Raw genomic sequence first — 106,533 nt, 5'->3', positions numbered from 1 at the left:
AAGGCATTTAAAAAATTGTTGGTGATGTTCCTCTATGATTCCAAGGGGTAGAAAAAGCAACTCCTTGAACTTGTTTCGCAATAACTTCTCCTTTATTCATATTTTACAATAAGAAAATGAATTTTGGATACACTGATCCATTCTTAACGAATAATGTCTTCGTTGAAATTCACGGTTTTTGAAAAAAAAGATAATGGAAAATGATCAAAAACCTTTTTTCATATAAGTGTCTCAATCTTTCTGTGGTTTCAACTGTTGATGAGAACAGCAACCTATAACAAGAGCAGTGTCCTTCCGTTTTCCGTCAATCTGATTATTTCTACTTTTAAATAATTTCTACAAATCTAGATATATTTTATAAAAATAGTTATGAAAATATGAATGAACTCGGAGGAAATTTCCTAGGTTGCTTGAACACAGTTTCAAATATTAATTATCGGTGCGAAGTACCGAGAAGAGGTGACGACTGTGAATTGCTGCGGATGGTAAACGATTTGAGCACCTTCTGGTTTGATGCGAATGGGATGATGATGAACATGATAAAACCCAGAGGCTCCTCTTCGAGACCAAGCCGTCGTCTTCCGGTTGCTCCTTGAAGCTTCTTGGTGTCACATTGATGCCCAACCTGAGCTTCTCTCTTCATGTTGATATGCTGATTTCGAGACTATCGAGAGCAACTTATGCTATAAGGAGAATCAGGCAGCTCGCGGGACCCGAAGTTGCAAGATTGACTTATTTTGCACACTTCCATAGTGCTCTCAATTTTGGCGTGCTCTTTTGGGGCGATTCCTCTGAGAGTGCCAGGATATTCAGAAATCAGAAGATCGCTTTGAGGGTGCTGTGCGGGGTACATTGGCGACAAAGCTGTAGGGAATTGTTCCCGAGAGAAGGCATTCTTACCTTGCCGAGTATATTTATACTTGCGTGCATACTATATATTTTCGACCATCAAGAAATAATAGAGAGGAACAACTGTCATCATGAATATGAAACACGAAATCGTGATAATTTCAAAATACCATATCACAGAGTGAAAGCTGCTCAAGTGAACGTATATCACTTAGCTATTAAATTATATAATAAGCTACCTTCCAACCTAAAAACGCTTAAGAGGGGACAGATGAGGAGAAGAGTCAGAGGGATGTTGATGGAGAAAGCCTATTATAGTGCCAAAAAATTCCTGGATGATGACCTAGTCTGAATTCCGTTCGATGTGTAGTTGTTTTCCAACGTGTGTTTTGAAACAATGTAACAATTTGTGTTAAACATATTTTTGTATGATTCTAGTGACTCCCCATGTAAGTTTGATGGGTCAAATAAAACTTATTTACCACAGTTTTTATGTAGAGAAGTGAATAAAAAAATAGGAATAAATAAAAGATGTTCAACAATGCATGACTTCATATTTCGTCATCTTTGTAAAGTAGTAAATATCGATAAATTTATTGTTAATAGACCAATATAACCTTAAGAAAATGTTCAATTTGAATTTAATAAACTATTTGTCAATGCATATTTAGTTTTTTAATTTTTTAGAATTTCAGATCGATATTCCTCACTTTTTTAATGCATATTTATCCGAAGCCTGCTGATGATTAAGCTATCCTCAAATTCGCTTCTGTCTGTCCGGCAGTGAAAATGATAATTCTCGAACAGAGAGACATAAAACTTGTAATTTTCAGGGTAGCTTCTAAATATCGAATGCCGCTCTTAACAATAACAATAACAATAACAATAAATTTATTTCAGAAATCTTGTACATAGAATCTGGTACAAAGAAAAGAAATACGTCAGTTAAAGAAAACAAAATCAAATATTCTTACAAAAAAAATCGAATTCTCTCATAGAATAGGGTTCACATTCAATAATAAGTGATTGAATCTCTCTTTTGAACAATTTAGGTTCCATATTATGAAATTTTCTAGGTAACAAATTAAACAATTTCAAACATATATAAGGTACATTAGACTCCGTTATACTCAGATGATGAGAAGGGTATAGGAAATGTGAGCTTTGTCTTGTTCTATTGATGTTTTTAAAATTCACAAAATAACTTGGATTCTTACATACAAATAATAAACATCTATATATATATATACCTCTAACAGTCATCAGTTTATTCGATCTGAAGACACCTCGACAAGATTCTCTGAAAGATAGACTGAACATTATTCTTAAAGCTTGTTTCTGTAAAACAAATAATTCTTGAATGCCATTGGTACCTCCCCAAATAATTATTCCATAATTTATTATGGATATGAAGTTCGAAAAATACAAATTTTTCAATATAGAGATATCAACCTGAGATTTCAATACTCTCAACGTGTAATTAGCAGATCTTAGACGATTTGAGATATGTTCAATGTGTTGACTCCACTTCAAACCTCTATCCAGCCACACACCCAAAAACTTTACACAGTTATTGACCGAGATTTCTGAACTTCCTACATTTATCTTCTCTGGAATGGTCAAATTTGATCTATCTGTGGTGAAAAAAACACATTCCGTTTTTTCGACATTCAACTTTAGCCGGTTCTCAGTGAACCACAATTCCATTTTCTGCATTTCTCTGTTAGAATCGCATATAAGTTGTCCAACATTTTTTGATTTTATAATTTTATTGGTATCATCCACATACATATATAAATTTTGAGAGCTCATATCATTATCTGGTAGGTCATTGACATAGATCACAAATAGCAGAGGTCCCAGTATGCTACCCTGAGGAACCCCATCTCGTGATACTTTCTCGCACGATTCAATCACTTCTGCTTCTATCTCCAAAGCAACACGTTGTCTACGATTTTCCAAATAACTCTTGATCAGCAGCAGTTGATTGTCTCTGATACCATAGCTTTCTAATTTATCCAAGAGAATTTCGTGCTTGACGCAATCAAAGGCTTTGGACAGGTCAAGAAAAAGCCCACATGTTGTTTCACCTCTCTCAAAACCCCCCACAATGCTCTCCACAAGCTCAAACATAGCTGTCTCCGTACTTCTGTTCTTGATGAATCCATGTTGTGATGTGTTGAAAATTCCAAATTTACTGAAAAACTTTACCATTCTATCTGCCAACAATTTTTCGAAGATCTTAGAAAAAGTTGACAAGTGATTGATAGGTCTATAATTTATTATTTCTTCTTGGTTGCCTTTTTTGAATAAAGGTTTAATTATAGAAACTTTTAGAGCATCCGGAAAAATACCCACTGTAAAAGATCGGTTGATGATGTAGTATAATGGTTCAACAATTATACTTGCAGATCTTTGGATTAGATTAAGTGGAATGCCATCACATCCAAAAGCTTTTTTATTTCTGATTCTATATATTGTTTTCATTATTTCCTCTGATGATATCTCGAACATAAAGAAGGACTTAGAAAATCTTTCGATGTTCTTGGAATGTTGAAGTTGCGGAATATTCTGCGTTAATTTAGATGCTGCATTGAGGAAAAAATCATTAAAAGCGTTCGCAACTTGTCTTGGGTCACCTGATATCATCTTTTTCGAATTTGAGTTTGTTTTTCCCCTCAAATTGTTTATGATCTGCCATGCAGTTTTCGATTTGTTTTTTGAATTATTAATTTTCTCACCAAAGTAAGCCCGTCTAGATTTTTTCAGTTCTCTATCGTACTCACCTTTGATGGTTTTATAAAGGTTGTTCATATAAGGATTCTTCATTGCTGCAGTATAAACTTTGTCTAAAAGATTCTTCAATTCAGTTGCTCTTGGTGATTTCTCATAGAATACCTTATTTTCTTTAATATCCACTTTTTTTAGAGGAAAATGGTTGTCAAACGCTGACTTATAACAATCAAAGAATCCATCCCACATCTCGTCAATGTTATTCTGCGGGACATCCTTCAAAAAACTCCAGTCGATATTATTTAGATCATGAAGAAAATTGACAATTGACTCTTCCTTGAACTGACGCATTATAACTTGCTTAGAACACTTCTGAAAATTTGATAGAGTTTTCACATCAGATACCAAAGCTAAATGATCCGAAATATGAGACTGAATCGTTCTACTTTGACAATCAATAATATTGGTTATTATGTTATCGATACAGGTTTCCGAGTGATGAGTGATTCTCGTTGGTTCATTGATCAATACAGAACCTCCAAAACTTCTTACAACTGATAGAAAATTCATACTATCTCTATTTTTGTGCTTAAGGATGTCAATATTGAAATCTCCCGCAATAAAATACGAAGAATTTTCATGAAAAATTTTGTTGAACAGTCTGTTTAAAATAAATATGAATTTATTCATGTCAGAATTTGGTGCACGATAAATACAAATGAAAATATATTTCTTTGTCCCCGAAACAACTTCAACTGCTGAGCATTCAAATATATATTTTTCACCAAATTCAGAAATATCTGTTCTTACTTTATATTGCATATTTTCCCTACAAAATATGGCGCATCCACCATGCTCACCTTGATCCCTACAGAAAGCATCCACCAATCCAAAACCCCGAATGTTGTACTGCCTTAGTTGTTCTGCAGTTTTCCAATGTTCTGATATCATAAGAATTTGAGCTTTCTCGGAATTTGCAAAATTTTCCAACATCACATGCGAGTTTCCAATTGATTGGACATTCTGGTAAATAATCTTTATGTTCTCCTTCTCAATCATCGATTTTGATTTTCTCTTGACTTTCGGTGGAAAAAATGATGTATACTGGCTTTATTGGGCCAATTTTTTCCATCCATGGCTTTTTCGTATTCTCTACTTGGTAACATTACTTTAAATGATGCATAAGCTTCCGGAAATTTCGAAACTAGCCTCACACTTTACCTCTGTGAAGTTTTTATCTAAGAAAACTTTGAGTTCATCGGACGTAGTAGTTGGTTTCAGATTTGTTACATGAAAAGCCCTCAGCTTCTCAACTCCCTCAACATTAGTTTGACCTGAAAAATTTCCCGTTACTAGAGCCTTCCGTATTTTCTTCTTATATTTCCTATCTACTACTTTCCATTCATCTTCTTTCTGTAAATGTTCTTGTTTAGTTTTTGAATCTTTTAATTTGTTTGAAATTTGTGAATTACAGTCATCTTCATTGTCATTCCTTTCCTTTCCAACTGTTTTTGTTTTCATAACCTGAAATCCTTTGTTTACGTCGCTTCCATTCAACAATTGCTTCGCGCTCAATCTTAAGTTGATTGATGGTCAAAATCTGACGAGGAGTTTCGTAAATATGTCCGTTTTTTCTGATAATTTCGAAATTACCAATTTTATTTTAATTAAATTAAGATTTAGATATAAAATAACAATTTCAAGTTTCCTAATGAATTTTATGTTTATCGCTTTACCAGAATCATAAAAAATTCAAAAAGAATATCTTGGAGAAATTACCCAATATTTTCTTAGTGACGAAACCGACAGAGTCGAGTTGAAATATAAAATAATTACCTATGTTAAGGTCCGTGCAAAATTTCAAAATTATCGCATCATCAGAACCATGGAAATTCAAGAAAATATCCGATCAAACATCAGACTTTGTATATGTATTCCAAGCTACGGGCTTACGTGCAAAGTTTCGTGTCAAAAGCAGCTTCACAACCGTAGAAAATTAAATTAGTTTCAACAGTTTTTGATATAATATCGAAAAGCTGTAATTCGTATGGAACCATCTGAACTGAAGAAGAATATCTAGACCAAGTGGCATTCAAATTGAATATGAATTGTTGAAGTTGGGAATGTTTTCAAAGTTTCGGACATACAGACTGACAGACCGACACACAGACACCAAACTAAAGTTGTTCAGAAATTTTAAAATCGAGACCAATAATTTTTTTCGACTCGACTTGGATACAAACATTGAAAAATCATTGATGAAAAACTTGATGCCAAAGAATTATGAAAAAACTAAGAACACACGCGCTTATAGTAGATAAAAAAGGGAAAATAAATAACAGAATATAAAAAAGGTTTAATTGGCGCAATAACAATAAATAACGACGAGCGCTCGAAGGCTCTTGAGTTCAAGGCAATGCTTTTCCCATTTTTTTTTTAATATTTGAAGAATATTTTTGCAGAGAAGTTCTTGCAGAGATTTCGTATTTTGAACTGCATGAACAAAGAATTTTTCGAAATATTCACTTTTTTGAGGACAATAAATTCAACATCTGGTATATCTCGAATAAATCCAAATGTACGGATAGACTGTTGTAAATACCGAGCGTTGATGTGGAATTTCCAAATTCTAGCCAAGGCTGAACCTGTACCTATTATTATTATTATTATTTGAACTGGGGTCGTACTGGTTTGGTAAGCCTTCCGGGAACTGCGACCATGCAGATCTTTTGTTCACTACCCTACTCATTCATAGAAACCCAGGGAGGTCGTCAACGACGTTAAAAAAATTGACAACCTCTTTAGGGGCCTTGGCCGTTACCTCTCAGGTATCCAGAACCAGCTTACCCATGTGAATGGTTCTTAGGCCAGCCAGCTCTGGACACTTGCATATCTAGTGTTCGGCTGTTTCTGCTTCCGATCCACACAGCCTGCAAATCTCGTCTGCTGACTTTCCCATACGGTACAAATGATGTTTCAGGAGCTTTTTGGCGTAGATAGGTGAAATCCTCACGAATTTCTTTGCCTGAACAAGTCTAGGAGTGTTAGTCCAGTGGATTGTCCTGCTGTTCAACTCACATAGCTGGAGCTCAGCTTTAAATTGGTCTTTTCCTATCCCACAGAAAAACTCAGGTCTAGCAGGTGTTAACCTTGATGCACTTTTTGCAAGCTCATCAGCTCTTTCATTTCCTTCAACCTCACAGTGCCCTGGTACCCATAGTAGAGTCGCCTTATTTCCTCTGGCCAGTTGCTTTATGGTGTTACGGCACTCCCAAGTTAGCAGAGACCCCTGACAATACGATTCCAGGGATCTCAGCGTGATTTAGCTGTCCGTGTTGATGTAGATATGCGCCCCCTTGAGGTTCATTTTGAGACACTCCTGAGCGCATACATAAACAGCCATCATATCGGTCTGTAGAATCGAGGGTTCACTTCCCAGAGCTTGAGAGATCCTCAGTTTAGGTCCATATATCCCAATGCCGGTGCCCTTCTCTGTTTTTTATCCATCTGTGAACCATATGGATGACTTTTTGTCCAGACGATTTACGAGACTTATTGCACTAGGACGGTCATTTATAACCGTTTCAAAGGGCGTTTCAAAATCGTAGATGGTTGGCATAATATCCGATGGTTTTGCGAGGAGGTTTGAATCTAATTGATTCAGTATCCTCATATGTCCAACCCAGTTTTCAGGAAGGAGCTTTCCATTAAGGGAAATTCTTATTGCTTCGAGCAGGCTACATTTTCTCACATGTAGGTGTGAGGGAGGCAAGTCTAGTATGACCTCAAGCGCTGCCGAGGGAGCTGTGCGCATAGCTCCTGGGACACCAATACACGCCAGCCTTTGCAGTTTCTGCAACCTGATGCGTGTGGTAACCTCCTCGGTTTTTGTCCACCATACTAGAAATGCATAGGTGACAATAGGGCGTACCACCGCTTTGTATAACCACAGTACCATTTTCGGATTCACTCCCCATGTCTTTCCAAAGAGTCTTTTTTATATGTTTCCCCCAGTTCAGTTTACTGTCCAGAATAACACCTTGATATTTAGAAGTGCAGAGTCTGACCATTTAGGACCAGAGCTCTGAGATCGAGATTCCTTCTTCTAGTGAACGGAATTATTGATGTTTTCGAGGGGTTAACAGTAAGCCCCTCTTCCCCGCACCAATTTTCAATCATTCTGAGAGCAAGTTGCATTCGGCTACTTATTGGGCCCCCTGCTGTAAGCCACTCCAAGAAGCCATCCATGACCAACCTCCACACCAAGGGTGATAGAACCCCTCCCTGAGTGCATCCCCCTGCACGTCAGCACGGTCACTTCGGTTTCTCCCAAATAGGCTGTAACGGTTCGTCCTTTCAACATAGCTGATATCCACTCAGCAGTGGAGGGTTCTATTCCTTTCTTTTTGGCTGCATTGCATATGGAAATATGTAGGGTATTGTCAAAGGCCCCTCCGATATCACCAAACATTGCAAGCAGAATCTCCTTTGCGTTGAGGGTGCCTTCCACCTCTCTGAGAAGATAATGAAGAGCGTCTACAGTAGATCTGCCCGCCCTATAGGCAAACTGTTTGTTGTGGAGCTTCAAACTTCCCCTTATATTATTATCCATTATTTTCTCCATGGCCTTCAAGAGAAAAGAGGTGAGGCATATGGGTCTATAGGATTTAGGCTCCGGGGAGCCTTTTTGACTCTCTCTGGGTATGAATACTACCCTCGCCTCCCTCCATGATTTCGAGATATAGCTGGCCTTAAAGAGCTCAGTTATCGGGGCCATAAGGATTTCAACACCTTTCTGAAGCATGGCTGAAAAAATACCATCCATGCCTGCTGATTTGAAGGACTGAAAGCTCTTTATCGCCCATTCAATTTTTTCTGGTGTGCATAGTCTACCAGCTTTCTGAGAATCCCACCTGGTGGGGTTGTATACTTCCCCAGCGGGGGCCCCATCTTCACTGGTAGTCGGCCTGGAGCCAGGAAAATGAATCTCTAATAGAGCTCTTAGGCTCTCTTGAGGATCGTTCGTAAATTCCCCACATAGCTTCTTTATTTGGCCAAGTGGGTTGGAGTGATCCTTAGATAGTACCTTTTGAAATCTAGCTGCTGGGGCTGTTTTATCTATTCCCTCGCAGAAACTTCTCCAGGACTGCCTTTTGGCTTTCCTGACCACTTTGTTGTAGTTGGTCAGGGTCAGTCTGTAGGCTGCCTTTTCACTTGGCCTTAATGAAGGCTTTCAACCTGTACTTATATTCTTTAATAAATTCCTTCCTACCTTTCTGAGATACAAGGTGATTTATTGAATTCAACAGAGATTTTGGTTTGCTATAACTGCCGAACAGTTCAACGAATTCTTTTCAAAGTTGGCAGTTATTGCCAACTCAGGTCATTGAATTGTTCAAACCAGAAGAGTACAAATCATTAATGCCCGCCACTCACGAGGCGTTTTCTCGAGACCTTGGAAGCCTGGACCCAAGAGATTCCAGTCGGGCAGTTTCGTTTTTTTTTTGAAGTGTGCGTGTTGTGCTTTGTGTCTGAACTAGAAATGGCTGAACCTGAACTTTTTTCATATAGGTAGCTCATGTAGCTCGGAATATGTACCAGAACAAATTGAGTCTGATTATGAAGATCCCCTCCCTCGAAAACTATGAGAAAAAAATCTGTAGAGGAGGTTAACTTAATCAAGAGGAAGAAGAAATATACAGATTTTTTTGATCTTGCGGCAGGCGATTCCATAACAATGAGAATTGAAAAGTGTAAATTATGAAAGTTTATCAAATGCCAATAGTGGAACTAGATCTTCAACGACAATTGATAAAGAGCTACAAAAAATTGTATAAAGTAGAATTTTCGCAGAAAGCAATACCTTTTGGATAAAGAAGTATTTGTGGTTGAAACAACATAAAATGTTGGATCCAAAACTGTCAAAATAGTTGGACGGCAGCTCCTTTATTCTTAATGTACTTGTAATATTTATTAGCAGGGTCTCCAGTGCCAGATTTCTTGTTCACAGCATTCACTTTATTGTTAAGAAGTACTGAAGTAAGAACTTTACTTTCCACGAAGAATTTTGAGGTGACATGTAAGAGTTGAATAAAAAAATTAAATGATGTATTTTCTTTTTGCTTCGACTTGATATAGGTGTTTGTTGTAGCTACTTACTATATTCAACATAAATATTTTTCCCATTCAAGGTATATCTATCAAATAAATTACTTTTCAAACTCTTTCAAACTGGTTTGACGAACAGTTTGAATTTTCCAACCTGTTACCATTGTCCAGTTTGATTTGACTTGAATCATTCATCAGAAAGATTGACTTGATTTCAAGTCAAACTCAAACCTGAAGTTCTCTCTATTTGCACAATAGAAAGATTTTCAAATTAACCTATAATCTCCATATTTGATATCTTCTTCCATCCGATTTTAATTATTTTTTTATGATAATCCCCAATTCTTTCTGAATGAAACGAAACGATTGTAATTTTAGAATGTTGAGTTATTTTTCAGAATTGCCTTCAATATTTGTTAATGATATGTATTTTTTGGTTTTTCACTGACAGGGATAAGCCAAACTTATTTTTTTTTTATTAAGCTTACCAAAGTCCCGATGGGACTATACAGCTGAATAATAGCAATTTCAGATTCGATTTATCAATTGAAAATTTTGAAATATGTCAATTCACAATCTTGGAAATACTTAACCCGTAACTGGTATGGTACAGTTTCTGGAACGTCTTTGGTAAGATGGGGTCAGCCAGACCCCAACCTTAATTCCTTAAAATATATGTGTTCACATTAACTTATTGCATTCTTGAAAGGTTCTTATTCAAGTCTGAATCATAATTGAACCGATAGTGTGAAATTAGTAGATTACACTCTCATATAATCAATAATTTCATTCAAAAAACATAAATATTTCTAATAAAAAAACGTAAAAAAGAGAAAATTTTAAAATGCATATAACTAAGGAAAATCCTAATGATATGATTTCCCCAGAATTCTTAACATAAAATATACTCTCCAGTATTACTAAAAAGCCAAATGGAATGACATTTCTGTGATATGTACTAGAAAACTACAAACGTTCTTCTAAGCAATCTTCGCAGACGGTTCGCGCATAGATGCCACATACTGGGAGATGCCAAACACCACATGATACCTTTGTTTTTTTTGTCTTGCTTGCATGGACACTTGACACACCTCTTTTCTAATTGATGAGATATTTTTCCTTCAGCTTCCGGAACGTCCCTTCCAGAATAGAAAGAATGTTCTGTTTTAGACTCCTAGGAAGGCGCTTATTTTCTATTATTCTTTTCATGTGGGGAAGAACAAGTTGCCTGGCCAGGGATTCAATGTATTTATATCTCGAAACTTGCGGATTATTTGGGAGATCGTTTGGAACGCCTGTTGCACCCGTAGACAGTACATTTTTTATCCAACACAACAATTCCGCCCTTGGTTTTGTCAAAAAATTCAATAATTTTTGGCTTCTTTGCCTCATTTACATTGGCATTTCCAACTTTGGGGACATACGATGCTTATGTCATTCTGTTGGCATATCCGAACAACGAAGTATGTACACTTCGCTTTCTCGACGGTAAAAATCATCGACGGAAATCACTGTCAAGGGCATCCAAATTTTTTAGTGCCCATTCTTCAAACTGTGGATCACCTGTTTCCTTCGTTTTCGTGATAACTCGCCATTTCAACTTCCAACTTCAGACAACTTCTATCACAAAATAATTACACTATTGGTAAGGTGGGGGTCTCACATAGCCCAAGTGAAGAAAAACTATCAACAGAATATACTAAACTAAAAAAATAGGCAGATATGTTACACTCTATCGCAGAAGATACATTGACTAAAAGGTAAAGGGACAGATAGCGCCATCGATCAAAGATTTGAGCTATAGAGAACAATAACTGCGCTGGGGTCTGGTAAACCCCACCTTACCAGTTACGGGTTAATAATCAAAATTATATGACTAATTTTCAATTCTGATAAAAATTAATCAGAGTTAAAGGGTGGGAACTGTTTGTACCTTACTAAATTTTCGTAAAGTACAGATCTTTGATTTTGGAAACAAATGACATTGCCAATTGCCATTATATGTGATCTAGGTTTTGTTCAGCACAACCACAAGAACACGATGGGCCTTCTATAATTCCAACCCTTGCTAAAGATGAAGCTAAATTATAGTAGGTAGTTTAGATTCTTCTAAGATTAGGTTGGTAGGTGTACTCATTCTATAACCCATTGATATTCGCGAAGAGTTAATCTGCACCTGTTCTAATCTTCGCAATAATTTTTTAGTTATAGGTAAGTAAGGCGATATACCATATTATATGAAAGATCTTATGTAGCTTTTGTATATGGTAATAAGAGTTTCTGTGCTATAGCCCCACCACGTCCCTCGCAAAAATTTTATCAAATTTAGACTTTTGTTGCATTTATTGAGAATGTGGGTTACTTGAGTTGAAAAGGACATTTTGTAGTCAAAAAATACTCCTAAGAAGCCGGTGCATTCACTAGATTTGATGGTGAAGTTATTGACTTTGATTTTTCCGGAAAGAATTTTCTTTTTGTTGAAATGAATAAGAACCGTTTTTTGAGTACATAATTCCAAATCCAGAGAGTTAGATTTTCTTGAATGATATGAACAGACATTTCGATTGCTTTAATGAGTGTTGTAATTGTGCCGATATTCGTTTATAAACTGATATCGTCTGCAAATTGTGGAATCTGTACACTTCTAGGAATATTATTAATGATATCTTTTACATATATGATGTAGAGTAGTGGACTCAGTACTACTCCCTGCAGAACTCCCTTATGAATACGCCTGGTTTCATTCATGAAATTAGTATCGAGATTTGATTTTTTTCCACTGTAAAGATCAATGTGCGAGGAGGAGTCAGTATTGTGAATGATCAGATTTGAGTTGTGAATTATATATAATGATGTTCGCAAGTTATACAAGTGGTCTCCCAAATTTTGGTTCCTTGACTATCGACACCTCAGAGGAAAGAAAAGATAGAGGTGCCTTATAGCATTTGTTGACATCGCTATAACATTTTTGTTTACAAACACTTATAATGTGCTGCGTTGCCATTCTGAGGAAGAAGTGAACTTTTCTCCGTTCTGTAGCATAGATGTTTTGCGAATATTTTGTGGATTTGGCAACACGGTTCTGTTGTTGTTGTTGCACGTGACAACTAGAGGGGCGTTAAGGGTTAACTGTTCATTTTAATTTCACGTTTGTAATCGGCGTTATTTTATACTAGTTTTTGAATTTTAAGTTACATATTGTTAATTTAAATCATGGTAAAACCTCGAAAAACATGTATAGTGTGTAAAACATCCAGAAATGAAAACCTAACCTATCATAGGTAAGTTCACGTTTTGAGTCCATAGGCGTAGAATATATCTCGTCTATGGAGTAGTATTTGTGAGATATCGAAAACTTAATTCAATGCTAACATTTGTCTACTATGTTGTGTTGTATACAGGGTGTTTCCTAAACATGCGGCAAAAATTCAGGGGGTTGTTCCTTGGACTATTTTAAGCATGTTTTGTCCTTGGATGATTTTTGAAAAACCTCTTTGTTTCGAAGATACAGGGCGAACAACATTTTTCATATTTTTAAAATTAATAATAGTTCAAATAAAAATGCGTACCGCACTGTGTTTACTAAGTAGGTACAATTTATTTTTAAATTTGTTTAACAACATTCCAATTACTAAAAACGGCCAGTTTTTTGACTAAAAATTGCTAATACATCACAAAACGAATTCAAATGAAAACCGTGTTTAATCTGTATTCCTTTACCATCTGCACTTATCAATTTTTAGTCAAAAAAATGGCCGTTTTTAGTAATTGGAATGTTGTTAAACAAATTTAAAAATAAATTGTACCTACTTAGTAAACACAGTGCGGTACGCATTTTTATTTAAACTATTATTAATTTTAAAAATATGAAAAATGTTGTTCGCCCTGTATCTTCGAAACAAAGAGGTTTTTCAAAAATCATTCAAGGACAAAACATGCTTAAAATAGTCCAAGGAACAACCCCCTGAATTTTTGCCGCATGTTTAGGAAACACCCTGTATATCTCAAAATTTTATAAATGATTATATGTTTGAAAACTACTTTTTTTTTGTTTTTATACCCAAGCATATGTGAACGTTAGGTAAAGTTATATAATAAACCAATAAATATGTTCATTATTATTTCCTCATTGACATGGGTTTACATCAGAAATATTGTGAATGGGCACTTTTTCGTATTTTACAAAGAAATATGCAGAGAAAACTTCAGGAAATATAGGTTATTCGCTCAGAGGAAAGAAATTATTTTTTCCTCTGAGGTTGTTCCACTTTAGCTAAACACTTAATTGCGATGCTTTTTTCGAATTCTCAGGAGCACTAGGATAGCTACAGGTCCCAAATATTGGGTAAACATCTCCCATTTCCTCTGATAATATTGCTTTGTTGTTTGAAGTTAACAATTTTTTACCAACTGATTAAAAACATTGTATTTTATGAGAGTTCGTTTACTGTTTCTATGAGATATCTACTGAAATATCTCATTACTTCTTAAAGAAAAGATCTAACTAGCTAGTTTGTTTCTATTTTGAAATATGCTAAGTTATTTATATTCTGTATTATAGTTCAATATCGATTTTTGTAATATTAATCCTTATTAAGGAAGCATTGACTACGCCACTGAAATGTTTACTCTCCCTCTAGTTGTCAATTTTGCAGGTTTGTTGTTTTCCTATCTCACTTTATCATCATACTGTTGCAATTGATTACAAAACAACGCCATTTACTTCTAAGGGCACCTCTATCTTTTCTTTCCTCTGAGATCGACACGAAAGACAAAACCATATACATTAGAGAAGAACGTAAAGTAAGGTACCTATCTCGGAATCATAGTCGACTCTCATCTTCGATAGGACCATCATGTGGATTTTCTAGTTAAGAAACTTCGTCGCCTTCTGTCCCTTTTCAGAACTTTGAAAGGGTTTTGTTTTATAGGTCAACTCAGATGCCTCTATTTCGCTCTTGTGCAGTCTGTTCTGGGATATGGAAACCTAGCTTGGGGTGGCGCAGAAAATTGCTATCTAAAGCAGCTGGAAGTTTTGCACAGACGCTTTTTGAAGATTACTTATGGGAAACATACTAGGTACCCTTTTGATGATTTGTACCGAGAGGAGGAAGTCATGGATCTGTGTTCATTGTTCCTCTTAAAAATTCTTTGCTACCAAAACATCTATAGTAGCTTGTCCCAAATAGCCACAGTACCCGATCATTGATGTAAAACTATTATGTGCCTAGGATTCCCAGATATTTAAAATATCAGAAGGGTATAGCTCAGTCGTGTCCGGTCTTTGTGGTACCCCTAGTTCTCGTCGAACTTCTGGTCCTCTTACACGCAATCACACCTGTCCGTCGCCTCCTAGGAATTTTCTAACTGTCCTTGCAATACCTGAAAGAGCAGCTTTTTGCATTATATTTACAAATATACTCACTAAGTCCTAATTGCTTTAGTATTTCCCCTGAGATTTTTGGGTACAATTCCAGTTGTTGAGAATAGTTCTCATTGATATCATTTCCCACTGCCGCTTTATCTAGAATTCGAGGTCCCTATATTTTGAAATTTTTTCGAACCTTCTTTTGACGCAAGTTGTTGTTATTTGGTATTACTACGTCGATGAGTATTGCTGTCTTTTGATGTTTATCGACTAATAGTATATCTGGTCTGTTGTGTGGGACTGTTTCATCAGTCAAAACAGTCCGATCCCAATACAGTTTATATAGCATTCGTTTTCCAGGATGGTCTCCGGTTGGTACTTGTAGTATGGCACTTTTTCAGAATGAATTAGTTCTAATATGCTTGCCAATTCTTTGTGTAGTATTCTTTCTACTGCATCGTGTCTCTCCTTATATTCATTTCCTGCAAACATTTGACATCCTCCCGTGATATGTTGGATTGTCTCATTCGTTAGACACCCATAACGGCATCGATCATCAGTAATTGCAGTAATTTCTCGTTGAGATCATTCGATATTGGACGGCATTCCTAATGAACTGCTCAAATATGGTGGACAGTGTCTTGTGCAACATCTAACTGAACTGGTGAAAAAAATCTTTGATCACCACAGGATACCGGATGATTGGCGGACAAGCATAACGATTCTCTTGTTCAAGAAGGGCGATAAAAAAATACCGGAGAATTACAGAGGCATCAACTTACTGAACTCGACACTGAAATCAACAACTAAAATAATTACCAATAAGATAAATAGCACTATCTCACTCTCAGATGAACAACAGGGCTTCAGAACGGGCAGATCTTGCACTGATGCAGTCTTTGTTATAAGGCAAATTGTCGAGAAATCTATTGAGTATAATAGACCTGCCTACATGTGTTTCATCGACCTACAGAAAGCATTTGACCAGGTAAAGTTACAGGATGTGGTCCATTTGCTATATAGTAGACGGGTGCCCTTCAATTTGATTAAGGTGATTGAAAATATCTATAGCGCCAACAAAATACAAGCCAGAATTGAGGGAGAACTGACCGAATCAATCCCCGTAGACAAGGGAATACGTCAGGGCGATTCACTGAGCCCACTCCTTTTCAACATAATAATGGACGAGATCATAAAACAAGTACGCCACTTGAAAGGTTATAAAATGGGTAACCGTAATATAACTATCCTATGTTACGCCGATGACGATGTGCTTGTTGCTGAAAATGAAGACGATCTTCAGAGGTTGCTGTATCGCTTTAACTGTGTAGCCAAGTCCTTGAACATGGTCATTTCTGCATCCAAAACAAAAAGCTTGACAACATCTAAAATACCAATCAGATGCAAACTTGTTGTCGATGATAAAATTATTCAACAGGAAATGAAGTTTAAATACCTAGGTATTGAACTCTCTGGATATGGGGACATTGAGTTGGAAGTCAGACAACAAACAAACAAAGCACTGAGGGTTGCTGGTTGTTTGAATGACACGATATGGAAAAACAAATACCTACACACTGAAACTAAGGCACGAATATATAAATCTGTCATAAGACCTATAATGACATACACAGCGGAAACACGACCGGATACAGCAAAAACAAAAAGGATCTTGGAGGTCGGCGAAATGAAGATCTTGCGGAAAATCGCTGGAAAGACTTTATTCGACAGAGAACGAAGTGACAACGTGAGGGCGTGAGGCGGACATGTGAAGTGGACAATATCAGCGATTGGGTGCTAGCCCGAAAGATGGAATGGAACGACCACATAAGCCGAATGGACCAACGAAGAATAGTACGGATAGCACGTGATGAATCCCCCATTGGAAGAAGAAGTTTGGGAAGACCACGAAAGCGATGGAGCGATAATCTCACCGTCCATTGAGAGTAGGCGGGTTATGAAGAATAAACAGGCAATTGTGCCTATCATAGAGAAAGAAGAAGAAGAAGAAGATCATTCGATATTGGATGGCTAAAAGAAAACTTTCCGTTTCTGGATACATTGCACCTGATGTGAGCCAATAGTTCGACGCTTCAATGTCAACATGATCCTGATTCACCTCGGTCTTCCATGCGGGGGCTTCTTTCTCCATTTTTGCAGTTTTTTGTATGAAAATTGCTCCTTGTGAAGTTGTAAAGGTGTTGATTCGTCTGCTTCACGCAGTATTTTGTAGACCTCTGGCGCGCATGATTTGTCTTTGAAGTATGTTCGTAGGTATTCTATTTGCCCATGGCAAGTTCTATGACGTCCATCAGACCCCTGCTTTCTTTATTTCTTGGCAGTGTAGTCCCCTCAATACTACTTTTCGGATGATGCTTATTTGCTTTTGCCATCAGCGTTCTCATTTTACCATGCAAGTTTTCGATGTCTGTTTTGCTCCATGGAACTATACCGAATGAGTATGTTAGAATTGAACGTGCATATGTGTTGATGGCTATCGGTATGTTCTTGCTGTTTGTTTTTAAAATCTTTTTAGTTCTCCTAACGAACTCTGTAGTTGAGTCTCACTTCATTCTATGGTGGTTGATTTGTCGGTTCTGTTTCATTTCAAGGTATTATTATTATTCAATACACTCGCTGGCAAAAAATCTCGGGCACCTAAAATTTTGCTGAAATTCGTTGACCAAGAAATTTTATAATTTTTCATCGATTTCAATTGTTTCTACGCCAAACTGAAGATAAATTCTTTGGTATTAAAACAAACAAAATTTAACGTTCAGTTTATTACAAAGACCATTCTATTTGCCATCTTTCGGTTTATATTTCATCATGATATCTTTCGAAGATACATGTATCCAAATTAAAGCCTGGAATTATTTTAGGGAAAAAATTCAATTGGTTGTTGTTTGATAGTCAACAGAAATTTGAAACAAAAAAAACCTAATTGGCATTTTTCAATATTTGAATCCATGCAAGGGCGGCCCTAGCCTTAAAGATGGGACCATTTCGTACCTTGTCTGATTAAAATGCATATTAATTGTTAGGTGGTTCGATTTTGGGGGGGGGGGGGGTTTCATGACCCCCTTGACCCACCCCTTGGAATTGTTCGTATTACCACTTCTATCAGAAATAACTTCACGCAATGGCCGAGACATCGAATTGCTAACCTTAATATTTCTTCTATTCTGGGCGCTACTCCTGAAACTTATCTGCTCACTACACTACAAGATCTCAAGTATATACTGTAGGCAAATTATGAAATATGGAGGAACATTAGTGGCCGTACATGACAGATGGAAGTCTTCAGAAATAAAAGAAATAGTGAGACTCTCCAGGGAAAAAGATGTTGAGATGGTGGCTGTACACATTCCGGCAATAAATACAATCACTATGGCACTGTATAGAGCCCCTACAGGAGATTTCAGCAAGTTTATGGAAACTCTAACTGAAGCGCTTAATATCATTTCCAATAAGTACAGCAAAGAAAAAGTCATTATCGGAGGAGATTTCAACATAGAGAAGTAGAGAAAGCATGTTGATAACAAAACTCATGTCCTCATATGGATTGAAAGGAAAGGCAACTACACCATCCAGAGTAGCAAAACAATCAGCAAATTTCATTGATAATATGTTCACTAATGATCAGGACGAATCAACACTGATCACGTCGGAAATATATATGTCTGATCATCAAGCCCAATTATTGAAGAAAAAAAAAACAGAAACAACTACATCATTGGAAAAAGAAACCATGAAAAAAAGATTATTCAAGGAGGAGACCATTCAACAGATCAAACAAGAACTTTCCAAAATTAATTGGGAGGATTTTTTAGCCTCCAAAGATGCGAAAGTGAGTTTTACGGAATTTCACAACTATTTCATGTCAATCTTAGAAAATGGGCACCAGTAAAGGAGAGAGTACTTGTACAATGTAACAAAAAGAATAAAATTCTCAAAACAAAGAGAATACAGGAAATGAAAAATAAATTAGATGCTCTGCAGGTGGTATAGTCTGTTAAAAAAGATCAGGAATATCAGACGATATATAGAAAATATAAAGATATATTCAACAAGGAATTGGAGAACACACTGAGAGAAAAAAACAGAAATTTAATAGAAAAGGCCAACAATAAATCAAAGGCCATGTGGAATATAATTAAAAACAAGAAAAAAGAAAATTCAACTAAACACAGTATGTTAACAGCAAATGACCTAAACAAGTTTTTTTCAGAGTTTGGAAAGAACACCGCAAAACAACTAAAAAACACAGGTAAACTATATAGACTATATTGAAGAAGGTAAAAGCAGACACTTCCAAAAGTTGCTATCTTTTTTATTGTACCGAGGAGGAGGTGGGAAGGTTATTTTCCCAGGTCAAAAATAAAAACACAATGGACAAATACTTTCTGTCAATGAATGACCTCAAACTATTCAGTAATGAACTGTTAAAGCCTATCAGCATTTTTATAAACAAATATTTCAGTAAAGGTTATTTTCCGGATGAGCTCAAGTCTTCCAGGGTAGTTTCAGTATACAAGAGAAAAGGAGATATAAATGAATTTAACAACTATAGACCTATATCAATACTCCTGAATATGTCGAAAATTTTTGAACTAGCAATCAAAAATATAATGGTCAATTTTTTAGAGGAACACTCCCTACTGCAAATTGGCCAGCATGGTTATAGCAAGCAAAGGAGCACAATAACAGCTTTAATATAAATTATACAAAATATCACGGAAGCTCTTGACAATGGAGAAGTCATGAAAATGCTAAATTTTGATCTTAGTTAAGCCTTTGATTCAGTGTCCCTTGAAATTTTATTGGACATGTTAAACTTCTATGGTTTCAGAGATCTTCTAAGGTCATATTTGACAAACAGAAAACAACATGTAGCATTTGGGGTTTTTTCATCCAATGAAACAAATGTTGAACTTGGAGTACCACAAGGATCGATATTGGGACTAATTCTATTACTAATTTAATATATATTGAGTTATTGGGTATAGGTGACCAAATATATTCCAGTGAAATTCTCTTTATTTTTATTCAGCAATGACGACGTTTCGGCTATTGTTTGTAGCCATTCTCAAGTCTAAAAAAATTATTCTACTTCAGATCTTACAATAAATATAATATTTCAAATACTCTTTGAAACACAAAAAAACAAATACAATAAATACTATTTAATATTAAATACTCTTGAAAAGTACAAAAAAAAAAATCACACTTTGTGGCACTATCTCAAACGACAGAACACAAGACAGGAAAATAGAGAAGTCCCTCACCATTATGAAACAAGTATTTCTACAACAGAGTAAGCACCATCGTTATTATTATTTCATTATTCATGATCTCTGAGATGCGAAAACATATATGTAATTATATTTTTGGGAAATCTTCTCGCCAAACAAATTTTACGGAAATATCTGATGGAAAAATGTGTGTTCTTGATGCAAAACGTTAGATAAATAAACAATCCATCATCCATCGTCCTTCATTCCTTAATCAAAAATCCTTACTCGTGGCTGTATGTTAGGTTATCTTATTCTTCTATTTTTATCCTTCATTATATTGGAATAAATTGAACTGAAATTCGCACAGTCTGTTATTCTATTCATTGAATTTATTTCTCGTTTATGTAAATGATTTAAATGTTCCTGATTGTGTGAATACTTGCCTTTACTGTGATGACACATCAGTATTGATGAAAAGTAGAAACATCAAAGATATGCAAAACAAGGAGAAAAATACCAAAGAATATATTGAGGAATGGTTCACCACAAATCAGCTTAAATTAAATGCGGATAAGACAGAGGAAATAAGTTTTCATTCTAATGCCGAAGTTAAGCATTTTAAATTTTTGGGAATAAATCTTCATAGCAAACTATCCTGGACAACACATGTAGATGAGATCTGCAATGAATCTCAAAATCAGTTTATCTTATTAGAAGGATGAAGCAAATAGCTACGCACCATACATCTCAGACTGCATATTATGCTTGTGTACACAGTCATCTCACATATGGAATTCTTCTGTGGGGTCAGTTATCAAGAGAAGTCTTTAAACAACAAAATAAGGCTATAAGGGCATAAAAAAGACTGGGTAGGAGAGAGAGCTGCAGAAATTCATTCAAAGAGGAAAAAATACTTACGTTTTTTGACTAGTGGGGGATAAAATTCTACAATTCCCTCCCATCAAGAATGAAAACCCTGCCAATTAATAAATTTGATCGAACCATCGAAGAGTTTTTAATTAACGGTTCTTTTTATAGCATAGAAGAATATTTAAGTTCAAGTATGTTATAATATGAATAATTTGACATAACATGTAAATTTTGATGTTGAATAAATTTTACTATAACCACTACTATTACTATTACTTGCGCCTGCGCCATTACATTTGATATTCCCATACAATAAAGATATAATTAAAAAAAGCTGAAATCACCCGAAGGGTTCAAGAGAAATTGAAATATAAATTTCGTGGGGATTTTGTTCGTTCCTTTAATTTTGCCAATGTGTTTATGAATAAAGTGAAGAATTTTCAGTCACCAGGAATAACTATTAGGTATAATTTATAGTTCATTCAACAACTGTTGAATAAAGTGTAAAATATAATAATTGAGACGGGTATGGGTATCGATAAATGAAAATAAGGTATATATCAAATATTATATTTTACTAAATTTAATATCACAGATCTTATATGAAAAGATAGGTACAACTTAACATGTAACAACTTTACTTTTAACAACTTTACATATAACATAAATATCGAGAAACTAGTGAAAGAATATTTTCATAACAAATAAGTAGGGTGAGCTGTTCAACAACACTGTTGTACACAATTAACCATCCTTATAATTCTTAAATGCGAAGTTACCTGTGCTCCAATTCAACGCTGTATACGTCTTGTAGAGACAAATATAAAAATTTTTTCATCAAAATAATATAAATATAATTCCAATATAATATAAATATAAATCTCCAATATAATATAAATATAATTCTTCAATAAAATATGAATATAATTCTCCAATATAATAAAAATATAATTCTCCAATATAATATAAATATAATTCTGCAATATAAAATAAATATGAAGTGGCAAGTCTGTATATATGTAAAAACAATAAATAATACGAGTTCTGTCATCAGAACGCAATGTAAATTATATAAAATAGGTTCTATGTGGTTAACTGTGTACACAATGGTTAACTGTGACCTAACCCCATGATTAATAGTGTACCATAGGGTGGACACAGTTAGCCAAATCTAATTTTTCGTAAAACAGAATTTTTCTTGAAAACTGTGTATGAATTGAACTCCATATTGATGCAAACATATTGGTTGATGACATATCGTATGATTATCGTAGAAAGAGATCAGCTTCAATTAAAAACGAGAGCGTAGTAACTGTTGAACAGCTCCCCCTACCTATGTGTCAAAATTCAGTCTTGACCGCACTGCGACAAATGGATTTTGAAATCCCCTTTTTTCTTGTTTCTGAATTTTCTCTGGTCATGAGCATTGAAGACTGAAAAATAAAGAAAACGAATTTTAAAAAACCGCTTGCATACTTACTACATGACAAATCATTAATAAAAATGAATTCAGCCAAAAGTTGTGGAACTCAGCTCTCGTCCTTAATCCAGTCAGTCCTCAACAGAACGTTATTATAGATTATTTTTGCACACTCAAACAGTATCCTTTATTTGAAAGAACTAAAATTCCTACGAAATTATTTATATCCCATCCTGAAAATCTATACCTATCAAATTTGGTCGAAATATGACAAAAAGCACGCGAGGTATGAGAGCACAAGTTCATCATTCAAATTGGGCATTGATTTCGAACTGTTGGAAAAGGTGAACAAAGAAGATTTCTGGCCAAAAGGAGTTATGGTCAAGCGATTTTTTTTTCGGACAACCCGAAAGCAAACAGATAATTAAATCTCCTCTCAAGCTTTTTAATCTTCTCAACATAAATATAAGATCCATTAAAGACAAAGCAGATCTTTTGGAGGAAGTTCTTTCAGAGGAAAATGTTGATGCCGCCATTATCACAGAGCATTGGATATCGGATGAGATCATTGGAGAATTGAAGATCCAGGGATACAATGTAATCGATCATTTCTGTAGACCTCGGGGATATAGTGGAATACTGTTGCTTGCAAACACCAATAATAAATATGAAAGCGTAACTGAACTGAAGCAGTTTTCTGTAGCTAATACTGTAGAGATAGCCGGTATGCGGAGTTCAAACAACAAGCAATTGATAATAGGAGTATATAGGCCTCCCCAGGGGTCAATTGAAGTGTTTTTAGAATAGATGAGATGCTGCCTTCATAGCGTGTTTGAGATGGATCTTGATTTATCTTTTCGCGGATGACACGGCCATAACTTCTGAGTCCTGGTCCAAACCGCAATCAACCAAATATCTTCAAGAGCACCTGACCATTTTGGAGGAATATTATCACAGATGGAAAATCAAAATCAATGCATCCAAAACCAACTTAATTAACTTCACTAATAAAAGACGTGTATCAAACAACAAATTATTGTTATTTTATAACCAGCCTATAGAAGAGAAAAATTATTTGAAATATTTAGGGGTCACTCTTGATAAAAAATCGAATTTCAATCAACATATTCATGAAATAATTAGGAAAACCAACTCGCAACTCAGTAGCGTCTTCCCATTGATTTGTAGAGATAGTAAACTTAGTATCAAATCTAAACTTAAAATATACAAACAGGTTATAAGGCCAATGATTCTATATGCGAGCCCGGTCTGGAGTAAAACTTCAAAAACAAATTATGACAAACTACAACGTATTCAGAACAAATACTTAAGGATTATACTCAATAAGCCCAAAGAAACCAAAACTAGCGATCTCCAAAAAGACTCTCAAATAGACTCATTATATAATGTTATCAAAAACGAAACTCGATCATTTTTCGGAATCAAAATAACAAAACTGAAAAAGACATCGCACCTCAATAATTATTCAATTCCAGTTAGGAAAATTAAACATAAACTAATTCAACACTTGATGATGTGAATCCAACCCCTTTCCCGATCCCTTCCTAAACCACCTTCTTCTTGTTAACCCAACTGAGCGACAGTTGTTTTCCTTCAAGCACTCGACATGCCTCAGTAAAAATTTACACTCTCTTTTATAAAACCTATGTAATCCATTATCCAAATTTCAATACTAAATAAAACTTTGAGTTAGGTACTAGTCTGCAACTCATACTTTAAGAAGCATGTAAACATTGTATATATCCCCTTGTATATATAACTCTGTAACATATTTTATAGAAATTTATATTAAACTGCTGTACAGCAAAAAAAAAAGTTGTTTTCCTTCAACCTTGTTTGTCATCTTGGGTAGGGTTATGCGGTACTGATGATCCCTAATAAGGGTTAAACCGGTATATCGCTATCCTCCCTTGATGACATGCATTCTCCTTGGGTTACTTTCGATTATGAATCCTACATAATGGCGTTGGAGACCTTCTGTCTGACAATGGTTGTGTTGATGGCATGTAAACTATTGCATTTTTCCACATGGTTGGGAAATAATTTAGCCGGAGACAGCTATTGAAAATATTCGTTAGTTGAACAATCGATTTTCGTGGTAGATTTTTCAGAGTTTTATTGCTGATACGGTCTTCGCCGGGTGCTTTTCTATTTTTGAAAGATTTTATGATATTTCTAATTTCCGCAGGGGACGTCAAATTTTCACCTGATATGACTAATGGAAGTTCCAGAAAAGTTTTTATTGTTTGATCTACTGAATTGACCGTTTCTGTATTTGAAAGGGATTTCGTGGAGTCGTGGGTTTCCGCGTATGACACGGCTATATGATCTGCTTTGTCCTTGTCATTGAATAAGAGACCTTGGTGGCTTTGAAGGTGTGGAATTTTACGAGGACTATCTCTGAGTTTCAAGGATTTGACCATCTTCCACATATCGCTTCAATTATTTAAATTACGAGTAAAATCTTCCCATCTTTTTGTTTTTAAAGAAGATAATGACGATCTTATCAAGTCGACAGCTTCCTTGTATTTTTGATGAAGGTTATTGTCGAAATTACATTGAAGGCGTTTACGGATTCTATTTCTATTACGAATGAGTTCCCTTATATCAGCGGGAAGTTCTGGATAATTGCTTCTTTCGGGCGTTTTCTTAGTTGAGGATTTAAAGCATTTTTGAATGGATGTTGTGATATTTTCAACAGCTTCATCTATTTCAGGTGTGGAATTGATTTGATGATTCAACTTAATATAATGGTTGCACCTATCTTTGAATTTTTTCCAGTCAGTTGAGTAAGTATAGTTTTGTTTGTAAATGGTCTTGAAAGCAATGGAGTTTGAGATTACCGAAAATACAGGTAGATGATCTGAATCAAGGTCGTTGATCGCAATAGGTTCCCTTATCGATAGGTTCTTTGTGAGCATCAGATCTATTGTTGAAGGATTTGCGTTTCTTGTTGGATAGAAAGTATATGAATTATGAGGATAGTTCAGAATGTAGTTTGAATTTCTTAGAAAATTTTGAAGCAACTTTCCATTTTTATTGTTTGTCCGGCAATTCCATAGGGTATTCCGGCTATTGAAGTCGCCTGTAATGAGGGTTTTATGACCTAGCGCCATTAGGGTTGTCAGTTCGTTTGATGGGGATTTATGATCATTGTAAATATTCACTATTGTAAAATCCTCGATTTTAATTGCCTGGCTTTCTAAATTAACGGTACGCGTTACTATTTCTATTGGGGTTAGATGCTTTTTATAATAAATTAGAAGACCTCCATTTGATTTCGGTTTCGGTTTATTGTAATAATAGTTATTTCGAAGTTTGGGAGGTTTAGTGGTACCTAAATTTGATTCTTGAATACATACTATATCAAATTTGTTTTCGTTCGTAAATATTTCCAATTCATTAATTTTGTTTCTGATGCCATTGGCATTCCACGATATAATGTTGATATTTTTCTTTTTGTTTTTATAAACCATATTTCTGGGCTAAATTAGTCACGATTTGGATTTTTTCCATGGGAGAAGTACTATTTTTCAGCGAAACTTTTAATTCTCTTATGAGAGATATAAGTTGAGATATGTTACAAATCTCATTCAATTCGTTGATTTCTCTCAGAAGCTCTTAAAAATCTGTTGCATTAGAATTATTGGGTTGGGTGTTAATATTCTTAACAGCGTTGACATAATTCAAGTTATGAGGTTTAAGAATTGGTTTGGGTTTAGGGGAAGGTGGACTGGGTTTTGAGGAAAGTGGACTAGGTTTTTGAATTTCGGGTGGAGCGGTTACATTAGAATGCGACTCGACATACCTTGTATAAATGGGGCATTTCGTATAGTTGGCCGTGTGGGGTCCGGAACAATTTGCACAATTCACTTGATCAGTTCTTCCTTTAATTGGGCAGTCCTTTGTCTGGTGGTCTTTACCGCATTTGATGCATCTTGGCTGGAGAAAACAGTTGCTAGATCCGTGGCCGAACCGTTGGCAGCGGAAGCATTGCGGAACTTTAGATTTTTTTGAATATCTCTGCCATTCAAGTTTAATGTGGTCCAGTTCTGAGGTTTTCCTGAGATCTTTGAGATTTATTGCCTTAGGCACTGAAACGAGGAATGAATGCGATGATCCATTTTTCCCCTTCATTTTAAGGCAGTTCACATCTTCAGATTTTAAATTGTGATCGCTCAATAAGCGTGCCTTAATTTCCTCTTCGGTGGTAAAACAAGCTGCTTCCAGTGTTAATGCAACACTCATTGTTTATTTTGTTCTTATTTTATTCTAAATTCAGTTATATAATTATTTATTTTGTTTCGAAACAATCGTTGAATCAATGCGTCGATTTCTTTAATTAATGTTCACATTTATTCCGTTCATTTTGTTCATTTCATTTAGTTGTAATAAAATACGTTGGGAAATCTCGGACTGCATATGGTGACATATGGGCGAGAGATCAGTTCGAATTCTCGTTCCAAAAAGTGCGCTACGCCGTGAATTGATTCAATCGAAATCACGAAATTTTTGGACATTTTCGCTATTTTCTGCAAGTTCTCTCAAGACAATAGATACTGGGAAGTACCATCTCCAACTCTGGCGTTCATTCCAACAAAGGTAGGTCGAGTGCTTCCAACGTATCTTTTGTGTATTCTTTTTCTCAAATTCTTTTTCCTTATTTTTCTAAATTTTCTGAGCTATCGTAACAACAATCTTCTTCTTTTTCTCTTCTTTAGCACAGAAAGAATAACCCTGAATATCATCTGTTTTAAGGGATTTCATCAGATTTGTATAATCAATATGGTTGATGATAAAAATTTTTGTTTCATCAGCGTAATATTTTATACTAAAGTTATCGATGGTTACTATTTTCTTCACCATGTTGTGGAATTTCCTACAGTCTTCTATTCTGGAAGTTACTATGATAGGTGGGCATTTTTTCAGCTTTTTGGAGGTTTTGGGCGATAAGTCCGGTACGGGGGTGGTTTCAGTTTCCATGGCTTCAACTTTGAGAATGCCACTATTTGTTGTAGCAACTTCGTTAGGTTTTAATAAATTTTTTTCAGGTTGTTTGCACGTCCTCTTTGGATTTTGGAATACTTGGTCGTCTTCGGACCAATCTAATTTCAAGGATTCCATTAATAAGTTAGGGTCCATTTTCTTAAATTTGGGATGACAAACAAACGAAATAGCAGGCATCTTATTGAACGCTAGTCAGTATGGATTACTACAGAGCGTCACCCAGCTGACAAATAACCTAACTACCTCCTCCATGGATACCTCGAAAAAGTAGAATCCCACGTCAACAAGGAAAATCTTCCGTATTTAGCCTAAGCGACTTTCATCGTGAATAATAATAAATAATACGGCTAATATTTGGAAATACTTGATGAAAATAAATAGGTATAATTTCCAATAGAGTAATTATATCATACGATATTAACTATTTATCTGGTCAATGTATCAGCAATAGGAAAATGCCATCAACACAACCATCAAAAATGTATAAAATTTAATTGTGAATCAGATGCATCTTGAAATGTTATACTGATTATCAGGAATTGCTACACTTCAAATTATGAATTCTTAAAATATTGCAATGATTCACCATATATCATGTGTAACGGATTCGCCTTCTTCAGGGAAGCAGTTCTAGCTGCTATTCCCTCTCTTCTACGGTTGATCATTCTATTGTCAGATCATCTTCGTCTTCGGAAGTAATCGGTAGTTCAGAAGAGTCGATAATTATGACATGCTCCTCACCGACTGTATGCATGCCCCTTGCAGAGGGTGATAATGGCTGAGTGGCCATTTCAGGGTAGGCAACGACTCCAAGTTCAAAGTGTGCTCACAGAAGATCCTCAAGAAAAGTTGAAATCTCAGTAGGTTGAGAGGCTGTCCTTTATTGCCTGAGTAAACTGCTGTAGTAAGTTTCGCTCCAGCATTAGCAACCTGGTCAGGAGTGCCTTTGTGATCGAGAAAACCGAGATAACACTTAGGGGGTCAGGATTTTCGGCAAGAGTTCGGAAGAATTCGACCTTGCCTTGTTGGAAAAAGAAGAAGAGGTTTTGTCACAGCCTAAGGATATCTTGCTGTTAGGATTTTAGATCACGATGTGCTGATTGTCCTGTCTGCCTTTCATTAGGAATTTGTTGCCGTGACTGATCTCCGCTGTTGAGTTATATTTGGTCAGTCAACAAAACGATTAAATCTGCGTCCTCCCCTACAATTAACACATTCCCTCCTTGCCTGGATCTCTCTAGTTATAACAAATAACAATCATTGTATATGCATCCTCCTCAAGGGCCTGTCTAACTTGAATGCCTGCACCTATGAACTTATCCATGAGCATCGCAATTAGGCATATCTTGTTGTTTTCGTTGACAAGGAATCGTTCTATCCGCATCGTTGCGGTCATCGATTTATTGAATATCACAGAAGGAGATGACAACAAAACAATTGTCCAAATTTACTATGATCGTAGTTCGGGTACTTTGTGATGACTGTCTTAAACTTTTCTCCGGTGTTTCAGGCAACACGGTGCAATAAGAAGAAACCTCCATTCACAACAAAATCCGAATCTTTCTATTTGGAATTCGAACCTTTTGGTTACAGGGAAAACTTTGTAAAGATCTGATTTCTTGGTTATCGACATCATTTCATTCGATAGGGGGCTTATTCAAATGAGAAATAGTATTTGAGCTCCTGTAGTGATTTCTTATTGGAAGGGATTCTGCGGAACATAGTTTCTGAACTAATAAGAACACTTTCACCATTTATTATTACCTTTGACTTCACTGCTTGAAAAGGCAGCACTTTATTCTTTTCGATACGTTTTGAGTTCAGACGAAGGTGTATGCGTTGGATTACCTTAGCAGAAAGATGGCGCTGCGAACTCTTTCATATTAAAATTCATATCTCAGCACTGGAGTGAGTGAATTTCAAATTTCGAGAAGCGTCTGATTCACCTTAAATTTCATAGCCGTTTGTTATATGGCATTTTTCAACCAATAGAGTCCTTTTTGACCTACAGGCGTTAGAAGTTGAGGGTTGTTAACTTTTGGGCTGAGTTTGTAAAAATCATCTATCTTTGACGGTCAATTGTTCCTGAATGGCTCAATCAATTCCATTGTTTCAACGCCGTTAGACACTAAATTTGATATTCTTTGAAGAGGAAGAGAACAAAATTTTATGTAGAATGCGTGCTTTTTGAGTTATATACGAATTCCTGAAAATGTTGCGAAAATTACGCGTTTTTTTTGCTCTCAAATTTGAAGCACGATCAAGAAACCGTCGCAAACTCAAATACCCGTCATTTAGGACCTCCAAAAGGGGCTAAAATGATTTTCAGTAATTTTTAAGGGCTAGAACCCTTTGTAGAACTATTTTTCCTGAGCCATATCTCCTCGAATGTCATACGTAACAAAACGATAAACAATACGGATTTTTCGAACTTTTCCATAAACAAAATTTCATGATAATCAGGTGGTCCGTTCATACCTGAAAATTTTGGTACACCCCTACACACCTACGGATTCTATGCAGGGTGTTTCACGAATAACTGTACAGGCTTTCACTACAAATATAGGATATTATGGGAGTAAATATTGGACTTTATCCTATTATCTTTCGTTTCCGCGTTACCTATAAGCAAACATTGTAAAAATGACGATATCGTTAATAATTTATATATCCGTTAATACTGATCATACAGCTTCGTGAAATTATAGACACTTTTCTACGTAGAATCCAGTGACATGCTCGTCTTTTCGACGGAATTTCAAATCACGAAGCTTCTTTGAATGGCAATTTACTCTAATTTAATTTACTGATTCGTTTGGTTTGTATCAATATAATTAATAGAAAAAGGTCAAAAAAGTCTCAATATTTCTATGGTATCAACTGTTACTCACAGAAAGAGAGAATGGAAATGGGGTATCAGATTTTGTCTATCTCTTCTGATTGAAAAGTTGTAGTGCTCAAAAGTCGAAATTTTGCCTGTACAGTTATTCGTGAGACTCCCTGTATTAAACATTTAATTTCTCATAATGATCTGGATTTCCCGACATGGGCGCCCGCAGAAATTTTTCTCAGGGGGGGCAAAATGAAAATTATTGAAAAACGATAAGGCGTCCATGATTGTCATTGAAAACCGGAAAATTGTTGTGAATCCATTATTTTCCTTTTGTCTTTGCCCTTTGGATTGAGAAAGTTATATTGAGGGTGTTGTGCTGAAAAATGAGACAATCAAAATCTCAGGGGGGGCCATGGCCCCCCCTGGCCCCCCTCTGCGGGCACCCATGTTTCCCGATGAGGTCATTGCTCCCTTCACATATTCAGAAACCGCTTGAATTAACACTTACTTTGCACAATAAATACATAAAGAATCAAATATAATATATAACTAATTAAATGAATAACTTACTTGAATTTATATTGTTGATCCAGATCAATAAGCGTTTGATGTATATTATTATCTAATAGGTTTGAAGCTGCTTCCAAGTAGTTGGCACAAATGATTGACAAAATCTCCATCACACAGTACTTCACTGATATTATTGCATTGGTATTCCTGAGTACCTTGTGTAATACATTAGTCGTTTCTAGTGAAGTGATACCTTCAATGATGTCTGACTGATGCATATATTCGAGATAAATTTCATGAATAATTTGAAGTATTCCTTCAAAAGAAACCTCTTCAGGGTCAGTTTCAAATTCAGGAATCAAAGTGAGCAGAATGACTAAAAAATACCTGATAGCACTTAGTTCCAACTTCTCAATTATCTTTTTATCTCTATTCAATAGGTGAAGTATTTTTATTCCCTCACTATCTTCTAGGGATTCTGAAATTCTCATAATGATCTGCATCGTTTTCGTAAAAGCTGAAAATTACTTTCGAAATAAGAAGGCGTTCAACCCATGAGAAACCTGCCACCAGTTATTTTGATACTTATGTATGAATTTTTTTTTGAAAATTTTTCAATGAACAATCAACTGACGTAATGCGTGATAATGTATGAATGGTGATAGATTTCTCAAAAAATTCGGATATCTGATTAAGGTAACAACTGAAAGGTGTAGGAATTGCATACAGATATTAAAAATAATTCGGTGAATTTATATAGGATATAGAATTGGTAACATAAAATATAACAAATAATGTAGTATTCAAATAAAATATAACACATTTTCCGCTCGAGTGCAAGTTCCAGAAGAATATAGAGATGCTTTCAAATCGTGGTTTAGTTGAATTCTAGATTATCCTTCGCTATGCCGCAAACTAACTTTGTGTTTCTATTTCTTCAAATGAAAATACCCTAAATAGAAGTCTGGTACAATATTACCTAAACTTTCGTATATTTGAAATGGCTGAAATTCACCATTATATCCAATTTACACGTGTCAAGTAGTTAAAGAAAGTTACAGAAATCGAGAAGTATGAACCACTCGATGCAGTACTTAAGCAAGTGGTGCATTAAATAGACTGTTTAGTCAAGTTAATAGAAACAATGTCTATTTACTTGAGCAATTTGCGTACCTCACTCATGACCGGCTATTAAACTCCACAACGAAAATAGATATAACATATAACGTGCAATTTGATCTAGTCAGAGTCACTACTGAGTGCTCTGATAAGTACCACGAATAAAATATGATTGCCTAAATATAAAATTATTTATTATACTTTTTCAAGAGTAAGATCTCCTGTTGCGTCTGTGTCAATAGGAAGGCTTCATTGATATTATACTCAAATTACTTAAATATAATAAGCATGCAAATCTTACCACTGAAAATGAAGATTCATAACTGATTCTGAACTAGTTTCAAATCATTGACGAACTACATACTTAATCCAATAGACCCTCTAGTATTCATTATGTGGTCTCGACTAATCTATAAAGGTATAGTAGTTTATTGACTAAATTATTATTACACTAGGAACCTATTAGCTAAAGTGGCACTTCTAATCCAGAGACAATCAAAAATGAGACCAAAGAAATAAAATGTACGATTTGTAGCACAAAATCGAATCTCGAAGGCGAGACAAATTAGTGAGGGAAAAATCTTCCCAAGGTGTACCCATAAACCATTTTATATTTTATGCACGACCCGATTAAGTACGGGGTGTCCCAAATTTGATGCTCATTGAAAGCATCTCAAGAACTATAATACTCAGAGAAAAAAATCTGCAAGAACCCCAAATCTCTTCTTTCGAAATGACTAAATATCAGAAAGCAGATCATAGATATCTTGATTCGTTCTCGGAGGAGTTGCAGAACAGAACAGAGCTGAAAAATTACTCTTTCAAATATTTCGCTATGCATATTTCGGTTTCTGTTCGAGATATTCGAAAAAGTCCACAACGTTTTTTTCATTAATTTTTTTCGTTCATATAATACTCATAACGGATCATACACACATCGTCAAAAGTCTTGGCCCTCCTAGGTTTCTTAGGAAATAAACAATCTGTTCTGGAAATGAGATGAATAGTTTCCTCTATTTCAACTGCAATATATTTTATATAAAATCTTTGTTTGTTACCCTTTGTTTTATGCAGGATGAAACAAAATATAAAAAATGGGAAAAAATCAAAATTTCTCGATTATTTATTTTTGATTAATTATAGTTATTCCAAACTGACTCCAAATTCAATAGTCTGTATTACCACCACTTCTTTAAATCAACTGCCCAATACGCCTAGGCATCATAAGAATCAAGTCATCAATGAAATTTTCTGGCATATCGTTCCATTCTTCCTGAAGGGCTAAACTCAATTCCTAAAGAGTTGAAGGTGAGTTTTGGCGAATGGATATTACTCTCTCTAAGTAATCCCACAAGTGCTCAATTGGATTCATGTCTGGTGAGTTTGCTGGCTAGTTCATTATCTGGATATTGTTCTCTTGAAGAATGTTTTGAACCCTTCATGAGCAGGGTGGTGGGGCGTTATCATCCTGATAAATAATATTATCCCCAAATCCGGAGCACAGAGGAACAATAATTGGTTCAATGATGTCATCTGTCACCAGTCATGGTGCAAGACTTCTGACGATAGATATAGCGAAATATTCGAAAGTAATTTTATTTTTCAAGAAACTAAGTCGAGAACGTTCAAGATATCTATCATCGGCTTCCTGATATCTAATTATTTCTGAATCGATTATTGTCAAAAATTGAATATTGATCATTACCTTAGACATACCCCTTGAAATTTTCATGAAAATTTATGGAAGAATATAAGATTTACCTATAAAGGTTAAACATTTATATAAAATACATAAAACACCAGGTATCTCATAAACAAATGTCGAAAATGTGCTGCTTGGTTTATTTTCGGAAAAGTCACCAAAGTTGAATCTTTATGGAACCATTATTCATTGTATAAGATTAAAGTACAGTGGTTTTAATCCCTCAAGGATTAGAAGTGCCAATTTATTCCCTCAAATTAGGGATGAAAATAACTTTCGATTGCGGAAATTGAATTAATTACTTGATCACTCTGCTATTATCGAATAGTCGTATTAAATAAATCAGTTTTACTTTTTAGTAGTGTCGAAAACATTCACTTGTTGGTGATCGAAAAGATCTTAAATATTAGAATTATACAGGGTGGCCACTTTTTCAATGGGATTGTATTGGTAACTTTTAAACCATAAGAGTTAGAAGGTCGGTCAAATGGACAAAAAGTTACATGCATAGAAGCATTATCAAGCAGTTCAAACAAATCGAGATTATCAGGGCCGGTTTTCGAGATATCATAAGAAAAGCAAATTATATCATTTTGATTTTTCTTTTTTTCCCACTTCATTTCAAATATTATAAAAAAATGTTACAGGAATTTTTTATTCGACAGTAAATTATTCTCAATTTGACGTAATCAGATTTCGTATCCAACGTTTCGTACTCTCTGGGCCACCCTCAACCTCATTTTTTTCAAAACGGACCTGCATATTTTATGACATTTTTCGAAATAACTTTTAACGCTGAATTCAACGATATATCATACAATGTCATTCAAAGTTGATTTTTAGGAGATTTTGACCCTCATCCAAAATTAATGGTGTGTATGTAAGAAAAAACAAATCTATTAACGATATCAATGTTCTGACCCAAATTCAATCGAACTCAAAAAAAAAATCGAGAACTGAGGCCAGTCAATAGAATTTTTCAAAAACTGCTCTTGATAAAATAGTCAAGAGACGCGAATACAATGATTTTGAATTTGAATACCAAGCCTTGCAAAAATTATATCATAATGCTCTCAAAATAAATTTCGAAACTGTAATTTGTTCCAACGGAACAAATGACAAATACAACAATAGTGCTACCTCGCGAGAAAATTGAGAATGGTTTGGAAGGTATTCAAGGAGATCAAACAAGCAAATACTTATATAAGAAGTATGGGTTCCAGAACCGTAAAGTGCATTTTACAAAATGGTGGACATTTCGAACACTTACTTCATTAATTTTCATTTACTTTCGAATAATCATTTGATTTTTCTTTCATTAAATGATACTTTCGTTAAATTATTAGGAATTGAAATATTTAAATGATAATTATAAAAGAAGAACCAAGAAACCAGTATACTGGTTTCTTGCTCTGATTCTAATACGTTCCATTTAGTTCAAGATGGGTAAGTTGATTTTCTTATCGAAATTTATTGCATATTGCATGTTGTTAATTAAACTAAATGAAGGTAATACAGATCCGACTCGAAGAAAATTGGATAAGGGTCAAAATCACCAGAAAATCTATTTTGAATGACATTGTATGATATATCGTTGAATTCAGCGTTGAAAGTTATTTCGAAAAATGTCATAAAATATGCAGGTCCGTATTGAAAAAATTGAGGTTGAGGGTAGCCCAGAGAGTACGAAACGTTGGATACGAAATCTGATTACGTCAAATTGAGGATAATTCACTGTCAAATAAAAAATTCCTGTGACATTTTTTGACGATATTTGAAATGAAGTGGGAAAAAAAGAAAGATCAAAATGACATAATTTACTTTTCTTATGATATCTCGAAAACCGGCCCTGATAATCTCGATTTGTTTGAACTGCTTGATAATGCTTCTATGCATGCAACTTTTTGTCTACTTGACCGACCTTCTAACTCTTATGGTTTAAAAGTTACCAATACAATCCTATTGAAAAAGTGGCAACCCTGTATATACTTATTTGAAGTAAGTAATCAACTTACCGCTGGATCCATCATTTGTACCGGATTTTTTTCCAAGTATAGCAGGACAAGGGAATGATGCCATAAATTATGATTTCAAAATCAATTATAATATGATTCAATATTTCCAAGTTCGTTGCAACTGGAAATGTTGGACATGTTTCCTGGAATCTTGCTATCAACTCTCCGATATAATCTCCTACAACAATAAATAAGGGGTTTTCAAATGTTTCATCGTTAAAGTAGAATGAGAACCCTTATATGGATGGTTTCAAAAATCAATTCATGTGAGCGAAATTAAAAAGATTCTTCAGAGAAGTGAATAAATGAAAAACGCAGAAAATAATATTTTCTTATTTGAGACTTGAAAAAAACACAAACTGATCAATCACAAATACAATTGTTAGCTACATCCCCTGGAAAAGCTGACAATTGTCTGGCGGTGGCCCTCCACCGCCAGACAATTGACGAAATTAAAGAAAATGAGTGAATCAAAAAAATAATAACTTTCAGAATTCGACCGATATTAAAAAAAACGATGTAAATTAACCTAATATTGATTACTGGACGCAGATGTGATCACTATGGATGCTATATCAAGACTCACTGATCGAATTAAATATGTTTTCATTTTACTATGGAAATGAAAAGAACGGAGACAACAAATGCCACAGATGACAAATCAAACGCATCGAATTGAAATTGAGAATTTTCTTAATTACATTGTTGCAGCTCACATTCCACCAAAAAATAAAAGAAATGAAAAAAAATTAACTTAATTAATGTTCATGTTGTGTCGGCAACACACGGTGCGAATGCTTGCAATGTGGGTTGCTGAATTGTAAAATGTCAAACTTTTGGAAAATTACGTGCCCATAATGAACTACTTTTTGTACTATGAAAGAACAATTGTCTTGAGAACATCGCGAAGTGTGTATTGAAGTTTCGTTGCCTTTCTGATAACTCGAAAAGTGACATCCGCAAATTTGTTGTGCCCTTTATGTTTGAAATTTTCTCGCTTATTTAATGTACCCGCGTTTATTGAAACAACTCTTGATAGTGTTGATAACTGATAGAGACAGTGGTTTAGAATTAGTTTACTTCGATTGAAGTGTTAAGAAGGATTAACATCCAGTGAATGGAAATCACCTTTGAGGGATCCCTCCATGCCAACGAATTCAAGGAAGCCCCCAACATCATTGGCTTTCGGTAAGACATTTTATATTCAGTCTCTTACTGATCTGGAATCTGTAATTGTGTCTGCTGCCGCAACATCCAATACAGTACCCCGGTTAAGCTAGCAGAACCACTTTCGAATTTTTTTTTGGCCATAATTTTAAGCTAATTTATTACCCTATTCAAAAATTTTTTGCTCCTTAATTGTCGGAGAAATCGCGGGCTCTGCTAGCTTAACGTTAAGCTAGCAGAACCACCAAGCTAATCGATATCTTATGGAAAATAGGATAACACCATAATTCTAGGCTATTTTTAGGCTCACGTTTGAACCCATTAACAAATTTCTGAATATACATTTTTTTAAAAAAACCCTGGGTTCTGCTAGCTTTATGGTTAAGCTAGCAGGACCCAACCGTAAATAAAGACCTCAGAATAATTTGAATATCATAATAGTTTTAGGCTCTATTCAAGCTAATTAATTACCCTATTCCGAAATTTTTTGCTCTTCAAACTACCGAGAACTCGTGAGAACTTCTACTGCATTCATCCAATTCCGTCAGTACGTGAAAAATGCAAATTTCATATGAATATGGAAAAAATTATTACTGCATAATTTTAGGCTGTATTCAAACTAATTAATTACCCTATTCCGAAATTTTTTGCCCCTCAGATTACCGAGATCTCATGAGTTCCACTACTTCATTCATTCAATTCCGTCATCACGTGAAAAATGCAAATCTCATATGAATTTGGAAAAAATTATTACGCCATAATTTTAGGCTCTATTCAAACTAATCAATTACCCCATTCCAAAATTTTTTGCTCCTCAGATTACCGAGAACTCATGAGTACTTCTACTGCATTCATGCCAAAGAATTCAGTGATCTCGGTGATAATTTTAACCGCCCAGCCAACTCCTGCCAAATTGGATGAACTTTCGAGATGACTTTATTATTTTCATATATGAGTTTTTCATTTTCTTTGAAAAGCTCAATAACAAGTGCTCTGTTTACATTTTCTCGTCTTCCAGGTCTATCTACAATTTTGGAATTCATGGTACAATAACAACCTATACTACACTATTCGGGCCACTAGCTCTAAAGGCAAAAGACAAACGATGCTGTTTCTTGAGAAGGGTAATGAGATTTATGAAACTTCCCCATCTGGTAATTTTTTTACATAGAGTATTACGCATCATATAACATAAAATAGCAGTCCGCATCTGGTTTTTTCAGTCTCAGAGCAATAAAAACTGATAAACATGATTATTCTGGGTTTCTAGCAAATTCAAGTTCAAAGCGAGGTTCAAAGTATAGAAATCTGCTCGGAAATCTGTACTTCTCCGAAACCCAAATAAATACCTGTAATGGGTCTAAGTATAATTTAGTGTCCCAGCGAAGGTTTTACTGGCGTCTATTGGAGAATCTATTGTATTTTGTAGGTTCTCATGTAATAAAACTAATTGCAGGATTTTACAAACGACAATTTGATTATGGAAATATGACAATATTTTCGGAGAAACCAGGAGTTTGGACTTTCCAAAAATTACGAACGTTTTTACATTCATCATCAGATAACAATATTACCTGTTCGTTAAATAGATCTGTTGAATAGTTATGCATATTTTTTTGCTAGATATCAACAAAGATCCAGTACAGTAATAGGTGGAATATTCGAATGAGTATTAACTGAATAAACAGTTATCATATCATGAGACCATAGACAATATTCGATTAAACACCGAGTCATGAATGTAGTAGTAGAACTCATGAGTTCTCGGTATTCTGAGGGGCAAAAAATTTCGGAATTGCTTGATTAATTAGTTTGAATAGAGCCTAAAATTATGCCATAATAATTGTTTCCATATTCATATTTTCGCTTTTCACGTACTGACGGAATGGCATGAATGCAAGTACTCATGAGTACTCGGTAATCTGAGGAGCAAAAAATTTTGGAATGGGGTAATTAATTAGTTTGAATAGAGCCTAAAATTATGACGTAATAATTTTTTCCAAATTCATATGAGATTTGCAATTTTCACGTACTTACGGAATTGAATGAATGAAGTAGTGGAACTCATGAGATCTCGGTAATCTGAGGAGCAAAAAATTCCGAAATGAGGTTATTAATTAGTTTGAATTGAGCCTAAAATTATGCAGTAATAATTTTTTCCATATTCATATGAGATTTGCATTTTTCACGTACTGACGGAATTGGATGAATGCAGTAGAAGTTCTCACGAGTTCTCGGTAATTTGAAGAGCAAAAAATTTCGGAATAGGGTAATTAATTAGCTTGAATAGATACTAAAATGATTATGATATTCAAATTATTCTGAGGTCTTTATTTACGATTGGGTTCTGCTAGCTTAACCGTAAAGCTAGCAGAACCCAGGGTTTTTTTAGAAAAACGTATATTCAGAAATTTGTTAATGGGTTCAAACGTGAGCCTAAAAAGAGCCTAAAATTATGGTGTTATCCTATTATCCATAAGATATCGATTAGCTTGGTGGTTCTGCTAGCTTAACGTTAAGCTAGCAGAGCCCGCGATTTCTCCGACAATTAAGGAGCAAAAAATTTTTGAATAGGGTAATAAATTAGCCTAAAATGAGCCTAAAATTATGGCCAAAAAAAAAATCGTAAATTCGAAAGTGGTTCTGCTAGCTTAACCGGGGTCAATACAGTCCTAACTAGCTCTACGTATTAAATACGGTAAAACGCAACAGTTCATTTGTCATGAACAGTTAGCATTGAATCAAGTTTTCGATTTCTCGCAAATACTACGCCATAGACGAGATGTATTCTACGCCTATGGACTCAAAAGTTCTCACCTATGATAGGTTAGGTTTTCATTTCCGGATGTTTGACACAATATCCATGTTTTTCGAGTTTTTACTATGATTAAAATTGACAATATGTAACTTAAAATTCACGAACTTGTATAAAATAACGCCGATTACAAACGTGAAAGTAAAATGAAGTTAACATTAACACTTAATGTACCTCTAGGTCTAGAATCTAGATGGGACAAGCAATAACAACAACAGAAGCAAAGATTAGGGATTAGGATTGAAAATTTCCTGAAGTGACATATTTGTTGCAGTTCTTTAACATATTAGGCAATTTATTATAACATATCAAACCTCTAATAGAAGTGGAACTCATTGAAAAATTCAGTGCTGAATGTATCAACAAAAAAACTATTTTGATTAATGGTATCACACTGATGAACCTCAGAAACATCTCATTTCCTCAGATAAATAATCTGATAACATTTTAGCTTCAATTTTTGTATATTAAATCTAATGTTTTGAAATATATTCTTTGTTTGACCTGATTGATGTTCTTCTACCACATCTGAGAACCATTCTCATGCCTCTATTCAGGATTATTTGTGTTCTAGTGATGAACTTCGATTTCAAATTAGATAAGAGAGACGTATAATAATCTTAATGTGGTAGAACGATTGACCTAAACAAAACATTTCTTGTTTTCATGTCAACCGAACTTATTTTCAGTTTGTTTATTCAGTTATGACAGTTACAAAGATGACTTATAAGGGTGGTGTATATCAGGAGATTACAGAGAAAGTTATATGCATGAAGAATGAAGAAATATGCAGGTATACATACATTTCGAATAGTTGCCATTCTTGAAATTTGAAATGAAAAATTTAGTGGAGATTAGAAGTCCCAAAATGGTATTAAAAGTTACCGTTATTTTTGTTCTTAAATAAACGGTATGGTCCGTATATCGCCGAGAATTTCAGATCGGTTTTTACTTGGTGGTTTTCAATGTTTCAAGTCATTCAAGTCATTTATAAGGCGGCTGTGTGATCTTACAAAAAGTAGGAGAGCAATAATGAGAATTTCAAATGCTTAGTTTTGCATTTGCAATAAATTTCAGCACGACAAACCAAATAAAAATTAATTACTAAAATAACATACATGTTGAATATGGAAAAATATATTACATATTCTGAAAATGTTTTTAACGTTCAAATACTGGAGAATGTGACTCATCTGTTCAAATTTTTCGTTTAACTCCTCATCATATTTTCTTTGTCGTATCTTTACTACCCTATTGATAACTATTATAGTTGAAATGTTGAAAACTTTATCATTCACATATTGTTGAGTCAATTACTTGTTTTGCTGAATATATTTTTGTTTTACAAATTTCAATTTTTCAGAATCGGATTCTTCGATATTGAAAATTATATATTTCTTAAATGTCTATACATATAAGCTTTCGTTTCGAAATGGTTCTGATATTTAACTCTTACGTTCTATGAAGGTTATTAATACTAGTAGATACACCTTGAGAAGTGCAAATTTTTTGTGCCTAATATTCTATTGAATTCCTGAAAATATAATGAATAATTTTATTTATACCTACTTTGCGTATTCATCGATACCAACAACAAATTTGAATTCATAATAAAAATAACGAACATTCACACAATAATATGTAACAGATGAAGTACTCAAAAAGGGATTTCCCTGAAGGTTTTAAATTTTTCAACGTTTCATTTACATTTTGTGAATGTATCCACCGAAAGTTCGTTGACCTGACAATTCCAAACTCTACTTACCAGGCAGAGATTTCTTGGAATTCTGAATTAGAAAAATTATTATTCTCAAGTATTGTACTTTTTTTGATATTAAGAATTTTTGTTTTACTTTTAAGAGGTTGAGAAAAAGTAGCTATGCTAAACTTCGCCTCTTGATATGTATTCTTCTTTTTTTTAATAAAGGCAATTTATTATTAATGATCAATTTCTCTTCTATAAATGACATTTCCAGGTCTGGGTGCTCTTTCGATTGAACAGTTAGAATTTGCTCAAAGAGTTAGATTGTAAATATTTAAACTGTGGTTTATTGTAGACAAGATGATGGAATTTCTTCACGGCACTCATAGAATTTGGAGACGGACGAAGAATATTTGGACGATGAATAAATAAGGAATTCTGGGGGTGTACGGCAGACTTTCTGAAAAGTAAGTACCTACGCAGCGAACAAGATAAAACTTGCCATGTTGATTGCCAACGTCCGGAACGGATAGGGCACGCCAAGAAGAAGAAGTACTTATTCTTAATTCTGAACTAAATAATTTTCGATAATCGATTCTTATACAAGGGTTTAAATTACGGAATCAAGAGCGTAGACATAGGGACGGGTAGGTACCGAGGGGTAATTACCCCCCTCCCAAGATTTCCAAAAGATAAAATTTCAGAATTCTCTTAATGACGAAGAACGAAAATTTTTCCATAAAATGAACTACTATTCTTTTTACTTTAAAATCGATGCGGTAGCAAAAAATCGGACCCTTTTACGATTTCTGAGTTTATTAATGTTTTCAAGATGATTACTTTTATTGCAATACGAGCACCTCTACGTCCGAGGTTCATTATTTTCCTTTACCAAACCGTTTTGACGACGTCCCCCTTGTTTTGCCATATGTGATTTTTGCTTTTGTCATTGGTATACACTTACCCATTATTTTAGATTTTTTGTATCATTTTTGTCATCAAATTCGAAAAAAATTTTTTGACGACATTGTTTCCTCATATCTATCATGTGAGAAAAAGAGGTTTGATAACGAAGTTTGAACCAAATTACTGGAAATAATTTTTTTTTAATACCAATTCGTTTGTTTTTATCTTGTTCCTGAATTGAAGTTACGAAGGAAATGAGAGATTCCTTGGATTATTTTAAAAATGAAATGGCCATAAACATGAGCCCGCAAATGCTTTGTTTTCCAGATAGAGGCTGTTTCTTGTAGTACTACTTTTTTATGATGCTTAACCAGTTTATCGAATCTTTATTAATCTTCGCTATAGAGTTGGTAAATAAGTAACAAAACTTGAAATTTATTTATTTATCACAGCTACCTAACTGGATCTTTATAATAATTCGGTTTTCCCGGAGAATTACTATATAGAGCTGTTTGAATTTGTTTTTCGAAATCGATTGCAGATACGACAAAACTACAAGTAACCAAAAAGTGTAGTACTGAACCAGAGTTTCTTTTTAAATTTTTCTGTAGATTGCATTCAAAATTGTGAGATCACATGATAAAAACTTCAAATTGGAATATCTATACCAATTCAAGTTGAATATCTTGTGGAGGGAAGGTGCTATGAGAGAAAAAGTTGAACTTTTAACACCTGTTTCTCAAAAACAGAGCGTTTGCAGACTCATGTTATGGGACTTTTTTCTTGAAATAATCCGAGAAATCTGTCATTTTCATTTGTTCCTCCAATTCAGGAATATCCTGTAGATATAGTCAATTCAAAACAGATGTCTTCACAAATAAATTGCAATTTGAATGAAACACAATAAATTTTACAACACAGCCCAGACAATTTGTCGATGCGAATTACTCAGTTCAGTTCTTTGATAACTCCAGTATTGAAATTTTTGGACGAGAATGATACAAAAAATCGAAAAGAATGATGACGAATTCAAAAATCTCAGATGGCGAATAAGGGGCGATGCCGAGAAAGCGGCTAGATAAAGGAAAATAATAAACCTCGGACAAAGACGAGCTCGTAGTGCAATAAAGTACTCATCTTGAAAGCGATAATAAACACATAAACCGTAAAGGGGTCCGATTTTTTACTGATGTGTCGATTTTACGGAAGTGATATGATTATTGGTTCATTTTATGGAGAAATTATCGTTTTCGTCTTTGCGAGATTTCTCTAATTCAAAATATTGAAAATCTTGGGGGGGGGGGTGAGTGGTCTAATTTCTCCAAGTACTACCCCCCATTTCTAGCTCTTGATATAAACCATAAAAATAACTAGAAAAAAAAACGTTCTGGAACAGCACTGAAACCAAGAAATGTATAGCAAAATATTTGTTACAGTACTTTTTCAGAAATTCCCTGTAACTTATGCATGAATCAAGATATCTACGATCGATTGTTAATTTTGATGACCAAACATTGTTATAGTGTTGAATGTTACATGTTTTATATCTGACCTATAAAAAAATTTTCAATATAATAAATTGATAAAAAGCTAATGAGATTAGCAGTCAATGCCCCAAAATCATTGAAAACAAAATTAATAAATTGGTCACATGTAACATGGTTTCTTTTATTTCGAAATCCTAAAGTGCTGATCCAAATTCGAATCCATTCAGACCTTTAATTTCAATTCAAATCATTCATTAAGAATGTTTAGTGTTTCTTTTAGTGACAAGAATCGTTATCATAAAAAATTTCAGGTTAACTCCTACACGAATCGCGGAACTTTTTTGAACGGAAAATGGAACATGAGGAATATATAATTGACTTTCAAGATTTCTTTTTTTTCTAGGTCCATTGGTAGATTCCAGAACCAGTCAGCCTTTACATTGCTTAAGGTATTGAAGATCAGCTGATGAATGTTTAAATTTAACACCTCTTTCAAAGGGGTTCCATTTGTAGTTTGGGTAATTTCATCAAGGCTACATTTGCAGCTATTGCAAAAACTTACGCTTACTTAACCACTGATTTGTGGCCTGAAAATGTTCCGACTAAAACACCTTATCAGGAGTTCTCACACTTTTTATCTACTGTAAAGCCTAAAATTCCAGAATAATTTTTTTATGATAAGAACAGAAGATGTGACGAACGCACTGCTCTTCACTAATATACTTCATGGCATATAATTTAATTGAAAATGGGGAATATTTAATCGATCCCAAGTTTGGATGCTCTAGTTACGAGCTGCTTGAAGGATCCTTTTGCTGTCTTACGAGGAAAGTTGCCTCCATGGATCAAATATGTGATAGATCATTGTCCATTCATTTTCTCCTCGAGAACAAGGATATTTGCATTCAGAGTCCTAAATCTGGAGAGAACCAGAGCTTCTTTTAACGTGATGGATAGAAAAATGGAATATGTCGCATATTTTGGTAGTCTTTAACACACTTCTGTCTTTTAAAATTCGAAAGAAAAACATTCTCACCGAATTGATTAAGGTAAGTGAAATAAAGTTGAAAATAAAATTTACTTTGAGAATTCATATCGTTATAAACAATAATACACTGACAGAAGCATTAGAGCGCTCGTTCTTTCATTTACCTTTTTGGAGTCCACAGTGTATATTGTATATATGACCAATTATGTCATTGTTGTCTTTCGTAATATTTTTCACCTTTTTTTTTCACCTTTTCACCGAATCTGCTTTAAAAATTTAGAGAAATTTTTCTTTGTCTGAATTCGTAGTGAGGAAATAAGATTAAATCCTCTCATATATAACTCTTTGAACGCAGCGCATTTTTATGTTGGTTTTATTCATTTCAATGGATTGTTCGTCCTCAATTATTAATTTTTCCATTTTGAATTTAACTGCGGTGTGAAATTTGTTCCTTTTATTCATATATTTAATGAATTTGAATTATTTTTATTTAGTTGATCATTTACATTGAGAGAAGGAGGCTGATTCATTTTTCCAACAAACATTGAAGTTGCTTTTTTCACAAGTTTCTCTTTACAAAAAAGTTTATTTCCATTTTCTTGGTCGTTCAAATCAAATCAAATCAAATAATTTTATTCCCAAATCAATGTACAATACATGAAGAAGAACATGTCATAACAAAAATAGAATACAAGTTAATATAAATCAGCTATACTAATCCTTTACACTTACAGTGATCTAAATATTCTTGAACATTATAAGGTTCAGTTTCAATTAGAAAGTTTAATATTTCTCTTTTAAAATTTTTGAAATTATCCATTTGTTGAATCTTTCTTGGTAAAGAGTTATACAATTTCAGGTACATATATTTGACATTCTTCTCAGTCAAAGTTAAAGAGTGTTGGGGAAAATGAAAGGGAATCATTTTCCTTGTACTATTAGTATTTCTGAATTTTTCGAAATAAGAACTTTGCTGCCGGAAGAAGAGTAGGCACTTTTTCACGTATAGCCCCGTCAATGTTAGTATTCCATTCCTCCGAAAAACACCACGGCAGGAATCTCTGTATTTCATGTTATTCATAATACGTATTGCCGATTTCTGTACAATAAATATATCAGATGCATCAGAAGCATTACCCCATATCATATCCATACATACTTCCCATATTAATAAAAGTAATGAATTCTACAATACTCAACCATAGGAATTGAAAATTTCAGCTTTATTCACATTCACATTTATACCTATAAAACGGTGATTAATTTCTATGATCTGTCACAAGTATCATATAAACCATAAAAATTATTGATTTTTTTTTTGCATAAAGCGAATGATGCACTAACTGATTTTTCTCAAGATAGTGAATTACTGACCCTTATTCTTGTCGGTTTGGTGCGAGGGGAAATTGTGAGGTGGAAAAGTATATTTTCTTAATAATTAATTCCAAATCGAGCACATAATTCCGATAAGAATCGAAGGAGATACATACAAAGAAGATTGGACCATATTGCCTAAATATTGAAATTGATAACCGGGAACCAATATGACTAACAAGGTATGTTATTGTTGTAATAAACAATACGTGAATCATCAGGTCTTATCATGTGTCATATACAAGAACACCTTTGGAGGTGCATGTGTTGGTATAGGGAACTCCGAAGTTCGTATGATTAATTCAAAGAAGTCGATTGCATGGAATTGCCCCAAGTGTGAAAATTTGGGTGGCGATGTTGCATCGTTGAGGGCAGTTATTGCTTCTCTACAGGCGGAAATACAACAGCTTAAAGTCTCAGTTCAATCCCTCTCTTCACAACCACAGGATAAGAAATTGGATGGTGGAGAATTTGAAGAAGTTTTGTTGGAATTCGAGGAGCGTCAACTACGCAAAAATAATTTGATTATACATGGGCTGCCAGAAGGAACCGATGCAATGAATGATGATGAGAGGGATACTAGTGATTGCAAGGCTGTTAATGAGATGTTCCGAACCATATTACCTAATTTCCCCACACTAGAGCCATCACAGTTTAAGCGTTTGGGCAAGCCGTCGAGGGATAATGATAAGTCAAGACCTCTTAAGCTGACCATGAATAATAATCAACACGTGCGTAGAGTGTTAGGAAAATCCAAAATGTTTAGGGAGGATTTCAATGTATTCGTCTCATCTGATAGAACTCCGAGACAGAGAGATTATTTCAATAAAATCAAAATTGAATTAGAGCAACGGAAATCTTCGGGTGAGAATGTCGAATTGAAGTTCATGAAGGGCATTCCCGTTATTAGACTTTTAAACTAAATTCCCCCAATTACAATTTGAGGAAGCACGTTATGTACTATCAAAACGTACGTGGCCTCAATTCTAAAACTCATGAACTCAGGTCTGCTGTAGCAAGTGGTGATTTTGATGTTGTATGTCTTGCCGAAACATGGCTGAAGGATGGTGTGTATGATGGTGAATTGTTTCCCGCCGAGTACAGTGTTTTCAGATGTGATAGAAACTTGAGTACTACTGGTTTGTCAACGGGCGGAGGTGTACTGGTGGCAGTTCGCAGTAAGTTATGTGCGGTTGAAGTTGATTTATCAGGGCTTAAAACTCTAACCCCTTCCATTGATGCAGTAGCTTGTAAGATCATGTATGGACCTCATTCTTTCATTGTAGTACTGTTGTATGTTCCACCGCGAACAGATATTGCAACTTATCAACAACTGTTTGATTCACTGTCTTCATTCAGTCCATTATTAGATAGTAGATTGATTGTTCTGGGAGACTTTAATTGTCCTAAATATACTGAGAATTCTTTGTCTGATAACCGTACTTTAATAATCAACACGTTTTCTGAGTCACTTAAACTTCATCAATATAATGAAGTACGAAATTGTAGAGATGTATTGTTAGATTTGGTATTTTCTAATTTTAAGTGTAGTGTTTCCGGCTCAGACTATTCACTGGTATCAGTGGACTCTCATCATCCACCAGTTGAGATTTTTTTGTTTCCTGAACAAAACATAAGAAATTCAAATTTTTCAGTTTCTGACTCTGTCTACGCGTGTTCCAAGTTTAATTTTTCAAAGGCAAACTATGTAGATATGTACCGCTTTATATGGGAAACTGACTGGTCACCTGTCGTGAACGAAGGTGATCCGGATTTGGCTTGTGCCAAATTTTATTCACTTCTACAGCATATCTTTCTGAACACTGTACCAGTTAAGGTTTTGAGAAAGAGACGTTTTCCGTCATGGTACACAACCGATATTATTGATACTATTTACCTCAAAGAAACTGCCTTAAAGAACTATAGGAAATTTAATAATGACTTCAATCTTCTCCGCTATAAAAAACTAAGAGGTTTACTCAAATCAAAAATAAACAAAGCTTACAAAAATTATTTAAGTAGCTCCGAACAGAAACTACTGACAGATCCTTCAAGTTTTTGGTCTTTTGTGCAAGAGAGCAGAGGTCATTCTCGTATACCCGGTGTACTAAGTGACGGTCATAAAATGTTGCACAGACCACAGGATATTGTTAATGCGTTTGCCCAGCACTTCTGTAGTGTGTACGATGCGCCCTATAACAGTCAAGATTTGGTTGATATGAATGATAGCGATAGTAGTATTATCAATATTGGTAGGATTACAGAAACTGACGTTATAAAAGCATCGAAAAAGTTATCGAATAAGTTTACCGCTGGGCTTGATGAAGTCCCAAGTTTTCTTGTTAAAGACTGCATAGGTGTTCTGTCTGCACCTCTGACACATATTTTCAATCTGTCAGCTTCTTCGGGCACATTTCCTTCTGTTTGGAAGCGGTCAAAAATCATACCAGTTTTTAAGAAAGGTGATAAATCAGTTGTTGCGAATTATCGTCCGATTTCCATCCTGTTAAATTTTTCAAAGATCTATGAGATCATTCTTTATAATTCAATATTTCCTGCACTCAAGAACCAAATAAAACCGAATCAGCATGGTTTCATGCCCAAAAGGTCAACTAAAACTAATCTTATTTGTTTCTTTGAACATGTACTACAAACATTGGATGAGTCCGGTCAGGTGGACGTAATTTATACCGACTTTCAGAAAGCCTTTGACAAGATCGATCATAACATCTTGTTGAACAAATTAAGATCTAAGTTTGGTTTTGCACCGAAATTGATTGACCTGATAAAATCATATTTGGCAGATAGGATGTGTATTGTTCAGGTTGAGAATTGCTGCTCTATCGAGTTCTGTGCATTATCTGGAATTCCTCAGGGATCCAACCTCGGGCCTTTGCTTTTTCTATTATTCATAAATGATATCGTCGATATTATAGATGTACCAGTACTGTTGTTCGCGGATGATTTGAAGATATATCTCAGGATACTCAGCCTTAATGATTGTATCAGACTACAGTCGGCTCTTGATCAGCTATCAATGTGGTGCGCTGGTAATATATTAAGCTTGAATATCTCCAAATGTTACGTTATGACATACACAAAGAAGAAAACAATGATTGAATATGATTATAGGATCAGCAGCTCAGTACTTGCTCGTGTAACAGAAATTAGGGATCTGGGGATTTTATGTGACTCTACCTGTTCTTTTGTACCACATATAAATCAGTTAATACTTGCTGCCAATAAAACTTATGGATTTATAGTTAGAAACACAAAATACTTCTGTTGTTCAAAAACTTTGATAGCTCTATTTAATAGTTTAATTAGAAGTAGGTTGGAATATTGTAACATAGTTTGGAGACCTATATATGAATATCACAGGAGAAGAATTGAGTCAGTTCAGAGAAAATTTTATAAATATTTAATTTGGAGGGAGGATGGTGTTTACCCACCTATAGGTTGTGATCATAAATTATTACTTTCAAGATTCTGTGCACAGTCCATTGTAGATAGGGTGAACGTGTGTGCATTGATGTTTCTTTATAAAATAGTTAATGGCGGAATTGATTGTTCGGAGATTTTGTCTAGTTTGCCATTTCTGGTTCCCCGTTTGGGTTCCAGGAGTGAGGAGGTGTTCTACTGTGGAGCGGGGAGAACAAATTCGAGTCGTAGATCACCAATTTGTTATTCATGTAAGTTGTTCAACTCGCTCGCAAGTATATGTGACATACATTACGATTCTCCTCGATCCATCGTGGAGGCCTATTATTTTCACAGCTCTGTGAGCTGATCTTGGGTGGGGTTGGTGTATCTCTCTTTTTTTTTATGATTATGTACATTGCCATTCGTAATGATTGTTATATTGTTAAAATAATGTTATTGAAGTTGTGTTTTCCTGTAATTGGGGGTCAACCCTGTTGGAAATAAAGGACTTATTATTATTATTATATTATTATTATTATCAACTGGTACAACTAACGGAAAATATTAAGGAACAAATGAATCTCTCAACATATAACGGTGCAATTTTCTTGAACTTAGAAAAGGCATTTGATAAAATGTGGCATCGGGGTCTAATATACAGGGTCCTGCAATAGTGCGTTAGGCTTCCATAGCTCCCAAACCAGACGTTTTAGGAATTTAGTTGAAAAGCATTCCCTTTCTACTTTCAATGCTGCATCTCAGGAAATTATTTTCTGATATAATAAGAATAAAATTATTCAACAAATGGGTGATTTTTTGAATGGAACACCCCTTATATTTTTGCATATTTTCAATGCTCTTCAATACCTCTATCAAGATGCAAAATATTAGGGATATTTCTGAAATGGTACGTATCTTATTCAGAAAAAACTGCAAAATTTCGACGAAGTAGTTAGGTAAAAGCCCATTACCGATTTCCAGAAGCGATAGAAACATAAGAGTGATCAGAATTTCTTTTAACTTAAGAATTTGCCTAGTCATCGTTCCTAAAGGATCAACCTCTTTTATACAGGGTGTCAGTTATCAATGTCCAAATATGAAGAATTTCAAATTGTTTTTTCTCGATTTTTTCAAATGTAAAACTCTGCATTTTTTTCCATGATGATGTACACAGTTTAAAATCTTACATTTTTTCGGAAGTAACCTTAGGAATATTTTCACTCCTGTGTCCAGCAGGCACGAAAAATGACATTTCAACCTGTGTTGATTATCTATTTCCCTTATAATTCTTGGATTATCAACAGAGTAATGATGAAAATTGTGGCAATTGATGGCTCCGGAATTGTGGAAGGTTGCTTCATCACTGAATAAAACAAATTCAAAAACTGTAGGGTCTTGTTCAATTTGAAAACTTGCGCAGTTACAGAAATTCAGACGGTTTCCAAAATCGCTATCTGTAAGCGCCTGGTGCATCTGAATGTGCTAGGCATGATACTTATTACCGTTGGAAAATTCTCGGTATTCTGAGGAGCAAAAAATTTCAGAATTTGTTCGAAAAAAGCCTAAAATTATGCCGTAATAATTTTTTCCATATTCATATGAGATTTGCTGTTTTCAAGTACTGACGGAATGTGATGAATGCAGTAGATGTACTCATGAGTTCTCGATAATCTGAGGAGCAAAAAATTCCGGAATGGGGTAATTAATTAGTTTGAATAGAGCCTAAAATTATGCCGTAATAATTGTTTCCATATTCATATGAGATTTTCACTTTTCACGTACTGACGGAATGGGATGAATGTAAAGTAGTAGAACTCATGAGTTCTCGGTAATCTGAGGAGCAAAAAATTTCGGAATGGGGTGATTAATTAGTTTGAATAGAGCCTAAAATGATGTCGTAATAATTGTTTCTCTATTTCAGTATCGTAATGAGGTCATTACAGTTCTAAAAACAGTGCTGTAATGAACTCATTACAGCATTGTTTTCAGTTATATTTTTCGTTTTGTGGTTGTCTCTACTGCCTTTCAATCCTATTATAATTTCAACAAACGTCAATGATTGTTAATATAATCTATAATTTGGATATAGTGAAATGATTTGCAGCATTGTTCTCAATTTCTCTTAATTTTGGTGGTGTTAAATCGATTTCGTCAGACATAATTCATGAATTTAATGAGTAGTAGTAACTGTTATTTATTGTTAAACAAAAGGCCACCGACCTAGGGTCCTTCAGCCTTTTAATTTACATTTTTTTTTATACTTAAATATAATACATTTTATAACATATACTTAATCATTATTTAATTGGTATTCAAAATTTTCAAAAAAGTATGTGTAGGGTGTTTTCTTGTTGACTTATTTATTCCATCGTCATGGTATTGTTCAATTATATTCTGATGTTCAATGAGTTTAGAATGAAACTTCTTGTTGAGTCTCTTAATTCTTTCATTTTTCTGTTCAATTCCTGTCTTTTCATATAAAAGTTGGTTAGGGGGATTATGTAGAACATTATTTGGATGTCTCATTCTTGTTATTTTTCTCAGGGCTGCTGTTTCTGCTACTTGTAGATTTTTCATTGCTCTGGATTTGCAGTTTGCATACAGTGGGTGAGCATATTCAATCAAGGGCCTGCAAATTGATTTATATATTTTTGCCGCGGTTTGGATGTTGATTCCTTGTGTCCTATATGTTAATTTGGCAAAATATGTGGCTCTGGAAATAGTCTTTTTCTTTATCATCTTTGTGTGAGCATTAAAGTTGTATCTGTTGTCAATTTGAACTCCTAAATATTTTATAGTTGGTGACGGTTTTATATTTATTCCATTGATAATTATAGATGGTGAATTTGGGCTGATTAAGTGATCAAAGATGATAAACTGAGACTTATTTGGATTTGGTTTCAATCTCCATTTGTGGAACCATGTTGTGATTGTATTTACTTGTTCTTGTAGGTTTTGTATACAGCCTTGTATTGTTTTTTCATGTACTATCAATGTTGTGTCGTCAGCAAATTGTAGCAGATATTGATTTCTAGATGGATTGGTGTACATATCATAACAATAGAAATTATACAGTGATGACGAAAGTGGAGATCCTTGAGGTGTGCCTTGATCTGGACTAAAGTGGTTGGAAACAGTATTATTTATTTTAACAGTTAGTTTTCTGTTTTCTAGGAAATGCTGACATATCTTTATTAGGTAATAAGGGCATTTTGTTTCATTCGACTTATAAAAAAGTCCTCTGTGCCACACACTGTCAAAGGCTTTCTGGATGTCCAAGCATAAAGCAGCAGATCTTGATTTTCTGGATTCTGAGGAGCAAAAAATTTCGGAATAGGGTAATTAATTAGTTTGAATAGAGCCTTAAATTACTATGCTTTTCAAATTATTCTGAGGTGTTTATTAACGATTGGGTACTGCTAGCTTAACCGTAAAGCTTGCAGAACCCAAGAAGTCGATGACTTTAAATCAAGATCAGCATGAGCATGATACGAGAAGGAAACATCAGTTGATAACACCATTACATCGCTTAGCCCGGATACAACAGTCTACTGGGGGGTAAAATTCTACAATTCCTTCCCATCAAGAATGAAAACCCTGCCAAGGAATAAATTTGATCGAACCATCAAAGAGTTTTTAATTAACGGTTCTTCTTATAGCATAGAAGAATATTCAAGTTCCAGTATGTTATAATATCAATAATTTAACATAACATGTAAATTTTGATGTTGAATAAACTTTACTATTACTATTACTTGCGCCTGCGCCATAACATTTGATATTCCCATCGAATGAAGATAATTAAAGAATTAAAAAAAGCTGAAATCACCCGAAGAGCTCAAGAGAAATTTCGTGGAGATTTTGTTCGTTCCTTTAATTTTGCCAATGTGTTTATGAATAAAGTGAAGAATTTTCAGTCACCAGGAATAACTATTAGGTATAATTTATAGTTCATTCAACAACTGTTGAATAAAGTGTAAAATATAATAATTGAGACGGGTATGGGTATCGATAAATGAAAATAAGGTATATATCAAATATTATATTTTACTAAATTTAATATCACAGATCTAATACGAAAAGATAGGTACAACTTAATATGTAACAACTTTACTTTTAACAACTTTACATACAACATAAATATCGAGAAACTAGTGAAAGAATATTTTCATAACAAATGAGTAGGGTGAGCTGTTCAACAATTAGCCAGTTGTACACAATTAACCATCCTCATAATTCTTAAATGCGAAGTTACCTGTGCTCCAATTCAACGCTGTATACGGCTTATAGAGACAAATATAAAATAATTATTTCATCAAAATAATATAAAATATATATAAATATAATTTTCCAATATAATATTTATATAATTCTCCAATATAATATAAATATAATTCTGCAACATAAAATAAATATAAAGTGGCAAGTCTGTATATATGTAAAACCAATAAAGAATAAGAGTTCTGTCATCAGAACACAATGTAAAATATTTATGGTTGATGAAGAGACAAATCGCTCTCAAACTCAATCTCTCTCTGTCAATAACCTTTACTTATGTTTCAAAATTTAGGCTTGACCGCACTGCGAGAAATGGATTTTGAAATGTCCTTGTTTCTGTTTCTGAATTTTCTCTGGTCATGAGAATTGAAGACTGAAAAATAAAGAAAACGAATTTTAAAAAACCGCTTGCATACTCACTACATGACAAATCATTAATAAAAATGAATTCAGCCAAAAGTTGTGGAACTCAGCTCTCGTCCTTAATCCAGTCAGTCCTCAACAGAAGGTTATCATTTTTGCACACTCAAACAGTATCGTTTATTTGAAAGAACTAAAATTCCTACGAAATTATTTATATCCCATCCTGAAAATCTATACCTATCAATTTTGGTCGAAATATGACAAAAAGCACGCGAGGTATGAAAATACCGGAAAATTCTCTTTGGCGCATACTCAAAACAAGACCTACATCCGAAATCGTTTTAGACCCCATCCGAAAGTATTAAACTAATTATGAAAAAATCATGAGCGGAAACTTTACGTTTGCGCATTCTCAAGGCGGACCCTATATTCGAAAGAGCTAAATCGTTTGGGATCATCCACAACCCAAACAGATCACACAAAAAAAGTTAAGGCTCTTATAAATATTTGCGAACATACGTAGGTACCGACAGGAAGACATAAAACCAAAGTTATTCGGATTAATCTGGAAGGCATTAAGCAATCGGAAATTTTGAAATAGCAAACCAAAACTTCTTCGTCCCGAGATATATTACATACCTTTTTCTACCTTCAGTAGAGACATATCAGGTATTTCTACAATCGATATGATTCAATCTTCATGAATCTTTTGCTTTTGAGTCAACCGAAGGTAGTGGAATTACCACTTGAAAAATGCGTTGCAAGCCATCTTGAACAGTGTCCGTCAGTCGGTATGTTTCTCCGCACAGCATTATCATAGTTTCAACTCGTAGAATTTTGATTGAATTTGTTAAATCATGTTAAATTTCATAGTTCATGTTGGGGATCATCTATCAATGTTTATTATTCTGAGGTTATTCCCAATTTGAAGTTGTTGATTTCAATTTGAATATGTTGAAATAAGTTGAAAAGGTATTGACTCAAAATTTCAATCTGTTTTGAGTATACGGTGTGCGTTGCGCATGAGTAGGTATACTAGAATTTCTCGGGAGATTATAATTTTGCAAGACGAAATGTAGTCAGAGACAGCTAACTTTTGAGGAGCGAAACACCAGAATGCATAATCCACAACAATTGGCAGAGAATTTCTGATGGAGATTAAGTATTAATTACCTTCTATATGAGTACTTCCTCGATGTGAGCGCCATAAATGTCAACATCAGACCAAGCCAAAATAGTTCAGCGCTTCAGGAATGATCTCCTCGATGAACTTCTTCAATTCACTATGGTCCATTCCTCGTTGCAATCTAAGCAGACGGAAACATGTCTGCGCCGAAGGATACTCTCTAACAAGGACAATCGTCAATTTTGGATTCAACTCTACAAAACCTACAAAGAAAATAAATGTTTGTGTCTCAGAAAATCCAATAGATAAATTCTCATTGTATGATGTGATAATTTTTTCTAACTCGATCCTGATCTTTTCATTTCAGGAACAGCCACCCCACCCAAAAAAAACGTGAAAAAATAATTATTCTAACTTATTTACACAGTATTGATTGAATGGATTAAGGAAAGTGAGCAGTAATGAGGTATTCAAGACCTTCGTGAGGTACCAATCGCTTAATAGTATCTATATTGTTCAACAAGTGGGAAAGTCCAACTTTTCTCTAGGTGGTTTTTATTGCCTCTTATCAGTTTCGAATCATCCATGTCCATCATTCAATTATTATTATTATATAATGGATGCAGCTTTACCAGATATGTGAAAACACTCAAGGTTTTAGTTATAAGGAAATTTGGATTTCCTACAACTGCTGTGGAAAGTAGTGCATTCTTCATAGCTTGCTCAATTTTAAAACTATGTATTGCTCATACTGTGAGAAAAATTATTCCACACGGCACTTTACCCACACCTCGTTTGGTAGACCAATGGAATTGGGCTTTTGAGAAATCGTTTCTATGGAAACGCAATAAATGAATTTGTGCAGTTGTAGGAAAAGTATAGTGTGCAACATGTGCAGAAGGTCCTTTTCTCACTCGTGCATTTCCACAAACTTCCACACTCGTGAATTATGGTCAAACTAGTAGAACATTTTTCGAAAAATGTAGGCATGAAATTCAGATTGATCAAATGTCGTACTCTCAGCGTAGTGCGAGGAAGATTTCAAGATGAACCGATTACTCTTGCAAATGGAATTAGAAAGAATTAGAAGAAATGAAGTCGAATGATCTTTACAAATACCTTGGAATGAAACAGAACAGACGAATCAACCACCAAAGAATGAAGGAACACTCAACGACTGAGTTCATTAGAAGAACCAAAAAAATCTTAAAAACAAACTCCAACAGCAGGAACATGATGATATCCATCAACACATATGCACGTTCAATTCTAATATACTCACTCGGAATAGTTATATGGAGCAAAACAGACATCGAAAACTTGCAATGTAAAATGAGAACGCTGATGACAAAAGCAAATAGCACCATCTGAAAAGAGAGGACGACACTGCCGAGGAATAAAGGAGGCAGAGGTCTGACGGACATCATGGAACTTGCCCATGGGCAAATAGAATACCTACGAACATACATCAAAGACAAATCATGTACGTCAGAGGTCTACAAAATACTGTGTGAAACAGACGAATCAACAGCATTACAACTTCATACGGAGCAATTTTCATACAACCTCCAGACAAACCAAGAGAAACTGCAGAGATGGAGAGAGAAGCCCCTGCATGGAAGACAATTCATCGAGGTGAACGAGGATCATATCGACTTTGAAGCGTCGTACTACTGGCTCACATCAGGTGCAGTGTATCCAGAAACGGAAGGTTTCCTTTTAGCCATCCAATATCAAGTGATCTCAACGAGAAATTACTTCAAGCATATAAGGATCGAACTATTACTGACGATCGATGCCGTTAAGGGTGTCCAACGAATGCGACAATCCAACATATCACGGGAGGATGTCAAATGTTTGCAGGAAATGAATAGAAAGAGAGATACGATGCAGTAGGAAAGATACTTCACAGAGAAATGGCAACCAAATCAAAACTAATTCATTCCGAAAAAGTACCATACTACAAGTACCAACCGGAAACCATCCTGGAAAACGAACGCTGTAAACTGTACTGGAATCGTACAGTTTCGACTGTCGCTCACAACAGGCCAGATATACTGCTAGTCGATAAACATCAAAAGGCAGCATTACTCATCGATGTAGCAATTCCAAATAACAACAACCTACTTCAAAGGGAGGTCGAAAAATTTTAATATAGGCACCTCGAATTTCAGATAAGGCGTCTATGGTGAATGACATCAACGATAACTATTCCAATTATCTTAACAACTGGAATAGTACCAACAAATCTTAAGAGGAATATCAACCAACTAGCACTAAGTGAGTATAATGTAATATAATGCAAAAAGCTGTTACTCTAGGACTCCAAGGACGGTGAGAAAATTCCTAGGAAGTGACAAACAGATCCAACGATAGGTAAGATCATGTTGAAGAGGACCAGGAGAACCACAAGGACCGGACACGACCGAGCTCTATCCTTATGATATTTAAAATATCTGTGATTATGTGAATGTTCCTCTTAGCGGAGAGTGGGAAAGCCGACGGCGAGGGGAGTTTTATATCCGACGCGTATAGGCTAAAGTTGGGGATTGTCTTTATTGGGTGAAAGTTTGGCTTACGCTTTAGCTGACGGAATCTATATCTTGTTGAGCGACACATTCATCATAAGACGTCGCACTATTCGTCTTAATATGGGTGCAAGTTAAGTATCATACATTTGGGATGGCAGATCCAGAATAATTGAAACTGTAATATGTCTATGTGGATGATGGCTATTCAATGTGAATCTTGAAGTGATAAATTTTATATAATAAATATTTAAAATTCGAAGGGGCAAACAATCGCATGTGTTAAGGATCACTTTCAGCGATAGTTAGAAATAACTACACTCAGCGACAAAAAAACTTTTCCACCTGAAATTTTGCGGAATCTTGTTGACCAAGAAATTTCGTAATTTTCCATCGATTCCTATTATTGAATTGAATTGAAGATATGTTTTTAATATTGAATCAAACTTCAGATAAATTGCCTGAAATTGTTGATAGCTTATTTATACAGGGTGAAAAAAAAAACATGTATTTGTAGTCCAATCTCTTAACACTCTCTGGAACAGTTCGGGAAATTTTTAGAGTTTACACTTAATTTATTACAAAGACCATCCTTTCAGTTTTTATTTCACTTTGATATCTTGATTATTTCGAAGATACACGTATTCAAATTGTTATAGGGAAAACATTCATTTGGCGATGTTTCAATATGAAAGAGTAATTCAAAACAAAAAGAATTAACATAATTGGCTTGGCATTTTTCAATATTTTGTTTGCTCACTTCTATCGGAAATAAGAAATAACTTCACGCAATCGCCGTGACATCCAATTGATGTCTCTGATCAAATAGTGCGAGCTTGTGGAATTGCGTCATACTCACATTGCAACGCAAAACACAGTTTGTCAAGTGTTTCAGGTAGTATAGGACGACGATGAATGTTTCTTTGAATTTCATCTCAGAGATGTTCAATCGGATTCAAATCCGGGCTACATGCAGGCCATTCTAATCGTTGGATATCAACCTTATTCTAATATTGGTTAACAATATTTGCTACAAGCGGTCTTGCATTAAAACTAAGTCATTTCCAACAAATGGAACATAGGGAACTACCGCTTTCTGAAGAACGAATTGTATGTAACATTGAGAGCTCCGTTTTCAATGAATAATAATTCACTACGTGCTGCTCTTGATATACCGACACATACCATAACCAAAGCCACCTTCGTTTTGCACTAGAGCTTGGCTTCTTTATAAAATTCCAGACTTTTGTTTAAATATGTGTAATTTCGAAAGAAATTAAGATATCAAAGGTAAAACAAAAACTGAAAGATGTCGAAAAGGATGATAAACTGAGCGTAAACACAACAAAAATGGCCACACGGTGTTAAGAAATCGGACTTCAAATACATGTTTTTTATCATCCTGTATAAATGAGCCATCAACAATTTTGGAAGACTTTTCTGCTGTTCGTCTTAAAACCGAAGAATTTATCTTCAATGTGGCTTTAAAACAATTGAAATCGATGAAGAATTACGAAAGCTCTTGGACAAAGTACATCAGAAAAATATTAGGTAGCCGACTTTTTTGTCGTGTATCTACGACTCTGTGACTTTCCTGAAACAAAAACAGTGCTAGAAAGTTGCTCATGAAGCATGGATTCAGAGATTGTACAGACTAACAAAGTTATTTGTCTATCTAACTATATAGGTAGTTCTATGGACGTCCTCAGAACTTGCCAGAATATTCCCTTTCGTGAGAACCATAAGGAACATAAAAAAAGATAATGTGTTTACATATCATTCATTCAACTCAATTTTTTCATATAGATATAATACCGTAGCTAATCAATTTTATGGGTTGGAAGTTATAGCTGGTACTGTATAATGTTGGTTGAATAAAGCATTCTTATCATTATACAAGAATATTATAGTTGAATTAAAAATAATTTACTCACCACCCTTTGGCAAACGCGAACAGCCGGTCACAAATTCCAAGAAGTTACTTCTCGTTTCTTTATTGGCAGAGGATAATATATCGAAAAGGTCTTGTATTTCAATATCATCTACGGTGCAATATTCTAATTTGACGTGATTAGTCAAATTTTCAAAAGACCAATACGAAGAATCATCTTCTTCTCCCAAAATGATGTTCTGTAATTCTTTTGGGTGGAACATATGGAGGTTACTTGATTTGATTACATAATCAAACCCCCACTTCAAGGCGCTCATCTGTTTCTGTACTCCAACGAAAAATTTCTTCATGATAGCATCCACATAGACATGAGCATTCATGATGTCAACTGATGTGTTCGCTCCATCAGGGATCAATTCTGTGTAGAAATACATATGTTATTTTATGAAGAACAAGTAACTCGAAAATGTCTACCTACTCTACGAGTGAAAATCAAAGAAAAATAATTATTTATACAGGTGTCCCGTAAATGGTTGGCTAACAGAATGTTATTAAAAACACGGAACAATCAAATTTAGTTTCCTATGCTCAAGGGTTTCAGAGATATTTCCAAATTTCACCATTTCTTTTACTAAATACAGCTTATGAATGGCGGCCTAATATTTATAGATGAAAACTTGTCCATGCTTGAAAAAACAAAACATGACAAGTTATTCTAAAATTCTAATGATTTAAATAAATTCGGAGGAAACCTTATGGAACATCATTCAACATTTATATACGATACATACACATCATAAAAACGTAATATTCATCAGCATTAATTCCGTAAAACTTCGAAGATCATCTGTTTCTTAAAATAACCCCGAATTCATAATACTCAAAGATCGAAACAGCCGTTTACTAGATTTTTTTTTTCTTTCACATTTGTGCTCAATGTTCTGAGTCATCAACGTGTTATTTCTACCACTGTTTTAATTTTTTAAACTACGCTCGACTTGGACCTTGCTTATGCCTGTTATTTAAACATTTTTCATCCACTCTATCGCAAAATGTCTCAGTCTTTTACTCCACGACAATTTGCAGAAATGCGTTACATTTACCGGCTATGCTCCTCAGGCTGTACCTATCGCAAGCGTTTCCCTAATTGCGAACGCTATCCCGAGTACAGATTCATTCTTCGCCTAAATAAAGCATATTTTGAGGGACGATTTCGTTATCAGTGAGTAGCACCTCATCGTTCGAGACCATTAACGGTTTAAAATTCGGAAATACAGAAATCGGCACTATCATGGGCGCCCGCAGAAATTTTTCTCAGGGGGGGCAAAATGAAAATAATTGAAAAACAATAAGGCATCCATGATTGTCGTAGGCGACATCAGTATTCCGTTTCTTTCTATTTCTGTATTTATATTTATCACCAGCGTCTACTCTGAATTTCAAAAGATCACTAAAAGTGGTACAGGGTGGACAAAAATACAATAGTTTCGTGTGTGCTCATAAAATAACGCATAATATTCTTTATTATCATAGTTAAATTAACAATATTATCAAAAATACTTATTGTCTAGCGCTAATTGGTTTGAATGTAACACCCTGTAGTTTGTTACATTTTTAGATTAATAAAAATGAGCTGTTTCCAAACATGTTTGGTACTTTTGGTCTAGCAGACAGAATATGAAAGAAATTATTTCTTATTTTTATACATTTTTATCAATCTAAAAATGTAACAAACTACAGGGTGTTATATTCAAACCAATTGCCGTATTTTTGATAATATTGTTAATTTAACTAATAAAGAATGTTACGCGTCACTTTATGAGCACACACAAAACTATTGTATTTTTGTCCACCCTGTACCAATTGGAATCAACATGTGATACATTTTTGGAATCTGCTCAGCCAGAGTAATCGGAAAATTGAGTCAAAATGGGGGTATTCCATCAAAAAAAAATGACGCTGACGTCATTACTCGAAAGTAATTCACCCTGTATATTAGATTATTATTTTAAAATACGGTAAATTAAAATAAAGAATCGACATATTTCAGGATTATGTCTTAAAATGGTCTGTTTAGGAAAATGAATTTTGTTCCATACTTAACGGTTACGGAAGCAGTGTATAAATTTAATTTATAAACAAATTGACACGCATGGAGTGCTTTCGGTTCCATGATTTTTCTTCACCCAAGAAGTGCTCAACGCGCCTAAAAAAGTTTTTAATTCAAAAAATACCTCTGCCGATTATGGATTATATGTATAGTATGTAATTCCATTGAAAACCGGAAAATAGTTGTGAATCTATTACTTTCCTTTTTTTCTTGCCCTTTGGATTGAGAAAGTAATATTGAGGGTGTTGTGCTGAAAAATGAGGCATCCAAAATCTCAGGGGGGGCCATGGCCCCCCCTGGCCCCCCCCTGCGGGCGCCCATGGGCACTATATAATATAGCGCTAGAAGAAAGAACGCTCAAAAAAAGTTTCTTATTTGAAAATGAAAACCAAAAATTATGCTCGAATTTTGATCACAATTTTTGAGAAATATTCAAGAATCCTATAATGATATTCATTCATTTCATTCATATTTGCACAACGTTCCCGAATTTTCCTAGTAAGAAATATGATGACAGTTCACGTATTCTATACCTTCTGTGAATAAGAGTAATGAACATAAGATTAACTGCGCACAATTATATTTTTTTCATTCATTTTTTATATTTCTTAACCTGTCTGTTCCCTTTTTTTCCTAATTAACAGATTTAAAATAGGTCCAGTTCTCCACTATCATCTCAAAGGCATTCGATATACACTACGTATATTCCATTGGTTTCATTAATTTTCGTCGTGTAATACAGCCTTTGAAAAACTACCTAGAAAGATCTTATAAATAAATGTTTTCACTTACCAATTCCTTCATGACCCGGGAAAACGAAGTTCAGGTCATAACATTCAAGGCTATCTCCATTTATAGTCAAATCTTTTACTAAATACAACTTTTCGGAATGTGTCAGTTCGTTGTTATCTAAAATTTGGTCACGTTCTATAATCAATTTTTTCATATCTCCTAAAACCTTGTGGACTGCAGGATTCACATATTTCAGATCATCGAAATTTAGACATTGTTTATGCAGCAAGTATTTGAATATTGGTGTTGCTAAAGGCAATCCTAATAAAGAGGTTTCCATTAAAGCCTTTGCCAAAAGTGCACCAATGGTGATAAATAAATCAGCCCCATTATTAGAAGAGCTTTCGTCGTAGAAGTCAAGATGGGAGCCGAAGTCCAGTTTAGGATATAACCCTTCGTTGAACTGAAGGAATCCATTTTGGGTTTCTTCGGTGGAAGTCCAAATGTTATATTTGTCTTTTTGCAGTTCCTTGCCGATCGAATTGAAGAGTTCTTTTTTCAAACCTACACCTGCACCTATTTCATTCTTGAAAAATACATTCCAAATACGATTGGGGCTCGTATGCAGCATATACTGAAAAAAAGTTTTCAATAAAAAATAACGATCATCGAAAATCAGTATAACTAGTACATCAATCGCAATTAATTTCTAAGGAGCGCATTCAGAGGTAACACTAGTCACACTAGTGAGTAATTATGATGATAATCCTCAAATAAAAAACGGCTTCCTGCTTTGTTTTCGAAATACAGGTTGTTTAAATTTGATTCTTTCTCATAGCACCTTCTCTTCACAAGATATTCTAATATCTATTTCTAATTTCGAATGAGACTGATATTGTTTCTGGATCAGTGCCTGCTTCTTTCCTCCAGTTTTTTTTTTGTGGTAGTTTAGAATAATTCAGAAAGAAACTTTGGTACAGTACTAAACCTTTTGTTTTCTTATAGTTTTGTGGTATCTGCTTTCGATTTCCAAAAAAAAAAATTCGAACAATTCTCTAGTTATCCTCAGGAAAATCCAACTTATTATAAAGACACAGTTAGCTGTGATCAATAAATAAATTATAAGTTTTTCTACTTATTTATCCAATTTTTAACGAAGATTATTGAAGATCCGATAAACTGATATAATCATCATAAAAAGTAGGACTACAAGAAACACCCTGTATCTCGTAAACAAATCGTTTGAGGACCCATGTTCCTTGTATCTGTATTTTAAGCGGCATATATTTCTGCAACTCGTGCGCGCTTAGACAAAATAAGGGGTTTCACCCAGTTCAAAGATGACTGAAGCAATCGCAAGCAGTGGCGTATCTGAAGTTGACTCATGGGGGGAACGTTTACCTCCACTTCGAAAAAGCAAAATATTCCAATTTTTATAATTGCCTACAATTGACTTTTTCAGTAGTTTTCTCGCATTTATATTAAATTTTTAGTAGGCAGAAATATGTTGGTAGATTTTGGAAGTTTTAGAAATCTAACAGCTCTAGCAACGGAGAAACGAAAGTACAGAAATTGGGATGCCTATACTGACCCCATAAATCAATGTATGATTCTAGAAGAAGAAGAATCTACGAAAACATATAACTTATTTGGTGGATATCGACTCAGAATAAATACAAAATGTGATGGAATCTACGAAGGGCACAGATGGTGTAAATTTCAATTGAAAATAAACCATCATCAGGTATTCTAATACGTATAAAAAAACGAGGAAACTGGAATTTAACAAATTAAAGTTGCCGAATATTTCAGATTTATGTACATTTATTCATTTCACATAACAGAATCGTTTTTTGAATGACCTTTATTTTACAGAGAATTTTCACATAGCTTTGCATTCCCAATGAATTCAGTTATTTCTAGTTGTAATTTTGATGAATTTTTGTCGAAGAAATAATCTAAAAAGTATTAGAAAACCATTCAAATATTGATAATCACATCAATCGAATGTGATTATAACGCTTCGTGAATTTTGAAAAGGCATTCGATAAAGTGCAACATACCAAATTAATAGGGATTCTGAAGAACACGGGAATCGATGACAGAGATATTCGTATCATTGGGAATCTGTACTTGAAACAAACTGCAAATATTAAGATTGGAAATAGTCCTACTAACGAAATATCCATACAACGAGGAGTTAGACAAGGTTGTATAATTTATCCCCAACTTCATTTTAGACAACACATGAGGATCAACCACATGGAATGAAGATAAATGGTGAATCACTTAATGTAATTAGATATGCGGATGACACAGTAATCCTTGCGGACCTTCGAAGGTCTCCAAATACTGCTGAATCGAATCCACGAAGCAGGGGAAGGAATGGGCATCAAAATAAATGAAAATAAACCAAATTTTTGGTCTACGACCCTGACCCAGATGCGAAACTGGAATTGGATGGAGTTGAGATTGAAAGGGTCCACAAGTTTATATACTTAGGAACTATCATAACAGACCAAATGGATCCAGACGAAGAAATAAGACGCAGAATTACAATGGCCAAAACAACCTTCCTAAAGATGAAATCATTTCTTTGCAACCACCATCTAGATTTGGAAATTATACAGAGGATGGTCAAGTGCTATGTTTGGTCTGTACTGTTGTATGGAGTGGTGGCATGGACGCTTAAGAAATCAACAACTAATCGCATAGAGGCCCTGAAAATGTGGATACATCGGCGAATGTTGAAAATACCGAGGACAGCACATATTACAAGCGAAGAAGTACTGAGGAGAGTCAATAAAGACAGGGAACTATTCAGGACTATCAAACGTAGAAAGATTGCTTATTTGGGTCATATATTGAAAGGTGATCGATATCATATTTTACAAATCATCCTCAAGGGAAAAATAGGAGGTCGACGAGGTGTAGGCCGAAAACAGATGTCTTGGCTGAGAAACATCGGAGCCTGGACAGACATTCGAAATGCAGGTCAACTTTTTCATATCACAGAAGATCGTGAAGCCTTTGCTATGATGATCGCCAACGTCGCATAATTCTGATAAGGCACATAAAGAAGAAGAATGCTGAAACTCAAAAAATCTTTGAAAAATTTCCGAAAACGAATTCATAAGATGCGTATTTTTTATTTATTATTTCAGATTCAATTAAAAAAAAATTACTTGTTTTTAGTGCCTCGAACAATTATGTTTAAATAATTCTGTATTTAATTATTTTATCTTGTACATATTTACCATCGATAACATATTTTTGGGAATATTCAAAGTTATAAGGGGAGAGAATTTTCATGGAAATGATTAATTTCTGAAAAAAAAACGCAAACTGGTAAACATTTTCTGATCAAACAGTAAAGCTTGTGTATCCACCTATGTGATCGTTAGTTTTTCGTTTTATACTACAGTCGAAAAAAATTGAGTATTTGAACAAAATAACGGGTGTTTTTTTTCGAGGTATATAACTTAAAGTTGGCATTACTGTTCAAGATGGCGATCGATTCGACAGCTGTCAAGTGATTTATTTTTAGTTTGGTTTGGCAATTGATCATAAATAGACTCACGCCTGAACAACGCTTGCAAATAGTGCAATTTTATTTCGAAAATAATGGTTCTGTGCGGAAAACCTATCGCGTACTACGTCCATTTTTTTTTACCGATGAAGCGCACTTCTGGTTGAATGTCACGTCAACAAACAAAACTGCCGCATTTGGAGTGAAGCTAATCCTCAAGTGTATGTCGAAACACCGTTACATCCAGAAAAACTGACGGTTTGGTGCGCCTTATGGGCTGGTGGAATCATTGGTCCGTACTTCTTCAAAAACGATGATGGCCAGAACGTTACAGTCAATGGTGGTCCGTATAGAGCCATGATTACTAACTTTTTCATTCCTGAGTTGAACAACCATGATGTCCAGGAGCTGTGGTTCCAACAAGACGGCGCAACATGTCACACAGCTTGTGCCACAATCGATTTATTGAAAGACACGTTTGGTGACCGCCTAATTTCACGTTTTGGACCTGTGAATTGGCATCCATGATCTTGTGATTTAACACAGTGGATAAGCCACAAACCCTTGACCATTTGGAAGACAACATTCGCCGTGTTATTGCCGATATACGGCCACAAATGTTGGAAAGAGTCATCGAAAATTGGATGTCCAGATTGGACTACATCCGAGCTAGCCGTGGCGGTCATATGCCAGAAATCATATTTAAAATGTAATGCCACAAGATTATCTTGCGATAAATGAAATTCATCTCAATCGAATAATCCATCGTTGTTTTATTGCAATTTAAAGTTCTATAGCTCTAAAAAAACACCCTTTACATATAGAAGACTTGGCTTGACTTGATTTCCAGTCAAGTAGCTTGAAAATCAAGTCAAGCCATGAAAAGGACATAAAAACAACAGAAATATTAGTTCTACTATGCTTTCATAAATATTAACAAAAGTAAGTTATACAGAAACACTGAGCTTTTCTTTATTAAGCTCTCTCCACGATATCATCAGATCACACTGTGATATCCAATTATGGCGTTATTTGTAAAAGATATCTGGACTAATGTTCGGTTATTGTGCTATATAAAAAAAAAGAAATAGACCTTCTCGCCAGGTAACTATATTACCTATATTCATAGTGCGTATCAAAAAAATGCCATCACTTATCAATATTGGACAATCGATAATATTTCCTTACCTTTTTCACGTCGTTCACTATATTAATTCTTTCCACGTTCAACATGAAAATGTTTTCGAAGATATCAACCCTTGAACTATATCTTTCGTAGTGCAACAAGATACTGCACAACGCTCTAAGTCTATTCTGGTACAGAATCCTGAACGCAAACATTCTTGTTCCTAGGGGGAAAACGAATGGGCAATGGTCGAATATGTATTTGATCCAAGGAGGATATTTGCCCATCAACGCAGCAAAGGGATTTGACAAATGTTTGAACACACATTTATTCAAACGTGTATTCACGAAATCTTGAGGATCAATCAAGACTTCCTTATGTTGGATCTGTTCATAGGCAGAGGTCCAATGTTCGTTGATGCCATATAGTATATTTGAAAGGTGCAGAGCATTTTTAACCTCTTCCGTCAATTCTTCGCATTCTGATGATCTAGGTTTCAGATAATTTTCCAACACATATGTGTGTTTCATAAACTCTTCATTATTTCCTTCTGAAAAAGAATCATTCGATGAATATCACGCTCTGAAGATTAGTACCAAAATCTGATCGATAAACACAAGTAATTAGTAAGGGTATGATCCGTATTTCGTCGAGAATTTCAGAGCGGTTACAAGCGGTTTTCAATATTTCAGCTCACCTGCTTGACTACTTGACACTTGTCATTTCGACAAAATTTTGCCTTGGCAGAAGTTTGGAGGTTATTAATGGATATGCTCTTGTATAATTTGCGAACAATTAAAATTTTTAAATTACTCTGAAGGCATTTGTTTATAATTAAAATAATATAAAATCTTTGAGTGTGAGATAACATGGGAAATGTTTATAAACAATAATTTGAAAATTGAAATGACAAGACGAGTGGGCGAGGTTACCGAACTCAACCAGAACAAAACTACGGTTGCTTTGGTGACAGCTAACTGCCGAAAACGAGGTTAAACCTCCATGGCACTGCATCTAAAGATTTCAAATCTGGATTTTCGCGATAGGGAATTGAAGTAAACCCTTAGAAGAGCGAAGCAGTATTTTTCAGCCGAAAGAAGCAAGATCCCCAAAGACACGTCGCAATGTTCGTGAAGGATCGAATGGAAAAACGTGGCCCAGTTATTGGAAGTGATACTTGACAAGAATCTCACATGGAAATGACACATCACATCAGCTGTAACGAAGGGAAAGACAACAGCGAAAGCGTTGCGACCGCTACTTTGCGAAAGCAACAAAATGTCTCTTACTCTTTCCAACAAGCTTCTTCTCTATAAGTCCACCATTTGGCCGGTCATGACTTACGCATGCCCGGCTTTGGGATACTCCGCAAAGATCCATCTGCAGAGACTTCAAGTCGTGCAGAATACGATCCTGAGACGAGCAGTAAATGCATCATGGTTTGTCAGCAACGTACGGCTACATGAAGACCTGCAAATATCATTCCTAGACGACCATCTAATAGACCTGAGCATGAAGAAAAATGAAAAATCATGCAAAACCTCTTAAAAGGATGGCTTGCGACTATGATGAAAAAGCCCATAGAAAGCATAAAAGACCTAAGATGACACTTCCCTACGAAATGTGTGTTGAAGCCAAACTTCGCCTGGCACAGAGATTTTGTAATGATTACACAAACCTCCTGAGTGGCATAGTGCCACCTGCTAGAGCTGATCACAAGATATCTCACCAGAGGTGAATTATATTGAAATTGAGCAGTAAAAGGCCAAAAGCCTAACTGTAAAAGAGACAAAAGTTCTAAGTGACTGATAACACACTGAAGTTTAAGGAAATAGTCACCGCTTTCTGAAGAATTTGATATATACGGACCGTCAAGTAACGAAAGAGATATACAGACCATACCCTATTTCAAGTAATGTTATGAGATAAAATAACAGGTAGCAACAATTAACTCTGAATTTAAACATATATTTATGTTGCAAGCTATGTTATCTGTAGTTTCAATTCCGAGCTAACCTCAAGCATAGTATAAGGAATTCCTTATATTATACTATGCCTCAAGATAGGTAACTTGCCGACTTGACGAAGTACGACACTAAGCAATGATTTTTCAGTGCTTGGCGGCAGAGTGTAACGACCATGATAAGGCCACAGAGCCTTATGGCCAGTTGCCCCATTTGCCTAAACATTGATTAAAAATTTAAACATTGATTACTCTCAGATCTCTTAAGAGAAATCGAAAATTAATCGATGCTATGATAAGGCTTTGTGGTCTTATCATAGTCGTTATACTCAGCCGCCAAGCACTGAAAAATCAATGTTTAGGCAAATGGCGCAACTGGCCCTTAAGCACTTATCAAGCACGGATTATCGATTATGATACTATGAGTACGGTTATTAGACAAAATATTCTAGCTTTATTCAATCCAAAGGGAAAGTATTCTTACACTACATTGCTATAAATTTAATGTAAATCTCATTCATAATAATATAATGCCCAACTTACCATTCGGTGGGAAATGCGCTTCATATTGTTGATAAAGGAATATATATTGATGATCGAAAACATTCGACTCGTGACCAACAACGCCATATTTCGTGATAACTTCATAAATTGTCATCTGGGAAGAAAGTATGATGCCATTGAGTGAAAGTCTAGATTTGGTAGCGAACCTCTTATTGGGAACTGCTGACAGTCCAGCAAAAGATGATGCATCTTGTTGAGAAAACATGAAATGTTGTAAGTATTGAATCGTCGTGAACGGTTGAACGTTCAACGACATTTCCTCTTGTGAAGGGGTAATTCGGATTATTATCTGAAACAAAAAAATATATAATTGGAAAAGACAGACATATCTAATAGAAAAGTGAGCATGCAAGTTTCTGGGAGAAAAAATTCAATGAATAATCGAAATCACTAAATTATTTTTGTATTAGGTGTTCAACTGCTATTGCCGTTTTGTTATAGATGGATGTAGCGGGAAGTGGTAATCAAAGTAAATAGATTGTTGATATCATACAATAAGATTAGGTATTCGAAACATAACGCCATCGAAATATAAGTCGGTCTGTGTCTGCATCATAAAGTAATCATCGAGTAAACATGTCAGCTTACGAGCCAAATTCTCATAATTCGCGAGAGGTTGTAATTTTCTGCTTCAATATGACAAGATCTGGGACTGAGGCTCATCGAATGCTCTCAAATACTTAAATATTAGTATTGAGAGTGTTTTCATCGCTTCAAGAAAAGTGGTTTTGACGTCTAAAACCAGCATGGCGGTGGAAGAGATAAGGTTTTCGAAGATACAGAATTGGAGGCATTACTTGATCAAGACTCGTGTCAAACGCAACAATAATTGTCAGGATCTTTGGGACTATAGCAACAAGTCATTTCAACACGCCTGAAAGTAATGGAAATGATTCATGAACAAGGGAATTGGGTGCCGTACGTGTTGAAGTCGAGAGATTTTGAACGACGTTTGTTTACTTATGAACAGCTGCTTGCAAGGCAAAGACAGAAGGGATTTCTGCGTCGCATTGTGACTGGACAAAAAGCAATGGGTTCATTACGATAATCCCGCAGAAATTCATGGGGATATCCTGGTCATGCTTCCACGTCGACGGCCAAACCGAATATTCACGATTCCAAGGTCATGCTCAGTATTTGTTGAGACCAGCTCAGGGTAGTGTATTATGAGCTGTTAAAACCGACTGAAACAATCACTGGCGATCGTTATCGAAAGCGATTAATGCGTTTGAGCCAAGCATTTGAACTAACGGACGCAATACAATAAGAGACATGATAAACTGATTGTACAGCATGAACATTCTCGACCCCATGTTGCGAACGTGGTCAAGACATACTTGAAAACGTTGAAATTGGAAGTCCTACCCCATCCTCCGTATTCTTCAGACTTTGCTACCTCGGACTATCACTTGTTTCGATCAATGGCACACGGCTTGGCTTACCAACACTTCCGGTCTAATGAAGAATTAAAAATTTGATCGATTCGTAGATCGCTTCAAGAGATGACCAGATTTTCAACGCGGGATTCGAACGTTGACCGAAAGATGGGAGAAAGTAGTGGCCAGCCATGGACAATACTTTGAATCATAAATGTATAACGAGGTTTTTACAATAAAACCTCGAATTTCGGAAAAAAAACGGCGAAAGCAAAGGTGTACGCCTATGTTTATTATACAGAAAAACATATTTCTTTTCTAAATCTTCGTACTCACCTGAAAAACTTGAGTTGCTATTCTCCCGAAGGTGTTTATACTTAATCGCAAAATTTTATCAATATTCTTCTTACGAATCTTATCCTCATGATCAACCAAAAAGTATCCAAGTTTTTTTACCAATTCCTTGAAAAGTTGGCTGTTCCAATTGAATTCCTGTCCTTGTGGTTGCACAGGAATACCAAAGAACACATCAAGGAACACTCGCATTCTACAAATTCTGTGATCACTTTCAGTCGGCCCAGTTAAATACCATATGAAGTATTCTATAGCTTCAGACCGACGATTCAGAATATCAGGTTTTTCTTCGTCGAAAAAAGACGCCTTATAATATTCCAATTCTTGTTTTGTTTCTGTAATACCACCATAACTACTAATCGATATGTTGCTTCCAACGTAATTCGGATAACTTGCATTTTCCAGGTTGAAACAACTAGAATATTCTTCCACCTGTAAAAAGAATTGGTTGAATGGATACCATAAAATAAAATTAATTTTGTTATTTTTAGGTAATTGAAGAGTCTGGAGGGTGATTTTGATGTTAGATTTTTCTAAATCGACACAAATTACAATATACAGGGTGTCAGTTGAATAATTGCCACAAACTTTAGAAGGTGATTCAGCATGAAAAAATAATGACATGCTATATAACTTTTGTCCGCAAATGCGTCGTTTTCCGAGATACGGGTTGTTAATTCTGCCTAAAAACTGATTATTTATTGCTCTGAAACTGGTGGGGATATGCGAATGAAATTGGGTTTCAAGAGGTAGTTATTACGCATTTTCTGACATGCAATTAAGAATTTTAAGTTCATCATGGGCGCTCCTACGGTTAATGATCTCAATATTCTCTAAGAAAAAAAATGGTACGCCACTGAGATATTTCAAACAAATAATCATTTTCGAATTCTTAGTTCAATTCGTGCAATAAATCTTTACTACCTTTTTCCGTATGGGGTGCCGTTTTCATGCCAAAAAATAAAACATCTTAACCAGTATTTTTCATTTCTTTGATACTCTTACAATAGTTGGCGCTAAGACCCTCTGAATCTGTGACCAGATTTTACGAATTATTTGAATAATTTAATTTCCAAAGACTCCAAAAACATGTTTTTGAACTCATTTCCAACTGTTCTTAATATTGTAGCTTCGTCAAAATTCATGCGGTGACCCGTCTTCAACTATGTGGCTAGACAGACCAGTCGAAGGCTTCAAATTCTGGCAATCTCTATTATGTTCTTTCAATCGAGTTAAAAAGATTCTTCGGGTTTGTCCGATATAACACTCAACAATATATTTCATAAATAATATTATTCCTATTCAGCTTGTTAATCCTATCTTTAGTTTTAGTAAACACCAATGATGCCAAAGTATTGTAGCCTTTTTAATGTTTTAATATTATTTTCTCCTGGTGAGTAACCCTTAATAACGACTGAACAGATTTTTTTAGTTAAGTTGAGGATACATGATAGCGTATTGTTATCAGATTCAGACGTCACATTTACTCCAACCACTGGATTTGGAGCCTCAAGTCCCGCTTCCAATCTACTGGGAGTATTGAAAAGTATTTTGTTGAGCAATCTAACAGGATATGAATTGTCCACAAGTTAATTCCTCAACTTATTAAGGTTAGGGCGTATATGGGGTGAACAATTCCCTCTATCCGATCCCTCAAACCAAATACAAGATTTATCTTATGCTTATACTCATGATTGGATCTATAATTTAAATACCTGCCTTAATATATACTCATTCGATAAATGGTCGTGACAAGGCAGTTATAACTACCATATTTTCAAAGAATATCTAGATAAGTAATGAAAAATTTCACTCAATTTCACAAACAAATTTATATCTCCAAAATAATTGTTGAAAGTTGTAAGCAACTGATTGATTTTGACCTTGGGTATTATGCAGAACAAATCGTTCTTGAATTTCTTCAAAATGGGGACTTGAAAATCCAAGTCCGGTGAAGACTACTCAATGAGATCCTCCACAACTATATGTGCTACTATAGGTTTCAACAGACTCAAAATATATTCATATATCATACATTCAAATGAAAAACAGATTTCCTATGAGTATATCGACTCCACATTACATATCGTCGGCTAAGAGTGTAAATCTGCTATGTCCATAATGAACAATTTCACAGGAGACCGAAAAAACCGTACAGTACAGTGTTATAATAATAATAATAATAAGAGAGTTTATTCATGAAAATACATTCAATAGAGTTTATTAAGTATTTTCATTAATAAACACCTTTATTATTATTATTATAACACTGTACTGTACGGTTTTTTCGGTCTCCTGTGAAATTGTTCATTATGGACATAGCAGATTTACACTCTTAGCCGACGATATGTAAACTGAAAATAGTCAATCAGTGGGATATTTCCTCGGATATTGCCAACTCCTTCTGAACATTATTTTTAGATTTTATTTCGGTAGAATATTTGGTCTGTATAGTGTGAAATTAAGACCCGCAACATAAGCATATGAGATGACCATTCCACGTTTGCTGAAAAGCTTCAGTAAGGAATTGATATAACAAACGAACAACAATAATTCTAGTACAGTACCCTTACATCATCTTACAATCTTTCATTTGATATCTATCCAATATGTAGTTCTTCAAAAGTTTGAGAGCATTTGCCATACTTTTGCAGACTTTGTGGTAGTTTATAAAGCTGTATATAGTATCAAATGCTCTAACCAAGGTCCATGAACACAGCTATGTATTTTTCATTTGACTTCTAGTTATAAAGTGTGTGACTAAGTCTTTCCCGTTTTTTTTCAAATTTTGAGCCTTTATTGTGAAAAAATGGTTACAAATGAATTATTGAAAGTATTGGCCACCGCTAGCTACAACTTTTCCCCATCTTTCTGGCAACATACGAATTCCGTTGCGAAAAAATTCGACCGGTTTGGCCTCTATCCAGTCATCCACCCATTTTTTGGCTTCCTCGTAGGAATGGAAGTGCTGGTCAGCCAGGCCATGCGTCATCGATCTGAAGAGATGGTAATCAGACGGAGCAATGTCTGGACTATATGGCGGGTGGGGTAGGACTTCCCATTTGAGCGTTTCTAAGTATGTTTTTACCGGCTGTGCAACATGTGGGCGAGCATTGTCATGTTGCAAAATAACTTTGTCGTGCCTGTCGGAGTATTGTGGCCGTTTTTCTCGCAGTGCGCGGCTCAAACGCATCAATTGTCGTCGATAGACCTCGCCTGTGATCCTTTCATTCGGTTTCAGAAGCTCATAGTAAACCACACCTAGCTGGTCCCACCATACACAGAGCATGAGCTTGGCGCCATGAATATTTGGCTTGGCCGTCGATGATGATGCATGGCCGGGTAGTCCCCATGATTTTCTTCGCTTCGGATTATCGTAACGGATCCACTTTTCATCCCCAGTCACGATACGATGCAGAAAACCCTTTCTTTTATGTCGCTGAAGCAGCTGTTCGCAAGTGAAAAAACGCCGTTCGACGTCTTTCAGCTTCAGTTCGTAGGGCACCCAATTTCCTTGCTTTTGGATCATTCCCATGGCTTTCAAACGCTTGGAAATGGTTGTTCGGTCAACTCCCAATGCTTCAGCAAGTTCTTCTTGCGTTTGACACGAATCTTCATCAAGCAAAGTTGCCAATTCTTGATCTTCAAAGATTTGCGGTCGCCCGGAACGCTCCTTGTCTTCCACGTCGAAATCGCCACTTTTGAAGCGTCGAAACCATCCGCGAACACTTGAATCATCGACACAACCTTCTCCATATGCTTCCTGAAGCAACCGATGCGCCTCGGCAGCAGATTTCTTCAAATTGAACCAATAAAATGAAACTTCCCGCAAATGACGTCGACTCGGCTCAAATTTCGACATTTTCACGATTTCAAAAATTTATGATGCGAAAAAATTTCAACTAATGTGTTAGTGTGGAATTGTTGACAGATGACTAAGCTTTGATTATGACATATGTAACCATTAAATACTCGCACAGTATTGGTGGCGCCATCTCTTACAAAAAACGGGAAAGACTTATTCACACACCTGATACTAACAATTTACGTAGTCGTACTTTAAATGTCGCAAACCCCCATAAAGCCAAAGTGATTTGGAAACTAATTATTAATTTTTCTCCATAAAAAAATCGATTAATCTATTTTTCAAACATTTTTCTGGAATTATTCATAAGACTTATGGGTCTATATTTCTCTATAGAGGTCATTGATACTAATTGATGAATGAGACTTATCACATATATATTCAATATTACAGTTCCATGGATTACCTACTATTCATATCGACTGATAGTCAGTTAAAAACGGGGAAAATCACGTTCTGAAATGTCAACGTTTATTCCACCAATATGCAGTCGATATGTACCTACGTCAATGTTCAAACAGAGCGATTGGCATTAATCAGGTTAAATCAGCCAAAACTCCGTTCTGAAGAGTACCAACTTGAACAAATGTACGTAACTAGTAACTAGATGACTTCGGTCGCTAGCCATCTGATTGTGTATCAATAAAGTTAATTTCTCGGTCTTTTTCTCCAATTTTTTTTTACTTTAAATAATATTCCAACTTCATTTTTTTTATCTGACAAAACGTCAGCTAGTATTGTAAATAAATGCATAAATGTTTCCATTAGATATGATCACATATGATGAATGCTAATTATAATTATAATGTAAACTAATGCATCATGGAAATCCCCCCTGCAAATAGCCATGTTTAAATAGTTTAGAGAAAGAAAGAAGATAAGAAATCTGCATGTGCGTGTTTTAGGCAATGTCACCATGCTCCGCTATAGAATTGGAAATTGTATTTGGCAGGGATCATTGAGTGCCAAACTGACGATTCCATCAGTGATCTTGTGATGAAACACCGCAATCCTTCAAGAAAGGACACACCTCCGACATTAGCCGAGAATGCCTCGCCCAACTCTGAACTTAATTGAAGTTGAACTCACCTGATCTTTTATCCACAACACGAATTCAAGCTCCAATGAAGAATATTCTTGGGCAACGTCGATCGATTTTTCCTAAAAAAAAAACAATATTGATTTGAATTTATTAAGAATTTGAAAAAGGTTCAAGATACGATTTTATCATAAAGAAAAAAAAGAATAGGTTCTAGAATATTGTCAAGATGTTGTTAGATGTATAACTTTGCTTCCGCCGTTATGCAATAGATGGCTGTAGCGGTAAGTGGTAGTCGGAATGAATAAAGGGTAGATGACATACATTAGCTTAGGTATTTGTGAATATAACGCCATCAAAAAAAAAAAAAAATATATATATATATATTTTTTTTTTAATTCACCGACAAGCGGGATGGATCTAAGACAACCGGGTCACCACAGCGACCAAGGTTGTACTCAGGAGCTAGTAAGAAATCTTCTGACTGTCCGCGTGGTACCCAGGATGACCTCTTTCTGTGCTTGACTAATCAGGTAAGTATCTAATTGTAGACGTTTCGTGTTTTCAATCATGTGTGTCTCCACCAGGCCATTTACCGATATTATGAGTGGGAGAATTGATGTTTTCCTCAGACCGTACATTTCTTTCAGCTCAAACGCGAGGTCATGATATTTGGTGAGTTTCTCAGTGTACGCTCGGGCGATATTATCATCGGCGGGTACCGTTATGTCTATTATGTGCACTAATTTTTCGGTCTTATTAAACAGAACTATGTCCGGCCGATTATGCGATATTGCCCTGTCCGTGACCATAATTGTGTCCCAGTACAGTTTGTAGACATCGTTTTCCAGGACGCTGCATGGTTGGTAAGTATAAAGCGTCCCCGTATCCCGTATAAGAGCTGTTTTCTTCGCGAGTTCCCTGTGAAAAATCTTTGCCATCGCGTTGTGGCGCTCCATGTAGTCCTTTGGAGCCAGTATTGGGCATGAGGATGTTACATGCTGTATTGTTTCCAGGGATTTGGAACATTTCCGGCAGACGTCTGTGGGTATATTGCGGCCTGTTATTCTTTTCATGTACGCTCGTGTGGGGACCACCTGATCCTGTATTGCCATGATTCTGCCCTCAGTTTCCGGGTACAGGTATCCTGCTTTGAGGTAAGTTAATGACTCCGATCTTAAGACATTTTCTGATTTTAAACCTCCGGGGTATCTGCCGTGGAGAGCTTTACTGTGCCACTCCTCCGAGAGCTGCTCCATTGATCGCTCCTCTAGGTTGACGGAAGGATTTGCCAGCTGCAGTGCCGAGAAGTCATCCGCCTGGCATATAGTCTCATAGAAAGGTGAGTTTTTTGACCTGAAGTAGTTTCTCATATCTGATATTATTTTATTATGAGTTATCTGGATTTTCTGGAGCCCTCTACCTCCATCATGCCTACTGATGTAGAGTCTACTAGCGGAGGAGTGGGGATGATGAACTCCATACCTGGTGAGTAGCTTTCTTGTCTGAATGTCCAATGCCTTCAGCTCGGCAGATGTCCAGCGTACGACCCCGAATGAGTAGCTCAAGTAGGGTAAGGCCCATATATTGATTGATGTGAAAAGTGGCTTAGAATTGAGTTTAGCCTTTAGTAAACTCTTTAGTCTTGTGAAGTATTTTGTTCTCAGTGTTTCTTTCACATCGGCTGTTCTAATAGCTAGGGCCTGCTGTATGCCAAGGTACTTGTATGCTTCATGCGGTTTTAAGCATGCTATTATAGAGTCGTCCCACAGCTTTATCTCATCTCCATCCACAATCCTTCCCCTCTTTACGTTCAGTACCGCGCACTTATCCAGTCCCATTTCCATACCTATTATTTTACTGAAGGAGGACACAATTTCCAACAGCCTTCTCAGTTCGGCTTCGGTTGCTGCGAACAGTTTCAGGTCGTCCATGTAAAGCTGGTGGTTGACTTTCAATTTTCTGGTTTTATTTAATACGTATCCATACCTGGATTTATTGAGTATCTTGCTGAGGATGTTCAACGCCAGGCAAAACCAGAGCGGGCTTAGAGTGTCGCCTTGGAAAATATACATATACATATATACATATACATATATATATATATATATATATATATATATATATATAGCTATATATATATATATATATATATATATAGCTAACGAGCCAAAGTCATTTGCGGGAGGTTTTAATTTTCCGCTTCAATAGGAAGAAATCTCCGGCTGAGGCTCACCGAATGCTCTCAAATGCCTATGGTGAGGCCTCTAGCAATGAAAGAAAGTACCGAGAGTGATTTTCGACTTCGAAGACAGGCATGGCGGTAAAAGAGAAAAGCAAAATCGTGTTGAACGCAAAAAGAATTTACAGGATTATTGGGAATTACGCAACAAGCCATTTCAACACGCCTGAAAGTCATGGGAATGATTCAGAAAACAAGTGCCAGGGTGCCGTACGAGTGGAAGTCGACAGATGTTGAACGGCGTTTGTTTTCTTGTGCACAGCTGCTTTACAAGTCGAAGACGGGAGGAATTTCTGCGTCGCATTGTGACTGGAGGTGAAAAATGGGTTCATTACAATGATCCCAAGCGCAGAAAATCATGGCCATACTTCCACGTCGATGGTCAAACCGAATATTCACGGTTCCAAAGTCATGCTCAGTATTTGGTGGGACCAGCTCGGCGTATTGTATTATGAGTTGTTAAAACCGACTGGAACAATCACAAACGATCGTTATCGAACTCAATTAATACATCTGAGCTGAGCATTGATAGACAAACGTCCCCAATACAACGAGAGACATGATAAAGTGATTTAACAGCATGCCAATGCTCGACCCCATGTTGCGAAATTTGTCAAGACATACTTGGAAAGGTTGAAAATGGAAGTCCTACCCCACCTGCTGTATTCTCCAGACGTTACTCCCTCGGACTATCACTTGTTTCGATCAATGGCACACGGCCTGGCTGACCAGCATTTTCGTTCTTATGAAGAAGTGGAAAATTGGATCGATTCGTGGCTCACTTCAGAAGATGACCAGATTGGGAGAAAGTAGTGCCAGCGATAGACAATACATTGAAACAAAAATGTATAACCAGTTTTTTACAATAAAGCTCGAATTTCGGAAAAAAAACGGCGAAAGCAAAGTTGTACGCTTATGTATAAGGGAGAGATGTATACATTTTTACTTGTTCATTTGAAAGCATATTTAGGTATATTTAATGATTCCGATCATAAATAAATTGAAACCAATTTGTTGATAGTTATACCTATGATATGCATGTTGTTGCTAAATTGAAGGTATAAAGGAAAATGACACGTTCCTTGAATCATTCTTAGAAAAAAAGTCCTATAAACATGGACCCGAAAATATTTTGTTTTCGAGGTGTTTCTTGTAGACTTACTTTTTTGTGATGATTATACAGGTTTATTTATCACCACTTTTTTTCCGCTAATAATTGAGTAAATAAGTACCAAAACTAAGAAATTGACCCTCTAATCTAATACAGAGCTCCACCTAAAAGCGGATTTTATTCAAACTCAAATCTAGGTATTCTTTATTTAGTGGAATGTGAATCATCCCATGAACAGCTTCACATTAAGGTTTATTCATACTGATAAAGTCGTTGCTTCAGTGTTTACATAATAGGAGTAACAGCTAGTTAGGTTACAGAATTCGTCAGATTTGGGTAATAAATTGCCGCGAAAGCGAGTGGTCGCGGCACAATGAGGATTCTCAAAAATAAATGGAAACTAAGGAATTAGCAGCAGTACCTAAAAGATCTTAGGATATAGATATATATAATGAGAGCAATGCTCGAGCTAATTATATAATTTCATAACCAGGACTTTCCAATAATGCCATATCATCAAACCTGGTGTCCAAGAAATAATTCAAATTACCGATTACCAGAATTTTCTTATGAAGGGAATAGATCATTCATTACAGGCGAGGCTATGGCTATGGCACTGAGAAATTATCATTATGAATTCAAATCTATCTCTTGAAAAAAGTTCCAGTTTTTCAAACACAAATTGCCAAATTTCTTTGCTTTGCCGGAAATGCATAAAAAAAAGCACTGTCGGACAAGGGCGTAGAAATGGGGGGAATACTGGAGATAATCACCCCCCAAGATTTTCAAAATATAAAATTTTAGAAATCTCGCTAGGACGGAGAACGAAAATAATCACTTTACTTTCCCTTGAATCGACACGTTAGTAAAAAATCGTACCCCTTTACAGTTCATGAGTTTATTATCGTTTTCAAGATGAGTGCTTTTATTGCACTGCGAGGTCGTCTTTGACCGAATTTTATTATTTCCGCTTTCTCGGCATCGCTCTTTATTTTCCATCTGTGAATTTTGCATTCGTCATCGGTATACCCGTTGTTTTCGGTTTTTTGTATCTTCTCGTCACAAAATTTTCAATATATAGTTATCAAAGAACTGAACTGAGTAATTCGCATCAAAAAATTGTCTGGCTTTTTTTTTGAAATGATGACAGATATCTCGGATCATTTCAAGGAAAAAAGTCCTATAACATGAGTCCATAAATGCTTTGTTTCTGAGATACAGGAGTTAATTAGTTTTTCTCTCATGGAACCTTCCCTCCACAAGATATTCAACTTGAATTGACATAGATATTCCAATTTAAAGTTTTCATCATGTGATATCCTCATTTTAGATGCAAATCTACAGGGTTAATTTTTTCTGGAAGGATGCCCGCCTCTTTCCTCCAAATTATTTTTTTGTGAACCGCTGATATAAATGTTTAAAAAGAAACTCTGGTTCAGTACTACACTTTTCGAATTGTTGTAGTTTTGTCGTATCTGCAGTCGATTTCGAGAAAGAAATTCAAATCATTCTCTAGTAATTTTCAGGAAATTTCAAATTATTATAAAGATCCAGTTTGGTGATAAAAGATTATAAGTTTTGGTACTTATTTATCAATTCTTGAAGCGAAGGTTAACAACAAAGATTCGATAAACTGGTTAAGCATCATAAAAAGTAGGACTACAAGAAACACCCTGTATCTTGAAAACAAAGCGTTTGCAAGATCATATTTATGGGCCATTCTATTTTTAAAATTATCCAAGGAATCTCTCATTTTCCTTCGTAGCTCTAATTCAGGAACACCCAGTATGATATATCGAAAAAAAAATATTTCGCTTCAAACTTCGTTATCGAACCTCTTTTTCTTACATTATAGATTTAGTAAAAAATGTCGTCAAAAAATTTTTTTCGATTTTTTTTTGATGCGGAAAGTTAATTCAAATTATCATAATAAGTTATAATTTAATTTTCTATAATATGTTTTTATATTTTCACGAAAATAGTTCGAAAATACTTATTTTTCTTTTCTATTCTGATGTATACTAACTTAACTGACAAAGAAACTGCAACACCCAGGAGGAGCTGTTTGAATTTTTTTTTTGAAATTTGGAGAAAAAAACGAAGGTTTCACATTTTTTTTCAATAAATTTGTTAATAATGTGTTTGTCCATCGCGATTATCAATACACTCCCCAACACGTCTCGGCATTGATGGAATAAGATGGTCTATTTCTTCTTGAGGGTTACTTTCCCAAGCACTTATACTTCATGCCTCAGAGCCGCCAAATCCGTGGAGGCTTGGGTAAATTTCCAAGCATTCTACCCATGATGTCACTAACATGCTCTCTGGGCGAAAGATCGGGAGATCTGGGTGTTAAGGGAGAACATAAGGCTCCACTATTTCTTGAAGATAACGCTGCGCTGTCATGTTACTCCGAATAAAGACTTAGAGTGACCTACTTGCATGTGCCATAGCACCTACTGTCCGGTGTACATGACGCTCAACATCAAACTGGGGTTCACGTCTTTCTCCCCGACGTCGTCTAACCCTTCTTCGGCCATCATGTGCACCCAAGTAGAATTGAGATTCATCAGAAAAGACGACCTGATACCATTCCACATTCCATTATTGACGTTCTCTGCACCACAATAATCGTTGCCGGCGATGCTCAATCGTCAGAGATAACACAAGATGGGGTCGATAAAGCTGCAGTCCAAAAGACCTTATCCGGCGGTAAACCGTTCGAACAGTTACAGGATGACCACGTTCTCCTAACTACTCATCAGCCAAAGATCGAGTTGTCGCAAATCGGCCATGAGTCTTAGACGTCGATCTTGAACTTCATTTGTGCCCCTTCGTCCGGCGCTTACTCTTCTTCAATTTTGGGCATTATCAAACCACGCTTGGCAACATCTCATAACAGTTGGATTTCTGTTCGTACAGATAGCGATTTTTCGAAATGACAACCCCTCCTCCTGTACGAATAATTCAACCTCTTTCAAATTTACTAAGCTGGCGATAAATTCCGCGTACACGCATTTTAACAACAACTACACATCGACTTTGGATATCCTCGAACAGCTGGTTTGTTGTGAAATTTTAAAAAATTAAAAAACGACTACAATATTTAAGTAACAAAAATTGTTTAGTTACATGAAAAAACCTTCACGATTTTTTTCTCCAAATTCAATCATTTACTCCTATGTTTTACAAAAAAAAATTCAAATTTTAAAAGCTCTTTCTGAGTGTTGCAGTTTCTTTCTCTGTTAGTAAATATATGTGCAAGAGTTGAATGCATAGGTCCGCCTTTAGGTGCACATAAAATGAGTTGATTTTTAATAAAAATCAATTTGATGATTCATTTCCGCTTTCGGTTCAGATTCCGATAAATCAGGAAAATGTACTTCCGATACATTCCAAATTCGAACCTACTCTGAGACTTTCAGGTTTCCAGCAGTTTCCATCCTAGATTTATCTCTACAGACGACTACAAAATAGCCGACCGTAAGACCATTTTCGGTTCAAAATTAAAAAATTACAGACATTATGATGAAATGGTAGAACGATCTGTTCGATACTTGAGATATACATTGAAATTATTTCCAAAAGGAGTCTGTTGCGTCAAGTGAATTTCACACGAACTTTACGGACAGTTGAATATTCAGAAAGGCGCATCAAGGTCCAAAAACCAACCCCTGCAGGTACAGCTAGGACTAAAAATAGAACTGGGACTTCCTTGGCGCCAGGAGCCACATATGGTCATCCTGAAGTCACATTGAGGAACAAAGGAATGAGGACGTGGACCAATCAGGGACTTGGATTGCGCTTTGGTATGCAGAATCCAAGGCGACGATCAACATCCCCAGGAAATTGGGGTATCATACACCAGTACGCTCGTAGCTGTTACCTTGTAAACATATAACTTGTATAGCCAAATTCAATATATTAGTTAAGAAATCCGGTGTTTCATTATCCCAATTTAATAGAATTAAAGTTGACCGATTCAACCAATAACCAGAGTCAATCCAATATGAACTTACCTTTTCTTCAGAGAAATTGCGTAATAATATGCCTATTCCATGCACATCAATTCGTTCAGAAAGAGAGCTGTGATAACATCCTAGTAATGTTAAGGTCTGAACTGCAAACATTTGGCAATACATGGGATTTTGTTTCAGTAGTTTCATCGATATTTGAACTAATTGGTCAGCTCTCCAAACATATTCTTCAGGTTTTGCACAGCACAAGAGCTTATCGTGTTGTTCATAGTTCATTAACTCTAAAACAGACAACAACGCTTCCATACAATAGTATTTTTCTTGTTTATATAAGGTTAGAGAGAACCTCCTCGTAAGAAATTTATAGGAAAAATCAATAAAATCACGATTTTTGAAATGAAATCCTTCAAGTTTTCTGCTTTTCTTCAGGAATAGTGGTCTGTGAATTTCAATCTCTTCACGAGATACTGGCCTACAAAAAAAATATTTCCATAAATCACTATAAAAAGACAAGTAGAAAGAAAAATAAAAAAAAAGTTATACGTTCAGAAAGTCGTAACAGATAGCGATCAATTAGAGCTAACGAACTAAGTATACTAACTGACAAAGAAACTGCAGCGCCCAGAAGGAGCTGTTTAAATTACAAATTTTTTTTTTGGTAAAACAAAGATAGTATAGCCTGGAGTAAATGATTAAATTTGGAGAAAAAAATCGTGAAGATTTTTTCATGTAAACAACTCTCCAAACATATTTTTTTGGTTGTGCACAGAATAAGAACTTTGCACGGACTTCATACTGCATGAATTTCACAATACTCAATAGAGATTCCATGCAATAATATTTTTCTTGTGAATACAAAGAGACATTGAATCTTCTAGTCAGAAATTTAAATGCGAAATTCATGAAATATGATTCGCGCTGATCTATCAATGTAATAGATCTTCTCTTCATCGAGGAAATTGGTGCTTGTAAACTACGAAAAAAAAATTAAAAAATATTAAGCGTGAAAATGAGCCGCAATGTAATGTCACGTTAGCCAATTTTGCCCTCTCACATAGTATGGCTTAAGTATGGCACTCAGTGTTCCCTGCCATATAAAATTTACATCCCTATGACGGAGCATGATGAGTTTGCCATAGCACGGTTGGTTGTCGGTGCCACTATTCCGAGAAATACACAGCCTACAACGCCATCGCTCATAGTAGCATTTGCAAATGGGACTTCTTAATAAACTAGACCTGCTCGCATATAACTTCGGTACGAGGAAACTCTCAGCAAGTCCTTCTCTATGGTGTCCATATTTCGAAATTTTATAAATGGAGATCTTTCTTGGTAGAACTTGGAAGGAACGCAAAAATATTCAAATTATTGCTTTTGCCTTCTAGAAAATTTCACTTATAAATTGGACACTTTTGAAGGGAAAGTTCTATTGCTAAACCAGATAGGCGAAAACTGATGTCGGTGTCTGAGGGATAATTTTCATGAGAAACTCATTGACGAAAACTGAAACTCTTTAGCTATGACAGTTACTCGGTTACCGGATGTTTTTTAAAAATTATTATTTCAGAAATATTGGTGTTACATTCAATTTTTCACGTAGAATTTTATGACGTTAATTGAATTTTGAGCAAACTGATATTTTATAAGATACCGCTATGTTTTTTTTTCGAAAAACATCCGGTAACGGTAACGGTGGTCGGTGATAGCTTTAGGGAGTTGCGGATTTTGCCAATGAGTTTCTGATAAAAATTGGCGCTCGGACACCGACATCAGTTTTCGCCCAAGTATCTGGAATAGAAATAGGACTTTCCCTTCAAAACTGTCTTATTTGACCCACCCTGTATCGGTTGTCCAAATACGTTTTCTAGTGGGAGTATCTCAGAATCCCTTTTAGCAAGAAAAAATTGGATGCCACGATTTTTGAGAGAATTATTTTGATGAAAACCGCAACCTTATAAATTCAACCGATTTCAAGCTATAAGAGAAAATTGAAAAATGGCGTGAAATGAAATGTGCCCATAACTTCTTTATTACTATAGTGTTATCAACATGTAACAAAACCGTTCTACAGACACTTTTTGAGTAGAATCAGTGTAATCATTCGTTTTTTATTGCAATTAGTTTTGTTATAATACAAACTTTCCTTTTTTTAAATGTAAATAAACCATATGAATTTCGATAATGCTTAATCACTTAATTCTCAAAAAAATAGAACATGATATATGAATTTCTTACCAAACCATAAAAATCATCAGAATTTTCAGTTTCACACGGAAAACCAACCGAGTGCCTATCTACGATAGTCTGTGAGATTCAGATAATTTAGATATTCGATGGCCACCAAGGTTTCCGGATATAACACGTTAGATTTCTTCAATATTTCAACATTTTCAAATTGAAAGATATTGTTCATTAAATGAGACCAAAGGAAAAAATCTAACGGTGTTAAATCCGAATACCTTGGTTGGCATCGATTATTTTAATTTTCTGATGTTCACAGATTATCTGAGATAGGCCCTTGGTAGATTTGCAGTGTGAAACTGAAACTTTTGATAATTTTTATAGTTTGATAACAAATGTTCAATGTATATCCTTACAATTACGCAGAAAGCGTTAATTTTATATTGTTTAATAAAAGTATGATAGTAGTAATAGTACTTGGTAAGAACCATCTAATTAGCGTCTTCTATGAGAGTCAGACATTAAAACAAATTCATGAAACGTAGGTATCTGCTTCTAAAATATATTTGTAAAAAATTTCATTATAATGTTGCCAATAGTTTCGGCAAAGTCGTAAAAATTGTTTTCCTTCAACGCCTTTTATCTTGAATACTAAATTTTTTTATCGAGCAAAACCCAAATAATTTTCATTTTTCACAGTTTTTGGAACACCCTGTTCAGTACATATTCGAATATAACCACATTATGAAATTCTTATATACTTACGTTCTCTCCGACGTCGCCTCATCTATTATAACCATGTGGGTAAAATCAACGGTTTGAATTTTTCCGTAATCATAACAAGTGAATTCCTTCTTATTTTCTGTGTAAGATTGCTCGATAAGATAATTCAATCGGGGAATGAATGGAACCCAAATACCACTTTCTATTTCTTTATGCCATACGGCCATTTTAATAACATTTTCAGTTTTGAAGGTCAATTCACGGACAGCATCATTTATATCGAAAATGTTCGAGCATGGTAAAGGTAGGAGGGACCAAATAAAGGTAACGAGATGCATCTTCACTGCCTCTATCCTAAAAAGTAAAATAAATGGTACTAATAGGTATATAATAAGTATATAGAAATTCCAAAACAATATTTGTTAGTTCGTTTATTTGCTTTGTTCTCAACCCTAAACCACTCCTAAAAATTTTGGTACACCCTTACACACCTACGGATTCTATGCAGGGTGTTTCACGAATAACTGTACAGGCTTTCACTACAAATATAGGATATTATGGGAGTAAATATTGGACTTTATCCTAAAATGATTTTCAGTAATTTTTAAGGGCTAGACCCCTTTGTAGAACTATTTTTCCTGAGCCATATCTCCTCAAATGTCATACGTAACAAAACGATAAACAATACGGATTTTTCAAACTTTTCCATAAACAAAATTTCATGATAATCAGGTGGTCCGTTCATACCTGAAAATTTTGGTACACCCCTACACACCTACGGATTCTATGCAGGGTGTTTCACGAATAACTGTACAGGCTTTCACTACAAATATAGGATATTATGGGAGTAAATATTGGACTTTATCCTATTATCTTTCGTTTCCGCGTTACCTATAAGCAAAAATTGTAAAAATGACGATATCGTGAATAATTTATATATCCGTTAATGCGGATCATACAGCTTCGTGAAATTATAGACACTTTTCTACGTAGAATCCAGTGACTTGCTCGTCTTTTCGACGGAATTTCAAATCACGAAGCTTTTTCAAATGGCAATTTACTATAATTTAATATACTGATTCGTTTGGTTTGTATCAATATAATTAATAGAAAAAGGTCAAAAAAGTCTCAATATTACTATGGTATCGACTGTTCATTACCACACTAGTTCTCAGAAAAAGAGAATGGAAATGGGGTATCAGATTTTGTCTATCTCTTCTGATTGAAAAGTTGTAGTGCTCAAAAGTCGAAATTTTGCCGGTACAGTTATTCGTGAGACTCCCTGTATTAAACATTAAATTTCTCATAATAATCTGGATTTCCCGATGAGGTCATTGCTCCCTTCACATATTCAGAAACCGCTTGAATTAATACTTACTTTGCACAATAAATACATAAAGAATCAAATATAATATATAACTAATTAAATGAGTAACTTACTTGAATTTATATTGTTGATCCAGATCAATAAGCGTTTGATGTATATTATTTTCTAATAGGTTTGAAGCTGCTTCCAAGTAGTTGGCACAAATGATTGACAAAATCTCCATCACACAGTGCTTCACTGATTTTATTGCATTGGTATTCCTCAGTACCTTGTGTAATATATTAGTCGTTTCTAGTGAAGTGATACCTTCAATGATGTCTGACTGATGCATATATTCGAGATAAATTTCATGAATAATTTGAAGTATTCCTTCAAAAGAAACCTCTTCAGGGTCAGTTGCAAATTCAGGAATCAAAGTGAGCAGAATGACTAAAAAATACCTGATAGCACTTAGTTCCAACTTCTCAATTATCTTTTTATCTCTATTCAATAAGTGAAGTATTTTTATTCTCTCACTATCTTCTAGAGAATCTGCACTTCTCATAATTATCTGCATCGTTTTCGTAAAAGCTGAAAACTACTTTCGAAATAAGAAATTGTTCAACCCATGAGGAACCTGTCACCAGTTATTTTGATACTTATGTATGAATTATTTTTGAAAATTTTTCAATGAACAATCAACTGACGTAATGCGTGATAATGTATAAATGGTGATAGGTTTCTCAAAAAATTCGGATATCTGATTAAGGTAACAACTGAAAGGTGTAGGAATTGAATACAGATATTAAAAATAATTCGGTGAATTTATATAGGATATAGAATTGGTAACATAAAATATAACAAATTCTGTGGTATTCAAATAAAATATAACACATTTTCCGTTCGAGTGCAAGTTCCAGAAGAATATAGAGATGCTTTCAAATCGCGGTTCAGTTGAATTCTTAATTATCCGTCGCTGTGCCGCAAACTAACTTTGTGTTTGTAAATAAGAAAATATTGGGAATATTGGACACAATTTTATTCTATTGTTTAATTTGCAACAACGCCGACGTTTCGAAACAGTTCGTTTCTTTTTCAAGGCTAAAAAATAGAAATAAATATATAGGGCATACAATATAACATAACATGATAACACATTACCCAGTTACGACAAACAATATTGTACGTTTATTAAAATCATTAAGACAATCTTCAAGGAATCGAAATTCTTTTACACCGCAAATAATCAACCTCAACATCCATTAAGTTATTTCCAATACGACAATGACATAAACATACGATTACGATAAAAATATTAAATGGACTTAACACTATTGACGTGGCCAGCACTCATCTTCTAATTTTATTGTTATAAATCGTGCTTAGGTGTTGTACATCTTCTCTATGATTAACTGTGTTATTTACTTTTATATTAATCATTTCGCTTATATTTCTTTTATAACCAACCTCTTCCCTATCAAGAATCTGTACATTATCAAAATCAAATTTATGGCCCGTAGTCATTTGATGTAAAGTTAAAGCTGTTTTATTAAAATTTATAACACTCTTACTATCATATTTATGTTGTTTAATTCTATCTCGTAAATATTGTTTTGTTTGGCCAATATAACACTTGTTACAGTCAGCGCAAGGTATCTTATATACTAATCCCGATTCCAAGCTATGAGGAGTTTTATATTTTAAATAGGTGAAAAATTTTTTTGTGGTGAGTAAATTATAGAAAGCACACTTGACATTTAATTCCCTCAACACTAAATTTACTTTATGACAAAGGCCAGGTAAGTACGGAAACTTGAAGTACGAAGTAACAACTGCGTTGGAAGGAACATCAACTATATATCCAACATTAGAAGTGTGTTTACTTATTGTTCTATTTATCAAGTATAAGGGATAGTTATTCTGCTTCAAAATGTCTCTAACCCTATCTAAGTTCTTCGTATGAAATTTTTTGTTACTTAACTCTAATGATCTTTTTATCAAATTACCCATTATATTAATTTTTTGTTGCATGCTGTGATTGCTGAAGAAATTTATGCATACCTCAGCATTATTTCTAATAACTTCGGAGATAAAGGAGGGGTCCGAAATGTATCAATTTCCAAAATCACCCTGTATCTCTTGAACGGAAACAGTTATGCAAAATCTGATTAGACCAACTTGAGTTTCACGAAAAAGTAGGACAGGAACGTGAAAACCGCAAGGCTCTATCTTAAATAATAAGCGAGAAACCTTGCAGTCTCACCCAAAATGGGATGCACTGTACAATATTGTTTGTCGTAACTGGGTAATGTGTTATCATGTTATGTTATATTGGATGCCCTATATATTTATTTATATTTTTTAGCCTTGAAAAAGAAACGAACTGTTTCGAAACGTCGGCGTTGTTACAAATTAAACAATAGAATAAAATTGTGTCCAATATTCCTAATATTTTCTTATTTATTAAATAACAATGGATGATAACCAAGTAATAATTTGTGTTTGTATTTCTTCAAATGAAAATACCCTAAAAAGAAGACTGGTACAATATTACCTACACTTTCGTATATTTAAAAGTTTTGCAATTCAACCTTATATCCAATTTACACGTGTCAAGTAGTTAAATAAAGTTACAGAAATCTAGAAGTATGAACCACTTGATGCAATACTTAAGCAAGTGGTGCATTAAATAGATCGTTTAGTCAAGTTAATAGAAACAATGTCTATTTACTTAAGCAATTTGCGTACCTCACTCATGACCGGCTATTAAACTCCACAACGAAAATAGATATAACATATAACGTGCAATTTGATCTAGTCAGAGTCACTACTGAGTGCTCTGATAAGTACCACGAATAAAATATGATTGCCTAAATATAAAATTATTAATTCTACTTTTTCTAGAGTGAGATCTCCTGTAGCGTCTGTGTCAGTAGAAAGGCTTCATTGAGATTATACTCAAATTACTTAAATATAATAAGCATGCAAATCTTACCACTGAAAATGAAGATTCATAACTGATTCTGAACTAGTTTCAAATCATTGACGAACTACATACTAAATCCAATAGACCCTCTAGTATTCATTATGTGGTCTCGACTAATCTATAAAGGTAGTAGTTTATTGACTCAATTATTATTACACTAGGAAACTATTAGCTAAAGTGGCACTTCTAATCCAGAGACAATCAAAAATGAGACCAAGGAAATAAAATGTACGATTTGAAGCACAAGATCGAATCTCGAAGGCGAGACAAAGCAGTGAGGGAAAAATCTTCCCAAGGTGTACCCATAAACCATTTTATATTTTATGCACGACCCGATTAAGTACGGGGTGTCCCAAATTTGATGCTCACTGAAAGCATCTCAAGAACTATAATACTCAGAGAAAAAAATCTGCAAGAACCCCAAATCTCTTCTTTCGAAATGACTAAATATCAGAAAGCAGATCATAGATATCTTGATTCGTTCTCGGAGGAGTTGCAGAACAGAACAGAGCAGAAAAATTACTCTTTCAAATATTTCGCTATGCATATTTCAGTTTCTGTTCGAGATATTCAAAAAAGTCTAGAACTTTTTTTTCAGAGATTTTATGTTCAATATAATACTAATAACAGATCATACACACATCGTCAAAAATCTTGGCCCTCCTAAGTTTCTTGAGAAATGAACAATCTATGTTTTGTAAATGAGGAGAATATTTTCCACTATTCCAACTGCAATATATTTGATAGAAAATCTTTGTTTGTTACCCTTTGTTTTATGCAGGATGAAACAAAATATAAAAAAATGATAAAAAATCTAAATTTCTCGATTATTTATTTTTGATTAAATATATTTATTCCACAACTGACTCCAAATTCGATAGTCTTACCACCACTTCTTCAAATCAACTGCCCAATACGCCTAGGTATCATACGAATCAAGTCATTAATGAAATTTTCTGGCATATCGTTCCATTCTTCCTGAAGGGCTAAACTCAATTCCTAAAGAGTTGAAGGTGAGTTTTGGCCAATGGATATTTCTCTCCCTAAGTAATCCCACACGTGCTCAATTGGATTCATGTCTGGTGAGTTTGCTGGCTTGTTCATTACCTGGATATTGTTCTCTTGAAAAATGTTTTGAACCCTTCATGAGCAGGGTGGTAGGGCGTTGTCATCCTGATAAATGATAGTATCCCCAAATTCGGAGCACAGAGGAACAATAATTTGTTCAATGATGTCATCTGTCACCAGTCATGGTGCAAGACTTCTGACGATAGATATAGCGAAATATTCGAAAGTAATTTTTTTTTCAAGAAACTAAGTCGAGAACGTTCAAGATATCTATTATCGGCTTTCTGGTATCTAATTATTTCTGAATCGATGATTGTCAAAAATTGAATATTGATCATTTCCCTAGACATACCCCTTGAAATTTTCATGAAAATTTATGGAAGAATATAAGATTTACCTATATAGGTTAAACATTTTTTATGAAATACATAAAACACCAGGTATCTCATAAACAAATGTCGAAAATGTGCTGCTTGGTTTATTTTTGGAAAAGTCACCAAAGTTGAATCTTTATGGAACCATTATTCATTGTATAAGATTAAAGTAGAGTGGTTTTAATCCCTCAAGGATTAAAAGTGCCAATTTATTCCCTCAAATGAGGGATGAAAATAACTTTCAATTGCGGAAATTGAAATAATAACTTGATAACTCTGCTATTATCAAATAGTCATAAAAAATAAATCAGTTTTACTTTTCAGGGGTGTCGAAAACATTCACATGTTGGTGATCGAAAAGATCTTAAATATTAGAATTCTGTATACTTATTTGAAGTAATTAATTAACTTACCGCTGGATCCATCAATTGCACTGGGTTTTTCTCTAAGTATAGCAGGATATCTGCCAAGGGAATGATGCCATAAATTATGATTTGGAAATCTTGTATTATTATAAAATTTAGAATTTCCAAGTTCGTTGCAACTGGAAATGGTGGACATTTTTCCTGGATTCTCGCTTTCAACGCTTCGATATAATCTCCTACAACAATAAATATGGTTTTTTTAAATGTTTCATCGTTAAAGTAGAATGAGAACCCTTATATGGATGGTTTCAAAAATCAATTCATGTGAGCGAATTTAAAAAGATTCTTCAGAGAAGTGAATAAATGAAAAACGCAGAAGATAATATTTTCTTTTGTGAGACTTGAAAAAACACAAACTGATCAATCACAAATACAATTGTTAGCTACATCAGGGCCACCGCCAGACAATTGACGAAATTAAAGAAAATGAGTGAATCAAAAAAATAATAACTTTCAGGATTAGACCGATATTAAAAAAACGATGTAAATTAACATAATATTTATTACTGGACGCAGATGTGATCACTATGGATGCTATCTCAAGACTCACTGATTGAATTAAATATGTTTTCATTTTACTATGAAAATGTTAAGAACGGAGAAAACAAACGGCACAGCTGACAAATCAAACGCATTAAATTGAAATTGAGAATTTTCTTAATTACATTGTTGCAGCTCACATTCCACCAAAAAATAAAAGAAATGAAAAACAATAAACTTAATTAATGTTCATGTTGCGGTGCGGATGCTTGCAATGTGGGTTGCTGAATTGTAAAATATCGAACTTTTGGAAAAATACGTGCCCATATAAAATGAACTACTTTTTGTACTATGAAAGAACAATTGTCTTGAGAACATCGCGAAGTGTGTATTGAAGTATCGTCGCCTTTCTGATAACTCGAAAAGTGTCCTTTATTTTTGGCATATTCTTGCTTATTTAATGTCCCCGCATTTATTGAAACAACTATTGATAGTGTTGATAACTGATAGAGACAGTGGTTTAGAATTATTTTACTTCGATTAAAGTGTTAAGAAGAATTAACAAGCAGTGTATGGAAATCACCTTGTCTACTTTGAGGGATCCCTCCATGCCAACGAATTCAAGGAATCCCCAAACATCATTGGCTTTCGGTAAGACATTTTATATTATTCAGTCTCTTACTGATCTGGAATCTGTAATTGTGTCTGCTGCCGCAACATCCAATACAGTCCTAACTAGCTCTACGTATTAAATACGGTAAAACGCAACAGTTCATTTGTCACATTGTTAGTTAGCATTGAATTAAGTTTTCGATTTCTCGAAAATACTACGCCATAGACGAGATGTAAACTACGCCTATGGACTCAAAACTTCTCACCTATGATAGGTTAAGTTTTCATTTCCGGATGTTTTACACAATAATCACGTTTTTCGAGTTTTTACTATGATTAAAATTGACAATATGTAACTTAAAATTCACGAACTTGTATAAAATAACGCCGATTGCAAACGTGAAAGTAAAATGAAGTTAACACTTAATGTACCTCTAGGTCTAGAATCTAGATGGGACAAGCAATAACAACAACAGAAGGATGTTGCCAAATCTACAAATTTACTTATTCCTCGGAATGTCAACGCAGTACATTGTACGTATTTGTAAACAAAAATGTTATAACGATGTTAACAAATGCTATAAGGCATCTCTATATTTTCTTTCCTCTGATTAATTCATTATAGGCAATAGTACCTACAAATTCATCAAATTTTGTTTTAGTATCAAATTCATACCTGTTTTGTTATTTACCAGAAAAAATTATTTTGGAAGCTAAGGACTTTGTAGAAAAAGCATTTATTACTACATATTTCTCAGTTTTTCGATTTAATAAGAAAAATGTATATATTTGACCTTTTCGAAGTATCAAGCGCTCTAGTGAAAAGACGAATCAGTTCTATCAGGCTATAGCTGAAAACCAAAAGTATAGTTGAGAGCGCCTATCAGGACCGTAACAAGCCAAACTGCCGCCCTAGACAGAGAACAATTAATGAAAAGAAAATTTCATCCATTCCCATTCTTAAGCTCAATTTGAACGAATGTCGCCCATATGCTTAATTAAGTTACTAAAGTCATAATTTGTTAATATCGCTACCTACAGTTGACTTAACGAAACTAACAAACATTCCCAAATATGGAAAACAAAATCTAATTACTGCATACACCAGGTTCTCCGACATTTTAGTGGTCAAGATGTATAAACCCTGGTGTATGCACTGATTAAATTTTGTTTTACCAATTTTGAGAATATTTGTCAAGTTTCGTTAAGTCAACTGTAGTTACCGCTATTAACAAATTATGATAGATTCTTGTTATTTCGAATATTTGATTTTATTTTAGTAAACGTTTTTTTGTTTTGTTTCACGACTTTGCACTTTCATACTTATCATACTCGGTTACACATCGATTTCAATTGGCAGGATCGGGTGTAAATTAATGTTTCCTATCAAAATCAACGAAAAACAGGTCGAAATGACATTACGGCAGCGCCACGAAATAAAACTGATAATCTCAATTTGTTTGAATGTCTTTACATTCAAAAATTGAGTGCATACACCATGTTTTTAGACATCTTAATCATGAAGTCGAGAGTTTATTCACTTTCAATACGCCGTAACTAAGATGCATAAAAAACCACCGTAACTATGTGAAATTCGTTAATTTTATTAGTTCCTAAGCATAAGTTAAATAATCAAATCAATAGAAACTATCATAAAAAAAGATGATTATCCTAGAAGAATATCAATTAAAAGAAAACAATTAAATAAAATGACTTCAATAATGAATATTGTATTTTCCGAATTTGAAATCGAATTCTCAAACTCCTATATCCCTGAAACAATCGGAGTAAAATAAGAGAAGTATACGTAGGTAAAGTAAACATTGTAGTGTTGCTTCAGGGAACAATTATTAGAAAAACATTGAAGAATGTATATTCCACTGTCACGGACTTTCAAAATTCGATAGGAACAAGTACAATATTTTAAATGACAAAATTGTTAAAAAATATATGTATATAATACATTCACTTACCCTCCATAAAATTCTTCACACGATGCCATACACTATTGCGATATTCTTCATCTGATTCAGAATCAATTTCAGGTTCATAGCTTAAAGATTCCTGAACTGAATTCAAATCCAATTCGGGGCTACCATCTAATGACCAGAGGTCGTCGTCATCTTTTCTATAGTAGCTAAGATTAAAATAATTTGTTCCAAAAGATCTCTCTATAGAGGTTATTTTGAATTCTTTAGGGGGCAACGGTCTTTCGGAATTGGAAATTTCTATTTCTTCGTCAGAATACGTTGAAGAAGTATCAACATCATAATCTTCATCTATATACAGCGTTATTATAACTTCACCTATTACCCTGTCGCTCATTTTGAACAAGTTTCAAACTATCATCACTAACAACAACTGATACACCTACACTGTGCACTGGTACATGCAAATTGAAAATAAAGTATTCCTACTGCCTTTGAAGTACTTATATTCAGGGTTGTTCGTATTTTCGAAGGGTGGGGTTATAGCTGAAATTGTAAGAGTCACCCATCGAGATAGAATATGGGGGGAGTCGACATCACGTGACTTAGAGCGGTACAAGTACGCCATTTTGGATTTAGCTCTCAGTCAACTTTTGACCAATAACTTTTCATAGTAGGCCTACTGGTCACGTTTTTTCTAGCACGATAACAGCTCATAGCGTCTCCTTCTATTCTATCTCGAAGGGGTCACCACTCTTTATTCACACAGATAATTACAAAATAATTATTTTCGAAATACAAAATGTACTTTATCGGTACCATACTTTTCATTAATAAACGGCTCTCTTTTATCCTAGAAAATAAAGCTCTAACCATTTCTTTACTCAATAGTCTGGCTAAGTGAATGGAATGACATTGATTCACCCACCAACTACTTAACTCGAGGCATTTCTGCATGAAATAATTTTTAATTTGAGGATTATATAACTCAATTGCACACTGTTATTATTTTTAAGTGATAAGTGCTGAGGAAATTTTTAAAGCTACTCTTCAAATTCAATTTTTTTTGGGTAGATACAAGATATATACAAATTTTATGAAAATAATTTATTTTTGGTTTACTCATTCAATAAATACAGATTCAAATATACTCATTGAAAGCCAAAAAAGTGATATAACAATATAAAGTAGAATAGGTATAAATAAACTATTGATGTAAATTCTAAGACCAATTGTTTACGGATCTTATGTATATAGATTGATAGGGTGTTCTTAAATAGGAGGTAAAAACGGAAATGACAGATTCCTCGGATTATTTTAAGAGAATAAATCTTGAAACATGAGCTCCCAAACGCTTTGTTTTCTCTTCAGTTCACAGACTTAGTCGGCTGTAATAAATTTATCACAAATACCAATACTTGGTATTGACCACTATTTATCCATGCATTTAGGTTTGTTGAAGATGTACGAAATGTTGAAAAATATAGCCGCAAAGAAGTGAATATTTCGAAAAAAAATTTTTTTTTCCAAACGTACAATAACAATATCATATTTAGACTGATAAAATAATCTTGTCAGTCATTTTTTATTATATACTATATTAAACTCGTAAGCGCTCCTCCCACCGAAAATCGAACGATTTTGGACCGATTTTGCGGTCGAGTGTTCTCGGCTCTGGGAGAGATACGAGAAAAACTAAAAGTACGGGAAGAAAGAGAAAATGTCGAATTAACTCCCGCGAATATTCCCGTTTCCCGATTTTTCGGGATTACCTAGGAATGAACGGATAAAGTTTGGGAAATTTGCCGACGAATTTCCAGATTCACGTCGACGTGAACGACCAATAGGAAAATACTACGATGTCCTTGGGTAGCAACGGGCCTAGTTTTGGTAGTTTTATTACGATCTAACTTGATATCAGTCACTATTTTGGAGTCTGGGAAACATTTTTTCAACACTGGTACTAAATGTTCGACAATTTCGAATGCCACATTATGATGAGCAAAAAAATTCGATAGTTTTATCACAGCTGTAGAAACTTGTGTAGAATGTAAATGTTTTTTTTTTTTCAATAAATTCAAGCACAGACTCCACTCATTGCTTCTTTTTGAAATTTTCCTTGTGTTTATCCGTCGAACCATGTTTTGCCAATTCTGAATTCTGATGTACCACATCTCGGAACCACAAATGATAATAATAATAATAATTGGCTAATGACCATAGCAGTCGATGCCTTCATTCAAAGTAAAAAAAAATAATAATTTTTCTTTATGTAGTAAAAATTACTAGTTGTAACAAAATAAAATTAATAAACATTTCTCAAAAATAGTGCTCCCTAACATAAGATATTGACAATTTCCTGAAGTGACATATTTGTTGCAGTTCTTTAACATATCAGGCAATTTATTATAACATATCAATCCTCTAATAGGAGTGGAACCCATCGAAAAATTCAGTGCTGAATGTATCAACAAAAAAACTATTTTGATTACACTGACGAACCTCAGAAACATCTAATTTCCTCAGATAAATAATCTGATAACATTTTATGTTCAATGTTGTATATTAAATCTAACGTTTTGAAATATATTCTTTGGTTGACGGTCATCAAATTTAGTGCATCTAACATTGACCTGATTGATGTTCTTCTACCACATCTGAGAACCATTCTCATGCCTCTATTCAGGATTATTTGTGTTCTAGTGATGAACTTCGATTTCAAATTAAATAAGAGAGACGTATAATAATCTAAATGTGGTAGAACGATTGACCTAAACAAAACATTTCTTGTTTTCATGTCAACCGAACTTATTTTCAGTTTGTTTATTCAGTTACGACAGTTACAAAGATGACTTATAAGGGTGGTGTATATCAGGAGATTACAGAGACAGTTATATGCATAAAGAAATATGCAGGTATACATACATTTCGAATAGTTGCCATTCTTGAAATTTGAAATGAAAAATTTAGTGGAGATTAGAAGTCCGAAAATGGTATTAAAAGTTACCGTTATTTTGGTTCTTAAATAAACGATATGGTCCGTATACCGTCGAGAATTTCAGATCGGTTTTTACTTAATGGTTTTCAATGTTTCAGGTCATTCAAGTCATTTATAAGGCGGTTGTGTGATCTCAAAAAAAGTAGGAGAGCAATAATGAGAATTTCAAATGCTTATTTTTGCATTTGCAATAAATTTCAGCACGACAAACCAAATAAAAATTGATTACTAAAATAAGATACATGTTGGATATGGAAAAATATATTACATATTCTGAAAATGTTTTTAAAGTGCAAATACTGCAAATGTGACTCATCTTTCCAAATTTTTCGTTTAAGTCCTCATCATATTTTCTTTGTCGTATCTTCACTACCCTATTGATAATAATTATTTCAGTTAAAATGTTAAAAACTTTATCATTCACATATTGTTGAGTCAATTACTTCTTTTGCTGAATATATTTTTGTTTTACAAATTTCAATTTTTTAGAATCGGATTCTTCGATATTTCTTGAATGTCTATACATATAAGCATTCGTTTCGAAATAGTTCTGATATTCAACTCTTACATTCTGTGAAAGCAATTAATAATAGTAGATACACCTTGAGAAGAGCAAACTTTTTGTGTCTCGATTGAATTCCTGAAAATATAATGAATAATTTTATTTATACCTACTTTGTGTATATTTATCGATACCAACAACAAATTTGAATTCATAATAAAAATAACGAACATTCACACAATAATATGTAATAGATGAAGTACTCAACAAGGGATTTCCCTGAAGGTTGGAAATATTTAAACGTTTCATTTACATTTTGTAAACGTATACACCGAAAATCCATTGACCTGACAATTTCAAACTATACTTACCAGGCATAGATTTCTTGAAATTCTTAATTAGAAAAATTATTTTTCTCAAGAATTGTACTTTTTTTTGTTATTACGAATTTTTGTTTTTACTTTAAAGAGGTTGAGTAAAAGTAGCTATGCTAAACTTCGCCTCTTGATGTATTCTTTTTTTCTTTAATAAAGGCAATTCATTATTAATGATTAGTTTCTCTTCTATAAATGACATTTCCAGGTCTGAATGCTCTTTCGATTGAAGAGTTAGAATTTGCTCAAAGAGTTAGATTGTAAATATTTAAACTGTGGTTTATTGTAGACAAGATGATGGAATATCTTCACGGCACTCATAGAATTTGGAGATGGACGAATAATATTTGGACAATGAATAAATAAGGAATTCTGGGGGTGTACGGCGGATTTTCTGAAAAGTAAGTATTCTTAATTTGAATCCTTGTATAAGAATCGACTATCGAAAATTATTTAGTTCAAATCTGAACTAAATAATGGATAATAAATAACTAAAATGAAGGGGTCTCCCTCCAAAAATGAAAATAACCGAATGGAGTTTTTCAAAGAAAACACGCTGGAATGCGAAATTATCCGGTCATTTTAATGCACGAGTGTAATTCGGGGGAATATTTCCCGAACAAACTGTTAGCTTGTCAAAGTGACCTAGATTCCTTAGATGCCATAGATTTGAACTGTGTAAGATGCATAGAAACTATACATCTATGAACAGAACAATTATCTCAGTGCTGTTTCGCTTCCTACAATGCAATTATCGCTGTAATTTTCGATAATTGTTCTCCACATACATAGAACTTTTGACAAGAGGGAAATATTCGCTGGGATTTTCGATAATTGCATTCCATTTACATCGAATTTTTGGCAGGAGGGAAATATTCTTTAAAATCGATACGGTAGCAAAAAATCGGACCCTTTTACGATTTCTGAGTTTATTAATGTTTTCAAGATGATTACTTTTATTGCACCACGAGCACGTATATGTCCGAGGTTCATTATTTTCCTTTATCTAACCGTTTTGACGGCGTCCCCCTTGTTTTGCCATATGAGATTTTTGCTCTTGTCATTGGTATACACTTATTTTCGATTTTTTGTATAATTTTTCTCACCAAATTCGAAAAAAATTTTTTGACGACATTGTTTCCTCTTATCAATCATGTGAAAAAAAGAGGTTTTATAATGAAGTTTGAACCAAATTACTCGAAATAAATTTTTTTTATTACCAATTCGTTTGTTTTTATCTTGTTCCTGAATTGAAGTTACGAAGGAAATGAGAGATTCCTTGGATTATTTTAAAAATGAAATGGCCATAAACATGAGCCCGCAAACGCTTTGTTTTCGAGATACAGGCTGTTTTTTGTAGTCCCACTTTTTTATGATGCTTAACCAGTTAATCGAATCTTTATTAATTTTCGCTACATAGTTGGTAAATAAGTAACAAAACTCAAAATTGATTTATTTATCACAGCTACCTAACTGGATCTTTATAATAATTTGGATTTTCCTCAGAATTACTATATAGAGCTTTTTGAATTTGTTTTTCGAAATCGATTGCAGATACGACAAAACTACAAGTAACCAAAAAGTTTAGTACTGAACCAGAGTTTCTACGCTCTTGATATAAACCATAAAAATAACTAAAAAAAAAGTTCTAAAACAGCACAGAAACCAAGAAATATATAGCAAAATATTTGGAACAGTAATTTTTCCCTGTAACTTATGCATGAATCAAGATATCTACGATCGATTGTTAATTTTGATGACCAAACATTGTTATAGTGTTGAATGTTACATGTTTTATATCTGACCTATCAAATTTTTTTAATATAATAAATTGATAAAAAGCTTATGAGATCAGCAGTCAATGCCCCAAAAAATCATTGAAAACAAAATTAATTAATTGGTCACATGTAACATCGTTTATTTTATTTCGAAATCCTAAAGTGCTGATCCAAATTTGAATCCATTCACACCATAAATTTCAATTCAAATCATTTACCAGTCTCTATAAGAAGAATCATTTACCAGTCTCTATAAGAAGTAGAAATATGTACTACTTCAAAAAATTAGTTAAGAATCTGTTACTGAATAAATGTTACTACTCAGTAAGAGAATATTTAGAGGACAATGACTTAAAACTATACGAGTAACAGTCAATTGCAAATATTGTTCAGTTTGATCTTTTTGAATTTTCTTTCTTTTGCTTTATTATGACCTGTCCTATACTTGTTTGTCTTAAAGGATCGATAAATGTTATTATTATTATTATTATTCATTAAGAATGTTTAGTGTAAAGTGTTTAGTTTAGTGATAAATAAATTTCAGGTTAACTCCTACACGAATCGCGGAACTTTTTTGAATGGAAAATGGAACATGAGGAATATATAATTTACTTTCAAGATTTCTTTTTTTTCTAGGTCCATTGGTAGATTCCAGAAACAGTTAGCCTTTACATTGCATAAGGTATTGAAGACCAGCTGATGAATGTTTAAATTTAACACCTCTTTCAAAGGTTCTATTTGTACTTTGGGTAATTTCATCAAGGCTTCATTTGCAGCTATTGCAAAAACTTACGCTTACTTAACCTCTGATTTGTGGCCTGAAATTGTTCCGACTAAAACACCTTATCAGGAGTTCTCACACTTTTTATCTACTGTAAAGCCTAAAATTCCAGAATAATTTTTTTTATGATAAGAACAGAAGATGTGACGAACGCACTGCTCTTCACTAATATACTTCATGGCATGAACTAATATTGGACTCTACCATATAATTTAATCGAAAATGGGGAATATTTAATTGAGCCCCAAGTTTTCATCCACAAAAGTTTGAATGCTCTAGTTATGAGCTGCTTGAAGAATCCTTTTGCTGTCTTACTAGGAAAGTTGCCTCCATGGATCAAATATGTGATAGATAATTGTCCATTCATTTTCTCCTTGAGAACAAGGATATTTACATTCAGAGTCCTAAATCTGAAGAGAACCAGAGCTTCTTTTAACGTGATGGACAGAAATATGGAATATGTCCCATATTTTGATCAATCCATGGTAGTCTTTAACACACTTCTGTCTTTTAAAATTCGAAAGAAAAACATTCTCACCGAATTGATTAAGGTAAGTGAAATTAAGTTGAAAATAAAATTTACTTTGAGAATTCATATCGTTATAAACAATACACTGAAATGCCTCAACAACTTTAGGATTATATCAAATTATTATTACTCAGGAAAAAGAGGTAGGAGTTATCAATTTTTTTTTTACGTTCGAAAAAATGTATGTCTATTATGACTTCTGCCAACTCGTGTAGTGCTAATTTCAAAAAATGAAAAATTTTTTTAAGAGAAATATTGGTGATGATAGAGTTTATTAACTTGAAAAAATTATGAAATACATTTAGGGATTCACGGCTTGGCTTGATTTTCAAGCTAATTGACTTGAGCTTGACTTCATTTCAAGTTCTGATTTCTTGAAAAAAGTATAAAATGCCACCCTCCAATATTTGACGGAACTCTAGAACGGGCCCAGCAGCTTCAAGTTCTTTTGCTGAGTTTCGAGTTTATAAAACGCTTGAAAATGTTGTTTTTTTTTTTGAGATGATTGCGTAAAACAATCGGATGATACGGATGAATCATTATTTTAAATTTGAATGCGCCCAGGGCCACCCCTAGTTAATTTGTCATAAATATCATCTGTGAAATTACATAATTCAATACATAGGTACTTCTAAGAATTCGGATTCTTCGGAAAAAGCAGAAAAAGCCGCCCTCCAATATTTGCCGCTTCGGCGAAATTCGTTTTGTTTTTTCCTGAGAAAAAATTTCATTCTTTTTAGTTTTTTATTTAAATATCTACATATATGTATGTAATATTTTTTGAATGAATTTTATATATTTTTCTTGTTTCTAATATTCTCTTTTTCCGAGTCTTTTTCATGTTAAATAAATAAATTAATTTTAATGGTTTTTCAAACCTATATTTTCAATGTGGCTCCAACTTTTAGATTTCTGAAACTACCAAAATCTACCTATAGACTTAATAGAAATATGAGAAAACTACTAATAAAGTCACACCACACTGGCGAATGCTTCAGTCTCTCGGCGCTCGAGGATTCCCCTTATTTAGTCTAAGCTAAGGGGGCACTAGATTGCAGAAATATATGCCGTGCGACGCGTGCATATCAAGCTCAAGTAATATCAAGTAGCTTGATATCAAGTCGAGCAATAAAGATATCAAGTCAAGTCAAGCTCAAGTACATATGTAATTTTTCACGAGCTTGATTTCCAAGTCAAGTAGTTGGTTAAAATGTCAAGCTTGATGAATTCCTCAATACATTGCACGATGACGAATAGATTGGTCGTCCAAAAACATATCGACCCGCATCTATTAAATTCTTCTCAACTCATTATTTGCATAACAGACGATCTAAGAATGTTTCCATTGCCAAAAAAATAACGAGAAATTTAAGATCGCCCATTCCAATGTATTTTTGTGCCTCAAGCACTTGCCATTTTCAAATACAAGTTCAAAAATAAACCATGCATCTCTTTTCAATATTCAAATTGTCAAATTCTGTTATGCTATTTTGTAAAGTGGTCCTTTTTCTTTTTTTTAGAGGAACAATATTTGGATCTCTTGTACAGGCAAAACTCCAGCAGATAATGAATATTTAGGACCTATCAAATATTATCCTTCATATCAAGGATTTCCAGGATACTATTACCCATATATGAACTCGGAAGATTACTTGAGTCCTTTGGTAACTATTAAATTCAAAAGGCCAAAATCTGGTTTAGTCATAAATATTGAATGCAGAGCATGGGCCAAAAACATAAAATATGACAGACATGACAGAAGTGGATCTGTACATTTCGAATTACTCATTTACTAATATCGGAGTGATGTTTAAAACTGCTGGAAAGAACTATATCAAGCAATATTATAAATGAATTTATAGTTTATTTGTTGTTATTTTTTTAATAATGTATTCGTCTGGTATTACAGAATCTAATGGCAGCTATTTTTGTCCAGTAGTAAATTCCGAGCCAAAATGTAGCAACTAACAGTAAGATGAGATACTTATTAGGTTAGTTTTTTTGTTGTCAATTCAGTTTTGAATATTATATATTACCAGACGATGATGTACAATGTATATTTTGATAAAATAAAACACCTTTATAATTTTGATGATTATTTGAGAATAAACCCTCGATTCTACTTAATACCTCCTAATTATATCAATGAAGATGAATTGGACAGATTGAAATGGAGACCATGTGAATAAGTAGAAACATAGTCAAAACTCTCTCCTTGAAGAGTTCGAAATGACTGCATATTTTCAGCTGAAAAAATCTCATCAATATTATTTATCGCTCATATGAGCCCACTCAGATTTCTGCAATTGAATCTTATTATAATTATTAAAAAAGTTTGCAGATCATATGAGTGACAAATATTGATGACACTTTTTCAACCGAAAATATACAGTCATCTCGAACACCCTAAGAGAATTCAAACTAAGTTTCTTTCATTTTGTTCAAATGAATGTTTCGAAAAATTTTGTGTAGAGTTGAATCATCTTATACCTTTGAAATTGTATGGAAAATTATAATGAAAACTCCAGTACAAAATATCACACTCTTTCTCTTTGATAGCCCTACTGTGACACCACACTCTAACTGTCTCTATCAAAATGAAAAAAACCCTAATGATCCCCGAAAAAAAAAATGAACCCCAACTGACTAAAACTGAAATAATGAAACAAAAAAATGATTAAGTAAACTAATAACAGCGGCTGGATGAATATCTAAAACCCTCAATTGATAATCAAACTGCAGAATCTATCTGAATCACTCTCCATATCTGAAACAATACCAATAACTGTAGCTGAGCTTTGGTATTCATTCAAGATTTCAAAACATCCCCTGAATTTTCTGTGCAATCATTGATTGGTGAGATATTGATGATTAAAGACAAAAAGGTCCTTTTCAATTCAATGTTCGATATTTCAGAGAGAAATGCTCGTATCGAAATTTCGAAAAAAAGATATTGACGCTAAATAAACAAGTTATGTCATCCATATAGTGGTTAGGTTGGAAAAAAAATTTCCAAGTCTGTAGGCCAAAAATAAAAACTGAAAAAATTTCGCAGAAATTTTAGACACTGTATTCATTAGGATTGAGCGGTACACGTTGCTTGAAAAATTTTTTCATCATGAGATCTCTAAACTATAAACTTCAAGCTTCAAAAAGCTTTTTTTAAATTGAGATACGACCATTGTTATCGAAAATACAGCCATTTGAAAAACCGCTTAAAATTTAGAATTTTAATTTGATCCTTTCATTTATTCCCCTAGTGTTCAACAATAGTTAATATCTACAACGGACATCAAAGTACGATATATATTATGTTTGAACGAAATGACCGCTCTAATGGCACTGGGTGATAAAACCCTCATTTTGGAGAACATCAATAGTCGAAATACCTTTTGGAATTTCCGAATCAACAATAGAAATGGAAACTTACTTCGAAAATTTCTGAGTAACTCAGATTATATTCTGAGCTATCCACAAAATTCCTTTACGTATTTTCCTCCGAGAAATGCAAACCCTTCAACATTAGACCTAATGGTTTACCCGTACTGTCGGCCATCCCAATTTGTAACTGCCAAACAAATATATTCAAAGAAAGATACCTACATAACCGACGGGACAAAATTCATAGATCCAGGTACTAAATAGATACATCAAGATAAA

General features: G+C 34.6%; 1 protein-coding gene and 2 long non-coding RNA genes across 5 annotated transcripts; 2 read left to right on the top strand and 1 right to left on the bottom strand.

Annotated features, from left to right (window-relative positions):
- Window positions 1–21,761: 21,761 nt before the first annotated feature.
- Window positions 21,762–93,427, bottom strand: LOC123678914 (E3 ubiquitin-protein ligase TRIP12-like). 3 transcript variants are annotated; one of them, XM_045616185.1, is made up of 14 exons: window positions 92,880–93,425; window positions 91,034–91,142; window positions 88,500–88,636; window positions 88,173–88,428; window positions 86,775–87,086; window positions 83,871–84,300; window positions 76,549–76,620; window positions 71,577–72,026; window positions 69,844–70,153; window positions 67,400–67,887; window positions 62,743–63,316; window positions 59,884–60,258; window positions 55,469–55,684; window positions 53,684–54,305 (listed from the first exon to the last, which is right to left on the bottom strand). In XM_045616185.1, exons 4-13 carry the CDS (start codon window positions 88,388–88,390, stop codon window positions 55,515–55,517), a joined length of 3,399 nt encoding a protein of 1,132 aa, XP_045472141.1. In that variant the 5' UTR covers window positions 88,391–88,428; window positions 88,500–88,636; window positions 91,034–91,142; window positions 92,880–93,425; the 3' UTR covers window positions 53,684–54,305; window positions 55,469–55,514. The 3 variants fall into 3 exon arrangements, with proteins under 3 accessions (XP_045472140.1, XP_045472141.1, XP_045472139.1); XM_045616184.1 differs by lacking the exon at window positions 53,684–54,305 and adding an exon at window positions 21,762–22,598 and having other exon boundaries at window positions 88,173–88,636; window positions 92,880–93,427; XM_045616183.1 differs by having other exon boundaries at window positions 88,173–88,636; window positions 92,880–93,426.
- Window positions 36,510–44,960, top strand: LOC123678917. Its single transcript, XR_006747314.1, has 3 exons — window positions 36,510–36,980; window positions 41,832–41,943; window positions 44,273–44,960. It is a non-coding gene; the product is annotated as an uncharacterized LOC123678917 (long non-coding RNA).
- Window positions 93,428–93,608: 181 nt separating the features above from the next.
- On the top strand, window positions 93,609–104,943 carry LOC123678916. The gene is made up of 4 exons (XR_006747313.1): window positions 93,609–94,022; window positions 100,075–100,186; window positions 102,200–102,895; window positions 104,394–104,943. It is a non-coding gene; the product is annotated as an uncharacterized LOC123678916 (long non-coding RNA).
- The last annotated feature ends 1,590 nt before the right edge of the window (window positions 104,944–106,533 follow it).

Source organism: Harmonia axyridis, chromosome 4 (assembly GCF_914767665.1).
Source record: "Harmonia axyridis chromosome 4, icHarAxyr1.1, whole genome shotgun sequence".
Lineage (NCBI taxonomy): Eukaryota > Metazoa > Arthropoda > Insecta > Coleoptera > Coccinellidae > Harmonia > Harmonia axyridis.
The sequence above is the reverse complement of the archived record's forward strand: the minus strand, read 5'-3'. Positions and strand labels throughout refer to the sequence as shown.

Excerpts from the sequence above, each read along its gene's own strand:
- LOC123678914 (XM_045616184.1), bottom strand. The coding sequence starts at position 88,615 with ATGCAGATAATTATGAGAAGTGCAGATTCTCTAGAAGATAGTGAGAGA. Across the intron at positions 84,301-86,774 it reads GAGGCGACGTCGGAGAGAAC|GCCAGTATCTCGTGAAGAGA; the intron begins GTAAGTATATAA and ends TTTTTTTTGTAG. Across the intron at positions 72,027-76,548 it reads TGTTGTGGATAAAAGATCAG|GTGGAAGAATATTCTAGTTG; the intron begins GTGAGTTCAACT and ends TTCTTTTTACAG.